Genomic DNA, 144,179 nt, shown 5'->3' on the forward strand with positions numbered 1-144,179 from the left:
AATTTTCTGTTTGGGGAACCTTTGCATACCCCTGGAATGGGCCACATCAAGCACAGAGGTCACAGCTGCCACAGGATTGGCTAAAGGAACAGCTCCATCACATCACCACAGCACTGGGGAAGTGCATTCCTAAAGCTGGGTGAGGAAGAGAAGACAGTGCATGTTTTCCATGCCAATCAAACTGGCCTGCCACTGCATGGTATGTCCATTGCATCAAGAATTTTAAGGTCAGAAAGCACTACTTTCATCAAGGTGTATTTTTTTCTCTATTCACCTACTTAGTTGAATTACGAAGCCTATCACCAGCACCACAGTTCAGCAAAGGGTCATTAGTTCCTCTATTAAGACTTGTTTTGATTGTGTTCACTCACAAAAGAGCAGCTCAGCCATTTGAAGACCTTCCAGCCTGATCCCTCTCCCAGAAAGTCAGTGGAACTGAGGTTAGGCTCTTCCTGCTTTCATCTGGAAGGAAAATAACACAAAGCCAGGCTGGAGAACAGGAGCAGTAGAGTAGGCCACTGCATTATTAAGAAAACTCAAATAATGACCCAACAGAATTCAATAGTGATTTTTAAATTCAGTGCATTAAATCAGGACAACCTAATAAAACCAGTTTTCCATCCTTAGTATTGAAAAAGAACAATGGCATTATCACTGCTTGCTGGACCTGTTGCCCAGCTCAGTAGGATTTCCCATCCTTCGCTGAGAACAAATACAGGGCTGACATGTCAATGTGTGGTACTAGGGAATGAGAATCATTTAGATTCCAAACCATCCCATTCTAATCCTCGCCTCCCCACCAGCCGAGTTATTCATCGGATAACCAGAAACACCTGGGTACAAGGAATTTCCTGCTGCAATTCAGCCTTAATTTCCTCAGACAGTAAAAACCTAAGGCTCACAAAGGTGAAAGAAACCAGCAGTCAATCAAGTAAATCACCACCACCACCGCTGCAGCAGTGATAGTACATTCTAAATTAAATTTTAATTCCCACCTGATGGTTCACCGGGAGTTACTTATATACAAACCATTCATCTGACCCACCTTTGTATTTCAGGTGATTTGTTGGGGTCCCATTGGTTATTAACACCCACCTAAGTTCCAGAATGGCGCTTTTTTTTTCTGTGATCATGATCAGAATCAAAATCAGAAGCAAAGAAAGCAACGTCTGCAGGTATTTGCTGGACAGATACATTAAGGTACAGACAATCTTACTGTGGAAAGCAATGAACAACAAAGCCAAGAAAACTCCCAAGGTCAAGCACAAAGTATAAACAAGACAGGTTTGGGATCTTTAATTTTTATTCTTTTTGGGGTTAGAAAGAGCTTATGATGTTTACTGGGATCATGACTAAGCGACAAAGGTCACCTCTCCCTGTGGTCAACAGTCTTAGCAGCAAAAATATCTGAGAGTTTGGCACAAACACACAGACAAGCTGTGGCTGCCCCATTCCTGGAAATGTTCAAGGCCAGACTGTATGGGGCTCTGAGCAACCAGGTCCAGTGGAAGGCGTCCCTGTCCATGGCAGAGGGGTTGAAAAGAGATGGTCTTTAAGGTCCCTTCCAAACCAAACCACTTGTGATTCTACGATTCCTCAAAGGCCAGACAAATTAGAAAAGCTGATCAGGGCTGAGGCATGTGGGCAGAGCTGAGTGGAGAAAGGCAAGAGAGGGCATTTCAAACCAGCACTTTCAGTCTCTCATCACCTGGGTTAATTAATAAAATGAATAAAAGTAAACCAAGTCCTTAAAGCCAGATTTTTAAGAGTGATAGTCGTGGAATTTCCATATTTACATGCTCAGCACAGCATCTGCAGTCACTTCTGTTTGCAATTCTGCCAGATCTGTCAAAGTAATGCACACAATTAAAGTATGTTTTTGGCAAAATTTATAGCAAAAAAAAAAGCTGAAAAGGAAAAAAAAAGTGAATTCAGTAGAAGAGTCATCCAAAATTGCTGACATTTCTTTTTCCTTCTCAGTGAATTTAAATATGAATAGTCACAAATGTCTATGACAACTGGATTCTATATCCTGGGAAGATGCTTTGCTAGGCGGCTTCTGACACTCTTGAAGGCTATTAAGACCAGGGAGCTTGCTGTGCTCTCCAGGCAGGGGCTGTGTTAACAGACAGCTGCCAATACCAAAGGAGTGAGACCTTCCCAGAGAAGGTGTTGTTAGGTTTTATTGATGGGACCCAAGAGACAGGTGTTTCAACAACATCTACTGCTGCTCCAGCATCCCAAGAACTGGGAAATGTCACATCACACTTCTGTGGTAGGAGGCTCTTTGCCTTCTGGGAGAGGTGAGAAATAAGCCTTTCTCCATCAGCTTTAAAATTATTTAGAGCTGAAAATGCTGCAGTGACTAATGTGAATGCAGTAGCATCTTTAGGAAGATATTTGCTCTGACATGTTGCAATGTGGGCTTTTAAAGGAAACACTATTTTAAAACAGTCATATCATTTGTGTCTGAAGAGCGACAGTGTGGCAGCTGGAATGTGTATTTTTAGTGGCTCAGTAACAGACTTTACACACCAGTTGCCTCTCACATCAAGATCAGTACAAGGCAACAAATCTTTCCAAGCTCTCAGACAAAGCAGCAAAGTACATGTCAGCGAAAGTCAGTGTCAAGCCAAAAAGAAAAAAAATAGAAAAAAAAAAAACCTGCAACAAAGCTGTATGAAATTCTGCCATTGCAAACTAGGATACAGAATGGGATGTTACAGCAACAACTGAATGATGTTCTGCCAGTGTGAAATTCATGTTGAAAAACAGGAATCCGGCACTCACAAGGAGAAAACAAAGCAGACACTACGTTCAGGTCTTTATCCTTTCTGGTTTCTGTCATGCTAAAAAGCTGACCACAGCCAGGAAAGGTTCCCAGAGCCCACGTCACCATTTCATCTCATAGGGACTGCTGGGAGCTTCTCAAGGAGGAGGAAGATGAGCAGATGTCTCTGTAGAGCCCAGTTCCTTATGGGTCAATGAACTCCTTGGGACCCTGTTGAAGTGAAGCTAAAGGAAGACTTCTCAAGCTACACGGGCAGCATTTCAAATCCACTTGGTCCCTATTTCTCAAGAAATAAGGTCAAGATAAGCCCTGGTCTGGAAGGCGAGAAATTCTGCAGTAAAGAACATTTTCCACAGACAAATTCCAGCCTCTGAGGCACCAATTTCCCAGCAGAGTGTGATTCTTTTTCTGCTATAAGGACACACACACACGGATGACCACGTCCAGCACACAATCTCTGAGAAGGGAAGGGTACTGGGTGGACTGCACTAGGACTGCATCAGGAATAACACAGTCATATGGAAACAATTAGAGCTGTTTCTCAGGGGAGATCTCTCTCTGCTTCTTCAAGTTTTTCTTTCTATTCCTCCCTTGGAGTTAGCCTGAGCAATTTTTTAATTCATAAACTATATTTTGTAGGTGGGATTTTCCAGCCTCCTGCCTGTTTATAGCAATCAGGATTGCCTCTGTCAGGATATCATGTCTATTTAAAAATGTTAGTCATTCACTACTTCAACCAAATTTCAAAGCATATCTGTGTTGCCCAGCAACAGAAAAAGCTGCTCCTGTTTCCGGTATAGAAAATTAGGAGTGTAATTACCTAATGTCATCCTGTTCACTGCTAATTAGGCGAATTATGTTCAAGGAAATGCCTTATATTAAGATTACAGCAATGAAATTTACTTCCACTTGTAGGAGCAGATCGTGGCTTCTCCTCTGTGGTTTGTGGGAGGACTTAAAAACTTAATGTGTGATGAAAAGTGTTTCTCCTAAGTCCTATTCACTCAGGACAGTCTCAGAGCTTAATTCCAACCAGGTCATGAGAGAGAAGGAGGAAACACACTCAGATCTCTAGAAATTCATCTCAACATGCCAACCACAATGTGAGCCCATCAGAACTGTGTGCAGATATTTTCTCTGCTTCCCATGGCCAGGATCTGCCTGACTCCACAGTCCTGCTTATGCCCACAGCTCAGTGGTACACCAGTAATGCTTCTTGAGGTCTGCCCTTCCAGGTGGTCCTCTTGGCCTTAATTCAGGTGGATTGATCCCTATATGTCACTGGATGAGACAGTTATTCACTGTCGTGGGTGGCGCTAATGATCCCAATGAAGCCTGGTCCCATTGTGCAAAGGATGATGAGAAATGGCTCCTCCAGTGCTTTTCTCAGTGCCTGGGAGAGGAAGCCATGGGCATCCTGAACAGTTTAGAGTCTTCATAAAATGAGAGCAATTAATTTTAATCCCCACTAGATGGTGCAGGAAGTCAATAAATGTCAATCGTCCTCTAACACTGGACTTGTCTTTCAAGTGCTTCCATATTCTCCTGAAATACCTCATCAGATGGTTTCTTTCATGAAGTTCTAAGCAGGGTTTAAACCAGAATCTGAGCAGCACCTGAACTCCCTGCTGTGCACCAGAAAGTGTTTAAACATGGTTTGAGCATAGTTCTGGGTTTGTACAGCACATTATTATTTTGAAAAAAAAAATAAAAACAATATTATCATTAATATTAATAATAATACCCATATAGAAATTGCTTGAAGGGCTTAACAGAAATCTAGTTCTGCTGACATTCAGAAATTCTCTATGAGATTTAATAGGCAATTGCATCCTTTTTCTATATTAAGGTTCTTTAATGCATCAAAAGACAAGATCTGTTATCTTATAATTAGATTGTAAATGATTTGAAAATACAGACTGTACAGCTTCTCATACAAATGCTCTAATTCATAGTTAAAGATCTCCAAGATGCTGGAACAACATAAAAATATACATAAAGATAATGAAATCCTGATGGATTTTATAATTATTTCTGTCTTGCAAGATTATAATAGCTTCATACCTCCAGTTCAGTTTTCAGAATTTCAGACCATAAACCAGAGGGGTCTTGCAGGATCAATATGCAAGTTATTTAGAAGACTGTTTGATGCCCATATGATTTTCTGAAACACTGACAGATGGCAGCACGTAGATCTAAACCCAACAACCAAACATGCACACGTTGGGGTAAGGATGAAAGAGAGAATGAGCATGGCAGATGTCAGCTGGATCACATAATGCTTAGCTGGAAGGCACTCAGATACTCTCTGGTGATGAAGGTGGAATAACATCCTGTATAGACGAGAAAGCAATTTACCCAAGGAACTTGCAAGCGAATAAAAAAAATACAGTACCATACTCATGAAATGAGCCCTCTCTCTTCAGTCCTAAATTTTGCCATGAGGCAGTGCTCTGAAACATGTAAATCTATATGAATCAGATGAATTTCCAGCTCTGAACACAAATCAAATCCAAAGAGATAATGAGCCAAACAGAGACATTAATTATTTTTTATGCTGTCATTTATTTTGTGGCATTTAATTAATGTCATAAAAAAACATAATATACATTTTCAATAAAGAATTTAAAGTACCACAATCAAAGATCCCATGACCCTAGTTTCATTATGAAAAGTACCTGGATTCAATAAAAGGAGGACATAGATTTATCCAAGACATAAATTTGGTTCAGGCAGCAATATTGAGAAAGGTTAAATGGTAAAGAAAACTAATCTCTTAAAGCAATATGAATCATAGAAAAAGAGGTGGTGGTAAGGTGATAATAAAAGTCAGAGCTGTAATTTTCTTCTCACAGAAGTAATGCCTACTAGGGAATGTACAGCACTGCTGGTGCCTTCCCACCACAGCAAGGCTTCACCTGCGGGGCTGAGCGGGGACCAAACATGCAGCATTAGGAGCCACACCTGGCAAAGGATGATGGGGGAGATGTAATCTGCACCATCTCAAGCACAGAACATCTCCTTAACAGGGCTGCTTTGCAACCTTCAAAGTGCCACTGCAGTTCAATACAGTGAGCACTCCTGAGTGTCTCTTGGTGTCAAAGGGTGCAGAACTATCATTTTTGTAGAGCTGTGCCAGTTTACCCCAAATGGACAACTTGGTGCCGTATATTTTCAGTTAGTATAATTGCTTATTTATATTTTTGAAGCCAGTTTAATCAAAGACAATTTAAAACTTCTTTACTCTTCACTGTACATTCTCTTCACTGTCAGCCTGAAAATGCAACCACACCAAAGTAAGTTGTTTTCATTGCCATTTGTCCTAGAGCTTTAGACTTTGATGAGTGCAGAATTTGGAGTCCAGCTGAGGAGAGCCACCTCTCAGACAGCACATCTGGCCAGTCACTAAGATTTGTTAGCATCCATTTAGAGACATGTAGAACCTTCACGTTGTTCTGTTTTGCTTCTCACTTGTTTCCAATATTTAATGTAAACCTTGGCATGTTTTGGGTTCAAGTTTTTTAATTGTCCCTTTGGAGGGACAAATTTGGTGTGACTTATTTTGGTTTACTTTAGTCTTCCTGAGTCCAAACCGGAAAAACACAATGATGTGCAGCAAGGCTGTCAAGCCACAGTGATTAAAAAGGCTGTGTCTTGAAACCATTGCTTCCTGAAAGGTGGAACTGCAACATGTCTTCCCAGATTCACTCTCTCATTAGGAAAATGCAGTCTGGTTTCCCTCCTGCCATCAGAGAAAGACTGATTCTGAGAGCCAACGTTCCTTAAAGTATGAAGAGCAGACTTAGACTAATTCTGTTTCTTTAACAAACCAGTTTGTCCTTGTATTTTCCTGACACCTATCTGAAAATCTTTGCTGCACATTCATTAGCCTGCTATCAGCTGCCTGAAACCATAACAAGTGTCTCTGGCACCAGCTCTTCTGTCTCCTACCCTAACCTCTTTGATGAAAACTTTAGATTCACAGGCTGGAATTGAGTTGGCTCATGAGGAAACGCTGATACTTCCCAGAAATAAAAATCCCAGCACTGTTATTCACCATCTGGATGTGGACAGCATCAGCTCATATTCCTAATAATTTCATATATGGGCATCAAACCATGAAACAGATGAAACTTGAAACCTCCTGCAGTGAAAGCCCTCTGGATTGAAAAAGAGAAAGAGCTGAGTGGGTCTCAAGTATTTTAAGCTCTTGATCAAACCAGGGACCTCCTGGCATGCTGGCTGTGCATGGGACATGACCTTCTGTCATGCCACTCTCCCCCTCCTGCACCCGTAAACTTGCAGTAAAATATTGGACATAGTCATAATTTGTCTAACCCTCTTACTATTTATTGCCAGACCCTGTGGAAACTGTTCCAGCATCCCTTCATTTCCATTTCCCTGGAAGTACTGTAGCTACATTCAGGATTTATTTCTTCTTGAAAGTACAGACTAAGTCCTAGACACAATCACACTACATCACTGCCCTGCACAGAGCTTGTCTTCACATTCTGCTACATTCCCTGCAAGTTTCTCTATCATCTTAGCACTGAATTTTTGTTTAATTACATTAATTTTTCTTTTATAGCTGAAAGCTTCTCTGATAACCAAAATACAGATACTGGGGCTGGACATTTAAATGTTTCAATATAGTTCCATGTCTTCTGTATGCCTTCTGGAGAAATAGATTTAGCCAGCTAATACTGTTGGGATAATGGAGTCCAGGAGCCAGGGAGAATGTGCTCCTTCAGCATGTTTTACAGAATCCAGAGCACTCACAAATAGCATTATAAGGCAAAATAATTAATACCTCATGTGATATACTGCAAATAACTACCTAATGAGAAAATACACATCTTCAGGATGTGTATCTGACAAAGGCCTTTATTTGATAAAATCACCAAATTTGCTTCTGATGAACCCTCTTGCAGCCTCAACAGCTCAAACCTGCTTGTTCCAGCTGCAGTGCTCTATCCCTTTGCTTCCCATGCTATAATCCCCTCCTTGAAACAATTGATGGCAATTCTTATACACTGCAAACTGACCATAACTTCCTCATTTTAATTCAGCAATTACACCAGTCAGAGAGCAAAACTGGGGGTGCCCTTTGCCTTCTGAACAACTGTGGAGCTGTTTCGTGGCTGTGGAGCTGTTTCCCAGATTTAAAGAAAGGAATGTGGCAAAGCAGAGCTGCGTGTGTATCACAGCAACCTCCAGCAAAGCCATCTGCAGGGGAGCTGCACAGGGGCATGGCACAGCCACAGGAACCATGCCACTCTTTGCAGCAAGAAGGGAACATTTCACTCCAAGGTGAATAACCTAAAAAAAGCAATAGACCTTGGTGATGAGCTACTATAGGTCTCCTGAACGCTTAAACCTACATGATACAAGAGCAGGAACTCCTGAACAGAAACAGTGATCCTTTAACAAAAAATGGTGAGTTTCCTAGAAACCAAAGTGATGATCTCCTATAATCCTCTTCCACGGCCATTTCTCCACCTTAGATTCCTCCCTCCTAATTCCCTCTGACTGCTAGAAGTTGGCAAAGACATGGTAATAATAAAACCCCCACTGTCTGCTTTGTCTTTGCATTGAGGTGATGGCAAGGATCTCTGCAGAAAACAATGCCTCACTGCTGATGAAGTCATTTTAAAACCATCTGTCGTAATTTACTGACTAATGAAATGAAGGCTTGCTCTCCCCAGCCTCACTGCAATTTGCCATGTTTTTGGCACATATATAAAACAACACTTGTCTCCTCTAGCAGTCTCTGTGACAGTCTCGAGGTGACTGTCCAAACATTCCTCAACCCTGGCAAACGTAAAATCACCAAACTTTGCTTGACCCTCACTGAAAGACATTACAATAGAGTTAGTTTTGCAATACTCTAACAGCAATTTTTCTCTCAGCAGCTGTGTGTTGGCAGTAAAGGACAAGATCACACAGAATACAGAACAAATCCAAGTAAAACTGGAGTTCATTGCAGAACTGATAGACTGAGGTTCAGATGCAACTCAAAAGGCAAAATCATGTGTTACCTCACCATCACCTCTTTTATCTTCTACAGCAATTCACCATCCTTGACTTTGAATCCTTTCCTTCTTCTCTTCTTTTTTTTTTGTTTTGTTTTGGTTTTTTAATGCTTGTTCATTTCTTTTGATGTCTGAAATAAAAATCATTGTGCTGGAAATACTGCAGTTAACATGTGGGAATACAAGCAGCATATTACTTGTGGAATCCCATCTGATTTCAGGTGCATCCCATTGACCTCCTCCCCCATACACTGGCAGCTATATTTTGTTTAGAAACTGAAGAAAGAAGAATACTATAGAATCATAGAATGGTTTAGGTTGGAAAAGACCATTAAGATCATTGCGTCCAACAGAAATATGAGAAGAGTTTATTTAATTAAAGAAGAAATAGCCTGATCTTGCCAGAATTTTCCATTTATAGTTTTTGGGAGGTTTATAGCTTGCCAGTAGCTCAGTCTTCATCCTTTGCACATTTTCTTCCCTTATGTCTGTAACTCCCTTCCATCCTGGCAGGTATAATGATGTTGGGACTGTAAGCACCGAAGTACACAAGTATGCTGACATCAGGCATGAAGCATTGCACCAGGAGGCTGGAAAGCCTGTTTATAGTGTATCATTTCAAGAGTGGAATGCCATTTATTTTCTTTGCTTTTTGTAGCTTTCTTTAAAAAGTCTTTGTGGAGTGAGCTGCTGATTCAGCATTGCCTCCTGGTGAGCCATGAGAGGGTGATGATGTGAAACTGAAACATGAGACCCAGCACTGGAACAGATCCTTAGATCAGCAGTCAGCCTTCTGCTATGGCAGGAAGCACATCATCCAGGCCTTTGGATTGCTGAGGTTTTCTAAGGTGGCAAGCAAAATGCTGTTAATTTTTGCAGTTGGCGAGACAGCAGGAATAAGCCAGGGCTGGCTGTCTGAGCCCACCCAGGCAGGGATGACCTGCCCCCTGGAATGCTTCCCGGTGTTATTTATGACAGCCTCCGTGGCCACAGCCGCTCTCCTTCTCCAGCATCGGTTGCCAACTTTCCTTTTTTTGGCACTTAGAATGGAGAAAATTCTTCTTTTTGCCAGGTGAAATGTATTCACTGAACTGAGGGTATTTGGTAGTAAATTCTCACTCTGGCTTTGTTTAATGTTACTTTGGTCTAGTGCAGTTTGTCCATCTGCTCCCTAATGCTGCATCCCTTATGGGTGCTGAGATGCTCATTTTAGAGTTCTTGTTACTGCCTTCTCTCTCCTAAGGTGTTCTGCTGACTGATTTGAGAACACAAGCACGTTTTCAGATGCAAGGATCTGAAAAACATTTCAATACTTCCAAACGTCTGGACACTTTCTAGAAGTTTTTTTCTAGCCTGTGTCATCTGCTTTGAACATGATTTCTGTGGTGCTTTGCACCTCCCCTTTGAGTCCTTTGTCACAAGTTTAGTGTCACTAGTTCAGGACAGACCTGGTTTAGAGGAAAGCAGTAGTTTTTCTGTAGCCTCTACAACTGAAATTTCAGTCTGTATAATTTGCTTCAGTGTTTTGCCTGTAATTCACATTGTCTCTGCAGCAATCGAGTTGTGTCATCATGTGCTTTCAACGGCTGCCAATTCCCTTTCTTCTCCTGCATAGCTCAGAGGAAGTCAAGGTAACCTGGCAGACCTTGGTCTGCCCATCTGGTTTGCTTTCCCTTTCCTCTTTGCGTGTTCCTGCCTGATTTGTGTCCAGTAGGACTCTAGATTTTATAGACTTCATTTACGTGAGGTTCTGCAAACCATTCCTGGCCAAAAGGATGCAAAATTTCACCTTTAAACCACCACAGCACAGTGCGGCAATTTTTTTCCCTGAAAATTGTAACATAAGTTCTTCCCTGGATGCCAGTACCGCCCACAACTCTATTAACCAAAGCAAATCCCATCATTGTTTTTCTTCACAGTCTTACACACCTCTTATACTGATTTCTGGATAACAGCAAAAGCTGCCTCCAGAACACAGTAGCTTATCATAGCAGCATTTGCTAAGGAGCTCCTGTCTTTAACCTCAAACCAGAACTCACAGTGCAAGATAAAGTGATGGCAGACCGCACAGTTCATCTCTAAGGTTGAGGTATAAGCCTTGGAGCCTGGCTTCATTCCCAGGCAGATGCCAGCCATAGCCATATCCTGCTCAGAAGGGTTGGCCAGCTCCAGTCTCTCCTGCTCTGGCTGTTGTTCAGCATTAGGTTCATAATAAAGCTCAGTGACAGATGCAATAAACCTTGCTCTCATCTACCTCCCATTGCTACCAATGCAGTGTTATAATTTTTGTCAGATACTTCTTGACCCTTTAATCTCTTTCAGTGCTTAATGCAGCTTCTAGTGAAGCACTGACATCAAATCCTACACTGATCTTATCCTAATCCTATTTTTTGCCATTAAGGTAAAAAATAAAACAGTTTAAATTGGGAATTCAGTTCATCTGAGTGTTCCTTCTCCCTTCATGTCTGTTCAGGTATACACAAAAATGACAGATTACTTGTTTTTTAATTTACACATAATGACAATTATTTAGCACTCCTCCACATTACTCCAAAGTCGAGGCAAACAAGTTCATAAACTGCCCATGGCACCTTTGCAGCAGAAATGTGGTCTACATATAAACAGTCTGATGGGTGACAAAACTTTACTGACCCAACGCTCTTCCAGAAGTGTCCATAAGAGGCATTTCCAGTAGCACAGTTTCAGATAAACCTTAATCAGTCTAAAACTGCTGTTTAAATGCAATTTAAACTCCACCTGCTGGCTGAGCTCCTTAATGGCATCGTCTGCACACAGAGATGGTAAAGGGGCTTAAGGATGCTCCCCTTCCAGTGCTAAGGGCCTTAAGAAAGATCTATGATACACCCCATTAAGAAAAATACCAGGCAAGACTTTCTAAAGTGATTAATGATCTCTATAGCGCTGTTTAATAGAAACATGCCTAAAAGATCTGATTTGCAAAATCACTAATCACATTTGAACATGTTGGCAACAACAACCCTGAAACTCTGAAACGCAAATGGGTCTAAGGAGAAGTAACAAATGTCCTCTCAGTTAAAAAAAAGGGAATGTATTTCATGAAGAAGGCTTGAAATAGAGATTTGAGTGACCAGATGTTGCTTTGTTTCCCATTTCCAGAGATGCATTTCAAGTAACTGTAGAACACTAACTGTACATACATACACACAGAGAACATGATGCACACACGTGACAATAAGGGATTTGTGCAGAGTTCACATTTAATTTCATTGGGACTCCTATATGCCTGTGCTTATACAAAACCATACATTGAAAGAAAATTACGATTTTGTTTTCCTTTTCTATTTTAGTACCTAAAAAGCAACTTCAGTGGAAAAACAATCTGTAGAGCAGTTTAAAAATATGAGTTGCATTCAGGAAAAACGTTGGGCATTAGTAAATTTTTCCATGTGTGATAAGGGTAATTTAGCATAAAACTACATATCTTCTATTTTCTTAAAACTAGCCAGACTTTAGAAAAATGTTATGATACTAATGAGGCAGAAATCTCTGAGAATTCAGTGCATGGCATACAGGGAAATCAAAAATTAATTTAAGAGGCCTATTTCCAAGGTATGAGGGTTATTGACAATAATCAGTACAATCAGGAAGTCATCAAACACTGACTATTTTCTTTTCAAAACAGTGCATAAAAAGATACTAATTTTGTTTCGTATTCATATTTCATACTCATTTATTATCCCATAAACAGTTTATGTGACTGTATTTATATTGCATGAATTGTTTGGAAAGTATTCACCACAACTATCACCCAGAGAATGCTTTACTTTCCATAGCTCAATTTGTGGGGCAGGTCAACTGACACTTGAGACTAATTCTGCTTGCCTGGTTAATCCACAAGCTTCAGAATGACCCTCTAAGAACTTCCAAACAAATACCCTGGCCCATTTCTCACCAGTATTCACCCCAGTGCTTTCCAAGTGCCATTTTTTATGGACAAAATGTAATCAGATGGATTAGCAAGAAGCAAGTAGAAAAGAATAACATATCCTGACATGAACTGCAGGGCTTTACATAAACACACACACACAAAAGAATATGTATGTTACAGGCACCTGCTTATTCTTATTACGCCTAGTGGCAGAATCTGAACATGACGGAAGGATGGACCTGGTCAGCCAGTAATACCCTGTTATCTTCAAGCTGCTTACCCCTTCAGAAGTAGCACATGTGAGGACAATCACAGTGCAAAGCCTGTTAAGCTAAAAAAAAACAAAGCAAAGCAAAGCAAAACCCAGCAATAATCATAGGGTTTCTCATTAACATGTGTAAACTCTTTAAAAGCACAGGTTCTGAGTAGCTATCAAGAAACCAAGACTTTAGTTAGATATAATTAGTTATGGATCATACCCTCAGGATCTGCTCCTCATCAGCCCACCCAGCCTGTCTGGAATTAGCAGGAGCAGCGGAGGCTTGGCTGGACAGGTAAAGCAGCACTGAGGAGATTTCAGCTGCCCAGAGCCTGGGGCTGCAGTACAGGTGACTCCCATAGAGGGAGATGTTGCTTTGTTTCTTCTTTATTTTGAAGTTTTTCTGTCCATGTCATGGGAAAAACTTCATGTGCTCCAGTCACGGCACAGACATTTCCCAATACGTAGATTTTTAAGATGTGCAAAGCATTCACCAGAACCTGTCAGTCATGTCTATTATTGAATTAAATTTTTCCATTGTCCTGCTATATGGCTTTTTTGAGCCAGCATTACTGAATTTACAATTCCTGGCTGTTTTCTCAACTTGTCCAAAGGAGTCCATGAGGATGCTCAGAGTGCTGGAGCATCTCTGTTACAGAGACAGGAGAAGCAACGGGGGTGTTTTACCTGAAGAAGAGAAGGCTCCAGGGAGATCACATTGTGGACTCTTGGTACTTAAAGGGAGCTTATAAAAAAATTGATAGAAACTTACTACAAGGGCAGATGTCCTATCCCTAGTGATAGGACAAGGGAGAATGGTTTTAAACTAAAAGAAGGGAGACTTAGATTGGATGTTAGGAAGAAATTTTTTCCCTGTTAGGGTGGTGAGGCCATGGCAGAGGTTGCCCAGAGAAGCTGGGATTGCCCCATCCATGATAGTGTTCATCCAGGCTGGACACGATTTTGAGCAACCTGGTCTAGTGGAAGGTGTCCCTGCCCATGGCAGAGGGGTGGAATGAGATGAATTTTAAGGTTCCTTCCAACCCAAGCCACTATGAGATTCCGTGATTCTATGATTCCTAAAGTGGGATAGAGATGGAAACTGTTCTTACAAAGCAATCAAGCAGCTACTGCATTCCCAGTGCACTTTGGATCCTTCAGCAAAAGCCAGGCTGACCACATCACTTGGCACTTTTGACATGAACATACTTCTGTGTCCTTCACAAATATCTGGCACCATCACTTCCTCATTCTATACCTCCATACAGAGAACATACTTCAAAATAAACTGAAGGAATGATGGGCTGTGTCTGATATAATGAATTTATGAAGCTCAGGTTAAACTGAGTACATCACCCTCTGGTAAGCCTTCGTTTGCTGTGACAGCCAATGATCTTCGTATCTGCAAGAGAAGTTTTGTTTAACTTAAGCAGTAGGGTTTGTCTCGTGAGATGGATGTGAAAGTGCCTGATTTCATTGCTGCCTGGTATTATGGTGGACTCTAATTCTCTTGCCTCCTTCATGAACCATATTCTATAAAATTTCTGCTGTCCAGCACAGGAGCTTTCTTAATTAATATTCCTCAGAGAGGTGATCTGATTTTGCTTTTGCAGGCAAAGAAATGGGTCTGCTTTAAAAATAACCTCTTATATGAAATGATGCATCATAGCAATCCCATGCAGAACAGCAGCTAGGAAAGTATTCCATAGCAATGGCCACATCTTAATAGAAGATCATCACCTGGACATCTCCCTCTGCATTTCTGCAATTATCAACTACGTCTCCTACCATGTGCAATTATATAAAACCCCTCTGGCAACTACAGCTATTGCTTACATGGAAAATTAATGTAGTGGAGCAATGGGACCTAATAACTAAATATAAGAAATGTGAGTTATTACTACATTACTATCTGCCAAGCTTTACACCAGCTACCAGGAACCATGATCATCATGTGAAGTAATTTTGAATTCTTTGACTTAATAATACAAATCATAGATCTCAGATTTAATATTTTCTTTGCACAATAATGCAGAACTTTCCCCTGCCACTTGACATTAAAAATGCAGCAATGCAAGGGCTGTTTTGAATACCAGAAAGGAATGAACTGATTCGCTTAAAAGACAACCAGAGTTATGTCAGGAGCAGCTGTGTGGGAGTCAGGTTATGTTGGGAGCAGCTGTGACCATAGGAGAGACAGACAAGTGTCCTTGTTTCCTGGGTGCTTCAGGGTGCATCAGGCTTGTTTGAAAGCACACTTCTTCCATATTGCTGGGAAAGAGGCATTCATGTTTCCTGATGTCACTGTGTCATACTGCGGTTGGGCTACGGGTTTTATAAACCAAAAAGCACCTAGATTCTATTTAGAAGAAGCAGGTTTTGAAATGCATTATACTGCAAGTTAATATTAATCCTAATCTACAGATTAATAATGATCTTACAAACTTTGGCTTTTCCTTTTGTCCCAGCATTAGTTAACTGTATGAATGACTTCACAACCTGGTTAAAAAAGGTGCAGTTATCTTAGTGGCTCTCATTTTCCAGTTTAAAATTTTAAGAAGTTTGCCTTCTTTTTTTAAAAAAGTGCCATTTTATTTAAAATATTTTCAAAGTAATTAAACATTGTCTGATAGGGGGTATAAACACTGATTAAAAATTTCCATAATTGACATTTTTCTAGAACAATGGCAAATGGCATACATGTTTGAAAAAGTTGCACAAATATCATGTTGGGGAAAACAGTAAGAGGTGGCCTGCCTAGAAGGATTTGGAACAAAGTAAATTATTGGTACTAACTTATCTCTGTCTGCTAGCCTGGGAAAGAAATCCCAGACATCCACTTTTTGTGCCCTGGAAGTATTAATCTCACCATAACATATCAGCGCACCAGTCGGCATTTCTGTTACGGAACAACACTCCTGGCAATTAATACAGAGTCACCAGTGCCTTGACATTGTCAAGGCAGGAGAAAATGTTTTGAAGCGGGAGGATATCCCAGCTGTCATGACTTGGATGTCAAAGCAAAGACTGACTGAAAACGGAATTAATCCTGCTCACCTGTGGCAGATAAAGAAAGGGTGAGTATAAAACAGCAGCTCAGTTCAACAGTCAGCTGTCAGGTTTTGAACTGTGCTGAAACTAAACTGCAATTCTCTGGTGGTCTAGATAATGGAGATAAAAAGGGATCATTAAGATCAATGGCTCTGACCCTGAACCAAACAGGTATCAAACACACCATGCTTCCAGCACCAGTCTGTGGGCAATCTTAGTTGCAGAACTTACTGATCTTGATGGGCTAATTTTGAATAAGCGGGAAGCTGAGTATCTTTAGAGTGGCTGGAAAACAGAGCGAAGTGAAAGCAAAGGCCTGGCCCACACACATTCAAGTCCTGTAGTACATCATTCCTCTGGATGGTAACGACACTGGTGGATTAAAGCAATCTGCTGCAAGGCCAGGGTCAGCCCTCTGGAAATCACAGCTAATACTCCCCTGGGACAGGCAGTAGGTCTGTGGGTTGCATTAGGAGCATGATGAGCACTGAGTGGATTTGGTACAAGGTCACTGTGCCCATCTGATGGTGAAGGCAAGAATATCACTAGCATGACACACAGTACAGGTATATTTATCTGTGTGATTGTAACCTGAAGTTAAGAAGCATGGATTAGTCATACAGTCCGCAAAGAGAGAGGAGGCTGAGCAGCTGAACGAGGTTCAGATAACCCCTTCAGAGAAGTAGGTCATGTCTGAGGCATCTGTACTTTTTTTTGACGATGGGAAGGTGAAAGGAGAACAGCAGGGATCTGCTGGCTAGGCACACAACATCCTGAAAGAATATTTCAGCAACCTCCAGTAACCTAGGACATGCATTCTCAGTAGCCAATAAACACACACCATCATCAAATACCAGTGACAAAAGAGGTGATGCATTTAGAATTAGGATAGCTATCCTAAAGAGAAAACACTTATCTAAATTTAAGAGGATTACCCCCAGCCACAGCCCTTCCCACACTGCTCTGTCCCCTCCCAGGTGATATTTCCTTCTCCACCACCTCTGCTGCATAAACAAGTTAAGTGTTTGTATTCTCAATCACTCAGAATTTCTTCCGCAAATAGTCCCTTGAGGTTGCTAGAATTGATTATAGAATCAGAGTGTCAAAATAAAGTAAGAGTAAAAAAATGTAAGAATATTAACTGTTTAGATTAGCAATAAAGACAGTGGAACTCTGGAAAGGTGTTTTTTCTCATTCTACATAAAAATAAATACACTACAACTGGGAAAGAAAACAAAACTTAATCCAAGGTTTGTTTTAGTGAGGTTGTTCATGTAGTGTTTCACAGGCTTTTGTTGCAACTTCTAGTCATGACACATTGTGTGCTTTCAAAATGGGCAATCTTTGTAGACCCAGCAGACGTTCAATATGATAAGACTGTGTTTTGGTGGGAGGTGAGCCAGGCAATGCTAACATTACAAATTATCAACAGCAGTCTTCATGCTAGCATCCCATTTCATGGACAAATTGTTCAGGACCTCTGCAAACTCAGGCAGCTCCCACTCCAGAAATTCTCACCAATTCTGTTTTGAAGGCTTTCTCCAAAAGCACAAAATCCATAGACTTCCCTTCAAACCAGACAAAATGAACAATACTAGAAGAGCATAGAAAGCGACCTTTGGGTTGTAAGGGACCTTAAAGATCATCTAGTTACAACTCTTGCAGCCTTCTATCAATCCCATTAGACAATGTTGTGGGTTCTTTAATTTCACATGGGCTTTTGCAGGTCATATCAACAAGATATTTGGCGGAGGGTTGGTTTTGTGATTTGGTTTTTGTTTTGTTGGGGTTTTTTTTATTTAAATAAAACTTGTGTGGGTGATGGGAAAATAGAGTGCGAAGAGCCAAGCACCGGAGGACCAGTTCTCTTGGGTGCTCTGCACAGCATACAGAAAAGGTTACTGCGTGGGCAGCACAACCAGCAAAGAAAAAGGGAACGGGGCAACGTGGAGGAGGAAGAGGAGGAGGAGGGGGAGGAGGGAAGGAGATGATGTGTGTGGAGATGAACACAGGGAAAGAGTTTGTCCTCAGCTGTGTAAGAAGAGTCGTGGCAGATGGCCTAGTAAGGACTGTATCCATATCTTTGGGTTAAGGGCAATCAGGGACTATAAGGTACTTACCCAGCAGGGAGCCTTTGTTAAGCAAAACTGCCCCGCTGCATGGCATGCAGGGTACAGTTAGCACTCACAGAGTGCAATGAGGACTAGGTTGCATTGGACTGTGTGGTGCACTGAGACACAATGAGAGATGTCTCGGGAGACACTGAGTTTAGCTGTGTTAAAAACCAGACCAGGTCTGGCCATTTAGATGGATGAGAGCACCACAATTATAATGCCTGAAACATTCTTTGAAGGGATATTTCTCAGACCAGCCACACATTTTACACAGGCTGTCCCCACTCCCCGGTTTTTTCTTTTTCTTTTAAACCCCCTTCTTCCTTCCCGCTATTTTGTATGACAAAGGCACTGTGATTGATATGCTGATACTCAGCAAAATAAGGAGAGCTGGAGCTCAGAGTGGTTGAAGAGAAAAGCAGGAAAAAAACTCCTTGCCATCCAGTAGTAATAGTATTATGCCACTTGTCACTTAGTACAGTTCTACCCATGAAAGAACAGCAAGGGACACTGGGGAAGAGGCTATGGGCTAGCATTCCGCTTTGGGTACTGAAGAAAGAAGATGCTCCATTCAAATGGCATTGGCACAAAAGTCTGGGAGCATTAACAAGGCAGGAATCTTCCAGGACACTCAAAACTCCAGCTGCTTCTAGTCCCACCATTGTAAACAGAGTGGCAGTCTGTTGTGACTTGTCTGTCCTACAGCCAAGAACCGCTGTGGCAGCTCCTCTTTTCCACTGGCAGCCTGTGGGCGAGGCAACTGGAGGAGGCAGGACAGGAGAGGTGGAAAAGGGACTGAACCCTCAGTCTGTCACAGGGCGTGTGGGCAGGGGGCAGCGGCGACCCAGGGCTCCCAAGCCGGCAAGGTGAGCTCAAGGACATCCGTGTGGCCCATGCACAAACGCGCCCAAACGCTCCATCTGGGGCCTTGGTAAAATGGCACTGAGCCATTTTTGTATAGCACGAGGAAGAAAGTGCGTGTGCCTCACGGAACAATCCAGCTGCTCATTCTCTTCCCTCAATGAACTTCATTCTTGCGAGGAATACAGCGCGAAGCCCCCGCTCTGACTTCCCCGTCCTGAAAATTTGGGAGTGAACACGTTTGTACACAATGGCTCGGTCGGGAGCAGCTGCGGAGGCCGCGGTGCCAAAGCCCAGCCCCACGCAAGGACAGGGCTTTTCAATAGCCCGGCCGGCCCAGCTGCCGCCTGGGGCCTGTGCGGGCGGGAGGAGAGGAAGGAGGGCCCCTGGGAACCTCCGTGATCGCGGCACCGGTGGCCCAGCCGTGAGGGACCGTGAGGGAATCCGTGAGTGGATCGTGGGGAGACCGCGAGGACAGCGTGCGGGACCGTGACGGATCGTGCGGCATCGCGAGGCGGCCCCGCCGTGAGGGGCGGGCGGTGGATGTGACGCGCAGGCGCGCGGGGCATTGTGGGAGCTCCGCCAGCCCGTCCAGCCGATCCCGGTGGCCCCGCAGGCGGAGCGGAGCAGCGGGAGCGGGGACGGGAGCGGGGCCGCCGCCGCCGCCGGCCGACCGGAGACATCTTGCCCGCGCCGTAAGTCACCGTCATGGTCCGCCCGCTGTGCGGGAAGGAGGGGGGGCGGGGGGCTCTGTCGCGGCGCGGTGACACCCGGCGGCGATGGGGGGGGCCGAGCCGGCCAGGCGCGCCGTGGGAAGGAGGGGTGCCGGTCCCCTCCCCTGAGGGAAACCAGGGCTCAGTTCAGCTGCTTCTTGCTGTGCTTCGGGTGAAGCCGGGAGATCCACCCGCGCCCCGCGAAATGGTGGCAGCGGGGCTGTATTTCTATGGAATCCGCTACGGAATGACGGTGTGGGGCTGGAAGGAGCCCGGCGGGGGTGCAGGGGCGGCCGGGTATGTGGAGCCGCGGTCCCCCACGTCCCTGTTGTTCCACGCACGGACGGGCTCCGTCCTCCTCGTTCCCACCGCGGGTCGCCGGGCAGGGGAGCATAACCGAGGGAGACTGCGAAAAGCACAAGGCAAAAAACAGCAGGACGTGCTTTGCGTGTGTTTCACTTCGGGATGAAGAACCCGTGGCATAAAAGTTACCTGCCTCGTGTGAATGACTTAATTTAAAAAAGCCAAATGACGTATTTAAAACCGTAAGCAAAGGCTTCCGAGAGTGGCAAAGATAAATGTTTGTCTAGAAACGGAGCTCCTTATTCTTTTAGGACTGTCACTTCTTGTAGAGGCTGCAATATGTCTGCCTGCAGGATTCGAGCAGCCCATACGGACTGTCTGGGTGTGGGTGTTCCTCCAAGGGGACTGCGAGTACTGCAGGGCGCAGGTGAATGCAGGTTCCTGAGGCTCCGCACCGGCTCCAGCACAGGAGCGCTGGGATTGAGACTCGGGGCTGACGTGTTTGTGTGTGTAAGAGACAGTGAGGGCAACAGACTATTTCTGTGACTTGCATCTCCCTGTAATCCTTTTGTTTCTTCTGTAATCTTCAAAAGTAAGTTGTAGAAGGCCCATGATATTGTGTCTGAAGCCAGCAGTTGGAACTAGCTCCTATGCAAGCAGGGTGGTGTAAAGCTGAGGTTGCTTCATTTGTAGAGATGGAAGGAGATTTGTTGAAATATACTTGGATGAGACTTGTTATTTATCTCTTGACCATGCAAGTGAACAACCATTTTTTCCCCAGGAGTGTGTGTGGCTGTCACTTAGCAACAGGTCTGTAGGGAACTTTGCAGATCCACTGCCTCCCCCATTCTAAAGAGTAGAAGAAATAAATGAGCGAAGGAGCAAGAGTGCAATTAATGAAAACAGTCCCTGGGTTCTTAGGGACAGCCCAGAGTTGAAAGACTTACGTGGGAACAAGACAATTACAGTTGCATTGAAAATTATGTTTTAATGCAGTTGGGTATGAAAGATTTTGTATCATGTAGTCCCTAGAAAACTACCCAGTGTGTTTGGGGGTTTGGGGCGCTTTTTTTTAAGTGTTGTGAAATAAAGGAATTACATTGTTTACTTAGTAATGGTTGCAGGTTATTTTGCATCATCATGTTTCGTAACCTTTCACACTGAAATTTAGGCCTTCTGGGTTTCTGAAGAGTAACTGTGCTTTGCTGTGTGTACTGTGTGTGTATCCTTCTGATTGCCAATAAAGCCAAATGTTGACAATGTAGGTTAAGCCATAACTGATCTAAAAACTAGTGGCAAGACTAGTATTTGGCTTAATGACAGTAATGTCGGTAAAGTGCTGAAGCACTGCTTATTTTGTAGATCAGCATGAGCAGTAAGAGAAGTCCACCACTGCAAGTTTAATCTTAAAAGAAACTGCTGTGTTTAAATTTGTTCTTAGGAGTTACCTGGTTCTGCCAATACATAGCAATGAGCTTTGATAAAAGATATTCTCTTGATAAGATAGGTGATACAATCACACTCAGGAAGAATAGTCATGAACCTTTGCTCTCAGAGAAATGCAGAAATATTTTTGTGCAACTCTGTCAACTAGGATCAAGGCCTGCTGTCTGTTCCACAGAAAAGGTAGTCCTACCCCAGCAAGGTTATAAAGAAGGGATAAAGGAGCGGGGATCTGGAACTGTTGCTACAAGAGGAGAACAGAGTCTCCAGACAGATCCTCCATTGGGAGAGGAGATGTTGGCCCTGTGGGCAGTGCTGTGAGCATTAGGTTTTGTCATCTCGAGGTAAAATTGGGAAAGAAAAATGCAGTGCTTGTGGAAAGACTGCAGGACTGGCTAGCTTGCTCAGTAGGAAAAGATGCTATGAACACATAAAGAAGCTGTAGTTCCTTACCCAGACCCATTCTAAAGACAGGATAGGCAGGATTCAGCTCACGGTCCTTGTTCCAGGAGTGATGTAAGAATCACACCATTCATTACCTCCTTGATGGGTCAAGTTCTTGCAATCCCTTCCCTCAACAGCATAATGTCTATTTTAAATTTTGTTCTGCATTTGGATTTTGCCTTGGAAGCATCCATGTGAATTCTTTATTATGTTTTCATTTTCTTACAAATATGTCAAGGGACAAAGTTGTTTTCAACATTTTATTTAAAACAGTTTTTCTGAACATTAAATTCACAAATGGTCCAGTGACTTAAAGCCCTGTATAAATTTTTATGCTTTCTATCTAGGATACAAAAACCCATAATGTGTAAATGGTTATTTCAGGCCAGTTCTGCCAGCAGTGGTCAGTGAAGACAATTGTATTTACGTTTTCCTGACTATTGGTGGCAGGATGCCCAGCAGAAACTCTTGTCACACTCCCAGCACTGTTCTTAGTGGAGGTTTGCACATTAAGGGGCATTTGTTTTGGTGTTTCAGACCCACTGTGGGAGGGAAGGACTTCTGCCAGTTGAATACCATTGTGCAACAGTATTTTGTTTAGCACACAGATTTTGTGAAAACGTTATTCCTCTTTTTCCCATCCTTTATGTAGGAATTGTAATTGTCTTAATCTTCAACAGAAAGTACACCTATTGTACGTTCCTAGATGAGGAGTGTTCTCTTGGTTTTCCAAATGAAAATAAATGTATGGTGCTACCTTTTCAGATGAGAAGTTAATGGAGTTTTGGAACAGCTGTTTTACAACTAGTTTTACTCCTCTGTCTGTTTCAAAGAGTTACTGCTTTGATAAAGAATTTGAGCTAAAGTTTGAAATCACATCAGATCAAATGATAACTGAGTGATTAGCTCTTTTTAGTACTGTTGTACCTAGAAACCACAGTCCTAGGCAGAGACACTGTTGTGCCAGGCAGGTATTATTAAAGACCATTCTATACCATTTTATAAATATGCCAGCTTCTGATTAGCTAAGAAAAGAGCAAGTTCATTGTCACAGCAAGTTCAAATGCACCTTTTCAGCAAGAGTTCAGCGAGTGGCTATTATTGTAGGACATAAATAGATTTAAGAGAGAATGGCAGCACTTACATTGTTAATCTTTTGAAACAATGGGAAGAAAATAGCATTTTAGTTAATCTCTTGTGATACAAAAATGAACTTTCCAGCTTAGTCTTCGTATTGAAAGAAAAGAAAAATAATTACTACATCTTTGTATTTTTCCTATTGTAGTAATGGTATCCTGAATTCCACTACACTTACTGATATGATGATGTAGATCTAAATTGAATCATTTCTTTGAGTGCAGTTAATACACCAGTGTAAGCCCACGATCAGAACAGTCTCTGTCTGGCAGCAGTAACATTCATAGTAATTTGTTTAGTCATTAAGAACCAGTACCTGAAAACTATTAATAACAGACTGGGTTTATTACTGCTGTTTGATCAAATCGACTGAACTAATGAAGTACTGGTATTTGGAATTTGGGTATCGCTTTACCAGGATGTTCAGGCTGTACTTTAAGAATTATGTGATGTTAAACCTTTCATTTCACAGATGCCTATGTGCATTTGAGGAAGATGGTATTTGAAAGTGTGGTTTAGCAGAATATCTGTCTTCACACAGAAAAATATGGCCAACCAGAATTACTCCAGCCAATTTCAAAGAGAGAAATCTTAATTACGCTGATTTCATCACTACACCTTAAGGTTGTTTCTTAGGAAATGTGTTTCTGGCTCGCAAAGACATGACAGCAGAGGAGCCTTGTAGCTTGAATTTTTGCTGTTACCCAATTAATACACCATCAAATCTTGTTTATGCATTTGGAGATCTTAGAAAGCAGTGTGAATCTTGCCACAGTCTTTAAGGGGTTTCAAAAGGCTGTGAATCAAGTGATAAATTCTGTATCTAGGGCAATCTGTGTCCAAGCACAACAGAGCCACTGAAGAACATAGTGTTAAATTTCATTTGAAGTCAAAGGTGAACTTAGATATTTGACTCCTCAGTGATATCCCCTGATTATTACAGTGATAATTTTGTGAACTCTCACACTGAAACAAAATCATTTTATTGTCAAATCTGTGGAGACTTCGCAATGTATTTGGTAAAGTTCTCAATAATTCCATTGCAAGTACAGGAAAAAAGAAAGAAAGGAAAAGTACCGGTCCACTGACTGTCATTGACTGTGATTTACTTAAAAATATATTTACTTACTTTTATTATACTGCTCAAATCTTGTCTGAACTATGGTGCATGTGATAAGGTTCCCTTTGGCTGCTTCTCTGATCTATGGGCTCCCAGTGACTCAGCAAACAGCTCTGGTTCATTAGTGTTGGCAGCATTCCAGAGTTTCTGGTGTTACAAAGATAAACCATTTTGGAATATGTAAGGCACACGGCTTTCTTTGGTTTTTGATCTGTTGCCATGCACTTTACATTTCACCTCAGTACATTTTCTTGTGGCTTTTGCAAGTGAAATCTCTTTCCCTTCTCTTTTTTGGTGGAGAACTAGAAGTAGGGAAGAGACATTTGAGAGTTGGTTCGGCCATGCTGCAGCTCAAAGGCAGGACAAACAGGTTCCGGAATACACAGTTAAGCTCTGAAAAAGGTTTTCATGCCGGGCTCTCACCTTCACCTTCCAAATTACATGGTTGGTAACAGTAAAAGTGGTACTTGAAACCTAATTGAAGTTTTCCTCCCTCCACCCCCAACATCTAAACAATTTGAACATCCAGTGATTCACTACATGTAGGAATGGGATCCTTGAGATGGGAAGGTTGGAAACTCATCTGTATCACATTTCATCTTTAATACTAAGAGTTTCAGAAGTTCTTGATTTTTTCATGATGCAGCCCTGCTCACCAGCAGCTTTCAGATTCAGGCAAAGTTTCTCCTCACAAATAAACTCACAGCTAGAAAGGTCTTTAATGTTAATATAAGGGGATCAGGTTAATTGTCAAGATAGATCCAGGGTATCCTAAGTATTATTGTGAGTTGTATGACCAAGTGCATAAAATAAAGAGAGAAATTACCTATAGAATTCACAGAGGTGATAAACTAAGCTTATGTAAGAAAAAAAATACTCCATTTTATATATGGGTTGGTGTTATTCTCTATTACTACTTACTTTACTAATGCTTTGATCCAAATGTTACAGTAGCTGATAGCTAAGATGACACTCGGCCAAAGGAAAAAAAACATTAGGAAGTAAGGATTTCCGTATTCTCTTCCAGCTATTCTGACTATCCCAATAACTCACTAAATGATTAATAGAAGTTTACTGCTTAAGGCTTACAGGCTTTCTCTGGAAAAATTATGGTTTTCGTCATTGACCTCTCAGTTACAAACCAAACATATTGCAGAGCAGCACAGGTACTTCTTATGCCCCTTTCTGTGGTGTTTGATTCAATGAACTTCTTAACATTGGAGATTAAATGTCCCTAGTACTGTTGATGAAAATGGATTATGAAACATGAAAATAATTTCTGGCAGAAGGTCTATAGCCAAGTCAAAGCCCCACCCAGCCTTCCTGCTAACAAAGAGCTAACTAGATGAGAAAATGCAATTAAATGGATGTTTTTAAATTCATTTGTGAGCTGCAGTTAGGCCATTTCTCAAGGCAAGAAAATTGGCTTTTGTCCTCTTCTTCACAGAATAATGGTTGTTACAGAGCCGAGTCCACAGCGGAGGAAAGGAGAAGAAGCCCTTTTGATGGCTTCCCCCTCCCAAAGATTCCTATCTGGTTTTGGACACGAGTTTCCTAAATGTAGTGTGACTTGCATCTGAGCTACAAAGATGGGATTATTTTGTTTTGCTTTAACAAACAGTAAACCCATAGCATTTAATTTACTTAATGTGTTGTGCAGGTGTAGAGAAATTCTGATGAATGGAATGTGGAAGTGGAAAGGAAAAGAAACCTTTGATACTCGTGTTTCTTTCCTGACTTTGTTTGGCAGTTATGTAGCCTTAGTGACTCACTGAGGTTTGAAGGACTGTAGGATGTGTCAGCACAGAACAGAAATTGCAAAACCTAAAAGTGGGGTTGATTAACCTGTTTTGCCTAACTCTGAGCTCACTCCATTGTGTGATTCAGGCATGTGGGAAATACAGTTAGGTTCGTAAGGGCAAGGAGAGAATACAGAATAAACAAGCAAAAAATAGAGGAAGCAGCAGAATGGTGTCTTGGCAAAGCAGGCTTAAAGGGGGTTTCATAGTGGAGTGTATGAACACATCAGTGAATTTGCATGTGTATTAGGTAGGACTTGTGCAGCAAGGGAAGAAGTGGGATGCACAGAGGTGTGTGTGTGTGTATCACTGATGCATTCTGCTGGTTTCCGTGGAGTTCAGATGTGAGGGAGGGGAGAGATGGGGAGATGGGCACTGTCTCCTTTCCTCTGAGATAATTTCAAAACCCAGTGAGTTGCCTAAACCTTCGAAGACACCTTGAGAGCCTGTGAACCCTCCACCCCTTTGGATTTACCAGCTTCTACTTACAGCCTGAGCAGAAATCAGAGACAACAGAGTATGTTTGACAGCTGTATCAGCAGTAGCTTCCCTCAGCAAGATAAACTGAGATACAGTTGTCACATACATGCTGGGTGTTCAGATCACTGTGCTGTTAGGGAAAGGTGGCAGATAGAAGATCGTCAGATTCCTGGAGGGAATGTTGAAGCAATATGGTCTTCCATGTGGAGGTGTCTGAGTTTTGGTAGGTTCAAATCTCAAGGGGGTAATTTCAGATCTTTCTAAAAATAGAACATTTACTGTACAGGAGATGTGTTTTGCCATCCATAGGCCTTTGTTCTGTCTATTCTCACACATCTTGAAAATGGAATTTTTTAAAGTACACTTTGAAAGCTTTAGTGGATACAGTTTCTCCTGGTTCAGAATGTAATTATTCATGAACATAACTGCCCTACCACAGCTGTTCAAATGCCCTATCAAAAGGTTTTCGTGGAGATCAGGAGGTTGTGTCAGTCTCCTCGCAGAAAGCATCCTCTGCTTCAATGCAGAAGTTTTATTTAAATCCGGTAGTTATCACTCTGCTCCATTAGTGGTATTGGAGTTAATCTGTTAGGAATTTCAGAAAAGTCGATTTATAGGAAATAACTTGTCTTATATATTTTCTGTATAAAATTATGCCAAGTTACAATGGGAAGTAAACATTCTGTGGAAAATTATTTTAGGTTCTTGTTGTGTATACTCTAAAAAGGCAACTTGTCTGGATGTTTTAGATACTCTAATGCATTGCCTACTCCAAAATTCTGATTTGCCTTGGAATTCAGTGTGTGGTCTTAGAACATCAGTCCTTAATAACCTTTTATCTTTTGTTCCTTTTTTTTCCTTCATAGAGTGCTGTTTCAGACCTGATACAGACAAGATGTCCAGCAGGGGTGGAAAGAAGAAGTCAACTAAGACTTCCCGCTCCGCGAAGGCTGGGGTCATATTCCCTGTCGGAAGAATGCTCCGGTACATTAAGAAAGGCCACCCCAAGTACAGAATTGGTGTTGGTGCTCCTGTGTACATGGCTGCTGTACTGGAATATCTAACTGGTAGGTTTTGCTGAATTATGTGACATAGTAGCAGTAAAAGTTAAACACAAACTGAATTTGCACAGAAGAAACCCCAAACAAACGAAAAAGATCATCTGATTTATAAATGACTGAAAAAGTTACAGCTTAAGTGTATGTTATGCTGAGCACACTTCTAATCCAAAATAAAGGTACCCTCACTCCTGCCTCACAGCCCCGATGGCTTTTGTTCATTCCAGTATTGGATTTACCTTCAGCAGTTGTAAACACACTGCTTCTACATAGGCAGTCAGGGTTCCTACTGCAATCCGTGTGTGTGGACTACATTGTTGCAGTCCTCCTTGCTTTGATTTTGTACCTGATGACTTTGTTGGGGTTATAATTGACTGTTAAGCATATACATTAATTTTAAATAGAGAGAGCTTCTCAGTGTTTACATGGGGCTGAGATTGCTTACAGCCTTGTTTAAACAGTTTTGTTCAATTTACAGATTTCTTTTCAGACTACACATGCTGTTTGCAATTTGTTTGACTGTCTATGTCCACATGCACACTGTTCATCTTCCCTGGTTCTCTGTATCTTATTTGCTTACATTTGTAGTTCTTGCTCTGTTCCTCTCATCACATCAGAATGAGAATACCTTAAATAATTATCTCATTCTCACAGTACCTTCTCGGAGGACAAAAGTATTATTTTTCCTCCATTTAGAAAGAAGCTTCAAAGGAACATAATGCTTTGCCCAGTGACATAAACAACCAGACATGCAAGTAAAGATCTTTACACACCTGTTTTGTTCTCAAACAAGACTTAAGACATTGCAAGTTTACCTCCCAAACAATATTACAAAAGCAGTCTTTTGACAGAAAACCCCGACTGTAATACCATCAACATATGGGCTTTTTGCAATAATGGTTTACTTAAAATAAAAAAAAAATAGAGAGGAGTTCAGTCACCTTCATGTGGCCAGGTTGACTTCTAAGTATATACTTGTGGTGTAGAGATCTAGAAAAAACCACAAGTGCCACATGGAAGAGTGTTTGGAGGCAGATTCTATTAGCATGACTAAGGAAAAGCTTGAATTAGATCTTATTTCTCAAAGCAGTGTTTCTTTTTCCAGTGCATTTGCTTGTGTCAGTGTTCTTCTTGCTGCAGGTTCAAGTGTTGCAAGGGACAGGAGACTTTAAGCTGTATTGGTGTGCTGAGCCTCTAAAAGATACAGGTTTTTCTTTGACTCAAGCACAGAGTTGTAAAGCATTGACTTTTCTGGGAGTATTTAAAATTGAAGCAACCTGACCTTACCACAGTTTTAGATACATTTTATAATGGCTATTGACATGAAGAACAGAAGATTTCTTCCTACAGTTTCTTCTCCTGTAAAGATGAAGATTGATAATATTACTGAATAATTAATAGAGTGCTTGTTTTTTGTAGGATATTCATACCATCAAATACATTTTTCCCTTTCACTTGTTGACATTCAGTTTCCTTTACTTGGGCTTTTTCTTTGAAAGAATGCTTTTAAACTTCATAGATGGCCTTAAAAAAATAACATTTCCTTTAGCTAGGTTCCTGCTTACAGCAATAACAACTCAAATAAAAGGCTTCTTAGGGTGAAGGGTGCTTTGAATGCTGCCCTTTTAAAGAAACAGAGCAATACAGGTGAGCTTAAGGCTCTGCTAATGAGCAGCACATGTTACTGGTTAACTGTTTGGTTTAAAGTGTTGGCTGCGGCAGTGATAGTTTAGGCAGTTAAGAACAGGCTGGGGAAATAAAGGTGTTTCTTTAACTGTTGTGCATCTTGGGAACCTGTCTGAGGACATTACCAACAACAAGAAAAAACCAAGCAAAAGTAGCATAAATCACTTCAGGAAAAATAGAAGAGGCAGGAGGAAAGGATAGCTAAAGGAAGAAGTACTTTACCTCTTTATCCCTTTAACTATTTTTAAGCAGTTTTGTTGTGGTTTTTCTGTTTCGTCTGAAGGCTAGGTAAATAATCTTAGTAACCTGTATCTCAGGGTTTTCTTTCATTCCTGTACATAGATGCATCTCAAAAGCACAGATACTACTTTTTTTTCCGGAGTTAGTACTAATTTTATCATAGAATGGTTTGTGTTGGAAGGGACCTTGAAGTTCATTTTATTCCAATCCCCCTTCCATGGACAGGGACACCTCCCACTAGATGAGGTTGCTCCAAACCACATCCAATCTGGTGGCCTTCAACACTTCCAGAGATGGGGCAGCCACAGCTTCTCTGGGCAGCTGTGCCAGTGCTGCAGCACACTCACAGGGAAGAATTTCTTCCTGATATCTAATCTAAATCTATCCTGTTTCAGTTTGAAGTGCTTCCCCCTTGTAGTCCCATCACTTTAAGTCCTTCCCTCTCCAGCTTTCTTGTAGGCCCCTTACTGTTTCAGTCTGGTGGGGTTTTTTTTTCCTTTCTCTAAGTTTTTCACACTCTGTATAGTACAATTTTTTAGCCTTTAGTGCTCAGTATGTTTTCTGAACTTGAGGTCATTCGTCTTTTTCAGTGTAATTCAGAAACAGCCCCTTGAAATGGAATGCTTGGAGATTTTTGGTTTGTGTTCTTTTTACCTCTTGGCAGTTATTACTTCACAAAACCGGAGAAATCCTGACTTCTCTCCAGGAGAATTTTTAAAGATCCTCATGTTAGCACATGGTCTGAGACCAAATCAAAGCATTTCAACCATTTCAAAGTAAAAGCAGGAACGTGACATATTAGGAAGGAGACCATGTGAACTGGCATGCTAATAAATTGGCTAAATCAAAAAAGCAATCCTTTGCATCCAGGAAGGAGAAGTATAAAATATCAAAAGCAGTCATAGGAAAGAGAAACTTCAGAAACAAAAATGGGAGGGGAAATGACAGAGACATGACCTAATAGAAAGGAACCTACCAAGGTTTAAAAACTGGTGCATCAGTGTGCAGAATATGGAACCAACTTTAATCCTTTAGAAGGTGAGGTGCTAAATTTTGCTGGCTTTTGCTGAGGTTTAACTTTGAAGTAAATCTGAAATTAGCCCATAATGTGCTGAGATCTGGGGGGTTTTTGTTCAATTTGAGATTCGAACTTCTGAAATGCTTCCAGCTGTTCAGACTTCGAGTTCTGTTCTGGATTTGTCTGGAGTTACGACTTTGTCCACTTTGTACTTGAAAGTACCTTATTTTTATCATGTGTGTACAACTACTCATCAGAAAGTGAGAGTGCACATTGTATGATTTCTCATGTCCTTAGATTTCAATATGCTTCACATAGAAACAAGTTGTACAGTGGGTATCCTCCTTTTATTACTTATTCACTAAAGGTTCTTGTTACCTAGAAGTAACATTAGAAAATAATTCTCTCATCAGCACAGTCAGTGTATCCAGTTTGGTTTCTTAAGCCAAACTGATTATTGTTTCCTGGTTTTTATCTAAGGAAATAATGTGTTATGTCCACTGTAAATAGGATGCAAGTGTCTTTTTTGAGTAAATGTGCAGAAAGTACCTTTGAGTGTTACCAGTATTGAAGCAGGTGGATATACTTCCTTTCTTTACTCTGGAGGAATAGTGTGGATGCCAAAGAACTATAAATGTGCAGTTCTTGTTTCTTTTCTTTCTTTGCAGCAGCAGTTCATGCAGTGCTTCCTGTCTTGCAGGGAATAGTCAGAGTAGTGCATCAGTTCTGCAGCATAAGCAGAAATTAATTTTAAGCTAGTCTCTGTTTCTAGGAGGCCTCTTAAGGCATCATTATCAACAGTTTTCAGTTGGCATGTGCAGTGCTGATAATTCCTATTGTCTTCTTTCCTTATTGCACTTATTTTCCAATGGTTCCTTGCCTATTTATCTTCCCTAACATAGACTTCAGAAAACTGCAATCCCCTCCTTAATTTTTCTGCAAAATAGTGCATCAGTATCAGTTTATATCAAAAAAGAACAGTAGGTCAGTCAAGAGAACGGCCACAGACTTCATCTGGGGCATTGCAGCCATTCACGTGAATTTCAGTGGTTTGTGTTTGTCAGAACTGCTCCTGCCTTACAGGTATGGTCTTTTCAGATGTAGAGCTTGCACATGTTACAATATATAGTCCAACCTTTCTTGCTAACTGAAAAAGATACTCCTTTGCCCTTGAAAAACAGAAATCTCTTGAGCATAAAGGCAGCAAGAGCCAGGCCTGCAAGTGATTTCTGCTCTCCCCTCCCCCATCATCTGTTCTACACTGTAAATAATTTTCAATTGCCAAAATGTCATAGCAAATGAGGAGAAGGAGAAGTTTATTAAACAGCAGGAGCACAGGAATACAGAAGAAATGAAGCTCTGATTTATATTTGTTATGTACATACGAAGATAGGAGAAAATGTTAAATACCTGTTTTCTCCATTAGATCGTTTTCTCAGCTGGGTTTTTGAGGTTTTTTGCACAGGGGTACTGTTGATCATATATTTTGTTGAAATGTAAAATAAGCACTTATTGAACCCCAAAGTTAGAATTGCATCTGAGGCATTCCTGTGTTTACCTGAGTTTTTGTTTTCAGGCTTTCTAATGTCAGCAGAATCAAATAATGGGGGTTTATGTGCTGGAGCTCAGTTCATTGCATTTTCATCTTGACTAATTTTCAATGTGGGAAATGCTCTTGGTCCAGAGGCTGATTCACTGCAAAAGGAGAGTACTTCCTGTGAGCATTAGGTTTAAGTGCTCACTTCAGATGCTCATTTTGCAATGTGCAAGCTGAGCAACGTGAACTGCTGTTCTCCTCTTGTGTTCTGCTCACTGCCCAAGATCTTCACAGGCTCACTGAGGAAAACAATGATTTGCGCTCTCTGTCAAAGCAGATGTTCTGCTGAACTTCTTCTTGGAAGCAGAGGGGAGCTCAGGGTTCCACAGTAAAAAAGCATTAGGTTAAAAGCAGATTCGAGTTCCAGGCATTCTGAGACTCCCAGAAATAACCCAGTGTCCTTGGAGTGTAATGAAATTTAAGAAGATAATTAATTGACAATATCTTTTTTGATACTGCTGAAATGTGCGTTCACTACCAAGATACATTTCTTCTATTTAAAGAGGCAGCTTTAGAAACACTACTTCCTCTTGTGGTGGTGTACCACAAACTCTGTCCCAAAGACACTTGAAGTAAACGAGGGGCTTGTAGGATGTGTGCCTTCCCTGAGCAAGCATGAAACTACATCTTCGTATGTAGTATGCACTTAATACGGATTAATACTGGACCTAAAATACAGCAGGGTTGTTTATGGCAATAACATCACAACCTTTTGACTATATCAGCATAGGAAAGCTCCTTTGTAACATTCCTTTTACGTAAGACTTGTGTCGTGCTCTCAAGTGAAGTGTCATTATCACAATTTAAAATTGCTCCACTTGTAAGAAGTGCCTCTTTAGATACAAAACTTTGCACTGTTACCAACTGAACGACAAACTTTCTGAATTACAAATGCATGAATCAGTGTATGTCAAATGTATATAAATAAAGAGTTTTCTTTCACTGATAAGCTCTTCCTTGGCTCTAGCCCTGTAATCACTTACCTACATGTCTGTCATATTGTGTAGTCCCATAAACTTCTGTGGATCTTCGAGTTACAAAAGCTCACTCAGTACAAAATTACTGACCTGATTACAGTCCTAATGTATTCTCCAAGCTGCACAGGTCAGGTTTGATGAAAAACTGTAAGGGCCAACAAGAGTGTTTTCTTGTAATAAAAGCTCTAACAGTGCATCTTGCTATGTCAGTACAGTTCAGAGAGGTAAATATGCAACATTGTGACGTGTCAGATTGCAATAATGTACAAAATGCTGGATGGGGCTGGTTTAGTTTTTATGTCATGGTCAGTGAATATTTCTCCCTTGAAAATGTTAATTTTTTTGCTATATTTCAGTTATATTTTAATATCCTTAGATCGAGCATGAAGTACTTTTTATTCTAGTAAGTAATTTCATCTGTTTATTTGGCTAAGTTGCAACAGAGTAATGACTTCTTCTGTCTATTGCTGCTCAATTTAATACTGCTTTCAGCCTTTGTTTGGAAGAATGGAGTATAAGAGAAGTGTAAAACAAAAATGTGGCTGATTTCGCTACACAGTTTTTTCCTACCCATACCTTTATCTTAACACAAAGTCCTTCTTGAGAAGAAGAAAAGAATCTATAAAGCTTAAGTCTTTTCTTCTTCAGCCCTTTATTCTTGGAATGACAGTTGTAGCACAACTGGCTAGAAAGCAGAAAGACATCCTGACTCCACAGTGTATTTATCAAGCAGTTTCTTTCTTCAGATACTCACAAATTTTAGAAGTTCTTGCATAAAGTATTGTAAGCATGATTTTTTTCCTCCTTTTTTTCCATGAGGATTATTTAGAATGCCTGAGTTCAGATAATGTTCTTTGGTCTTCAGTATTTTTCCAAAGTATATTTTTCCCTGAATTACCTTTAGAAATGAAATTCCATTTGGATTCTTCGGTGCTGTCAGACAAAGCGCTCCATTCTCAATTTTAACTTCACTGGGGGAAAATAAATTTAGGGGATTGTACTAGTTTGAAAACAAACCAGTGGGAGGCACCAAGTCAGAATAACAATTTAATGGAAATTAAAGAAAAGGAAAAAATGTAAAAGAAAACACTGGTTCAAACTGACAGAGTCAAGGTACAACCTGACACCCTGTTAGGCAGGGTGGTGGTAGCAGTCTGGTAGAATGGTGGCTGCAGTCCTCTGAAGCAGTGATCCTGTAGTAAAAGAGTCTGCTCTTCCTCAGAAAGTCCAATGGTGGCTGTGTAGCTCCTGTCCTCTGGAAATCCAGTGGAAGGGTTGTCTCTGGTGTTTAGAGTCCCAGCTTATATCCACGATGGGATGCTTGGTTCCTCCCTCTGGGTGGAGCATCTCACAATGGGGTAATGAGTCATGAGGCCAAGTGTTGATTAGGCTCATTAACAGAAGATAGTCCAGAGGGAGTTATCTCTGAGTCAGGCGGCAGGACAACGATGGGCCATTAACAGAAAGACAGTCTGGGGGGAGGAGGCAAGGAAACACTGCCCCACCTGATTTCAACGGCTCATGAGGATGGTAATAGAATACACTGCAACCCAGGACAGGGATATATAGTGAAATACAATATTTCTAAACCAAACAGGAGGTACTTTTCTCCCAACTTGCAAAAATGTCTGTGGTGTAGCAAGCCTTGTTAGTGAAAGATGTTATGGATACTAAAAAAGGTGCTGAACCTTTCTGAATGGATTCAGAAAACAATTAGACACATCCATAGAAATAAAATCCATTGGGGAACTAAACAAAAAGACAGCATTTCTAACTTGGGGAGCCACTCAGCTGCACATGGCTGAAATCAGAGGGAATGTTCTGGAAAAATAGCATTTTAAGTTTGCCTGTTCCTTTAATGCTCCATCCCACCTGCCCTTGGGCACTGGCTGAGGACAGGAGGTCAGGCTGGATATGGGCTTTACTCCAATGAAGTTAACAGAGAGTCCTCTTGATTTCTTTAATGTTTGGGAATGCAGTGTTAAAGACTAAACTAGGACCAAGTCTCAGGATGTGAGTAGTCTCCTGTATTATTTAACAGCCAGACCAAAGCGTACATGGAATCATTTAGGTTGGAAAAGCTCTCCAAGATCATCAAGTGCAACTGTTAACCTGGCGCTGCCAAGTCCACCACTAAACCCTGTCCCCAAGTGCCACATGCTGCACTTGATCAAGTAACATCTGGCAGCAGTTCCATTAATCGTGTTTGAGTGCATTTCTAAAACATATGTAAGCTGTTATGAGGAACAGCAAAGTGTACTGCCAGGTAGAGGAAGCTCCACTGAAAAAGAGTAAAAGCTGATTTGAGTTAGATCAGGATTCTTGTAGAGAAGAGCTAGGCTAGCTCTTTAAATTAGTACTCAGGGTGTGGCTGGTGTAATAAATAACGTCTGAGTTGAAATTCAGGTTTCCCTGAAAATTGAACTGTCGTATCTTTTACAGATCAATAGTAAACAAGAAATTAAAATTAAAAAAATAAAAAGGGAAGGAAGTTAAATAACCCTGGATCTCTTACAAAAAAAATAATGGATGGTATTAAACTCTAGAAAAAAAGATGAAAAGACGTGTAAGTCGGATCAGAAGGCTCTAAGTGGAAGTGGCTTTTGTGGCCTGAATTTGTGTTTTATGTAAACAGCAATCTGTCATCTGCTTCACAGAAATGCAAAACTTACAATAACTTGGCAAAGTTAACAGTTTTTCCTTTAAGGGGCCTAGTTTTGATACAGCTCAGATTCTCAAGGTTTGGGGTTTTTATCACATCCTAAGAGAACGACTGCCCTGCTGAGAGTTAAGGTTTCATCAAGGCTTGTTCAAAGCAGTAAAGTTTCTTGAACTGATTTTCACTGCATCAGATTTCCATGACTTTGAACCAAGGCTGAGAACTGTTTTATTGGAATGCATAAGAGGGAAAGTGTTGTTAAATGATTTTACCTTCACTCTTGCAACTGCAGATTTCAGGGGGATTTGGTGGAATACATGGAGAGTAGAATGCAGGAAACTTTTAACAGTCTTGGTTGGTTGGGGTTGATTGGGTTAAAACCTTCCGGAATCATGTAAAATGAATCTCAAGTCAATAAAATGCTGATGAGAAAGATGATTAATTTAAAGTACAATAAGCAGACTCCTTGTCACATAGTTGGCTTTGTAGCAAATACATATTTTTCTCAGTGGAATTGTATCAACATTCACTTTTCTTTGATTTCTGGATATTGTTTTCAATTTTCTTTTGAGGAGTGGCTTCACAATTTTTTAGAAACCCCTGACTTGTTCCTGTTGGAATTTGTGTGTTCAGAAATTGGCCTTGTGTCAACACATCACCTGTTAGTTGTTAAGAGTTTAATTTTCAAACATATTATTTCATCTCCCTGAAGACAGGGGGGACAAAGAGATTTGATGCAACAGCCATGATTTAGCTTGAGATGTAAACCAAAAAAAAAAAAAAAAAAAAGAGGAAAAAAGAAACATTTTGGGGATGAAATCAGACCAATTGAATTGACTATTTACATTGATAAAGTATTACAGCCTGGAATCCATGATAAGCTAAAGGCTTTGTCATTTAGTCTTGAGAGGAGTTTTAGTCAGTAATGACCAGTAATATTTTGTTTGAAAATTAGGATAAGTGAACTAGAGCACTCTCCAGGAGGGGGAGGAGAATGCATTTGCTTTTGTAGCACCCAGGTTTGCAGTTCCTACTGTGCCTGCTTTGTTCTGGCCTAATAGTAATTAGTTTCATTTTAACTACGTGTTGTGCTCTGGTTCCAGAATTTGCAAGTGTTGTGAAATACCAGTGTAAGAGTACTCGGGCCAAGCAGACCCCCGTGAAAGGGAAATGCAGGTAGTGAAATTGGGAACTTAGTAGGATGTCTAAGAGATGACCTGAGTCTGAACGTAAAGGATGAGGAACTCGCCCTGAAAACTTGCCTCAGGGTGAGGTTTCTGTGGAGACTTCTGACACTTTTTGGTTGTGTTTGAGTAGGAAATGTTTTGAGAACAGCTTTTCCTGTGGTCTTATCTCAAGCTTAAATATGAAGATACACAACCGGTTTGCTTTTCTTCCTTAAAAATATGTAACTGAACTTTTAAAAACCTCAGCTGAAGAAAAGTAGTTTTGGTCCAAATGCTGAGAACAGGCTTAGACCAGTTTTCACTACCCATATCCTAGTTCTAACTATTACAAAGGAGTTTTTCAAGTGATCTAAATGAAAATTGCCTTGGAGATAAATTTTAAGGAAAAATTCTTAACTTTCAGGGTTTCCCACTTCATGCTTCTACTTTAATAATGACTGAAAAGGAGAAAAATATTAATCATAACTATGTCTTTATCATGTTCATGATAAAGTCAGATTCCTGAGGCATCCACGCCTTTTTTGCTACTTAACAGCTGTCCATACATGAATATATCACATGCTGACGTAGTATTCCTAATTAATTTTTTTCCCTAATTATACAGTTCTCACACCTTTTTCATTGGTTTGTTTTATATCTGCTCTTAAAGTGGTACATGTTGGTTTGCATTTTTGTTTGAAATTATTCAAAAGCACAGAAGAAGTAACTTGTGCAGATGGAGTTTCTCTTCATATTAAGCTGATTTCAGTATGTAGTGGTTCAAGGATACCTTTCCAAACCATGTAATATTGAAAAACTTGGGGTTTTCCTTCACTTCTGAAAAAATAGAGCTCTTCATGTTCTTTAGTTCTGTAAAGTGAGTCTTGCAGTTGCCTGTTGCCTGAGTGGTGGTGATGTAATTATTCTCTAGGGGGGAAATGCCTTGAGTAAATATATGAAACGAATGGAATAGACATTATGCAACTTCCATCGTTTTTGTGAGGCCTCATTTTTTGTAAAACATTCTTGTTTTGGTCTTCTGGCTGGATAAATACAAGCTAAGTGAAACCTGATGTCATGGAAGCTCTTAAAACTTTCTTTTGCCTCAACAAGTCTAAGCAAAGCTTTCTCTCTTGACCCTGCTCAATTGCAGGAGTAGATTTTTGAATGTCTGTTTTTTCCTACTGTGGGAAGATTACTTTTAATGAAACAGAACTCTTCAGTGACCCAAACCTTTGAACCTGGTAAAACAACACTTCCAAAGATGGGTTGACCTGAGAGTTCAAGTCCAGTCTCAGTTTTAAATACTTTTTCCCACCTACTTCTTTTTCCAGAGTTACTCTTCTGAAAATTTGAATCAGCTCCCTTACAGAGAGATCTAGATTTTCATCTAATTTAAAATTGGTTTAGAACATGGGCAAAACACCATTTAAATCTTTAGAATTAAAGCAGTGTAAAACATATGTGAAAATAAAGCCGTCTGCAAGAAAAATCCCGGCAAGTAGTCTGAATCCTGTCTGCATCCAGAAAGTCTACATTTCCAGCATTTCTAAGTGCTCTATCTGTTGGGTTTGGATTAGGTTTGTCTCTTGTCAGTGCTAAATCAAAAAACTGTTGCCTGTGTTGGCTTCAGCTGGAATACCTCCTAATCTTCTGTTTCTAAATAGGAGAGTCCCCCTCTGACCAGACTTGTGTACATAGCTGAGTTTGGCTGTTCTCGGTGCTGTGCGTCTCTCTGCATGTACTAGCAATACTTGATTATTGTTGGAGAGCTGAGGAGAAGGCCAGAAGAGAAATTCCACCTTCCATGGCCTCCTCCTCTCTCCCGCCCCCCAAGCTCATCTTTTGTGCTCCTCAACACCAGTGCAAAGCATTCTGTGCCTGAAGAGGAAGTGGGGTACCTCAACTTCCCTAAAGGACCATTAGAAAACTGTAATTTCAAAATGAGTTTCCTGTCCAAGGAAGAGGGCTTAGCACTTACAAGAACAGTTCTCCACTGTACGAGGCAGACGTTTTCATTTTATGAGGAACAAATAAAACATTCCTCTGTGCTTTACAGGCATAACACTTTCTTAGAGTCTTTAGTTCCAAAATGACCTGTCTGCATAGCTGTGCTGATCAGTCGCAGGGAATAACACGGCCTGACTGTTCAGCGGGGCCTAATGCCGGAAAGCAGTGGAGGTGGGGGAGTGGAGGCAAACCAAAAAGCAGCAAAGCCTTCCCTTGCTTTTCAGCTGGGATTAAGTCTGAGGTACAAACAGTTCCATTCCTGGTGTGGAGAAGTGGAGGTGGTGGAGTTACTCAGTGATAGAGCCTCGCTGAGGTCAGTGGGGATGCCTGGGGCGTATCCAGGATTTCACCATGTCCCCTGGGAGGTGATGCAGGGCTTTTGCCACCACAGGCTGCAGGCAGCTAAACCTCATGTGTCTGAGCTGGGCCTTGGGAGAAGTATGTGAAAAGGATTATGCCAGCTTAATTCAGTTCTTTGGAGGTGTGGAAAGCATGGACAGGTTGACTTTACCCAGCTAATCCTGCTTTAAAAATAAATTAAAGCAATTGTTGTCAGCATGAAATGTTGAGTTACTTTCAGGGTTTCGACTTAATATTCTGCCTCATGCTGTAATAAAGTTAATTGAGTGCTTTGTAGAACACAAAAATAGTGAAAACACACAAAAATCCTCCATGACGTTTAACTGTAGAACATCCAGAAGCATCTGAATGTTTTCCAGCATCATAACTTACTTGTTATGGGACTTAGGATGAAAAATAATTGGTGAATCATGTTAAATGCAGTCTAATGAGATGCCATGGTCTGTGCTGTGTAGTATTACTTAAGATTTACTGTGTCCTACAGTAAAGGCATGTGGTCACATGGACTTTGATTTTAGTATTTTTTGTTTCCAGGTTAATGCCTTAATTCAGTTCTGTTTGCCTCCAAAGCAAGCTTATGGGAGAGCTCTCATGGTATAGTCAGCTCTTAAATGTGAAATCAACTCATATATTATTGTAATGTTGCATTTTAATATTGGTGTGTAATAGATGTAAAAAAAGACATTTCCTTTTTTTTTTCTCTTTTTCTCCAAATGTTACCTGATATGCAAAAGGAAACCTACCAAATGCCATAGTGAAACACAGATTGTAGAGAGGGAGATGAAAGGTTATGTGTAATGGAGACAGCAGTAGCACATAATTGCAAAGCCTGATAAACATGTTATGTCATTTTTTTTTTAATTGTTCCCCAGACTTTCTTGTAATTAATTTTATCCTTGCCCAAGGCTTGTTGAGCTGCAGATAGATCAGTTAGCAGGTAATGCTCTAATCTTTCTCTGCAAAGATCCTGCAAGAGGAGCAAGTTCATCTTTCCTGATTCAGTTATATGCATAGCTGTTAAACCTTGTATCTTCTAAGGAAATACCTTCTAAGGAAATAATTTATGAGGCGCAAACAAACATGATTCATCAATTACTTTTTCTGGTTAAAAACGTCTCAGATACAAAAAGAGTCTTCAAGTGAGTGTAGCAGCAGAATTTGTATTTTTAGTGTCCTAACTGGATGTGTGCTTACATGGTTCCATAATGCTAAAAATGAGTCATTGAGAATAGTGTCTTCCAGTAATAAAAAAGTAGAAGTGATGCAAGCCAGAACTTGCATTTGACAGGTTTGAGAAAAAGACCTATAGAATTCGTGTATCTACTGTATTCTGTCCTCTGATTGGAGAGGGATCCTAAGAGATGAGCACACAGTAGCCTTGAGAAGAACACTGAAAAGTGAAGAATCTAGGGGAACTGCTTCAAAAGAGAAAAAAATAATTCTAGTTTAAAGCACAGGACTTAAGTGTGCATTTGTTCTTCAGTGATTAGACATATACAAACAAAATTATACTTTTAGAGTTAGATGTCTATTGAAGGTACCTACAGCAGTTAGGAGTAACATGATGTAATTCCCCAGTCGTTTTGCATGGATGCTAAATAACACATTGACTTTTCTTAATGATCGCATTGTAATTAAAAGGAGCTTACTTTTTCTTCAGCGGAAATTCTGGAATTGGCTGGAAATGCAGCAAGGGACAACAAGAAGGGTCGAGTCACTCCTAGACACATCCTGCTGGCTGTAGCAAATGATGAAGAATTAAATCAGGTAAGAAAAATCTCTGCCATGTGAAGGCCAGGATTTCCTTTAGGGCTTCTTAAATTGTCTTTCCATATAGCTGACTTGTAACTCAAGACCTCCTCTTATTGAGTAGCACACCAGGAAACACTCACTAGCATGCTGGCTGTGTAACTAGCTACAGCACTCAGCTTAATTATGTATTTCAGCACTCCTAAAATGTGAAAAAATGCAGTGGAGATGTAAAATGATGTTTGCTAACACTATTACAACCACTTCTGTTGGACTGAGGCATTGTCATAAATTCAAGGACACTGAGAAAGTCCTGCAGATGCTGTTTTTTGTTTGGTTGGTTTTAGTTTACCCCTTAGACAGCTGAGGACTCAGTGGGACCTAACCACTGAAGTCTGTTATTGTGACCACAGAAGAGCTCTAAACTCTTGCAAGTCTGTGTCCTTTGCAGATTTAAAGATGCCTTTAACTTAGCCACAAAAAAATGGGCATTATTATTACAGTGCCGTGGTGTCAGCCAGAGGCAGTGGCTGGGGTTAACATACCTTTGTGTGAGGTGCTATAAAAACCTGTCTGAAAAGATGCTTTTTCCAAACCTATGTATCATGATGGAGCAGGAAAAAAAATAATATCCCCCAACCACCCTCCTTCTGGCTTTGTCCGAAATTTGGTAATACTTTCCATTCATTATCCTTTTGTAAGTTTGGGGCTCACTGAGTTGAGACTGGGGAGCAGTAACACGAATCAGAAAGTGAGAGTAGCTGGGGGACTTGGATGTCACTGTCTGTATCCTCCTGAATAATGAATTAGTCCCAGTTAGATGTAAAAAAAAATTGATTAAAGTGGTTTTAAATACAGAACATGATATATTTCACCTCTACTTTTGAAGGCTTGAATGAACTGCACACTTTTGAATATTGATCTTCAACTGCATATTTTTTTGAAGAAGGACGTACAGGTATAGAGATTTGTATAAATGTTGCCCTCCATTTTGAAGTTTGTTTTTCTAAGAAAAAAAATGTTTTTAAAAACACAGTTTCAGGAAAATTCAGCACTTGAGATATTTATTGGGTTCTCCACAGTGTGGCACCCGCTGCAGTCTCACACCCTGGATTTGGGGTCCCATTTCCCTCTCAAAGGCTGCCCTGTCGGGCCCTCAGGTGTGTACCTGGAGCTGTCTTGTTTTTCCTCATTGGGTAATAGCCTTCATGGCGTGGATTCAGAGAAACAGATCTTGGGTGAGCCCTAGAGATGCTGGCAGTGACAGGCACGGGTGCAGGAAGAACACATGCTCCCTTTACATTTAAAATCTAGTATTTTAATGTTCAGCTCCATTTCATGCATTTCACATCTCTCTTCTTCAAGGATAGTGGTGCAGAAACTCAAGGCAGTGTGCAAAATTTGCCATAAATCTTATTTTCTATTTATCAGTGAGTAAATGCTGGAATTTGTCATGTACAACTTTTTTTTATTTTTGATTAGCTGTTGAAAGGGGTCACCATAGCCAGTGGTGGAGTGTTACCCAATATTCACCCAGAGCTGTTGGCAAAGAAGCGGGGATCAAAAGGAAAACTGGAAGCCATCATCACTCCACCCCCAGCAAAGAAGGCAAAGTCTCCATCACAGAAAAAAACTGTATCAAAGAAAACAGGCGGCAAGAAAGGAGCAAGGAAATCCAAGGTAGAATAATGTGTTTATTTTAAACCCAAACGAGCTTGCCAGCAGTAGCTGCAGGGAGCTTCACACAGGGTCAGCTCTCTGTTGCGTGTGTTGTTAACAATGGTGATTTCAGTCACAGTGTGAGCAGGGAAGGAGGAGCACTGCCCTCTCCCTGGTGCAGCTGGAGTCTGAACACCTTCAGAAGTGGCCCAGGTCTGCAGCACAGGCAGATGGGCTATCAGTACTCTGTAAGAAACATTCTGAGGTGGGCAGAGGGTGGAGGTACCAGGAGACAGAAAAGGAAAGTGCCTGGGAGCTGTACTGGTCATGCCTTACAGGTTTCAGTTTGTAGGAGTAGGGAATCTTTCTAATGTGTACATGTGTAGCCAAGGATGTTTTTTCTTTTGCAAAACAACTACTGTTAAGCAATAAATTTTGCAAGTAGGAAGAAAAGTACAGGAATTTCACATGAAATGGACAAGGAATGTGAAAGTTGCCTCTGGGTCAAGCAAAGCTTCTTTATTTATCCTGTTACTGTTTACTTGGTCACTCTTCTGATTGTTTCACTTTTTAGTTTTTTGAGGTGTTGAACTTAGTTTTCTCCCTCAGAGCACCTATTAGTTGACATTTCAAATGCAGTGCTTCCAATAACCATGCACTAATAACTTCCCTAAATCTGGAATTTTTTTGCCCTACTTGATTACAAAAGCAGGAAGTCTGTTGTGGGGTTCTGTTTTTCTTCACACAATAAACTGGATTGTCTGCTTACTATATTGGTATTTGGCTAACAGTAAACTCCTGGGGAATTGAAATAGGACCCATGAAAATCTAATTTTCAAAACATTTGTGTAAAATAAAACATGGTTACAGCGTCTAAAAGCACAATATACCCTTGCATCAAAGTCATTTTAGTTGTTCAGCCTCAGACTTAGTTTATATACTTTGGAAAGGGACAGTAGGAGAACAGTGGTTTGCTCAGTGTTCCAGGTGTTCTTCTTTTGCTTCAACACAGATATTGCTGAGGCACCAAATATTTATATGAAATTGTAAGTAGTAATTTTATTGAAAATGTGAAATCATTTTTCGCACCAGTTGAGTTTATAACTACAGCCTTCGTGAATTGACTTCCTTTTCAAAATGTTCCTAATTCTCATTTTTGTTCAGTAATTCAATTCATTCCTGAAACCTGTTATTTCACTGCAGTAATAGAGTTGAAAAAAGAAATGGTGGTTGAGGGGAACTCCTTCTCTCTCCTCCAACAGTTTTACTGAAGATGAAAGTAGGTGATGGTGTTAAGACAGAAAATTGTTCAGCCCATTTTCTGCAACCAGGCAGATAGAAAGTAGTTGTATTCTTTTTGACACTGCTTCTAAGGACAGCCACATTACAAATGAGCATTTCTAAAAATAAGTCTGTGAAATCTGGGAGCACCTCCCAGCACAAAAAATTTATTCTCCAACAAGTCAGTTTTTAGCTTAGAATGAATGTCTGCCCACACAGAGATACGTAATCTTCGTCCACGCAAGCCATTAGAAAGCTGTTAAAAGTTTAGGGCTGTTTATATGTTTTCCTGTAACATTTAAGACAACTGTCATCTTTACTGTGCACTTGTGGGCAAGAGAAGGCACCTGTAGATCTGCAGACATTGAGGTCGTTTTTCCTATTGATCCCTTCAGCTGTTATCAGGCACTTTGGTTGGACTAAAGGATAAAATCCAACGCCACTGTTTGTGCAGGCATTTTATTGCCTGCTAAGCATTTAGTGCATATCATATATCTTAGTGTCATTAAACTGTTCTTCTCATGGCCTTGAGTTAACTAATTAACTATATTTTTGGAAGAAGAAGCAGGGAGAAGTGAGCAAATCAGCCAGTGCTGACAGTACAACAGAGGGAACTCCTGCAGATGGTTTCACAGTCCTGTCCACCAAAAGCCTGTTTCTTGGCCAGAAGGTATGATCCTGCATTTTTACAAATTAATACCTATTTTTCTGTGCTGCTTAGGGAGTAGCCCCCTCCTACCACCCCCCCTTTCCACAAAACATCTAGGTACAATGGACATTTCCCCACTGAGCAATCGAAGAGATGTATGATACCAGTTTTTCTAATTTCAAAGAAATTCTCTGAAACTACTTCTAGAACCTTTTTAAAAGTACATCAATAAGTCTTCATGTGACTACATAATTAAATACTTAATTAGAAGGAAAGCCTGTGTGCTTGTAATCTCTCATTCATAAACAGCATAATTGTTACAGAAAAACATCTGCCAAAGAGATTATTCTAAGAATAAAATGTATTTTTTCCAACAGTCAGCCCACTTCATTGCTGATGTAAATGATTTACAGGTTTTTATCAAAACCCATTTCAGACATTTGTTCATAATAATGGTTTTATGCTATGTTCTGCTTTGTGATTTACAGAAGTTAATGCTGTGTAACAATGAATGATGCTTTTATGAAAAGCTAGAGATGAAGAATTCTTTTTTTCCCTGTGAATATGCTTTGGGATATGGGTTGGTTTAATACAAATACATATCTGCTTAAAGAGGATCAATTTAAAGAGACAATTCGTTAAATTAATTTGGTCTTTTATCCTGAAACCTGCCTTTAATTTGTGATGCAAAATTTTCTTAAGTAAAACAGCATCTTTCTGCTATCATTCAGTAATCAGATCATTGTGTTGTAAGCCATAAAAAGATGAGCCATTGTCCATTGTGGAATGTAACGCCTCTGACTCATTTTTATTTCATACTGAGGTTGTTCTCCATTTATCCTTCAGTTTGTTTGCCAAGTTTAACATGCATGAGAGTAACATTTTTTGTAAGACTTCTGATTTTCCACAGCTACAGCTAGATAGCTGGTTTGGTAGGGTTTTTTTTATTTTACTCTTATTAGGGGGGTGTTTTTTTAAAAAAGTTTTGATGGCTAAATTAGAACCCAAAATTTATAATAGATATTACTGTTTCAAGAAAGCAAGTAACATCAGACTTCTGGAGCTGATTTTGAACTCATTTTAGTTACCATAGAAAACCTGTAATAAGACCTAGTGTTGTGTTCCAGCAAGACTGACCCAGCAAATCCGTGGGGCTTTGCTGTTGGGCTCAGTGGAAGAAAATCATGAACTCCAGGACTGCTTTAAGCTGTGGTGGGCAAAGCCAGTGTCTGTTGTAGAGCTCCCCAGTGAGTCCTAGTACCAGGGAATGGACTTTCTGGCTTTCTCATTCACTTGGGGTGCAGCCCCCTGAGAAAATTACTGGTGTAATCCATCCCTGCACTGGGTCCTTGTCAGTTAGGCCTGCACATGAGAAGGACCAAGTGTTAGCCTTTTGTTGTAACACATAATGAAAAGAGAAATCAAAAGAAAATGAAAACCTGTTTGTCTCCTGTGAGGGAACACTCCAAATCAAACAGATCACGTTCTGAGGGTTAGAGAAAGCATTTGAAGAATTACTGCTGAGATCAATCAATCAGGATCTTTCAAACCTCCTGTGACATTCTTGAACACCTTTCCAGCACGTCTGTTTGGTTTGCAAAACCATTATCTGCCAGATCAGAATATCATTTGCTAAATGCAGAGAAGGAAAAAAATAATCTTGGTTTTGATATCACATCATTCATAAGTGTTTAATGGGAAAAATCTTTTTCTTGGCTCCATGTTTGTAGAAGGGAAGGGAAGGGTTTTGTTTGCAGGAGCAGCTCTTCATCCTTCAATACCCCCAGATTTAATTTGATGCAAAAAATACAAATGAGAGTGTTGCAAACCTGGGTATTTTTCAGTTTTTTAAATTACAGTTATTGCATTGAATCTTTAGGTAACCGCTGACATTCGGCTGGAAATCCTTAGAGGTCCTGAAACGGCAAAGAACCCTTCAGTTATACCTGTAGAAGTTTATTAGTGCTACATTAATTATTAAAATCTAGTTAATATGTAAATGATTGCACTTCCTACAAGTGACATCCTAGTGGAAATGTGGCATTGTGCACATTACCTAGTTTGTTTTTCCTGAGAGGATTACAGAGTAGAGGCAGAGTTGCAGGACCTCAAGCCTAAGCTTTAAGGTTTGGTCTCTTTCCAAGAGACCTCAGCTTGTGGTCTGCAATGGGCATCTTCAGTTTTCGGTATGAAACTCATACCAGAAAAAGCTTCAAGACTCTTAAGGTAATTTTGTCTGAAATTAGAAGTGCCAGGCTTGGCTTAGAAAATACTCATGGATGTGCCAAGTGCCATCCACATTTTATCTAATTAACATTTAATTGAAATGTTAACTAAAGTTATGTCCGTTCTTTGTTGCACTTGTATATGCAAGTTATGTCTGTTCATTTTTTTAACATAGCCCTTTAGGGTATCACTTCTGCCTAATACATGCTTCATACTATTGGGTAGTGAAATTGAGCACTTACTCATTGGAGGATTTAATTCCCCAGGAAAAATTCTGATGAATTTTTTATTTGTTTTTTGGCAATTGGATAGCTAACAGGGCATTGAGCAGTAAATGCAGAATTTAGTAAAGTAATACTTAGCTGCCAACACATGCTATCAGTCATGGGCAGCTTTTTAAGCATTTTCTTGTTGTGTTAAATTGAAACTTTAATTACCAGCTGTCTGTTATGTAAATCCTATATATGAGTAGGCTCAGGGGTAGATTTAAGGTCCAAAACAAAAACAATCTGCAGCTGAGATAGATCTGGGGCAAAAACTTGTAGAGCACAGAGTTAGGAATCAAAGAGATCACTTAGAGAATGAGCAAAATATGCTTAGGAGCATACTAAAATTTCCACAAAACAGTCCTGGTGTGTGCATGTGTTTTGCAGTTGTTTTTTTGGTTTTTTTGTTGTTTTTTTTAAATTCGTGAAGTTTTTTTAACATTTTGGTTTGATTTGATTTGACTTTTTTAAACAGCAGTTGCTTGTATTCAAACTCAAGACTCAAACTCCAGAATGAATAACTCACCACGTGTGAAGTATTAAAGGATTCCAAGCTATTTGGAAAGGAAGCTTTCTTAGATTTTATTACAAATTCCCAAACAGACATGTACTTAAAACAGGGCTGAATTACACTCATTTTTAGTCAAAATCACCGTATTTTGAAGTAACATAGTTTACTCAAGCAAAATATGTAAATTATATGAAGTTGCAAGCTTCTAAAAAGAGAAAGAAGGTCAATTCATAGAATCACATGAATGAAATGGAAATATGTTTTTCATAAAATTTAAATACAGGGATGGTGGCCTCCTTAAATGTCCCATTCACTTGTATGAGTTTCGTGGACTGGCTCATATTCCCTGTTAATAAATTAACATACACAAAGAAATTATTTGAAGAGTTAAGTTTACAGACCATGGACTACAAATGAGATAAAATTCTCTTATTGATGAGATGAAGTGCCATGCCTGAAGGTGTATGTTATGCTTAGTAGGCTGAGGGCATTGGATTAAAAGGAAAGTCTGGCTTAACTGCAGCTGGTTTCAGGAATTGCATCAATGAATGAAAGCTTTCTCTTTTATGGTTGCTTTCCATATCACCTAAAGAGCTACTGAAAAAGTCATTTTAAATGCATATTGTAAACACAGGTGTAGGTCATGCTGTAGCTCATGTATTTCCCCAAATGAAAAAGTCTGGAAAATCTTTTGCACTTCTAAAGTATTTAAAGTTTTGACAGTAGTAAACTTGGTGCCTGTGAAATCAGACTTCCAACAGAAATTACGAAGCAGTGTCACAACTGCTCAAAACCTGGTTATAAACTTCCCATATCTGCAGTTCTGACCTTTGCTAAGTTTAGCATTCCCATCAGGTTGCCTCAAATTGTAGAGTTGGTTCTGTGGTGTGGGTCACATCCTGTGAGGAGACAACCAAACTGTCTTTTAAGAACATGTAGTGCAGGTGTGACGTCAATCTCTATGCTGCCTTCCTCGGTTTTCTGTGTGCCCAGGAGAAATCTTCCTGGTTTATAACAAAAAAGAAATTGAAAGATGTGCTTGAAATATATGGGAGTACTTCAAGGAGTAAATGGGCATTAATGGGTGGGGTTAAAAATCTCTGCTTTCATAAGGGACAAAAGGAAGTAAAGCAAATAAAAACTGGAAGCAATACGCACATAGTATCATTGGGCCTGCTTACGGTACCTCACCAGACATTCCCAAAGGCTGCAGAACTGTAATGAGGACTGAAGTGCTGTAATACAAAACATGGTGACCACTGATAAGGAAAGAAAAAAAGCCACGTCCCCTTGTTGGGATGGAGGAATTGCTGGAGACAAGTGTGTGCTTTCTCAGAGATAGGCTCGTGTTTGCTGGCTTAAAGGAGGAGGAAGCAGCAGCTTTGATCCTGTTTCAGTGCAGAACGGTCCTAGCACATCCTTGTAATTGATGCTTAAGAGATGCTTAGGGTGTCCTTCATCTATACTTAGGGAAGAAACAAATACCCTCTTTTAATGGCAAAATGAGAATCACAGAATGGTTTGGAAGGAATCTTAGAGCTCCCCTCTTTCCAACCCCCTGCCATGGGCAGAGACACCTTCCACTATCCCAGGTTCCTCCAAGCCCCATCCAACCTGGCCTTGAACACTTCCAGGGATGGGGCAGCCACAGCTTCTCTGGGCAACCTGTGCCAGGTCCTCATGACCCTCACAGGGAAGAATTTCTTCCTAGTATCTAATCTTAACCTAGCTTCCTTCAGTTTAAGGCCATTCCCCATTGTCCTGTCACTCCGTGCCCTCATGAAAAGTCCTTATCTAGACTTCTTGTAAGCCCCCTTTAGGTACTGGATAATAATAAGAATGCCAAATAGTTATCAGTGTAAAACCAAAATAGAGCTGACTAGTAGGTACATTCATGTTCTCCCAGTGTGAACAGTGTTTGAGTCTTGTGTTTGAATTTTTTTGGGATAATAACCCTTTATGACCTGCCTTTTATTTTGCATATTTGTTTGCAGTGATGCTATCTCCATCTGTGTTGCAAAGCTCACTTTTCTGCAGCTTCTCTGTGATTTCCCAGCTGTCCTGTTACTTCCCACCTCATGCTTTTCTTTTCAGCTGAACCTTATTCACAGTGAAATCAGTAATTTAGCCGGCTTTGAGGTGGAGGCCATTATCAATCCTACCAATGCTGACATTGACCTTAAAGATGACCTAGGTAAATGGGGCATGGGTTGACACAACTAACGGTCACATGGAAATTATGGAACCCAGAATTTACTCTCTAGGCCTTCATACCTTTAATCAGAGCAGAAATTCAAATCTTGCAGGTCCTGCTTTGTTGAAGAACTATATTCAAAATACTTTTTGACCAATTCTGAATACTTGCAGCTATTGCTAGTCTTCAAGCTGATTTCAGTTCAAAAATTTTAAATTCTTTTCCATAATGATCATATGTGACTGTTAGCTATTTTGGGGGGTTTATTATTTGGATACTTTGAGGACTAAAATACTTTTTTGTCAGGTTTTTCTCAAAATAAGCAGTTTCTCCATTCTTCCTGCAATGTCAGGGTTTTTATTTTGATACTTAGAGTAGGCTTAAAATTTTTTGAAAGGGATTATTAAATAATTAGCTATCCCCAAATCTTTCCTACCTTGATTTGATGTTTAATTCAGTCAGTGATTTGTTTCCATTATGTTTCAATTCTTCCCTTTTACATTCAGCTGAAAACAAATACTGATACTATACCAAGAGTGAACTATTGTAGGTGGAGAATTGCTTTTAAAGCTTCTCTCTTGTTTCAGATTTATAAGAAATCAAAAAAATCCTTCTTTAACAGAAGTTTGTTCTTCAGCAAAACAAAAATTGCCTTTCATGCATTATATACTGCATTCCCTTCTTATTTGATTACACCTACTGCTGTCTTTTTTTTAAACTTCCTTAATGGAATACAACCCATAATTCTTCTTCTGCTGCATTTCCTATGGGAATGTAGAAAAGTAACTTAACAAGAAAAAAGGTTTAAGAAGGCTAATTTTTAAATCAGCCTTTCTTAGAAATACATATTTCTGCAAGTGGCTTGGCCATTACAGCACATAATTTAAAAATACACCGTACTTCTAAGCTATAAGAACAATTATTTGTATTTTTAAAGGAAATTTTGTGCAACCCTGGCTGCAAATATGTGGTTTCCTCCATGTGAAGGAGACTGGCATTCTTAGAAACAAAATTATGAATGGCTTTACATATGAAGATCAGTGCCTGTCAGCTTATTGGTGCTGACAAAATGGAGAAACTAATTATTTTGTTTGGCTTGATGATCCTGAATTTCTCTTTTTTAAACAGATTCCATATTTTAATGTCATGCTCTGTGGGGAACTGGTTGTTCTAGGTTTCTGCAAAATGAAATGGGGCATTAGCTGATTTTAAAACTTTGGAAATGATCTCATGTGATTGCTCTGACTTGTCATTTTAACATTTATTTGATCATGTCATACTCAATATTCCTTCTCCTGCTGCCTACACCCCTTTCTCTACACACACCTGCACACACAACTCAGCATACTCCTTTGGCGCAAGGTTTGGAGATGTAAAGGTAGGAAAATATGGACGTTGGTACATGTGTAAATGTAGAGCCTGTGCTGGGTCTCTGTCCAACGTGGTTGATATACATCTGTTTACCTGTTGTAGTTGCAAGTTGTACAGGCTGACATTGCCACGATCGACAGTGATGCTGTCGTTCACCCGACAAACTCTGACTTCTACACCGGTGGTGAAGTAGGTAATGGCAAGTTCAGTGCTGCGGAGTTCGTATGTGTGTGCATGGTCGATCAGCAGCCACCAGCTTGTTGTAGCTATGCAGATTTGCATTCATTTCTCACTTCCAGCAGTCCTGACTGATCGTAACAAGAAATGAACAATTACAAACCTAGTGGGCATTTTTGGTTTTTATTGCCAAATCGGCCTTTCGGAACTAACAGTGGAGTGCACCACCAAAATTGAAGTGCAGGAACAGTGCATTAAATGCAGGCACATGACCAAGGAAAATGAATTACAACATTGTTGGTTTGACAAGTTAAGTGCCTGGTTTGAATGTGGTTTGAGTCTTGATCTTTAGATTTCTAACCAGTTCCAGTGCACCATGCCAAGTTTCAGATGTTCATATCTGGATTCACATGCCAGATCTAACCTGTCTGTATTTTCCAAACTCTTAAGATTATCTTACGGGCCAATGACCTTCCTAGCCCTGCTCCACGGTCCTCACATCCACAAGCCCAGGCTAGTGCTGCACACACACATCAGTCAGCTGAGCTACATGGAGAGAAGGCATGACAGGAAGCAGGACAGACCTCTTAAGTCAGCCATCTTAACTGTCCCCTGAGTAACTCTTCTCCTAGCCCTTCTCTTACCTCTCTCTGCATACAGAATTTTGAAGGATTTTATAAAAGGGTAGGAGTACTTTGACTGAACTGCCTTGGTAATTTGAGAAGGCAAATCAGATTTTGGGCTGAATGCAGAAATGCTTAAAACCAGTCAGCTGATCCCAGCCTCTATTCTGCATCTCCTCTGACCTCACCATCACTGTGAGAATGGGCTCCCCCCACACCTGATGCCTTGTTTCAGTACTGACTTGGAGGGACACATGTCCTGCACCATTGGCTTTTTCTGAAAGGGCTGCTTTCTGAGTAACATGCAGAGAAATGTAGCTCTGGTTGGCCTGTTGGGGAGAAGCACTGTGACTTGGCTGGCTAAATAATATGCAGAGTGTCATAATAGACTGTACCTGAAGAATATGCTTCCAAAGTCTGTCAGACCCATTTAGCCAATGTGCCTGTCTCCTACCCTGTGACAAAGAAATGCTTTGCTACCTACAAAGAAAATTGTCTCTTGAAGCTGGACTGCTCATTCCTTAGCATAGGTTCCTGTTGCCTCTGACTGCTGTAAGAAAGAATAGAAGTGCACAAATGCTTAGCTTCCAATGATTAACTTTTACCATCTAAATTTGTTTTTTAAATTTTTTGTTGGTTTTTTCCCTAACAATTTAAATGTACTGGGGGCTTATCCTGAGAATTTTAGAGCCTAAATTTCTGCTAACGCTGTTTTCAACACTGATACCAATGCCTGCTTGGAAAGCATGAGATAATGATCTTATTCTCATGGGAGTGACACATATTTATGCCTTTGAGCAAATAAGCTACTAACCTTGAAGCTGTGAAGCAAGACTTCCATCAAGAAACTTGCTACTGTAGTAGAAAATGGTTAAATACAGTCTGTCCTTTGCCAGATTAAGCTGATTTACAACATAGATGTCAAGTATGATTTCAATATAAACCCTCACTACTATTCAGAAGAAGAGCATAATTGAGGAGTAAATGCATAATATTGCACACATTCATACCAAATATTACTTCTTCTCTTCTTTTTACCATAATCTGCAAGAAGAGAGCTCAGTGAAATAAACTGACGTGGTTGTTCATTGCTTTTAATTATAAATTAATTCCCAGTAGAAGGGAAAAAGCTGATCCTTCTGGATTGAATTAAACCAAACTAGGCTAAATTCCATTAAATGTACAACAGCTTTGCAATGGCAAAGAAATGACCTACTTAATAGAACTTTGCTGTTCCTAGATTCTGCACAAGGCTTAATTATGTTTCCCCTTGAAACAAGAGAAATTAAGGATTATGAATGTCATGGGTTTTAGGACTGATCAGAGTTCATGGACTCATGGGGAATATAACTGGAATATATATAAATAAAAATTGGAATTATATGGAAATATATACAAGAATATAACTAGAATGGAAGGCTGTTTCATTCCCCCCATCCCTTCTCTGTCAGGGGGTTTTTATAAGACCCTGGAGTCGGCAACATCTGCTGGATGGGCCCAGCAAAGGGCACAGGGTGTTGTGCTTTCTGGTAATTCACTGCCTTTGAAGGGCAGAGTGCTTCCAAGCATCTCAGTGCTGCTCTGCATCTCCTTTCCCAGCAGTCTCCTAAGACACCTTGCTGCTACAAATAAAGCCATTACTGTCTTTTCTAAGAGATTTGTAAGGTGATCCTCCTACTCAGTTTCACTGGGATAGGTAATTTTAAGTTTCAGAAAATTCTTAGGAGTTTGGCTGAAGTATTTATATTTAAAAGCTTAAATGAGCACAAAGAGCAAATTACACTCTGACCTACACAGTCTGACCTTGCAATCCAGTTTTTGGCAAACCCTGTTGTGAACTGGTTATGAAAAAGCCAAAGAAAAGGCATATATTTTGTAATTGTCCTCAGCTTTTGTACCCCAGAGGCAATAAACTCCCACTAACAAAATAGGGTCACAGAGTCGATTTTTGAATGGAAAACAAATGCATTGTTTTCAACTTTTCAGTTTGGAAGAAATTTAGCAAAACAAAACAAAAGCATCTTGCAGTCTTCTTAGCTCCTAGAGCTATAACCTGATTTAGTAACCGGAATCTTGGAGGAGGGACTGTGCTTCCTGGAGCATATAGTATGTGCACTTCCATCAGAAATTGCATTTTTTTTCTTTCTTCATCAGTGAAAGTAAGGGGTGTCACCAAATAAATGTCTAGATCCTTAGAGATCCTAGTTCTGAATTTCTGGAATCAGTTTTCAAAGCAATATCTCAAATCAGAGCCTTTATGATGTCACTGCTTTTTACTTATCTACCTTTATAATTAATATGCACAGTGCAAAATTATGTGGGATGCTTATGTAGTTAGGAAAATGCTTTCTTGGGCTGTTTTTTCTTATATTAATATTTAAAACTAGAGCTGCAAAATAAGATCTAAACCATTTAGTGATGGACTGCCTTTGTAAACAGCATACCTTTTGGTTGCCCTGACACACTGCACAGCTCTTCTCCTCCCAGAATGACTTTGTCCAGCTCCTTAGTTGTAGTTAGTGAAGTTCATTGGAGGAATATGTTCCTTAGAGATTCTCCTTATTTCTGAGGCTCTTCCTCTTGGTTAAAGGTGGCTCAACAAGCTGGGCAGTTACCAAGTAAAGCAGCCCGCTGCACTCACGAGACTGTTTCATTCCTGGGGCCACCTGTTGGGGTCAGGGACCAAGATCAGGTGAGTTTTAAATTCTTATTGTGGCAAATGGCTCTTTAAAGCAATTTGTAAGAGAAGAGGGGAAATGAATCCTAGGGGAAGGAATTACAAACCTTCAACCACTGTTGAGCTAGCACATTCTTCTGGAACATTTCACACTAAGAGATGCTCATGAGAAAGAAGGAGGTAGGGATGTCATGTCAGATGGTTCTTGACAGTAACTTCAAGTCTGAGAATGTTAGCAAGGGATACCAGTGTGAGGTTTTTGGGTTGTTAGGGTTGTCTTTTTGTTCTTTCTGTTGTTGTTGTTGTTGTTTTTAATGACTAGCTAATTCTCAAGTCCCAAAAGGTTTAGATCTTACTTTGCAGTCCCCAAAAAATGTTTGGGCAGAAAACTCTAGAGTGATGTAACAAAAGTGAATGATGAATCACATGTCTGCTGAGATCAGAGGAGTAAACTAACAATTCTCTGTTCAGGGAGCACTTTGGAAAAGAAAGGCGGCAAGGAGTTTGTGGAAGCTGTCATTGAGCTCCGCAAAAAGAACGGGCCGTTGGACATAGCCGGAGGTGAGGCTGCGCTTCGGGACCCCAAACCAGAGCTCGGCAGGCTGTGGGCTTGGCTCACACAGCCCAGCTCCTCCTGCAACAGCACTGGGGCTGTGCTGTCTGCAGGCAGCTCCGGAGGGTTGTATGTTTGTGTTCTCCACAGTTAAACTGCACACATTGCATCTTAAGTAACCTTTACCAAAGCACCTGGGAAATGGGCAGTGCTGTAGTGTTACAGTAAAACCAGGCTGTTCACAGGTACGTGCATACACACTCAGTGTTGATCATTAAGGGTACAGTTCAGGAAAGCAATTAATGAGATGCTTATTTTTGTAGTCCAACTCTGTTAAACATCTGCTTTGCTGAAATGCCACCGACTTTCACTGAACTTAAGCATGTGCTTAAAGTTCAGCATCTGCTTGGGTACTTAGTTTAATCAGTGCCAAAATCATCGCTATAAAAGCTTACAACTTTTTGATGCCTAGTTATCAAAATTTATGTAATATCGGAGAAAAATCTACTATATGAGTAATAAAGTTTGATAATGGCAATATATAATTTTACACCATCTGTGAAATTGCTGATCCATGTTGTTCATATAGAAGGCTGATTCTGCCATCTGTGTTTATGCTATAAAAATAAATACAGTGTGCAGAGTTTTGTAAACGAATCCTAACTACAGCCGAAGGGGAGATGTAAGAATTCAGCTCTGACAGGAAAAATTACAACTGTTTACTTCTGGAGCTTAATACTTTGGGGGTTTCTCCCTTGCTTTTTAAAAATTTTAGTAAGTTTTTCTTGGAATTTTTTTCTGCAAAAATATGCAGAATCAATTACTCACTTTTTACTAACTTCTGTACAAGATTGCTTACTAGCCCAGACCAAACTGCTTCAAATAGGTGGCAAGTTGAAAAGTTTCTTTTTCCCAGCTGTCAGTGCATCCCCCAGATCTGGGGGTTGCTTGGCATTCTTACCCAGGGCAGCTCTGCATTGCACTGGGAGAAACTGGCTGCTAGGGACTTACTGGAGGACTCTAGAGCAGAACCGATACATCCATTTTTGTCCTACAGATACCTAGTTTTCAGATTTCTCAATTCTGTGGGCATCCCTTTAATCTACCCATAACCATGATGCTTACCTGGAATGTGACTAGCACAGAATAAGTCCCTAGTTGGTTTTCTCTTTCTTACTTCCCGTTTCAGTGCATTTGCATTTGAAGTAAGGGACAGCTGCTCTTCGTAATGAACAGTTGTCCTCATCAGAATCCTAATGAGTTAATTAATGACTACCCTAGAAAACACTCCCTGAGAAATATTGAAGTTGGTCATGTGTATCAATACAGTATTTTATTCTTTCAGGGTGAAGATGATATCCACATTTCACATCTGACTAGAGATATGTCATCTGTTTTTAATAGATTTTTCTTGGATTTATGATGTATTCTGAATCTGCCAACATTTTAGTTGCACATTATGACAAATTAGCATTGCCTAACACTGAGGCTATTCAACATGTTGGGACTCTGCAAACCCATAAGAACATAAATGCTTGTGCTGCCATTGTCCTTCAAAATGTTCTGGTTAACCCCTGGTCAGGATCCATATGACAAAGAGTATTTTCTCTTTCCTGCAGCAGCCACAGGATAGTATCCATATGTGATGATCATGTGCCAAGAGTTATTTCTACTATACTTAAATAGCAAAATGCCTCATAAACATTCCAGAATGGAATAGAGGATTTCAGACCTCTAAGCATCTTTGCAAACCTGATTTTTTAATTTTTTTTAAAACCTACTGGTATTTTTAATATGGTTTTGTGAAGACATAAGCTGCCATTTAATACCTACAATTTGTGGGGTATTTTAGGGGCTGATTCATTGTGAAGGTTCACTGTATGTTCTTGTGAGATTTCAGATAGATGTTTTTCTTCTCTCAGCTTGTGATAGGGTGGTTTGCTTCCCCCCACCTTGGTTTTTTTTTTTGACAAACCAAAGTTACAACTTTTTGTTTGCAACCACAGCCCAGTGAGTTCAGAAATGACAGAGATCCTCTTACCCAGGTTTCTGGCAGGCAGAGCACAGTCTGTTGTTGCTCTGTGATGGGAAGTGGTGAACCCAGAACGTGTTCTCCTGCAGAGAAGGAGGCCTCTCATTTGGAGAATTCCTGCCTGTCAGCAGTTTGTAGGCAGGGTCTGCTGCATCTTCTTAGTCCCCAGATGTCCATGGTATTATTGTGGTGATAAGATAGGATTAAAAATTCCTCATTTCTTCGTACATACAAGGCCTGGCCTGTTGTTACACAAACAGTGTGAATCAAACATTGCAAATCTGTAAATGCATCCTCTCCACCCCTCTGTCAAGAATGTGATGAAAGAGAGAAACTAAGCCCAGCATTGTTCAAGTGATCTTGGATGACCCATACACAAAAAAGCTAAAATAAGGCCAGGCCCAGAGTCTTGAAATCACACAAAACATCTTCATTATAGTTATTCAGAGACAAAGCTCGAAATAAAGCCAGAATCTTAATTCACCTCTTTTCCATCCTTCCTTAGGGGTTTGCAGAGCACTAGTACCTCTGAACTGCTCCAGTTTGGGCTGGCATATGATCAGAAGCCAGCTGAATACTGTACATTTAGCAGGAGTAGCTGAAGGTCACTGGAGTCGTAGCTCCTTGTGCCTGTCCAGCATCCTGATATTTACTGTAGCTCTGTAGTAAACCCAACCAAAGCACGATCATCCCTTGTCTGGGTTTGGGTTCTAACAGATACTGCCCTTCTCCTTACCCAGTCCTCAGTATAAATGTGCTTCCTTTGATGTCAGCCGTGAATTCTTGCTCTCTCCCAAATAAGATCAATCTTCACTATGATTTATAAATTATCACAGCAAAATGCAGCTGCAAATGGAAAATACAAAGTCTCTGTAATCATGTTATATTTTAAGGCTATGTGGTTTGTAGTCTAAAACATTCACTGGGGGTAAAGGAACGTCTGTTGATTGCTATTTTAATCACATGTACACTCCTTTAATCCTAAGGAGAGGAAAGTAATTGTGTTTCGTTTTCAATTCTTCCTAGCTGTTGTCAGTGCTGGCCATGGACTGCCTGCGAAATTTGTGATCCACTGTAATAGCCCAGGTTGGGGCTCAGACAAATGTGAGGAGCTGCTGGAAAAGACAGTGAAGAACTGCTTGGCTCTGGCTGATGAAAAAAAGCTGAAATCAATCGCGTTTCCTTCCATTGGCAGTGGCAGGTAAGGCTGTCAGGCAAACCTGATGCCAGATAGGTCACATTCTCTAAGTGCCATCTGTTGTTCCAGTCCCTTCCCGTGTATAAAACACATTGCTACAATGCTGGCTTTTTTCTCCTTTGTTTAAATCAGTTCCCTAAAAAAAGTGTTTCTTCTAGGTTTGTTCAGGCAGTGCATGAAGCCTGCAGTGTTTCCCTGAACACCAGTTCAGTTTTGGCAGATCTTATAGTGCCCTGCAAATCTTAAAGCATGCAAAAAAAGAGCATAAAACGAATTTTCAAGAGAATATTAAAAGACTTTTTTCAGACTATCAATTCATTTATATAAATTGGAGATGTGGAAAAGAACATGAAGAAAAGGGATCTCTTTTGCCTGATTTTAGTGTGTAATGAAACTTACCTGTCTTAGGATGGCCAGAAGACATGGCTTAGTGTTTGTTTAAGCTGCAAAGCTAAAGTGCCTTGATTCTCAGGATTTGCAGAGTCACTTCAAGCTTTCATCCAAAATCCATAAGCTGAATTCCATGCAGTTTACATCATGGGACTATTTCATTAAAAAAAAAACCAAAAAAAACTTAAAAACCCTTGCCAAGGTCTTGAAAGCCTAAGTCTAAAGTTCAGGTCCTCTGGCTCTGTACAGTGTGCTCAGTGCCTTTGAAAGTTGGATTGTGTTCTTAAGAGTCTCAATCCAGACTGACTGCACCTTTAGTCTGAGGCTCCTGGGTTTGGGGTGCAGAGGGAGGTTCGGAACACCTGGCCTTCAATAGTGGCTCAGTATGAAGACAAAGGCCAAATCTAGACTGAATTACACAGTTGCTTCTCTTAAGAGGGTCAGTTGTTCAGAGTTGAGTTTGCCATGAAAGAAGTTGGCTGGTGTACGGCAAGAATATTCTTCCCATTGTGCTGTGTTGCAGCACTAGATTAATTCTTGCATATTCTGTGGGCTAGGGCAGAAAACCGTATTCAAGGTTTTGGGAGAATGACAAGAAATAAAAGTTTCGTTAAGATGATTAATTTAAGCAACTTGCATCATACAGATCTCCAGCTAAAGTTAATTTGCATGGGTGTCATTTTAAGGAGATAACTTGAGCAAACTTTCCAGAACAGTAGAGAAAGAGAGCAGAGGGTTCACAGTAACCTGTTGAATTAGCAGTCAGGGTCATAGGCTGGTCAGTACAAAGAGAAGCTCTGAATCGCTCTCTGGGAGAAACTCTATTCCTCCACAGAATAATGCAGAGAGTGCAGAGTGACTCTTGAATTGGTTATGTAAAAGTGACACCATGTAAATTATCTTCCACACAGCCCTGTCTTTTCTGGATAGTTCCCAGCCCTTGTTGTGAAGTAGGTGATTGGTTTTGGAAGATGATGAAGCCCTGAACAATCATCAGGATTCACATTCTGTTCTGAAATCAGGTTACTGACAGGGAGGATCTGGGGCAAGTTCTCCACTTGGCATAACATGTCATTCTTACTCAAGCCAGTTGAAGTGCTTTTAAAAGGTGGAGAGGAATCAAAAGGCCTTGAGTAATATATGAGGTTATGTATTTTTCCTTTTTTTCCCCTTAATTAGAGATACTCAAGCATAAGTTAATTTTGGAGAGAACATAATATATTCTGACAGTACTCTCTACTTGTTTTTATGAAGTCAAAAGCTTTAAAAAAAAGAAAAAAGTAAAGCTTTAAAAGATAGCAAATGCCAAAGACACCACATGTATGCAGCTGTTCTAGTACAGGCATCTGTCAAGCAGACATCACCCAATAAACCCATATAAACAGTTTCATTCTCTTTTATAGTTGAGGAATGGGATTACATGAGGGCAGTTCAAATAAATCACGAGGGGAAATAAAATAGCATACTTGTAGCGTTCATTGGGCCAGATGCTCAGCTACAGCCAACTTATGGGAAGCACAACTTGGGTGCTGTTCAGAGGTAGCCTGGAGTTCATTCTGGTAGGGCCATCAGGGGAAAAGGGAAAGGAGAGTTAGGGATTGAACATGAAATATCCTCAGAGAACGGATTTCATTCTGAGGCTCTGACTTTGATCTGAATTGACACTGGTTTGGCTAAAGTCCCCAACTGCCTTTTCACAAAAATTGAACTCAAACCCATAGATCAATGCATAAAGCTTCTGTTTCTTGCAGCTCACACATGGCCATCAGGCCAGCACCTTTCTGCTGATTTTTCTGCTCTTTTTCGTTTCTCTTGGGAGAGGTGTCCTGAGCAAATGGATTGTTACCAGCTTCCCTGGCACCGTGCCTTCCTTTCACCAGGCCAGTCTTCTTTCATGTGCCTTGGTGTGACCACCCTGCCAGAACACTCAGAAGTTGTGTGACTTCAGAGGCCCCTGAGAACAATTCAGAAAGAGTGTATATCCGCATTTGGATGCTGCTCTTCATGACAGTTCAGGAGCAAAATTCCTGAAAGATCTCTTCAATGTATGCCAGGATGCAGCATTCATAAGTAACCTGCAAGTGCTCAGGTGTGGAAGCTGCTGACTCCTAAGTAGCTCTTGTGTCAAAACTGCTCTTAGTTGATTAACTTATCACAAAACTGATTATCCCTGACCAGCTCATTTGGGTTTAGAAGAGTACAAGCTTTTCTCACAATGCTTTTTCCTTTTTTTTTTCCTTCTTCAATAGAAGAAAAAACCGGGCATATTTAGAAAAGAAAAAACAGTGTAAGCAATTTCATGCCATCATATTTGAAATACCACAAACATTATCTTCAAGAGAGCATGTATAATATTGCATTACAGGCAGGACTGACACAGAATTGCTCTGTGAGAATGTTTTTTGGTAAGGCAATATGCAGCGAGTGGGCCATGACACAGGCAGTTGCCCTTCACATTGGTGTGTTGCCGCACAGAAGAAGAGGGAGATTACAACAGCATTTTACTACCAGTGTGGTGCTTCAGTAAGCAAGTGCTGAGAAATGTTCACCTGTTAGAGCCAGAGGTGAATTTAGCCCAGCTTCTTTGAACTGCTCGGGAAATGCTGAGAAACTCATCCCTCTGTGTAATCTGTAAATTATCTGTAGTATTAATAGTACACACTTTATAATGGGGACTATTAACTATCAGATATCTGTAAGTGCATGTCAAGGAGCCAGGTGATGTTAAACAGGCTCTTTCAGATTCTGATTCAGCAGAGTGGTCGTGTCCCATCACCTTCAGACTGACTGACTACAGAGTGCACGTCACTGAGACTGAGGGAGGGCTCAGACTTTGTCAGGGCAAACTCATGGTCTGGGTGAGTAGCATTACTTCAGGAGTAACACAGCAACAAAAATCAGGCCACATTCCAGGCAGTTACCAGGTGTAATTCCAGGAGTTTGCCATGACCTATAAAATTCACAGTTCAGGTCATAGCTTTGTTCAGACTGTTCTACTTGTTCTTGACTTAAGATTAGATTAATCTTTCAGACAAGGATTCCTAGGTAAAAATGTGAAGAAGTTTGCAAGAAAGGTTGTCAGATTAGGTCCTGTAAAATCCTATGCTTAGTAACCATTAGTAGTGGTAAGACCATTTTGTATTTTGGGTCTTTTCATTTTTCATATTCTATATCAAGTTCTCTGTCCCTTTTTACTTTAACAGTTGCTTTGCTTTCAGGACACGTTTAACTTCACAGCTCCAACACACATGCTGCTTTCCAGAACGCAGAAGGCTCTTGGTTTGCTTACCTGTTAAATGAGAATAATTGACCCATCAGGTATCATAAGCTTCAACCCATCAATGTGTGTAGAATCTGTATTCATTTTCTGAGAACGCTTTTCTTTTCTTTGAACATTTTAAGTCTTGCCTAAATCAACAAGTTTGTAGCTTCTAATTCAGACTGTAAAAACTGTCTGTGCAGGTTTATTTACCATGGAGTGTCGGCAAAAAGCCGGAGCCTTCCCTGGGAGGTTAAACCATCAAAAGTTGGTTCAGCAAGTCTTGATTTTCTTTATTTTCTCTCTCCTTCTAGAAATGGCTTCCCAAAGCAAACAGCTGCTCAGCTGATCCTGAAAGCCATTTCCAGCTATTTTGTGTCAACAATGTCCTCTTCAATCAAGACGGTGTACTTCGTGCTCTTCGACAGTGAGAGTATAGGGATATACGTGCAGGAAATGGCCAAACTAGATGCCAACTAAGCCTAGAAAGCAACAGTACCAGCCCCCTCTTCCACCCATCAGCATCCCCAAATCCTTAACTCATTGTGAGGCAGAGGATCTCTTATTTTAAATTTTGCTTATCTAGGGGAATAAAGGTGGGGTTTTTGTCATTTTGTTTTGGAATTTTTTGTTTGTTTTGTTTTTCCTCTCTAAACTGTTTTATGTTGGCACTGATAGTTGGCATTACTGCTGTTAATGCACTGTTATACCAGGCATTGTCTGAAGTTAGTGTAATCTAGAAGATTTTATAGTTTTATTTTAATGAAGTATGAATTGGAGCAGGAAGCTGTTAGGAGTATGTAGTCTTTTACTTGTGAAAGAAACAGGCCAACCCTATTTTGTAACTGTGTTGTGGTGCTTTATCAATACATCGAGTGGCGTTCCTTTCATTTTTTAAAAGAACAGATGCTATAAACCTAATTTGTGTTTGTTTATTGTCTTAATGATTCTGGAAGGAAAAAAAAAATACAGAAACCCTGTTGTCCTTAATTATATTTACAATTTTGAAACTGTGTGAATTGATTTAGTAAAATGTTTGAACTGTTGCTCTTGGTGTACTTGGATTGATTTTTCCTTTAAGCCTTTATTTTCTAAGTTCTGAAAAGTTAGCTCTGAGCAGCATGAGAGCAGATCAGAACTGGTGAGCTGAAGGCTTGTTTGGATATGCTGGGCATCTTCCCTGTGCTGGCTGGATGCGAGTGTGCTCAGTGATGCTCACAGCTGGGATTTTTCCAGACTTCCCAGTTGTTGCTTCAGATCCTCCTGTTCAGAATCTGCCCTAATTGCCTATTCAGTTTGGGAGGTTGAAACCTTTTAGATCAAGCAAGGCCTAGCATTTTTTGAACTCTTTCCAGTCATCTAATATTAGCCTGTTTAAAGCTACTTTGTATTTTTTTCCAAATATTTATGAGCCCTGTTTGTAGTGGTCACCCTGTCCTTTGCACAGCTGAAATCCATACCAACATAGACCTTTATGGAACCCACTTGGGTTTTTACTTTGAGAAAAAAAGGAGTTACACTTTTAAAAGCTGTTGCATGTGGATGGTGCTCTGAGGGAGGCAGCTCTTCCTTTGAAGTTTTTAGCTGATGTCTAGGTAGGAGGCATACGTTTTCCATCTCTGTTGGAAACTTCATTTGCTGATGAAAGGATATTTCATATCCACTCTGGATTGGTCCAGAGCAACAAGCAGACCAAATCTGATTTTTCAGTAAGTTCAGGAATACCAAATATTGAAAATGTGTAGCTTGAACTCCTGCAGAAGTTTGGGGTATTTTGTGTAGAAGTTGAAATACTTGGAGCCTTTAAGTGTAGAGGAGCAACAGCACCAATAACAGATGGCAAAATTTAAAACATAAAATAAAGGTTATTCTAAATATATACCCAAAGTTAAAAGGAGCAAAGAGTAAATTATTTGTGCTTCAAATGCATAAAGGGTTTTACCAGAATATCAGCTCAAACTTTAAAATTTTTAATGGCCAAAATGCACTTGGTGCATTGTTTAAAGACAGCAGCTTAAGGGACAGTAAATGAAATAAGGTGCAGTACTTCAGGCATTTAATTGTGAAGCATCTGCTACTGCAGTTGGAACCTGCACTTTCCCCAAATTTCACTAGATGTCACTAAAAGAATTGAAAGATATCAAAAAACTCATATGAGCAGCTAACTTGGAGTGAAATGGGCCTTGATTTTTTCCAGCACAGGAGGGGATTTTTGACACAGGAGTGTGCATCACACTGAGTGTTCAGATCACAGAATCGTGATCTGTTTGCAGTGGAGAATTTACTGTATTAAATTTCACTTTATTTTAAATTAAAAGTTTTAATGTCAACAGAAGTGTTTATCCACAGATATTTTCTAGGTAGTTTAAAGTACAACCTCCAATGGCATTTAATAGATCTCTCTTACGCTGCACCAGGCTGGGAGGGCCAACTTTTGTCTTTCAACTAGAAAATCCTAAAGCAAACTGAATTGTAATTCAAATCACATGGACTTGCTTTTTCTGGCCTCACATCCCATCTCTTTATTTAGCTGTGGGCTCCATAAATAGCTTGGCTGATTTCTTTGGGATCACCTGTCATGTGCCATTTTATTTGCTGGGATTATGGTGCTTTTGTAAGGGAAAAACAAAATCAATATCATTTGTGGTGTTGGAGCTGGTCTCATGTGGGGGGCATCACCATATTCTCCTTCCATACAAACAGCAGTGTTCCTCGTCCAACAGCCCGGAGCCGTCCGTGTTCACCCACATCGCCCACAGCCCAAGGAACGCTGCTCCAAGCTCCCAGAATCCAGCAGGCTCTGTCAGGAGAGCCAGAGATCCCGGAACAAGCTTGACCTCAGGCAGCCCAAGTAGATTATGGCACCTATTAAAGAACCTAAAAAAGTGACATATCAGGTTACATTCATAACAAGGAAAACAAGAAACTCCTGCTAACACGTGCACTGGGGCCAGGACGTTACTTTGGGAATCTCTGTGGCATTTTGTTTGTTGGAGTTAAACGTGCAAGCTCCACTTGCAAAAGAAAAAATAAAAAAAAACTTAAAAAAATAAAAATTACACTTTGGGAAGACCACACATGGAAAAATCTCAGAAATCTCAGTGAGGTACCTTTACAGCTTCTGTTGGTAAGTTCATTCTGGCTTTTACCTGAACGCAGCAGTTAAAATAGACATTCTCCAACTTTTTCAATACTTTCAAAGCTTAAAAGCATTTTGTGGCCAATAGCATTTTCAGTTTGTATCAGTAGAAGTCAGGTGGCTGAGCAAGGACTACCCTAACAGGAGGTACAGACATATGGCAGAGGCTTTTCCTGTCCTGATTCCTGTTGCAGCCTGGAGACCCCACTGCTTATTTTCAGACAACTACGCAAAAAACAGGTGGGACTGCGCTGCTTTCAGTGTGCTTGACTCAGAGATTACAGGTCTGACACTACATTTTATCATCAGCATTTAAACTTAGAGCATAGTTGAGAACAAATAATTGTTGTAATTGTTTAATGAATGATAGATTTTTTTAAAAAAAAATAATTTTAGATTAATAACTCAAACCCTCTTTACCATAATATTGAAGAAACACAGCATGCAGCAGGGTAACAAATGCACCAATGGGACATCAGGACATCTCCAGAGATTTGTCACCAAAAACGCTTCTATGTACAAGATTTTATCACCATTGGGGAATGCAATTCAAGGGTCCATTGGGAGCAGTATCAACATAATCATACAGATAACATGAAAATACAAAAAGATACGTGTAAGTAGCTAGATAGGAGACCGTGTAATCCTTCAGCCACCAAGTGTACTAAGGAAGAGTCACTGAAATGGCTGTGGTTTTGTAAAAATGTGAGGAAAACTGGAACTGGAGTCATTAGGTCTGAGCAAAGTACCTTTAGAAATGCTTTTTTCAGTAAGAAGGGGAATCGGGAACCTTCCTATTTGTATAAACTCTCCAAAAACCAGAGTAGAATCAGAGTCCTAGAATGGTTTGGGTCAGAGGGACCTTAAAGACCCATCTCTTTCCGACTCCCTGCCCTGGGCAGGGACACCTTGCACTAGACCCCGTTGCTCAGAGCCCAGCCCAACCTGGCCTTAAACACCTCCAGAGAATTCAGAAAAAGCATCTCAAACGGGAAAATAATAACACACAGACAAGACATCAGAACCATAGTCAGGCTGAAACAACCAGAGAGACAAAAGTTTACAGAAAAATAAGGCTCCGATTTTCCAGCATTCATTAGCACCAAGTTTTTGTGAGCTCCCTTCTCCCTGATCCCAGCTAAAATTGGGGTTTCTAGACAGAGAAACAGCATTGACAGGAGCTGCCGGTGCTGGCTACTCAAAGATGAGGTCTGTAGGCTGTGATAACCCGTCATATACTCTGCTCTGTGCTGGTTTTACAGCGGACAGTAATACCTAAAGTTGTAACAGCAACTCGGAGGGAGCAACATAATTGATAGGCCTGAAGAGTGCAGGTAAGTAGGAGGATTGTATTTATATCCCTGGCACAAAACCCAAAGGGAACCAGGCTATTGCACACTGGCTAAAGTGCTTGAAAATTGCCACCGTTTCCTTTTTGTGTCAAGTTCTTCAGAGATTTAGTTCACTCCTCCATAGAATCCCACTTAATGCCTCCACAACTCATGTTTAACCATTATCACTAGCGACCTGCTCGTAAATGCTTCTTCCTTGTTAGATTCCACAGCCAGGAATCAAGGGGAGATGATACTGCTGTTTACTAATAGAAAGGAAGGAGCGACAACGTTTCCCAGCACAGCCCATAAAATCCCAACTCTTCCCCACTTTTTCACCAGCCTGGTTAACGGAAGAAATTTGATATTTTTGTACCTTGAAATGACTAACCTTCTTAGGCTTAGGAGAATAAATTAAAGTTGAGCCAAAGTATGCCTCAGCTGCAGCAATGGGCAGATTGATTTGCTTTCCATCTGGGAGATTAAATTCCACTGCCAAAAAAATGGCACCAGCATAATTAGCTGTCAGTCAAGTTGCAAAGAGACAGACTATGTGGGATAATTGAAAGCCCTGCAGCTTCTCATTACATACTACAGTAGCCCTATTTGCAAATTTCCACCTTGAGGAGGTTCTCCCAACATGGTCAGGATTGTACTCATTCCTCCTGGCACACTCTTCTGAAGCGAAACAGAAGTATTGTGAAGGGATGGATTAATTTTAACTAACTCGCTTAACCTAAGTTGGTTATAATATATTTGTCAACAGCCCCTGACAGCTCCACTAGGCTTTAATTGCAAACAAATCCAAACAGCTGGAAGGAAGTGGTACATCTTCCACTCTGGTTATGCCCCTGAGACACCTTTACAGGCATAAAAATTACCTCCCTCCCTTTGCCTTTCCTTTTTCTCCATGCACTGTCCCTCCCACAGGAATCCTCCTATTCGGCAAATTGTAATTCATAATGAACCCATCAGTATGCGATATTACAAACATGTACCTTTCATAAAATAATGAACTCTTTTTTCCCTCCCCTGTTTCCTGAGGCCTGAGAACGCTTCAGCGATTGCTGAGTGTACAGGGAAGTTTAGAATGATAGAAGAGAATCACAGAATGGTTTGGGTTGGAAGCAACTGGAAAGATCCCCTGGTTCCAACCCCCTGGCATGGGCAGGGACACCTTCCACTAAACCAGGTTTTTCAGAGCCCCATCCATCCCGGTCTTGAGAAACAAGTAGCTCTGATGATCAGTCCAAGCCTTACTGAAGAGTGTGAGGTAATCCTGGTGATGAGGCAAGAGACAAAAAGGGTTCCAAGAGTAAAATATGTCACAGCTTTCATCCTAAAACTATAGGGAATATGTAAACCAGATTTTTCCTCTGACTATAATGGGAGTCAACACTGCCTGCACTCTCCTTTTAGGGTGAGATGTAATTTCTGTCACTCTTCCCCAATAAACGAAGGAGAATTGGGTCCATCACACTCACCAATCCCTCAGTTTTAAACAAGACACAATTACCAGCAGCTCCAGCTGAATACCCTGGCCATTCTTCCCTCCCTAGGGGAGGAGGCAGCCTTGCCCCTGCCTCACAACTGGGCGTTATCTGAGCACATCTACAATAACGTGATTTATACCAATGTCCTGAGGCAGGAGGGATGGGGGAGGTTTTGTGAGCTTCATCTGCTTTCAGCAGCTTCAAAGTTCTCCAACCCAGAAAAGTTACCGGTTCCCACAGAAGAGGGAGCCAGTGTCACACCTCCCACATGGCTCTGAAACCGCCGCGCTAATAAAGCCCGGACTAATACACTAATAACTCTTCTTAAACCAGAGCTTTCATTATAAATGTAATTTATGCTCACCTTTAAGAGCTCCACAAACCTGAGCCCTCTCACAGGCACAGATTTGCCTCTTGCCTCCCTGCAGCACTTCCTCAACACTGGGAGTGTTTCCAGTGCTGGGACTCACTGGTGTGAACTGGGAGCCAAACTGGGAACAGAGCAGGTGGTTCATAAAATTAGTAAAGCCAAAGTAATGAGTTTGCTGCTGTGATGTGGGAGAAGACTGGGTTGGCACAACAGAGCAAGACAGAAACTGCAGAGAACAGTGTGAAACTATTCCTGATTATTCAGGCTCCATCAGAAATATAAATAGGCCAATCTACTCCTATGTCTAGAGGGAGCAAGTCAGGATTTAGCACACAGACAGGTCTCACGCTGGCTTATCCTCATGTATGTTAGGAATGGGAAAATTGCCCCTCTTGTCTGTGCACAATGCCCCTTTATGATTTACTAGACAGTCCTCTTTTTTTGCCTCAATTACTCACTTCAAAAGAGGATGGAAATGGGACATTCCTAGCCCTAATACTAAATGCATGTAGTCAATAAAAAAGGAAAAACACTGAAAAATGTTTAAAGGGAGGGTGCTTAAGTTATTGCAGCCCTTGGGAGCATTAATGTATGTGCCAACAAGTTACTGTATGTGGCTTTAACATGCTTATTTATTCTGCTGTGCAATAAAACGCTCTCTTAAATAGTGCCAAAACCTGTTTGCCATGGCAACCCCTCATCACACATATGTTGCAGTAGTACTTATAAGCACCTTCTTAAAGAGAAATACACATCAGAATAAATATCTTGTGACCTTCAGGGCATTTTACAAAGTTTAAGCACCCAAGTAAATATTACTTCGGACTGAAACATTTATTCCAGGTAATTTTTTTTCCCCTTTGAGCAACATTAAGCAGTGAAGCAAAGCTTGTTCCTTGCTCACTTCTCTCCAAGTGGAGCTCTAATGACTTGGACAAAGCACAGAGCCTGGTTTTTACCTGGCAGGGCTCAGGTGTTGCCAGTTGGCTGGGCAAGCATGGTGGGGATCAGCTGGTCTTCTATAGTTTCAAGTGCACTGCAGCTGTTCCTGGTGTAATTAGTCATCCTTTGTACTGGCACAAGAAAATAGATGTTTTCCCTCCTCCCATCACACTAAATGTTTGCTCAGTGTAGCCCCTGGCCTGGAATCCAAGTGTGCACGTGTCCATGATAAAGCCACTAACACTGGTGTTACACTTCCAGTCCTGCAAGTACCCAGGAAAGGGGTCCTGCATTCTTTTACCACTGCTTAATTTACTGCTGTGCCTTAACAGAACTGGCAAGACCAGCTCATTTCCACGTCACTGGGAGATACATCCACAGAGCACTGCAGGAAACTGCATGGAGTAAGTAGCTCTGGGTTATCCTGCTGAGCCATCCTCCCACTACAGGACACTGCAGTGTGGGAATCCCTGTAGGAAACCAGCGAGGGCTGCCCTGTTCACTGTCCAACCATCATCTCTCAGCTGGAGACAGCACTAAATGGAGGAGGTTCCTCAGCCTTTCCAGATACAAATTCCCAGTGACTCAACAAGCAAAGCCTGATTGATAGTGGCCTTTTTTTATTATCATTGGCTCTTTGTCCTGTTGTGCACAAGCAAGACGAGTGGAAGGAGCAGCCAGGCAGGTTCTGCCCAGGGAGCAGGGCTGTGCCCAGGAAGGCTTAACTGCCAGGAGTTACCTTATCTGCCCTTCCTCCTGCCTTCCTTCTCACCTGCTTCCCTTTGTGGGGTTCCCCCTCCTTTCTTTCCCTTTTGCTTTCAAAGAACACTATTTAAAATTTCCCAAACTCATCACAGGACTGTACAGGATGATAAAGCACCTTTATTCCCCAGGTCTTGAGAGGCCAGGGCTGGCTCAGCAAGCTCAGGTGGCTGGCCCATCAGAAATGGCTGGTGGAGCCTCCTGAGAAACCACTCCCCAACAGCTACAATGACCCTGCATAGCAGCACATCCTGAAAAGCCCCCACAGCCTCCAAGAAGGATTCCCAGTGCCCTCCATCCTGGAGGTACTGCCCAGATGTGAGTTCATGCTTGGGGCATCCCAGAGAGCACATTCACTTCACTGAATTCTGCTAATAAGATTGCCAGGGGGAGAATAAGAGATATTTTAGTCCTCTGGCGTCATATAGAACCACAGGATCTTTTAGGTTAAAAAAAAAAAAAAGCAAGATGGTCAAGTCCAACCATTAACCTAACACTGCCAAGTCCACCACTAAATATTATGACTTTTTGCATATGAAGTTCAGTTTAATCTTTACAGAAGGAAATCCATGAACATTATCAGTCCCTCCTAGGCCGTGCACTTTCCTCAGAGTTGACAAACCTTGCCCACTCCATTGCCCACCTAACTTCCCTGTCCCAGGCCCTGCTGCAGACTGTGGAAGGAAAGGGCTAGTCACAGTAAGGCACAGGGAATATTACCAGATACGGCTGTACAGACATTCTTTCTTGTAGCCAGCTCCAGGAAAATGCTCTCTCCAGCACCTGGGAAAGAAATCCTAGAAAGCACCAGAAAACAGTTGTTAAAAAAATAAATAGATGTATATAAAGCAAGAAAAGAAAACATGTAAGTGTATTCTTCATGCTCCATTATTAACGGTGCTCAGGAAGGGATTTTCTGCTTTGCTGGAGCATGTAACAGGCTTAAATAAGAATCCCTATCAGAATATAACTTTGTAATTATGCAGATAACATTTTGTCTTGTAATGACAACATAAACACTCACAAGCTGCATTGCTTACACATTTCTGTAAATAGCAGAGATGTCTCTCAGGTTGCATTTCCTTGAACACCACAAGTGTGTCACCTTGACAAACCACAAATCATTTAAGACTCCAGGCATTTAATAGTGGTTTTAGTCAGGCTTTCAGCTACTGGCTCCTGGCAGGATTCCTGAAGCACTTGTGCCAGGCAGAAAGCTGATTTCCCAGCCCTATGTTATTAATTAACCATTTCAGCACCAACCTCAGGTGCATCCTTTGATGCTCAGTGAAACCTGTAGAGAGCAAACCATCCTGAGGGCTGTTTTAAAATGCCTCAGTTTTTATCTCTCAAAACAATAATACCATGCCTAGAAAGACATAAAATCATAGAATGGTTTAGGTTGGAGGGAACCTTAAAGACATTCCATTCCACACCCTGCCAAGGGCAGGGACACCTTCCTCTATCCCAGGTTCCTCCAAGAGCTGTTCAGCCTGGCCTTGAACACTTCCAGGGATGGGGCAGCCACAGCTTCTTTGGGCAACCTGTGCCAGGGACTCCCCATCCTCATGCTGAGGAAATACCCTCTTTTTTTCTTATTTTCTCAGTGACGAATATAGATTATAAACACAGCACTTGCACGCCTGCAGCTATGACAGGACATAACTCAAAAATTCCAAATGTACAGAAATAAAGTCTAACAGCTCTGTACAGTAAGTGATTCCTTCTGGTAAACTGTGACCCACTTCTATGCTATCACAGCAAATATGTGTTTTACTGCTCTGGCAGTGGGATCGATCCCTTCCACAGTAAGTGTTTAAACAGATGCATGCTTTGCTGGAGAGCTGTTTTTGGATCAACTCCATGAGAATTCAAATTTGTGCTGAAATGTCTAATTATGAACACTTCTGTCATGTCTTACAGCTTCCTAATCCCAACTGGAAAATATCTTTATTTTATACTGGTGTCATCAGTTTAGATGAACATATAAATTTCCATTTATTGAGCTGCAATTTTGCAGTGCACTTGCAAAATTCAGAAAATATGTTAATGTGTGATTCCTCCTAAAAGCAGGCACTGAAATCACACTGATCTACTTGTGCATGTGTTTATAATTATTTCTGTACATTACTGTATCCAAATAGCTGTTAGAAAAAATTCCAGGCTAGTGTGGATATGTTTAGTTTTACCCCAATGTCCATAAATGCACAAGAAATCTGTGCTGCCTAGAGACTTCTGAAAGTCTTGTTCTAGCTGGAATCAAATATCAGGAGTGATACCTATTACTGCATCTTGCCTATCCCATTATAGCTTGGCTTGGAGGCATCGCAATATTTTGTGTCATTACATAGTGCTGGAGGCATGAAAATTCTCCAGGCTGATTAGCATCGTAGAATTTCTCACACAAGCACCTAATCCATCGGAAAGGACTGTTGGGTCTCAGCTGATCATTCATTTGTCTCATTGAAACACTATGACTCCATTTTAAGAGCTTTTTTATAGACTCGTATAAAGGAGAAAGTGAACTTTTTAACATGTTTGCACTTCACTAAGTCAATACACATAAAAAGAAGTACAACTGGGGTTCCTACATGAATATACAGCCCAGAAGTGCTAAGCTGGTAAAAAGATACAGCTACTAGGTAGGCAAGAGATTAACTTTATTTATTTCCTTTTCTTCAATTTGCTAGCTTCTTCCTAGAGATACAACAGACATCCAGGAATGTGGCAGTAGGATGAGTCAGATTCCAGACTTCCCAGACAGATGTTTTGCCCAGTACATTCATATGCAAATTTTTTTTCCCCCTAAATTATTTTCTTGGAATAGTCTGTGTTACTCCATGAGTGGTTTTGCTGTTGCTTTTCTTTGAATGCCAAATCCAAAAGCAGAGCAGGATTCCCAGAGAACTGTCACTCCTGTCTCTATAGAAATGTACATGCAGCTTCACACACGTATCCTCTGTCCTAACAAGTTTTTCAGAGAGCACTTTGCCCAGATCTGATAGGAGGGTCCCAGAGCAGTGGTGAGGATTAGGCATCTATTTCTCCTACATGAAAGTCTGGTGCACTTGTCCATCCTGCTGCCTAACAATAGTTCATAAAGCATGGTGGGGTGTTTGACCCTCCCAATTTACTGAGAGCATCTCCTTCTCCCCAGCATCCCTGGTTGTTGCCCAGATTATTCCCACACCAATACAAAGATCTGAGTCATATGAGAGAGAAGAAAATCAAGTTCCCTGCAATGGTAGTGTTGGAGGCACTTGCCCCCCTCTCTGATGGTTGGGAGATGGCAGGAGAAAGACAGAGGAAGCAAGACAAAGAATCTCAGCAGCTACAAGACGCAGCAAACAAAAGAAACATGTTTTTTAAATAGAAACCATCAGCACCAATAGAGTTGTCTACTGCGCTTTGCCCAAGTGAATTTTTATTAGGCTCTGTAAAAGCTTCCAAATCTGAAACTTTAAAAATTTTTTTTTCTGCTTAAAATGAAATTTAAAGTGGCAGGTTTTATTAAAAATTAATGTTAAAGCAAGAGCATTGCCAAGAAAATCACTGAGATGAGTAATGTTATCAATTATCATTTAAACATCTACATTTTCAATAGTCATCCAAAACCTGTCACGAGGAGGACAATCAGGATCTCCCAGCCAGATGGCTGATGAAACAGCACCAACCAGCCTTTGCCATGGACAACTCCCTCCTTCATAGTCTAACTTCCAAAATGTTCACATCCCTGACAAACTTTAAAGAAAAATGTTTGATCCAAAATTAATGACATTGGTGCAGTACCACTGATTGCTCTGCTTGCAAGAACCTGAGTGGTACTTGGGAAAGCACCAGAGGAAAGTAGGAAAAATGAAGAAAAGAAAATAAGCAATCATAAATTCAGAAAGTCCAGTTATATTCAGAAAAGAAGAACCCTCACATCAGGAACACAATCAAAGGAAAAGTTGCAAGCTGGCTTGGATGGTGTCTCAGTTAAAGCCTTCCCAGGTTGGGGGTACTCTTTTTGTTTTCTTGAAAAGTACACACATTAACACAAACCCTCTGAAGGGTGGTGAAAGCTACAGAATTCTCAGCCGTTGCCAAGCATCATCTTTTCCTAAAAATACTGTTCTAGGCTGTTATTTGACCTAAAAGTTGAGAACATTTAAACCAGAGCGAACCACAGGCTAGAGACAATGCTTATTAGAAACAGCCTCAAAGGATATGTATAGTTGGATACTGTGATCTTAAAGATATATAACAATAATTCTTCATGGAAGATAATCTCCCTGGAAATGAGGGCAGAAATTTATGCTGCCCTCTCCTTTCTGACACTACATTGAGAAATACCCTGGAAATTCATGGTTTATTACCATGAAATGAAAGTTTAAGGGAGGAGATCTGTCAGTGCAAGCAGACCCGTAGCTGTTGGATCAAGATAAATACATACACAGAGAAAAACTTTTCACTGCTAAGTCTAAAACCTTAGGGAACCCACCTGCTTTGCCCTGCTCCACAGGTTTAATGCAAGGAACCTATTGTAACAGCCATAACTCTATCAAGAGCATAACTGCTGCTTAAAATAACCCAGAGAACTAGGCATTCCTACTTGGATATATCTGGAGCTTCATGATGGCAGCATTTCCATTTATAAAATAGGGATGTAAACCAGCTGGGACCCACCAAACCCACTGCAGTGCTCTGCCAACAACAGACAAGATTTCCGGTCCCAGGTCAATTTGCTGTGGAGGATTAGGGACGAGCAGGGTTGGCTCCCAGGAGCTGGATGACAGACATAGTGAGAGCAACCCTAACACAGCCCCAGTGCCCCCAGAGCGTGTTCAAACACACCAATATCAGCTGTCAGATACAAAAAGGGGTTGAGGCCACTGGCATGCAGAGCATTTTCTCCAAGTCTACACCAAGCTAAAGTCTTGCAGGGAAATCTTGATTTATGTCTCTATATAGTCCATAACCAACCTCATGATCCAGGAATTAAGGGAATCTTGAAATAATTGCGAACTTCTTACATAACTAGGGAATTTGTTTTTCATTTCTCCCTCCAACAAAAGAAGTTTTTGACTCTTCTGCTTCTACATGATCCCACACCCTTCCCAACAACGGGCTAATTAACTTTTGATCCCAAAAGGATATGAAGAACAAAAGGACATCATGGTCTTTGGGTGCACGAATGCAGGACAGCAAGCCATATGCAAGCAGTGTTTGAGTGTTTCTACTGTTCCCCTGACTCCCAAAATTCTCTGAAAGACCTGGTAGAGCTCATGTTATGATGGGCAATTTGACAACAATCTGAAATATGTCCTATCCAAAATACAGTCAGTGACACAAGTGGTCTAGGCAGCAAATACAATGTTTGCCCACATGTTATGATTCTATGAACATGTGGAGTAGCATAAAATAAGATCTTTAAATGCTTTTGAGTTAAACTTCATTACCTCACTCAGTGCCTCGTTAACTAGGTCTAATTTTAATCAGCCAATAATCCTAATTGAGCAGAGTTGTCTTCCAAGAGACGGTGGGAACGACATCACTGCCCCATCACATTCATTCAAGGCACAGCATTCCTGGAGTGCTTGTCATTCTAAAGGCTTTGTTTCAGAAACCACGGGCAGTATAATTTTATCCAGCCCTGGCGAGTATGGAGGTCCATTTCATCATACTTCTCACCACAGGACTGTTGGAGATCCAAGTTTCTAAGCAAGATGACTGTGACTGCTTCCATCTCACAAAAAGGTGGGAAGAGAAAGCCATCCCAAAGACAGATTTTGGGGCAAAATACTCAGGCCTTTCAGTATTAGGACAGTTGATCAAAATAGCTCTAATTTCCATTAGCTCTAAGAGGTAAATTTTTCAAGCAGCTCCTTATTTTTTTACTCCTTTATTAAGACAACCCATTTCCTTTTAATTAAGAACCCAGTGCCCCTCTGAGAGATAAACAAAAGGGAAGGAGATCCCCAGCCAAGTGAACAGGATCCACTCTCTGATATGCAGTTTTTGCATGGTTAATGGATGTTGGGCATTAATATTTCTTACCCTTTTGTCTGTGTTCGCTGTAATAGAAACCCCTGTCTAGACTGAGTGGCTACTACAAGTAATCCCAGTAATATCCAATAAAATCACTCTGAAATGTGATAGCTATAGTTATCAAGGAGCACCAGGATTAACTTGATTGATTGAACAATGGACTTCTGGTTTTTAACATGATCTATATGTGTCCCAAAAAAAATTCAAAAATACACATAAGGTTGTAAAACCTTCAATGCTGGGCAACTTATCATAGTCTGTAAGTGTACTGACACACCCTGAAAGGAGAGGGATTAGTGCTGCTCCAAAATTAAAGGATAAATGGCAATGATCATAGAGAAATACTTTCACTTAACCAACTTCTGCAAGGATAGGATACATCACCCTCCCACTGACAGCCAGCAAACAAAAACATAAATATTCAATTCAATCTTTGCTTTAACATCCTCTGCTGAAAATACTGCAAAAGTCTTCATTTGTGATTTAAGTCCAAACATGAGAGCCACTTGCTTTTCCTAAAGTGGTCTCTGAAGTGTGTATTTTATTGAACAAGGAGAATTAGGTTTTTCCAAGAGGTATGAGATCACATGGAATGCATTTACTGAATTTAAATAAGTAGCAAAACGTCTAGGCCCAGGTGTAGAGCACCATCCACTTCTATTATGACCCCACAATGGCTTTCTTGCTGACCTAGGTCTGCAAATGGGTATCCATCCAATACCTTTGCTTTGAGCTTAGTTGGCTCATGGTGGGTATGTCTGATCTTTCTGAAGACTGAATCACATCAGTGGATAATTAATAAGTCAGAGGTACCTGGAACCAAAACCCCTGCACTCATTTCCAGCTCTGCTCATAGTCCTCTTTCTGAAGTTGTTCAAAATTTTGAGTTCTTTGCATGGGCTGGTATGAGTCTAGAAATGAGAAAAAACACTCCTGTCTAGTACAAAAGAGAGAACATTCAATAACTAAATGCATGCGTAAGTTGAAGATGAATTACTTCTCAAACTAGAAAAGTATCAACCTTTAGGAAAGTTACTCAATAAATCAGTTTAATCTAAGGAATTAGATTAAGAAAGATCCACCTAAAGAAACACATTTTATTTCCAGAGCTCATAATCAGTTCCCAGGAAACTGAAAGAGAACTATCTTGAGTTTGCAGCAGTACCCAGCTATAGAAAGGCAACAGTGTGGATACCAAGAGGTTTAGTAGAGGCACAATCTCTTAGGAACAGGTTTTGAATGACTTGGTAGCAAGATGGGGCTTTTTACTCATCTGTGGTATACCAAAAAACAACACATCTGCAAAGGAATAGAAAACTACTAACCTTAACAAATTCTCCTGATGTTCAGGCTATTTCTGCACCAGCTGTGCAATGACACAAAACATTCAGGCACCGTCTCACACTGCAGCAAAAAGGCAAACCTCCCTCCCAGTACCTCTGCCTTCCCTTTTATAATGCACCTGTGGATCACATTTCTGTTGGTTCCTGAATTAAAATGGCAGAGCAGGTGGGTCAGGTTTGTTTGAAAAAACAATTGAAGGAGCTGTCCCTATACTGCCACTTGTTAAGCAGCTCAGCCTTACTCACCTGGTCTGCTGCAATAGGGCTGCTTGTTCCCTTTGTTCCTGAAAGTAATCCAATTTGGGCAGGGAAGAAAAGGGAATTCCAACCAAGAGTTGCTCATTCACTATTAATTTTTGTTTTTGTGGTGGAAACATTCTTGTTGCTACAAGCTGGGGCTGTACCCACTGCCCAACTTTCCTCAAATGCCAACCAAATCCAACATTTAAAATGAGCAAGAGGTGAATATTTTAATCAATTCCATCCACCAGCCACTATGGAGCTCTGACAGTTTCTTAAAGGAGGATATGGTCCATGTCTAGCAAAACATGGTTAAAGAGCTCCCTTTGCTGACCTGACATTGAACCTTTCCCTGAGCCTTCTCAGTGCAGGAAAATATTTATTTTATTACAGCCCTGCAGAACTCATCCCAGTCCAAGCACTCAGATTAAGACCAAATGTGTTGAGCTTGCATTAGGTGAAGTTATGAGATGTGTATTTGGGATTTTATCTTTTCTGTAGATGCTGGTGATGCTGAAAGGGCACAAAATAAAGCAACGGCAATAATAACAGTGCTCATGGCAGTGGGTGGGTTCTGTCGGGGACTTCATAAAGGGAATAGCCCTACCCTGTGTCAAATGTTGTTTTCAAAGCCTTGTGTAACACAAGTCTCCCTGAATAGTAAGAAATTCCTTTTACAAGGAAACTCACCAGGCTCTCCTGGCTGGCTGAGCAACATCAACCCTTCAAGTCTCAGCTTACATCAGCTCCCTGCACATCACAGACATCTCCAGACCTGGCTTAGCAACACTGCCAACCACCCCAACACCAGGAGGGAGATGGAGGAGGGAACCTCTCCCCAGCCAAAACAGAAAGGTGTCGAAGTGGGGAGAGTTCACAGTGCACACATCTCTACTGACGTACCCAAATCTGATCCTGGGAATCCTGCAATATGAGAAAAGGGACCATCTGACCTGCACTGAGACCTAACTCGGAGGTGTACAGGCAGACACCAATGCACCACACTCATTTATTTCTGATTTTCACTGCATTAATAGCTATTTCGATAGCAGTGAGACAACTGAGATCTCATGGGGTTCGACATTGATGAAACCATTAAGGAGTTTTCTCACCAAAATTTCTAAGTAATCCATGTTCTCATAGTAACAGCAAAATACCTGTTTAAAATATAGTTGCAAATATCCTGTTTCTTTTTATTGCTGAGTTGATATATCAGACCTGGGATATGAGATATATATGATATTTCCATTACAACCATAATGTCTCCTTGGGACCTATATGGTGTCAGTGTGTATTACCAGACTTCAAGAGTGATCCTGAATACAAGGATTTTATTTACTAAAATATCACATATACCAGTTCCTGATCCTGATTTTCTCTGTAATACAAAGAAAATGAAAACTAATGAGAAATAAATACTAATTCTAATATTTAAAGCCCAAGTGTAATTTTCCAACTTTAGAAAACATGGTAGGGAAAATAGAGGTGGGAAAAGTGTGAAATCATAAGTTCTTTTATCTGATCACAAGAGAAATGCCAAATTATTAGCATGAGGGTTTATTAGTGTCTCTGGGCTTGTTTCTGAGACTGTGTGAAAGGAGCCTTTATATAGGAGGTTTTATTCGAAGACGCCCCCCAGTTCTCACACAATTTTCCAAAAGTGTGACAATAGATCGCTAATACAGAAACTGAGATCTGCCACAGCATTATCTGTCCATCTATTTGAAAGCAGCTTGAGAAGCGAGGAAGGGCGGTGAGGTGCAGATGTTATCAATTAGCCAAAAAAGTTAACAAAACAACTTCAAGCCGCAACAGTTGTTCCAGCTGAGAAGGCTGAGGTTTGAAGTGGGTATTGAGCTGTTGCTGTGTGCTCACTCCTCTTGTATCTGCTGATAGGAAACCAGTCAGACCACAGCTGTGAAACCCCAGCTTTGGGAACCAGATCCTCACTTTCAAATCCAAGGGGCAGCAGGCAAGGCTTGTATTGCGAAAGATGCACAGTCCTGAGGTAAAAATCACACCTGATACAAAACAGGGCTTGTAAAACGGTCATTGATTAACAAAGTGAGAGATAGATAAAACCCACTTCTGTCATGGCAAAACCAGCAGTGACATGAAGGTTTTGTGAATTGCGATTAAAAATAGTTCCTTCAAATTATGACACGAAGGCAAATGTGTGGGTAAGGATGACAAAGTCTAGAAAAAAGAGAAAATTTGCTTGGTCTATGCCCTGAAATGCCACCACCTGAGTGGGGTGCAATTGCAAAAAAGTACATAGGTTTTTGCAAACACTTATTCATTTTTAGACCACACTGAACCCTCAGCACCATCCACTGATCACCTGCTAGAACATTCAAACTTTGGCAGAAGGAAAATCAGGGATTTGTATTTCCTACTGACAAAAAATAACATGTCCAGAGCACAGGGGACCCTAAGAACCTTCCTTCCCTAGTGCAGGACTTCCAGCCTGTGTCTCTCTATGGCTTATTTAGTGCAGCTTGTGGCCATCCCAGCAGGCCCATTGCCTCCAAGCAAACGTGCACTGAAATTCAGCCTGCAATGCTCCCAGGTGCACTCAAGTGACTGCACTGGCAGCAACCAAAGGCACTGCAGGTTCCAGAGCAGACTGAGGACACTGCAGGCTAGAAGGGCAGTGTTTAAAGCCTGTTGGAACAGGCAGTGGTGCCTTCTGTGGAGCCTCTGTGAGCTGAGCAGAAGCTGCTCGTCACCTCTGCAAGCAACATTCATCCAGACTGCATTTCTGACCTACTTCTGCAAAAGTGAAAGCAGAGTCTAACAACAAAGTAAGTTCAAGATAAATACAGCTTGCCTGCAAAGTCATGATGTCTTGATTGTGGCAAACCTCCTGGTGATGTCCTTGGCCCAAAGTCTTGGGTGGGAGACAAACACATGGAGGTGTTCAGCCAACAAGGCTCCTTGGCAACAAGACCACAATGCAGAGCAAACCAGGGAGAGAGAATGGGTTACATGGTTGGAAGCAATAGGAGGCCAGAGCAACCAAGGGCAGCTGAGTAATTGATCTTATAAGAGTCAATTAAAAAATCAGTGTGATTCAGAAGAGTGCAGCCAGAGGTTTATAAGGCAGGGTGCTGTGGAGGGTGTGTGTTGGCATGGTTTAAAAGAAGTAACAGCAAGAAATACAACAGTCTCTGATCCTGAAGTGACAAGAGAGAAACAATAAAAAGTTGCTGTACCTGCAGTTTGTCAGTGAGCTCTACAAATGGGAGTGAAGACTTTGTTTCATTGCCTTGGAGCACAGAGCCGTCCCTTTGGTTCCATGAGTCCTGCATGACATGGCCACTAGCCCAGATCTGCAGCCATCCCTGGGGTGTCGCTGGGGTTGCATCTGCCTTGTCTGAGTCAAACACTGCCTTCATTAGCTGGCAAGTGGCTGCACCAGCAGACAGGCAAGCTGAATGAGGTCTGAGTCATGCAGCCGTGGCATCTGGTGCACCAGTCCTTGTGGAAAAATGGGCTGAGAGAGGCCTCCTGGCTTGCCCAGCCTTGTCTCCTGCTATCACAGGCACCATGTTGGATAATCCCCTTCATAAACAACAGCAGCTGTGGGAGAAAAGCCTGGAATGGTTGAGGATGCAGAAAGTGAGGTGTTACAGCGTCCTGAGTCAGGGGGATTGGGAGTATGTAAGGAATGTAGCTATGTGCCGCTCAGAAGAGCAACATAATATTTTATTAATGAAACTGAAAGTCATATATCCAGGGAAACACCCAAGACCTTAATTATGCCAGAGAGGCATCAGGGTAATGCAGTACTTACTTTCTACTTCTGGCCTTGAGTTCAGAGAATTATTTTCTTCTGTTTCAACATTTGGTTGAGCACGACATGCCAGCAGGAGAGGAAAAAAAACTGGTTTCCATTCCTGTGAGTACTGCGTCTGGTTTAAATCATGAGAGAAGGAGACTTCTAATGAGGCTGATTCATATAATGATGTATTTTACAAGCTATTCTTAGCAGATTCACTGCAATATGTCATTCTTTATGTACCATGAGAGATATATGAGCACACGAGCTTACGAAGGGTGGGGAAGTCTCTGAATAACTGGCCAGTTTTGCACCTCATGTGCTGGAGAAGGGGAAGTTCACACAGACTATTGCTTCCAAACCCTCCAGACCTCAGGTCAGCTGTGAACTCCACTCCAACAAATCCCAACATTACAAGACTCGTGTCTTAAAACTTATTTCCAAGGAAGTGTCTCATTTTATTGCAATACGAATAAGAGACTCTAAGGTAATATTTACTTTGGTCTACATTTCATAAAAAAAGAAGACTGTAATTTCATGGAGGCTCAAACAGAAATTCCTCTTTCCATCCAAGCGGAAGAAATCATGCTCAGGACCTTTCCCCGAGGGCTCAAGGAAAGCACATTAACATGGCAACTCCCACTTTGCTTTATTTGTGAGTTACCCTTGCAGGAGGATGAGGCTGGAATTGAGACAAGCTATAAGTGGACTAACTGGCCAAAGGCTGTCACATTAAGGGGTAGGCAAAGATGCTGAGACGATAATCCCAAAGATGCATTTTTCCAGCTGATGAAAATCAGAAGAGCCAGATAATCACTGAGAGAGAGTCTCACCTAGGCAGAAGATAACTGCAGGAGCTGTAAGCACAAGGGTGCAGTGGTTACTCTAGTTCTGCCTGTCACCCCTGCCACTGCTGACTTTCCCAGCACTATGTTTTAAGATGCTGCAGGAGGGGCTGAGGCCCTTTTAATGAACTGAAAGGATGAGCAGGAGGCCTGTCCAGACCAGCAGTGGGAAGAGAAAAGACATGTGCAGCAAGCCCTGTGCATGGGGGAAGCAGAGCTGCAGCCTGCTCCAGACTCAGGAGCCGCTGGAGCACAGGTGTCCCCAGGAACTCTCCACACTGAGCCCGGAGAGCTCTGACCAGGAGGGACAATGTCACTGCCACGGCCACGCCACTGCCCAGCTCTGCCCCACGCCAGCCTCGGGACCGAAGGACGCTCGGACAGGTGAGTGCTCCTGGCCTGGGCCTTCCCAGCTTTCGGGTGTCTCCTGGCAAGCCCCGTGTCTGCTGCTCCGAGGGGCCCTGCTCCAGCGCCGATGGAGCAACCTGAGTTCTGGCAGGGGGAGCTGGCTGCGGCCCCTCGCTGGGCTGCCAATGTACCTCCTCTTTCTGGCCCGAGGGGCCACCAGAGAGTGATCCAGGCTGCTGCCAACTGTGTCTGCCTGGGAACAGGGGACCCGGCGTGGAGCCCAAGCCTGGATCATAGCTGTTCTCTGCTGTTCGCCTACAGACCAGCCCTCCTGGATTTCTCAAGGGCAGGCTGCCCTTACTTACTAATTTTCTTAATTTTTGTGGCCTCATCGATGACTTAGTCATAACACCAGAGTCAGCCACCAGCTGCTGCCTATTCCCACGGTATAACCTGCCCCTTCGCTGTCTTCCCTTAAATGTAATACGTGGTACATTTGTGTCTGGTACTTTCTCTTGTTTCTGCAATTGAAATTTTATCCGTTCATGGAGTGCCCGAAATTCTGCAGAGACACTTGGCCTGAATAGTCATTTCATTGCTGAAAGCCAATACTGCTTTAACAGATGCAGTAAAATTGTGAGAATCTGAAGTTCACTTTCCTGCTTTAACTGCCCCAGATGAAAGAAGTCCACTCCACACAGCTGAATGCCTCTTGCGTGCTGGCACATGAGCTTTAAAGGTGTTCTGGTAGTTTTCAGTCCTCTGTGTTGCCAAAGTACTTTTGTCTAGATCCTCAGCTGGAGAAGATGGATGCAGCTATGCTGCAGACAGCAGAGCTATGCTGATTTATACCCCCAGGCATACTTTTTTATATGTAGATATCCTTAGAAAGTAATCACCAGGCTCCCTCAAGCTGATTCCTCATGACTTGCAACTGCAGTTTCAAAGCGGTGCTATTCCTGAAGCCTGTGTACCCCTCCCACACTGTGTAGGAATCTGTCCAAGGCATGAAGGAATCTGGACCCACAACAGTGGCAAATTCCCAGCCTCTACTCAAAGTATCCTTCATCCTTAGACATGCTTGACTGTATAATTATTGTATTGCCTTGCACAGTTTCAAACAACGTTTCATGACACAAAAACCTCCAGACCAAGCTGTCAAATTATTTGCATTGCAATAATTAAAAAAATACAAAATCTGTCATTTCTTCACCTCAGGGAAATGAAACCAGAACAAGCCAAAGCTTTAGCACTGCACACCGTGTCTATACCTCGCGTCTTTAGATTCTCTTTCAATATCATTTCTGCCATGTGAGTTAGACCAGTGCAGACCAGTTCCCTTCTGCGTTTGCAGCAGTCAAACACCCTGTGGAGATGTTAGGCTCTGTTTAGTGTACAGAACTCACAGCCCTGAGTTACAGGACTATCTCCATCCAGCAGTACAGCCCCTCTGCTCTCTGCTGACCTTGCAGGTTTGTTACCATTTGAAAACAATTATTTTCCCCTGACTTGGCATTTTTGGCTCCTACCCAACTCCTGGTGGGCACTTTGGGATTTATAGTTAGAGCTCCCCAAAAGAACAGTTATCTTGAACGTTGAAATTACATCCAAAAGGCTAAAACGTATCTTTCAGCTGAGTGTGGTTTTCCCTGCCAGAATTGCTTCATATGGATCTATGATTGCAGGAATACCTAAGGGCTGGGCTGGGGAGAAGATTGGGCTGATAGTCTCTTACAACCAGGGACTTGAAAATAGCAGTACAATTTACTTCCCTTCTGAGACACTTTACATAGTGGACAAATGTGAATCAGATCTTCTAACTAAATAATTTCATATGAAGAAATAATGTAGAATAAAGCCATTTAGCTGGTAAGTAAAGGTCCTAAAGGGTTTTAATGCTCGCAAGAGGAGAGAGGAAGATCCAAGAATTATGACCAGACCCAGGTACCACTGAAGCAGTTAGTTCCCAAAGAGGGAGACAGTGAAACACAAAGATCCCAACCCTGGCAGCCTGTCTTCCACCATGCACCATGAAGCTGCATTGCCAATGGGAACACTGGGAGTGGGAGCTCAGCATAGAGTTACCTCAGCTGTACCTGTCCTCCAGACTGTAATCAGGATCTTGACATTCTTGCATGCTGTACAGTGTTAAAGTGGTTGTGTGTAATCCAATGGACATCTGTATCTCAACTTTCCTGGCTAGTGTTTAGCTGTAGGGAAGCCCAAGCAAGCCTCTAATTTTGAATATGGGGAACTGTTTGTATAGCAGAGGTGAGATTCCACACTTGGAACTAGTGCCATTTCCCTAGCCAAAACTTTCCAGGCCTTGGTTCCAAAGGTGAATATTTGATAGATAAAAATAGAAATAAAATTATATCAGTGTTTATCTTGCAGTCAGCTCTTACTCAATGTAGTCAGGACGTCTTCGAATCACTCCTCACAAACACACTAGCAGCAACAAAAAATAGCAAGTATTACAAAGAAAAAAAATCCATGTTACTGGTGTACAGAACTTCTTTCCTGGGGTAAAGCTTCTAGCACCTCATGCTGTTCTCAGTTTTACAGCTGTGGAAGGAAAGATGCTAAGCAAGATTTGGAATTTGTGCTTTGATCACTAGTTATGTCATACAGTAGGACGTGCCAAGTGGAACTTTCTACAGTCTTCTTAGAAACACCCTTCCACATGTCCCAGAAAGACCTGGACCTCAGCCTGGCACATTTCAGACTTGCTGATTTCTGAAGTTAAAAAATAAAAAGAAGCGATGCCACTAGCAGCACGTTTGGATGTGTTTGTGCCCAGCCTTGTCACGTAGCTTGTTCATGGTGCAGTCAGCTGGATGGCCTTGGTCAGAACTCCAAGTAAGGCTCCTCCTCACATTTCTGCCCCCGGCTATGACCCACTCATTTAACAGCAGACAAATATTTCAGTCATCTTCCAAGTCTGGTATCTGCAGTTGCAATATCTTCCTGAAGTGTTGGCTTTCACCCGCTTGTTAATAAAACATGCAAGTGACTGTGGTAAAAGGAAATGAACCCACTCACCTTTTCTACTGCCAGTGAAATGTCAGCAATTTTTGGTAATGGCTTTAGCACAAAACAGATGAACTGAATGGTCAGTGTGATTTGGGTCGTTGTGGCAGTGAGGGTCATGCATGGTCTGGAATGGAAATGGCACTTGACCAAAGAGGGTAACAGGAAACAGAATAAATGAAATAAATTAGTATCCACACTGGGTTTTAAAAGGTTTTTCAAGGCTCTGCCACTGGATGAGTCTATTCATTTGCAATTAAATGAGCCTTGTTTCTTTCCATTAATAAAAATACAACATCCTTGTAGCTGTTACAGAAAAAAAAAATTAATCAAGCTCACCTTTAAACAGGTATTTAACAGTCTATCTTACATTATAACAGGTGGCCATGAGGAGGAAAGCTGGGATGACTGAACAATAACCTTCATGCTGTTCTACAGCTGTCAGGGGAATGTGATCTGGGAAAATACTCACTTAGGAAAATTGATCAGAGACAGGGGAATGATATAAGTCGACACCTCTGCCTTCTGCAGGGCACTCAGACTTACCCCAAGCAGGTACATCAAATGGAGCTGAGCCTGCCTGTTTTACAAAAAAAAAAGCATCCTACTCATATTTGGCCATACTTCATCCTGGGGAATAATTCCTATCATTCCTTCTGGTTATTTTCAACACATCAATGCCTGAATGATCTCCCTGGAAAGCATTCCTCACAGGGGGTGCTATCCTGTCAGGACCCTGCTTTGACTTATGCCAGTGCTACCTGCATGCACTGATCCTTTGGAAATGTCTGCAGCCCCTTGGGATTCCTTTCCCATCTGAGAGATCGTCATGAAAAACTGTTAGTAAATTCTATTTGTAAGTGGTTAAATCTGTTTCCTTAAAGAAAAGTGAAACGACAAGCAGGATAAGAGAGTCAGAGGAAAATTCCTCACTCTGGAATCCAATGCACTTTAGAATAAAATAAGATAAATTTGCTTAGTGAGTGACAGCAGCGCTTGGTAGGAATGCAGGTGTAGCCCATCATTTATCAGAGCTGTGCTTTGCCTCACATCTTTATCAGACAGATTTCTTTGCAGAGCTTGGCTACATCATAATTTGAAAAGCTCCCATAAAAATGCAAAGGTTGTTCTTACCTGCCCTTGCCCTTCATGCAGTCCCTTGGTTTGCTCTGGATTCTTGACACTCTCGCCCCTTGCAGACCAGGGCTCCATTACCACAAGTTTTAGGTGATACTCAGATTGCTTTCGACACCCAGAGTGCTTAATTCTTCAGGCTGTCTGGAATATATTGGCATCAGTGGTGAATAATCCCTCCCAAGTCATCACATCAGGCCTGTTTTAGTAAATCTTTCCACTTATTAAGAACAAATTTAAACCATCTCAATATGCTTATGTAAGGAGTCCTTTAAAAATAGTTCGTAAATTTAGGAGCCAGCATACACTGAAAAAATGCAATAAAAAAGAAAAAAGTCAGTGACATACTCTAAGCCCAGTTTAAACTTAGTTGAATCCTCCCATCTTTTACAAACCAAACAGGAGGTTTTGCATAAAAGCAGCCAGCAAAGTCCTGTTGGTGTTAAGACATTCTTTCTGAAATGCAAGGCAGCACTTCATTTGCTTTATGAGCCCAGGCTGATCTGGTACCCAAATTCCTGAACAGGCAGCCAGGATTTAGAGAGGTACATGTGCAGAGCAGTGACCTCCAGCTCTGGAGGAGTGGAGAGGGTGTCCCCTGCACCCAGCTGAGCACTCAAGCCTCTTGCATGAATCTTTGGGAGACAGAAGTCAGGGGAGCAGTTGCTCAGAATAACCTGCAGGCTGTTCATGGTAGCCCCGGGGAGCAGAGCTCTGTGTGCCAGGATACTGTAATACTGGCTAGGAGATATCAGCAACACTCAGGAGAGTTACTGTCAAATCTTAGCACTTGGAGCTGTATCTCACTGAAAGCCAGACTTCCTGCAGAAGCATCCCTTGCTGCATCCTGCAGGGCCACGTACCCGTGCGAACACGGCAGCCACTGCCTGGCAAGGGGACCTTATCATACAGTCATAGAATGCTTTGTGCAGGAAGAGACCCTAAAGCTCATTTCACCCCACCCCCCTGCCATGGGTAGGGGCACCTTCTGCTACCCCAGGTTGCTCCAAGCCCCATCCAACCTGGCCTTGAACACTTCCAGGGGTGGGGCAGCCACAGCTTCTCTGGGCAACCTGTTCCTTGCCCTCCCTTCTGACACAGGGCACTGCTCTTTGACTGCTGCTGAGATCTACCCTCACTTTTGGGTGTGCAAGAGGAGGTGCAGGTCCAACCCCAGGTATTATCATTCTCTGTCCTGAGCATGTGCATGAAAATGGCAGTGGTTTGGTCAGTGTGCTCTTAAATCGATGATCCTATTAAAGAACTGGACTGCCAATGGATGGAGAATTCATTGGTATTGCAGGACTGTCTTTTAAAGATGCTCCCCAGGGCTGACTTGAAGCTTCTGCTTGACAGGTGTATGTAATGTACCAGGATCCAGGGAGAAATCCTGTCTTGGCAATTCAGCTGAAATGAGGCAACGAAGAGAAAGGACAGAGTTGGCAGGTTCATGTGTTGGTTAATTTACAGCATCTCTAAGTGTCTGCCAGTTCAGTATTTGGAAATCCTGTCACATTCTCTGAGATTGTATGAATTATAAATTCCCACTAATGGCCTCACACATATGGATGTTTCAATCGTAGTTCCTTATTTTTCCTTTTCTGTGTAACAAAAAAAGACAAAAGGAGTTGCAGCACATTCCAGAGTGATGCATTGCCTGATTGTGACAGTACTTCCCTGTGCCAGTAGGAGTTGTATTTATCATTCAGAAAGGTAATCTTCTACACTTCCAATATAAGTAAATATAAAGCATTTTGCTCTGATTTTTTTTCAGGCAATTTATGCCTTGGATAAACCCCACTTCCAAATGTACAACCAATATTTGGGCAAGTCAAAACAAAATTTTATTTTAATAAATACATAGTTAGGGGTCTGAAAAGATTTTGCCATTTTACACCAAAATACATATACAGCAACTATATGCCTCACAACATTCCCACTGAAAGCAAGCACAATTACACTGCCTGAAGTGCAATCAAAGCAGAAAGATGTGTTTGTACAGCACAGATAATGTACTGAGATATCCAGAGAAGATTATGGTATCTTGCTGCCACACTGGCCCTTACGTTTTAAAATATCGGTTCTGCTGCAGAGCACTGTGACTCCATCTCTGATTTTCAACTGGAATCTTCTGATGGGAAGAAAATCAGAACAGGTGTCTCCCCTAAGAGACAGTGGGAAATGGCTTTAAAGTGACAGAGAGCAGGTTTAGGTTATATATTAGGAAGATATTCTTCCCTGTGAGGTGGTGAAATGGTGAAACAGGTTGCCCAGAGAAGCTGTGGATGCCCCATCCCTGGAAATGTTCAAGGCCAGGTTGGATGGGGCTTGGAGCAATTTCAAAGACCTACGGATGTGGGACAAGGGAGGTTAATATGTTAATCAGTAGCTTCCTTTGAAAATATCCTCCACAACTCTTTGACTAGGTGTTAAATTATTTCCCAGTTTTTCTGTATTAACATAAGCCTAGATGCTCTGTGTTAATTACATTTGAAAAGTTGTCTGCACACAAGCTTCTGTGATACGATGGCTGGTCTGGAGCCCAGCCACAAGCCCCAGCAATGTGAGTCAAGTTCAACACATTTATTGTTGCTGCATGTGATCTTCTGGTGCTGCAGTGCAGGGGACAGACATGACACAGTAAAGACAGTTTCTGTTTCATTTCTGGAGGTACGTCCCTCTGCTTGATTTGCTCCTGCCAGCTCCAGTCCCCACAAGGCTGTCATAAGGGAGCACAACTTAGGAAATCTTTCCCATGCTGAACTGTCTGACTTCAGGATCCATTTCTTTGTAACAGCCCCTCTTGCTGTGACTGCATCAGTAAGCTGTGATAACAGCTCTGCTCTCCAGGGCCACATTAAGCTGCTTCAGGGCAGACTTTTTTATGTCCTCTTTCTCATGCCATTACACACAGGCTTCATGTCCAAGAAAATCATCTGTCACTTCCAGTTCCTGCAGCATTATTCTGACAAAAATCAGTCACTACGAAAGTCCTTGATGTCAGAGGTCTCATGAAAGCAAAGTAATAAATATTGCAGCAGTCAGCTTGTCTTCGGAGTCCTGGTGGTTTTGCCAGAAATCTCACTAACTCCTTCAACACTGATTTGTCAAAAGAATTTTTTTTGTTGGAGTTTCTGTATTCTTCCACTTCTTTTATTTTTTTTCCCCCTTCTCCCTTTTCCCTTTCTTTTCTTCCCAAGGAAATGGGGGCAAACACAAGTGAGCTATTGTACCATCTTTATCACTCCACCATCTGCAATTCGTTTCATTCTCATGACAATTTCACATGCAACCTTATAAAAAGACCTGACTCACTTAAGCTGCGAACTTCAAAGATGTACAAAGCTTTGTTGGACCAGTCTGTGCTGGTGGAGCAGTAAATAAGAGGCTGTGTTTGATTTCTGTGAGAATCTCTCTCTGTATCAAATGGCTAATGGGTGAGAAAACATTTCTTCCTGTCGTAGAGCTCAATCCTGCTTCAAAATGATGGCAGAGAACAAATTAGTGGCCAAGGGAGGCCAAGCAGCCCTACAAGGAAGGAACCTCTGAATTTCCCCTCCATTCTGCAGAGAAGGCCATGAAAGGTTGGACCAGATGATCTTGGAGACATTTCCAGCCTCAAAGATTCTATGAAAGCTTCTTGCATCCCTGCAAATGTTTCAATTTAATTTAATATTGTCCTTTTCTCCTGTTAATAATTTCTCTGTGCCAGAAGTTTTGTCAAGTGCATAGTCCCATCTTTGCCCAAACCCTTTTTTCCTTTGGCTGGGGCAGTGGACAGCACTGGGGTGAAGCAGCAATGTCTGGCTGGCCCTGCCTGTCCTTCCACAGCTCCATCCTGTTGATTCTAACTAGCTCTGCCATGCACTCACCCCTCCCAGCTCCCATTAAAAAATTCCTAGGCTGTGGGGACACTCAGACCTTGCAGCTCCGTGCTTGGTCTGTCCTGCTTCCCTGGAGTCCATGGTTCAACACAAAACCTTTGTACCTGACAGAGCGTAAATGAAAATGAGTATTTTTTGCCTCCTAAAGGCACCTTCCTGAATGTTCCAGTGGCTGTTTCCTTCACAGGAACATTCTTCTATTTTCCATCTGTTAGACAAGGTCATGACATTGCATTTTGCCATGTGGAAATTTTAAACAAAAATAAAGCTATTTTTATTTTGATTTCCAGCTTCTCTGAATATCAAGGGAAAGTGCATTAGCCCCATTTCTTTCAAAATGACTTTTTAATAAAAACATTCATGTTTTTCCTAGTACTGAAAACATGGCTTTCTGTTCTCTTGAACATTTCTTGTTTTTCTTTTAAGTAGTTCTGATGAAAATTACTTTGGTTCTCTTTTACTAGAAAGCTTCCATGTAACAAGGCAGAACATTGCCTTGAAATGAAGAAAACATATCTCTGATTTTAATCTTTTCATTAAAAGCCTGACTTTTCTCCCCATCTTGTTGCTCATATTTTTAAAAATTATTATCAAATAGCAGAAAATCTTGAGTATTACTCTTTGGCTCTGTGTTCAAATTGAAGGTTTTTTAAATTCTTCTTGGCTGTTCACAAGCCCAGAGGATTTCTTTTGATTTTTTAAGCCTCTCTAGAAAGTGCAGCCTTTTCTCTGGGGACAAGTTATAAAAGAAACAAATCAGAGACGAGGAATTTTGTAGTCAGTTCACTCTCTGGCTCATTCCTTTGTCTCTCTCCTGTCAAGCCACTTTGGTTCTGCATCCCCCACATATCTCAGCCTTTTGAGGCATTTATAAATTATAGAAGTATTTATTATTGTGGGGAAAATATGATCATTCACTGAACTCGTGGTGAACTTTGCACACATGCTCACTCCTTTGGTCCTGAGATTTTTTTTTCATAGCAAGCAACCCCCTTCACTTTAGGTCTGCAGGCTGAGAGCTTGGCAGGTGAGCTGAGGCTCATTCTGCAGAACCTGGAGCAAGAGCAGAATGCAAAAATGCCCACTGTATGCTACACTTTTCTAAATTAAATCTGCAACTTTCTTTCATGTTTTTCCAGTTTGCCATATAAATACAGCAAGTGTGTAAATCTCTGGGAAAAATTTACCCATAGTCCCACATAGCTTTATGGAAAAATTTTTGTGAGATTTTCAGTTCCTTTGCTGGTCAAACATAAATGTGTGTGAGGGTGGGATGTGGAAAACTTGTGAATAAAATTAAGCTACCACTTTCTGTGGTAGATACTGAAAGAATAAGTTGCTGTGTAATTGAACAGGGATCTTGTCATTCCTCCTCTCTTCCAGCATTGTTAAACAGGACAGTTCAATGTCGAAGAGGATTTGGGATATTTGGGTTCACACGTGGATATCCCACCTGGGATATCACCTGGGATATCGATAATTCGTAATCAGTGGGATCTGTTCCATGGCTGACTGTGCAGATACGTGACCATGTCATGTTTCCTTTCATACCCTTCCTTGATACTACAAAGAGCAAAGTTCTCAGCATGTGCTGTTCCATTGCAGCAAAGACACTTCTCAGTACAGACACTCTGGATTTCAGCTCAAGCCCCCAGAGAAGGCCACTTAATCCCCAAAAACACCTTCAGTAGCCCCTTAAAGACTCCTCACTTACTGTGCCTTCTGTGATATCTTCCATTAGCGCTACCAGGGACCCAAACTCTGCCTGATCACTGAGTGATCTGTTCTCCACCAGGCCAGAAAATGAATGCATTTAATAAGGATTAACCCCAGCTGGCACTAGGGAGCAATAAATATCGTAGCGCCAGCATTCGTAACGCTGCAGTTATCATTGTGTCAGCATTTCTGTTATAAACCAGGGGTTGCAGTGGATTAGAACTCAGCCATAAAATTTTCTCCAGGCTGAAACTTGGCATAAAAAAGAAATATCATTCTATGATATTTTTTCTTAACCTTTAAAAAAAAATTGTTTCAGTCTATTTTAAGTTGTAAAAGGAAAGAATATAAGACTCTTCCCAAATTCTTTAAATCATCATCCAGGCCTCTGGGGAATGAAGAAAGACTCTGACTACCACTGCATTTATGGGTGAGTTTTCAATGGGGTATCAGAAGTTCAGGGATTAAAGATGTTTTTTGGTATTTCTTGAAAGTCAAAAGCTTTGTCACATTATATTAAAGAGCTCAATTCTTTAGCAATGGGGCTTTAAAAATATTTCTTACTCTCCTTTCTGTTCAGAGAAGTGGATAACCTGAAACTGCCAGGACCTCCAAATCACACACAGTACCCAGGCCAAGCCCCATGTCAAGGGGCTGTGCTCCCGCCTTGTGCCAGGCTGGGGAGGCTCAGGGGACAGACTGGGGAGGCTGAAATCAGGGTTGCTTGAGATTTTATTCTGAGCTGAAACTCGAGGTTTTTGTCAGAATTAGTTCCCTCTCAGAAACCAGCTGTATGGCTGAGGGGACTGACGTGAAAGGAAGAGAGGCCAGCGTCGGTGGTGTTGGGAGGAGGAGCAGGCACAGAGCTGTGCAGTGGGATGCCACCCATGACTCTTCCCAGCGCAGACATCCATCCCCCTGCTCCTCACTCCCCACTGCCGGCAGCACAGCGTGGGTTTCCTGTTTCTGGACAAGCTGCTGTTTGGAGAACAGCACGGTTTACCCTGCAGTGCACAAGCACACACTGCCAGAAAGGTCACCAATGTTTTGTGTAGACCTCGAGAGAGGAACATGAATTAATTTGTTCCCCCCAAATAACATTTTATTTTAGAAAGAGGAGAGCTCTTTTTTTTTCTTCTGCAGTCTGAGGTATAATACTGAGTTCCAGTTTCCCTTAAGAGCTGAACTTCATCCTCCTACTAGGATGGTTTTATTTTAGTTACCAAATATTTGAGGTTAAAGTGAATAGTTCATCTTTAATGGGATTATCTCTTTCAATGTTTGCTTTCATTACAGTTTGAATTGCTCTGAGCATGAGAATCTAACCTCACCAAAAGCATATTTTTGTAATATGATACAAACTAAATTTAACCTTTGACTCTCATCTATAAAGACGTTACTTTTTTCCACTGAAAAGCAGAATGTTAGATTAAAGATCTGCCAGTTTCAATTTCCAGGTTGCTAACCTTCCTGTGATTGGGTCCTGCACTGTGAAAAGCTGTGCATTTAGTAAAGGTATTTAACATTAGCAGAAATGGTGGAGATGGTCTCATACCTGCTACTTTTAATAGCTAGATGAAGTTCTCTACTGACTTTTTACATAGACAATAATTTCCTTGACCTACACTGTACAATACAGTAGAACTCTTTGGACAGAGACATTTAAAATAAAATCTTCCCTTTGAGTCACTTTACCATGTCATCATAGTTCTTTTGTTAAACAAATTAATTTTATCCAAATGCTTTGGAATATTAAGGCTGTGCTTAGGAAAAATAGATACATGTTCCAACTCCTGAGGGCTCACTTTAAATGGGACACAGAAAGGGAACCAGTGTCTCTGTATTATTCTATATATTTCCTCCAGTAAATCATCAGGAAAAGTAGAGAGAACTGGGTTCTTTTTAGAAAAAAACCTATATTCTTGTTCTCTGCTGAGAGAAACCTTCTAAGTACGTGGAGTTTTTCACTTCTGTTTTGATAAGATGAAGTGTTGAAACTTTCACTGACAAAGCTTTTCAGATATTTGTCAGGAATTTAAGGGTGGGTTCTTTAGAAAGAGCAATTAAGTGTGAGTGAAAAATTATGATGTCTCCAGTCCTGGAGGACAGATCCAAAGTGCATCAGCTGTGAGACTTCTGGAGAAGGAATGGTGCTGCCCTGCCTTTCTACAGTAATGAAATAAAGAGGAAATGGCTCAGTGCATGCATCAGGACACAGAGAGGAATGTGGGTGTATATCTTTATTTTTTTAGAAAAATTCAGGAAAATTCACTATGAATTCTACAAACTCCTTTCTCTTGATATGTTTCCTATGTCTCTGGAGTTTACACTTCAAAGAAAAGTATTTGTGTTCATACACTTAATCAAGTTCCATAGGGAAGATTGATATAGATACAAAATTTATACTGTTAAATCTGTCCATTCTGTAGAGCAAAGCAAACGAGAAAAAAAAACCAAAACAAAATGAACTTTTAAAAAAAGAAACCCACCTGTATTTCAGCTCTGCAATCATCAGAGAAGAAAACTGCAGCTAAAATTCAAATTTCAGTTTGAACACATACTGCACTAATAAATGGTCAGCTTAGAAGCATTTCCTGTTTATACACTGTGTTAATAAGCATCCATCACCCATGTCACATATACGGGATACCAAATTCAAATGTCAAACAAAATGTAAGAGGTCACACATTTTCCTTTGCTAACTAAAAGTGTAATTCATAAATATTATTGCTACCAAACTCTCCATCTACAGCACTTGTTTAGAAATATGCACATGTAACATAAATTGTGATTAAGTTAAATGGGTATATTATTTCCTGTTTTAAGGGCGAGCAGCAGCATGAATTATGTTTTACTCAATAGGCATTTCAATAAAAACCTACAGCCTAACAAGCTGCTATCATACAGTTCAACTGCACAGACTAACATGAGAAGGAGCTTATGATCCACCACTGATATTTCAGCTGTTTCTCTGTCTGTTATTTCTGCTGATGCAGAGAAAACACATTTTCTTAACTCAAAACCTCACCCATTTTTTGCTATAAAAATAAAACTTATTTGGTTGTAGGAGGTTTCTACGTGCAGAATAAATAAGATAAATGTAATCAGCTAATGGCAATTTTTTTATTTTTACTGAAATCAAGAAATGTGGGACTGGAAGAAATCACTCTGTGAAAATAATCAGCAACTCCCATGTTTTGAAATTATTTGTTTTCATTTGTAAAAATCAAACACTCGAGGAACAAAATAATGGAAAGGTTTTAGAAATTACTTAAACAGATTTTCTGAAAATGGAAAGTGTACTTTCAATGTCATGTAGTCACTAGATTTTGTAGAATTTTTGGCTAGCCCGTGGTGTCTCTTTTTTCTTGATACTGAATTTTTAGTTAATTTGAAGCATTTTAGGTTCAGAATTCTCTGAGGTCATTTTAAAGACTTGCAAAGCTGTAAGTAGAATAGACTTAAATGAATTTGAAGAAAAAACCTGAAAATCTGATATTATGAGTAATATTGTTCCTGTGACAAAACATTCCCCCTTCAGGCCAAATGAAAGATCTTACTCACAAAGACACCAAATAAAGATATTAAAATTGAATTTAAAATATACCATTCCCCCCACATTTACATAAAACCTGCCAGAATCCCTTAGCTTTCTGTGTGCAATTAAAGAATAGGAGCAAAGGTATATTTTGCTTGGATTTTATGTAAAGAGAGTCATTCCCACCAAGGAGCTGCAGAGCCCCAGATAAGCAGACCCAGTTACTGCTTGTCTCGAGCCACTGCGTACAAAATGTGGTTGCAAATACTGTCAAATCAAAGGCTTTCGAGGCAAATAAGAATGCCACACATTCCCAAGTTATCTACTCCTTTTTTTTTTAAGCTTTGGGTAAAAAAAGGAGGTTTACCAAGTCACTGGAGTCTGGTGTTCTTTTAAAAGCTTGTAAAATGGGAGTCTGAATATTTTGTTTTATTAGGAGGACCATAGTGCACAGCAAACACAAAGAAGATTACTAAAAAGGAAGGGGTGCTAAGAACTTTAAGATACTCAGAAATGAAAATAAGTTCCATATTCTGAAAATCCTAGGAAAACAGGCATATAAGAGCACTGAATTTTATTTCAGAGTTTTTTACAGTAGTGTAAAATCTTTGATGTGTCCCTGTTTATGAAGTGAAGGAGACACCAAGGCAGATACTATCGAAAAGGAAAAATTCCATTACATTTAAGTATTCCAGTAATGGAGAGAGTCTTATTCATTAAAGTTTCAGCACTAATAAATAACTAATTGTATAAATCTTCCCCTCCATGGTTTGTCCACTGAATTTCAGTAGTTAAAAACATAACAGAGTGAAGTTATTGTCATTGATATATATTATTGAGTGATGTCCTTGAAAGCAGCCAACAAATACAAAAGAATTCCAAAATCAGTTTATAAACCGCTGTGTTGAGTTTGTTTTGCTGTGGGGTTATATTCTTTAGCTTTTTCATATTCCTGAAAAATTCCCAGAAGGAATTCCCAAGAGAGATGTCTGGTTTTTACCATACCACATGTGAGCCTGTATTGTCTTTCCATCTTGGAGTGGGAAGAGAAACCCCCAGGTGGTCCACAGAGCAGCCTCTGCGCCAGCTCCGAAGGGCGAGGCAGCAGCAGCATCGAAGCTCTAGGGAGGATCTGGAGAAAAAGGTCTATCCAGGAAGCAACCAGACCTCTTGGATCCCAGGGGGTCCCTGGAGCTTGTGAACCACGGCTCAGTCCACGAGGGAATTCACGATGACGGAGCTGGGGGAAGAGGAGGGGAGCAACCACTTCCCTCTTGACTGGATGATGTATGGGAAAGTCCCCAGGGAAAAGCTCTCTCAGGGTTTAATAGGGGAGGAGTGGGGGTGCAATCCAGGCCCACGTTAGGAACCCCTGCATGTTCAAAGGAAAGGTTTTATGAGTAAAGACAATGTCCTTCCCTGAGTGAAGATCAAACCCTTCCTAATCTTCTGTTGCAAGAGACAAATGACTTAATAACTGTCTGCATATTCTCCACATAAGCTTTTTAAAAATAACTGAAAGGGTTTGGAGAATTGGTGTCCCAAACTGTTGAAAAACAGGGACTGAAGTAAGAACATATTTTCTTTTTTCTCCAAGAGGCCAAAACATTGCAGCTTTTTTCCCTTATTCACACAAGCAGTACCACATTCTCAGAGATACAAATTTTCCTGAAGACAGACAATGCAGCAGAGTGTCCTTCTGGTCCAAAAGTGTCCTGTGCATGTTCCAGCTGATCCCAGGTGGCTCGTAGATCTACAAAATCTGTCCTTTTGTTTTGTGTTTATTGCTAAAATCCCTATTCATGCTCATATGAGGGTTTTGTACAGTTCATGAAAACTGTTCATCTTCTAGACATTTTAGGAATGTGCACTGATAGGAATAATAATAATAATTGTAATAATCAAAATAATTGTAATAATAAGTAAAATGTGGAAAATTAACCAGTGTTGCCACCACAGATATTACCAGTACAGTGGTGCTTTAATGATGCTCATTTCCCGTCCTCCACAAGATCTGTTTTAATTATAATTAAATGTCAGTTATGTTAATAGTTTGTAAAAGAGCTTTGTGTTGTTTTCATTTCATACACAGAATTGTCTGAAGCGCTGCTTCTCCTGGCAGAGGCAGTAGTACTCAACTGTCAGGTTTCCAAGGTTTTTTTGATTCCCACCTATGAAATTTTACAACTAAAAAGAGAAAATACAACATCTAGCCACTGATACAGAAATAGGGATTTTTAAAGGGCCTGAGGCAAGGATTTAGGGAGGTACCAGCAATGGGTTCAGGAAAAAAAGGAAATTCACTTAAGAACCAAACAAAATTAAGGCAGCAGTGATTTCTAATATCTACTCACGATGCACGAATTATTTCACCAAAAATTACATTAAAAACTGTGCATTAACCACAAATATACCACACACAATTTCCTCCAATATAATTTGGTTATTTGTATAGGTGTGACTAGCAGAGAGCTCTGTGTCACTGGCCATCTCCCTCAAGGAAGGCAGTCAGTAGCCCCCCAGTAAAAACCTGATTTGTGCACAAAAGACTCCACATGTGCTGAAAGGTTCAAGGTCCAGGGACTAGAGGTGTGCCATGCACAAAGACTATCTGGAAAGGGCTGTCCTCTTTGCACCTCTACTGCTCTGTTTTGACTGGAAAACTTTAAAAAGCCCACAAATTTATAGTTCTTCCTTCAGAGCCTAATACACACCAAAATGTAAATCATGAAGCGACTCTGTTTATCGCAGTCACTGGCTGCTTAAAAAAATGTGTTTGAAAACAGCCTTCAAAGAGACAGAGCAGATCAGAACAGTCATGGTGACCCTGTGGCCCCACAGGAAAATGTCACTCTGATGTCCTATGCATTTTACCTTGAAAAAAATTTCACTTAGTCAATGCATTTTCTTATAGTTACAGGTTGCTTAACTTCGAGCATTTTCCCTTTGTGTGCACCATGAAAAGCAGGACTTGAGGAATCTGTTTTAATTCACAATTAGTGGCTTCTTTCCGGACCCAAAGCAAAGGGACAGGAGATGTTGAGCACAGCAAGGCTCCAGCAATAATCAGATAGAAGGGAAAAATTATTTGCCCTCTGTGAATGGCGGTTTGGCTGTATCATTTCTCACCAGGGCTCCCGTACTGCCCTGTATACTGCTCAGAAAAGCTTCTCCAAAATCATTTAGGTTCATAAATTTTTGTCGTGCACAAGATTGTCTACGGAGTGTGTGCCACCTGCACTTGCAGACCAAGTGAGAAAAGGTGTGCCACATGGGACAAACTACAGACTCCAGGGTTAAAGGCCGTTCATATGTTACTGCTGAGTACATTTGTAGGAAAGCTGATCAATCAGCTAGAAATTTGACTTCTGTAATTACCACTGGAGTTCAGTAGCCTGCTGGCCCAGGGCACAAAGGCTGAGCTGGAGCAAAGCTGGAGACAGGCCCTCTCCAAAATGGAGCAACTTCTCTCCTTTTCCCAATAATGTTGCAGTTCCTCCTCTGTGTCAGAGACAAATGATGAATTCTGACTGGAGGAAGGCTGTGGGACACAAATTTTACATTAAAAGCCAAATGCTATTTGTGAGAAATGAGACAACTCTTAAAAAGATTAATTTATTGAAAACAGAAAAATTGAAAAATTACAGAAATCAGAAAAATACAAAAATTTGGGATCCTATGGCTCGGTAGATGGTATGCCCCAGGAGCGCAGGGATATGAGATCTTCTGGCTGAGGCAGCACTAGACCTCAGGTAGAGAAAAAGGACTTGCAGTGCTGGGCTGACTTAAAAAAAATTACTAAAAGCCCCTTAAAAGGGGTAAGGCTTTGAATGTCCAGCACCGATGTCTCCCACAGCTAGTCTGGAGAGAGCAAGAGGGGAAGAGAGAAGAGAGCCGCCTCTCAGCTTCGTCCTTTTTATAGCTTTTGCTCCGCCCCCAGTCCACCCACAGCCCGCCCACAGCCCGCCCCTTCGGTCCAAGGCGATTGGTGCTTTCCCTTTGATGGATCATCTCTGTCCACCAATGGCTCATCGTTGTCAAGGGGGGTGGTATCAGTTAGAGATAAGGGAATACAATGCCTTCATTAAAATTCAGGTATTCAGGTTGCCATGGAACTTGCCTGCAGAGTAATGGCTCTGTAGCTAAAAATAGCTGCTGGCTATTAAGACTGGGTGGGGTTTTGGCCTTGGAATCAAAATGCAAGTGAAACACCTACAAAAAGTATTAAAATACATCCAACACACCTCAAAACACTTGTAAAAGTATACAGTAAACACAGGAAAGGTAACTCTTATGGTGTACCAGTGGTTTGAAGTTTGAAAAGGGCAAGTTTGTGATTTTTACTGGGAAAATTTTAACTGGGAAGGGTGCAACTCTATTAATAAACTTCTTTAAACAAATGAAAACACTGATAATGGAACTGGATTTTTGTACCTGGGCTGATGGGTTAATTGTAACATTCAATTTAAAAATAATTAACTCAAAATTAATTACTTAAAGCACTTAATATGCAAAGACCAAGCACAAATAGGGATTTCGTGTATGACACTATTTCTTCCTATTTATAACTGCAGAACTCTGGCTCAGCAGAGCACCAACTCCTCCCAGGCACTAAACATGTGCACAGCAGAGAGCTAAAGCTGCACTAAGCCCTTCAATGGCAAATGAAACACAAGGGGCAAGTAATGAGCGAAATTTCATCCATCTACGGTCAATTAAGCTAATTTAATTCCCCAGCAACTCAGTGTATAACATTTAGCCCTTTCCATCACTTGTTTTGTTCCACTGACATTCAATCACTTATTTATCTCTGTTGCCAAAGGGCCTCACCTGAGCTCTGATTTACAGAGCACAGTTGCAAGGGGAGAGCAGCTGGTTTCACTGGTGATTATTACATTTCTGCTTAGTGAGTAACATGTTCAACCTGCACAGGTAACTTGGAGGGAAATGGGCACAGAACCTTCTGTTCTTCCACCTGTTCAGCTGTATCCCCCACTTTTGTTCAAAGTCACAAGTTTTTCTTGTCACCTGCATGGACTTTTCATGCACTGCTGGGTTACCTTGCAATATTTCTTTCCAGAAACCAATTGAGGTTTTCACTTTTTGGCATGTTTAATGAGCCTGACATTTCTGGGAAGGCTCAGTCCTTGTGTGCATGCATTGGCAGAGTAAGCCCACCGTGTCTTGAGCATATCATGTTTATCACTGGTGCAGGCTGTGCCTGCAGCTCCTGAGCTGGAGGTCTGACCATCCCCAAAGCACTTATCTCACTGCACATTCGGGATTGCTTTGATCTACTTGCAGACAATGGACAGAGCCGAAATTTCAGGGCGGTCAGCGGCCTAACTGGCACAATAACCCAGATGGATTACTAAACATCTGGATATCCCCTCCTAAATTTAAAAAAAAAAAAAAAAAGCCAAATTGAACTCGAGCAAAATTTCCAAGAGAAGAGGGAAAATGTGTCCAGAGAAATGCAGATGTTGAACCTCTAGGTTGGATATGGTTTAGATTGGTGGTGCAGAGGTGAGGGCAATTATTATTTTTTTAATAGGAAAACAAGATTGTGAACCAACCTGAACCAGCAGTGAGCTTCATGAATAAATGTAGTTTTCTGTTTTCCACCCCTTTTTGCAGAGGTTCTGAGCACTTATAATTCATATTTAAGGCAAACAGAGCTTCAGATGTTCGGCAGTGTTAGTCATTGAACCCTATTGTGTCCCTTGAACCCCAAGACACAGCAGCCTTTTAACTGCAACTTCCCGTGGCTCATTTCCAGTAAAGAAACATAAACATGTGAGGTCTGCTGACTCTCTCTCCATTTAGACTCTGAGAACTTGATAAATGCAAAACATTTGCTTACCTTATGAAAAGGAAGTCATGCTCTCTATTGCAAAATTTTGATGGCAGTATGAGGGACTCACTGCTGTAAAGCAAGAAAAATAATGCGAGAAAACTGTGTTTTCAGACAGATTGTGTGGATTATTTTTTATGATTTCTGACTGTTTTGACTTGGCAAAGCAGGAGTCTAACAAAACAAGTGATGAAGGCTCCTAGCATGTGACTTCTCAAATATTTAGCAATTATTTGTAAGTTTTATTAAGTCAAGATGACTCATCCATCTTGACTTGCTTACATGTATGTTTTGTGTTCTATGCTATGTAGACCAATAGAAAGTGTTAGTCATTTGTTTTATTACTGCAGGGCTTTATTTCAGCAAAACTATCTAGCTCTGATGCTGTTTATTTTCAGAACAGCTCAGGGTGAATTTTGTAGGTCTGCAAAGCCACTGGCCTTTCTAACTTCTCTTCTCAGCAGTGGAGACCTAGAAATGTGAAGAAGAATCTCAGTTTTCAGTTTAAAATTAAAATAGTAGGTTGCTCTCCCTTTTATTTAGGGGCTGTGTTCTTGGAAATATAACTCTGGTAAAGACAGAGGAGTTATTTTTGCCGAAATTCTTCCACTGCTTTTTGCTCAAGGCAAGGTCTTCTGCAGCCAGGAAAAAAGAAACCCATAACCATAGGTGTTTTGACTTTGGGAAAGCTTCCATGGGAGGTAAAGTTTAAAGGAGGAAGTGGCATTGGCACAGATATTTACCACAGGGGATGTGGACATTTCAATCCTTTTTTTATCTTCAATTTGTCCCACTTAAATGAATTTAGTCTCCTCAGATCTGTAGCAGCCCCTGGCTGGCAAAAACCCCAACTGCTGGGTTTGCACAAGTGACCTTGAGGTATGACCCTGGTAGAATCTGTTTCAGGATGCAAATAAGGGTTTTCACAGCTAAAATCATGTAATAACTGTGCCATGTTGTTGTTCAACCTTTGGAGTAGGGGCTATGTCCTTGCGCACTGTGGCTGCACAAATTTAGGACTTCCATAACCAGTTATTGAGTCCTCTGCTTATCACAAGTGAGGTGAGCATTTTTTTGACCAGAAAAAGGGGTCAGCCCACTCTGAAGATGGCAGTATGACCTAATGAGCTGTTTATCAGTCTGACAAAGGGGTCAGATTATGCTGGTGAAACATTGTGAAGTCATAGAGGCCACAAGGCAAAGATCTGGGACATGAGTGTTTAACATATGGCCTAAATCTAACTTAGGTTTGTTCATCTAGACAGATAGTAGTCTAAGCCAGTTCTGAAATTTCTGTCTAAAGCCAGAAAACCACACAGCTAAACCTCATTAAAAACAAACAAACAAACCAACCAAACCAAACCAAAACAAACTGGTTTTTTTTTCCTCTGTGGAAAATTGTTATTCCAACTAAAAGAAATCCATGGATGGTGCTTTTTTTTCTGCTAAGAACTTCATCTTTTCACTGGAAAAAGGAAAACCTGGGCACTGAAATACATCTCCTGAAAAGTGCAAATTTTATGTATTAGTTCCTACCAACAAATTGCTCTTAATGATATTCTGGTTTAATCACATTTTTTTGCAGAAAAATTTTGCCTAAGGCTTTATCAGCTCCACACATCACTATTTTCTATTTGCAAAGTCTGTGCTACATTCATGTCTTGTTGTGTAAACACCTTTATTATGTTTTTTCTTGCAGACCAACAGCACATCTTCAGGAAAGAGAATAAGAGAAAAATAACTTACCGCTAAACATGTCTTTTCCATCAGTAAAAGGGAACAGATGGAATGACATGTGAGAGGTTCTTGAACTGAAAAATATGTGGTAGATACATAATATACATGTGTTTAAACTCATATATAGGAACACACAGGCAGATGTGGATGCACAGATGACACACCAACATCATGTACGCTCTGCAAGGTAAATAAATGCAGATGGAAACAGATTTATGTTCCATAGCCAAACACATTTAGCAGCATCCAAAAGAACCCCGAGAAGGACACTGTAGATGTGTATTGTATCTGCAATAGTAATCTACCTAATCTATTCTGGGTTTTGGCTGGTGTCTCAGGGTTCTCTAATGTTGCCAATTGTGCAGTAAATCTGCTGGGTCACATTACCAGACATATCAATACCATTCACAGTACAAATGAGCCATCAGCAAACTGCGAACACCAATGCAGATCATTTCCAAAAAAAAAAAAAGGACAATAATTAGTAGGGGTGTCCTATCCCCTTACAGCCCTGGGAGTGAAAAATGAGTTATAATGCAGAACACCTGTGCCACATAATGAAAATCCTGGAAAGCAGTTGTGGTTCAGAAAAGCTGGTTTGGGAGTGTAATATATCCCTGCATCCACCATCCAGGGACATAAAGCCCAAAACCCAAACCAGCTCAGACTGGACACTGCTTTTGCCTAGGTGTTTTTCTGATGATGAGTTAGCAGGAGGATAGTTCAGTGCTTGGGAGGTTTTGGGGCAAACCCTAACATAAAGCCTCTCCCAACTCAGTCTGGAGATGAGTACTAACACAGGGTGAAGAGTTGCCCGTTTGGAAGGTCCTGGAGATCACACAAATAACAGGGCCTTCCCTCCTCTCACTCAAGTCAATTGTTTCTGTACAAAGCTCTATAGCACATGACAGAGCCCCTTTAAGGATTTTTCCAAATAAAGGATTTGGAGAGGCAGAGTCTGTGAGAAGAGTTGCTTATTCATTAGACCAAATATTCTTGGAAAACAATGGAGAAGCTTCAAGGCACAAAAGCCCTTGTAGAAATAGTCAATGTCAAAACCAACACAGGCTTAGAAAACTATCTCTGTGGTGTGTAATTATGTTAGTCATCCTGTTAGGCTGAGCAAAAAGGGTGATTGGAGATGAGGAGATGAGGAAGGTGGTCAGATTTCGCCCTGTGGGACAGAGAACTGGAGTTTTGGAGGGTTAGCTGGAGAAAGGGGTCTTGTGATGAAAATCCTAATGGACAATAAGACAGAGTTCAAGTGATGGAGACTCTATCATGTCCCTTGGGAAACTGTTTTATTAATAACTTACACTGTCTTTAAAAGTTCACCTCTCATTTCCAGGTTTGATTTTTCCTTCTTTGACTTGAAGCCATAGAGGACTTTGTCTGCCAGCCCTAAAGAGATTTTTATTTGTGATATTTAAGGATTGGTAGAGTAACCCAGAATTCAGTTTCACTTATGGATATTCCTTTCCACTTAAGGGTCCTTCCACTCCTTTTTTTCAACCCAGTTCTTTCTTTTGTATCAGAAAGAGTCCCTAACTTCACTCTTCAGGGATCACACATAATACAGCACAGATTGTGAAGGAAGGTGCTTAGAAAATGCATATAGAAGGTCTAGAGATCCTGAGAAAGCTATAAAGCTCTGCAATGAACACAAACCAGAACCAGTTCCTGGAAGCTTCTAAAATAAAACTGCTGCTTTATTAAAAATTAAAATTTTAAACCTACATCTCACTTTAAGTGGCAAATACAGAATAAACCCAGCAAAACTGAGAAGTAAATTGGTTTCCAGGAGGGCTAGTCCTGCATGGTCAACACACTGCCAAAGTAACTGGGGGTTTATGCTGTTGTAAATAGCAGAATTGTCCCCCTTATCAGGAGATTTCACTATTTTGTGGTTTGCACTCCTGTTGTTCTTTGGAAGGTTTTTATGTAACATTACTGGTTGTCCTGCAAAAATTGGGATTAACTTGGAAGACATATATTGCAGATTGGATTAGACTTCAAAGAGGTGTTGCCAAAGAGAACTTTTAAAAGGCTTTAAAAAATGAATTGCACTGATAGAGGCCCTTTTCCTTTGAACATGGAGAAAAAAAGCAGAGTTTAATATTACTTAAATGTGTCCAACAATTAAGTTGCTTGGTACTCAGGCAAACCACATGGGGAAGTTTTCAAAGGAAAGAGGATATTCTAGTGACTTTTCAATTATTCCCTTTCTCCACATTTCTTCAGTGCCCCTGAGACCGCTGATGCCCATCTCGGCACCTGTGTCTGAATCTGTCCTCCATACGGAGCACCACAGCCCTGTCAGCCACCCAAAGGGGGAATGGCCTCAAACTGACAGAGGGCAGGGTTAGATTGGATTTTAGGAAGAAATTCTTCCCTGTGAGGGTGGCGAGGCCCTGGCACAGGATGCCCAGAGAGGATGTGGATGTCTCATTCCTGAAAGTGTTCAGGATGATGGGGCTTGGAGGCACCTGGTCTAGTGGAAGGTGTCCCTGCCCAAGGCAGGGGGTTATAACAAGAAGATCTTTAAGGTCCCTTCCAACCCAAACCATTCTATGATTGGCCCAGGATTCCCCCTTTCCTGTTTGGGCATAAAATGGCCCCCTTGTTTTTATATTTCCTCTCAGGTTGTGCTGCCTATCTCAGGCTCTGTGAAATGCACTGGAGAATGATGGACACACCTGCCTGTACCAGCACCTGTGCCTCTGGAACACCTCGTAGGGCTTAAACTGGGGATATTAAAAAAGGGATGGGCCAATTCTGGACAGTGTCTGCCCCGAAACCTCTGTGTGTGCCTTGGCTCAAAGGAGCTGAGACAAAGAGAGAGGAGGGATTGCTTCACTCTGCCCCATGTCCCCCAGCCTTGGTGCTGCTTTCCCTTGACCCTCCCCATGCCATTGCTGGAGAGTACAGCATGTTTCATCCAGGCAGCATTGCACAAGGGATGCTCCTGGAGTTTCCAAAGGAACATTCAGGAGTTGTTGTTGACCTCTCAGAGTTTTTGGCCAGGCCCTGCCCTCCTACAGTGGTCATCTTGGAAGCAGCAGGTATGAGGAAGACATGCCCAGGCTTCACCAGCTGCTGGGCACCAAATGGTCCGGCCCTGCCTGCCTGCTCCCAATGCCCTGGGGGATGGCCCAAAATGTGGCTCCATCAGCTCCTGGGTTTCACATGCACGTCTTTGAACGGTTTTCTGTTCTTCTCCATCTATTTTTAATTTCTTCAGGGTAAGAGGGTTTATCTGTCAGTAAGACTTTGGGGTAATTTGTTTTACTGCAGGGAAGGTGAAGCCCTGACTGGTGAATGAAGTCAAGTGCTTTTCCGAGTGGATTTGGGTGTTTGTAAGGGCATGTGGAATGCAGGGCAGGAGAGCTGTTGTGATAGGGACCTTGGCTGACTGCAGATTTTCTATTGGAAGAGTAAATACAGAGGGTAAAATGTCATTGTTTTTATAGAACATAATAGATCTCTTTCTTTTTCTCCCAAGAAGCCTGGGAACTCCAAACAAGTTTGGGGGCAGTTTTATTAAATGAAAATATTCATGCATTGAGCTAATTTATATCTTTCCAGCCCAGCCCAACAAAAGGTCAGTTGAACAAACCACTCTCTCAGGAGCTGGGGAGGAGTTATGAGCTCACAGTAATCCTCCTAATTGCACTCTACCTCAGTTTTCCATTTTGTTAATCAGCGGCCAACAAATCCTGGCTTTCAGAACTCATTATCAACCTGCTCCGTGCTCTTACCCCTGCCCTCACCCTTTGGTTACTCACTCTGCACAACCCTCTGCCTTAGGCATCCTCCAGGTTTCCTTCTGCATCATTCTGGTGCACAATCATAACCAACTTTTGAATATAAGTCAACTATAAATAACTGGGGTGCTGCTGCACGTATGGATTAGTGCCGATGGAGCAGCAGAACAGAATGAGGACTGGTGGCCAGCTTTGCTCCTGCTGGGAGCTTTAAAATCCAGCCTGGGTTCCAGAAGATCTCTGCCAGTGGAAACTGCCCAGGCCCAACACTTCATCACTGTATCTCCTGGCTGGACCCACCCCACCCAACATAAATGTTTGACAAAATTTTACAATTGGAAGCTCAGGTCAATTTCTCACAATCTGCAAATTAAAAAAAAAAAAAAAAAAGCAGCTTGAATTTTCTCCAAACTTTACACGACCCTTCTCTCTTCCCTTCAGAGCAGATCTGGCAATTTTCAGGCCTAATGAATTTTCCAAGTTCCAGTAAAAGGGGAAGCTGCCTGCAACCCTGCCTACAAACTTTCAAGCCTGCCAGCTCCTCAAAGCTCAGCAGTGCTTTCCACTGTGCTGCCTCGTCGTGGTATGTGTGGTAAAGATCTGTGATTCCCCCTGACTTCCTTCTCCCTCTTTTTTTTTTTTTGTTACAGTCTGTCTCAAACAGATTTTAAAAAAGGGGATTAGAAGTGAGGTTTGGTTGAAGAACAGTCACATCTGTTCTAGTGCCAGGTGACTTCCATTTTTTCAGAGTTTTGTGACAAGAACATTACTTAAGAGTATGACTAGATGAGAACCATGTCCCACCTCCATCCTGTGTCCATATGTTTGAGTTTGTCCTACAATGGCCATGAAATATCAATCTTTGCTGCTCTTTTGGTGTCTGGACATTACAGCATATACAAGAGTTACCCTAGAATGAGGTCAAAACACCATGACAGCAAGATTCAGGGGGATTTTCTGCCCCCTTATCTGCATGCGCTTGTGGCACAGCTGCATTGTCATACTCAAGAGAATGGAGATAGTTCAATTCCTTACACTGGGATCTGGGGCCAGCATTGTCTGGCTTCATGCTGGCTTTGCTGGACAGCAAGACTTGGGCCCCGCTGAGTTAGACATATGGAGAGAACCTGCTCCAGTTCATCCTTGGAATGAAGGTGATGGGAATTCCTCAGGAGCTGAGCATCTACAAACTCACACAGGTTCATTGACAAGAGGGAAGTACAAAGCAGTATTTGGAAGCAGATGTCTCTCCACCATTGCTAAGCAGCCACAGACACTGCACGGTCATATGGATCCCTCTGCTGCAATCCAGATTTATGTCCATGGACTCTCATAACAACATAACACACAGATCTCCTCACCAGACCTGGCTGTAGTTCTTCCCAGAGACTGCTCAGCCCAGGCTTCCTCCACCTACAAATCTTCCCTTGCTTCCTGCCCATGGAGACTGAAGTAAACAGCCACCTCCAGAGGATTCACTGAGCATCTCCCAGAAGAACCTGTAACGTTACATGCTGCACATTTGGAAACACTCCTGCAAATCTAAACACACCAGTGTTCCCTTTCCATATGTGACAGACAGACCACATTGCCAGATGTTCAAAAGCAAAGCAAATCCTCCTCCACCTTGCATGCAGAAGGACAGACTTCACTCATCTCACTTTTCCTCCATTTTGATTCAGATTTTTATCATTTTCTCAAGATGCAGACAGAACTCAGGGCAGTTCCAAAGTATCTGTGTACCTCCTTCTACAACTGAAATACCTTCCTCAAATCTTCCCTTTGTCAATCTGCTGTTGAGAAGTTGCCTCTATCAGAAAACTGCCTTTGTTCATCACTTCTCTTTGGAGTCTGGTGCCATGGAGTCTATGTCACTTGTCACCTCATTTCTTCACCAACATCTGTTGCACCACCAGCCCTCAGCCCCCACCGTATCACATGAACTGCAGACTCTGCACCAGAGGAATTACGTGGAGCTTGAGGCAGCCCTGATTTATGTTGCAATACAAATTGCACTGTAAGTTATGCTGCCCTCAAAGGCGAGGGATTCTGACAGAGCACCTGTTGTCCAGATTCCTCCCTTCTCCCCAGATCAGTCTCTTGCAAGGTCGAGTCATGGCCTGCATGGATTAGGATTCAGGACTCTGAAAGCTGAAGGCATTGGGATGGTGATTTATCCAAATTTTAAATCAGATATTTCAAAGATGCTTCATTTAAAGAAATAGAGAAATTATAAAAATAATAATGGCTTAAAGTATGCTGGCTGTTTAGTCTGAGTGTCCTTGAAAAAAACAGAAATTATAATAACTACCCAGCAAGCAAAATATGAGAGAGATTATCTGTGAACATTAATGACTTACTGTTTCTTAAATGTTCTTTATCTTAGTTGCCAGCACATGCTGATGCACTCAGAAAAGCTGACAAGGCAGACTTAGCAAAGGTTTTTCCAAGTTTGCATAATTTTCTCTCACAGTAAACTTTTCTGCCTGTTAAGCTTTTTGTGCCAATACTGGTGACCAGTTCAGATCAATGAATCACAGATGAGCAATGGTCAGCTACACCAGGAGAGGTAAATATTCTGTTTTAATGCATCTTTTCCCCTTTTCTCCATCACCGTATGGGAAGGTTTAGTTCCCATCAGACTGTCAAAGAAGACAGTTTCTCTTTCATTTGGCTGGCTTACATCTCACCTACATCACCTGGAAATGAAAGAGAAGAGAGATGACCTGCTGCATTGTTCCAGTCCTCACATGGCCCTGCAAACCAAGACCTCCCATTCAGGCCAGAATAGCAAAGGAAGGGGTAAGACCACTGCTGGGGTTTTTTCCACATTATGGCCTCTTTTGCCCCTGGGAACTTTCTGCTTGGGCAGAATCCGAGGATCTTTTTTTTTTCTTTTTAATGTCTCTCACATACACAGTTGATTGAAGTGACCCTGATCCCACAATGACCAGTTGTGGTTATTAATGTGCCCAAAGCAGATATCTGAGTTGTTCAGTGCAGCTGGTCCAGTCTGTCCTGAATGTACTGAGTTTTACAGTGCACACACATACTTTTTTGTGTCATCAGTGGCACCCAGAAGGACACGAGAGCACAGCAGAGGTGAGACACAGCACTAACAACTGCATTGAGACAGGACGAATCTTAGACTTTGACCCACAACAGCGTCCTTTGGACTCCCTGTTCATGACATGCCTTTGCAATGCACAAAGACTCATACCTTGGAGGGGAACCATAGGAAAAGGTGTGCTGTATTTGTTCAAAAATTAATTATTGATGTCAGTCAAACTCCTTAGCCTTGAAGCTGTGAAGTGGAAACATTAAACCCGTGCAAAGGTCAGCTTTACCAGGACCTGCCTATTCAACAAAAGGAACTAAGGCAGAATGATGAATTGCCAATGAGTTCCTGTGTGTTCAAGCAAATGACAAACTATTAACCAGTAAAACTGAACATTGCAATACAGGAATTCAGCTTTGGGATGGAGTCATCACTGAAGTAGGTAAGCAGAAGGTTTTGTGAGTTGTAGATCAATAACTGAGCATCAAATATGGAGATCATGCAAAAGCAGAGGGCACTTTTGCAAACTAACTGCTTTTGGTTAACATAAATACCTAAATTTCTGTGGAACAAGAAAATGCTGGTGGTATATGGAAAGAAGAAGTAAACGAATGTTCTATTGCTCAGTACTGGGGTCTATCAATATGGAACCATTTGCTGAACCAAGGCAGTGAAGTACTCCTTTGTTTATTATCCTCTTGTTTCAAAAACAGGCCACTTGTAAAACAGGAAAGCTCTTGAGGTCAAGTCTTTCACTGAATTATGCTTATAGATTAAGTGCAACTAAGCCCAGTTAATTACACAACCACTTGGTGTGGATGGAAGAAACTTAATAAAAAATGGGAGTTTTGACAATTATGTACTTCAAAGCCCTGAAACCATCACTCCTCCCAGTCTCCTCTAGTTATTGGGATGAAGATTCTTTCATTAATCTGTTTTTGCTGCTATAAAGTTGGAGCATTTGTTAAAAGAAGACTCAGAGGCTGAAGTAATCCACAGCCAGCTGCCACATTTCCATGGGATCTATAGTCCCAGCTCATGGAGAGTTTTTAATGCAATGACTTTACAGCCCCAGGGCTGCCACACTTCTTTAGATATGAATAGACACTCACCCACTTGGCAAGTTAGGAACCTAAAATGGACCAGACATTTTTTGTTTAAGTCCTTAAAAGTTGTTCCCTCTATTTGCTTTCCTTAGTAACCCATGAGCATTGAACATCTGGGACTCATCATCTGTTTTGTGATGACTATGAGGCATCTCATCTTTTGAGCAAGCCCAGTAAACCTCAGTAGGTTTATGTCAGAAAAAGTCAGTGAACAGTCCCATGAGCCTCTGGTCATCCAGCTTCATATGGGCAAGGTCTACCTGCTTTGGATGGGAAGTCACATCTGTTTCAATCTCTACATGGTTTTGATATGCAACTGCTGACACTAACTTGATCTAAGACATAAGCGTACACCAACAGACTCACAAAAAGCCATGAAACATTCCATTTCCATGATAAAAATAAATTTTCAAGATGCTTCTTGGAAATATGCATACATTTTTAAAATAAACCGCACCAAAGAAAGCAAACAAAGCAAAAGGTTCTGTTACTTTATGATACCAATTTCAGTTCAAAGTGAATTTAGACCTATGACTTGGGCTATGTCTGCTCCAAAGCTCAAGGTCTGTCAACAGGCCAGTGTTAGGCAAAATTTCCTGCATGTCCAGAAGGAGAATTTGCAAGCACAGCTTCTGCAGGCTCCGAGTAACCCTGTGTCTTCCCCCAGAGTATGCAGAGATCTCAGTCCACTGCCACTGTGTGTGCAGGGTCCAGATGGGTGCACAGGGGTGGCTGCACAGTCACCTCACACAGTACCCTCACTGAGGGGGCTCTCTGCATCCAAGACTGTCCCAGGCAGCCTGTGAAGCAGATTCTGATGCAAAGCCAGGCCTCCAGGACTTGAAGGGGAGATGCGGGTACTCACCACCTTGTTTAACATGACCCAAAACTATAAAAAGCAAGAAGAAAAATATTTCCTATTCTTATTAGGATCTGCAGACTTGGCCTGCTGAGAACTGAAATAACTTACTGCATCGTGGCTAGAATTGGGTTGCACACAAAGGGAAATACCTGGACCCATACTTTCATTTCACATGCTTTGCAGGCTCTGAGGATTATGAAGATCGGCTTAGTTTGGCTGTAGCAGTAAACAGCAGACCCAGTCTGACAGATGCAAACACACCTGGGTAATGTCACTTCAACGTACAGTTCAGCACAGAGAAGCCACCTGAGTCAAATTTATTCGCATGTGTTCTTAAAGAGCAGTTCTCAGCTGAAGGCTCGGGACTGAAGTGCTGACACCCTTAGTGGAAAGACAATTCAGCTGGCTACAAGCATCAGTGACTGCATTTGCATCTGTCATCACAAATATATATTTCAGTTTTAGACTGGGGGAGAAGAGAAAGCAAACACAACATTTTCTGGTTAAACAGAAACAAAGTATGGAATCACTGAGACCTTCTAAAGGAGAGTTTATTTAATTTATTCTTCCGCACACACAGCTAGTTTGCTAGGATATTATAACTCAACTCATTTCTCTGGTGACCCATGGCAACCTCTGGATCAAAAGGATTACTTGTGACTCATAACTTACCTTGGCTAAATATAAATATAGGGCTTTGGGTTAAGTAATCTAGGCCTTAATCAATAAAACATTTAAAGTGACAGTACAAGGAGGGATTTCAAAAGTCATGCTATTATGATGTTAACTCCTAATACCTGAGTTTCTGGGGCTCTCCTTTTCTGGTTTAACACAGATGCCCCACATCAAGGATTTTCCATACATTTCATGTATACAAGTACAGCTGTATACAGTTTAAATGTTCTCCTGTTCCACAGCAAACTCATGCTCATTTTCCCCCACAGGAAATCCAAGCAATTGCCCCTGTGTGCAATACCACAATTAGGTGACCATAATTGCATACTTAATGAGCTTGTATATGTTTGAATGCCAGTTTCTCAGATGTGGCCACCTAAATGGATATCTGAATCTCACTTTTGAGTGGTGAGGTTGAGAAAAAAATGTATGAAAGTCTTATTTCATATACCTAAATTGGACCTAATTTAAATCCCCAATTCTTGTTTAAGTGCCTGTATTTCAATATCAGATCTTACGTGCAAATCAGCCACCCTGTGGGCTAGTGTTGGCAACCAGAGATGGGAAAACATGAGTAAAATATGACTCCTTTAAAAGAAGTCTGGAAGCTTTCCAAATAGCTGCAGGAATGTAAAGATTACAAAATAATTTCTCCCCAGCCTGGGGAATCTGCAGGGTCATTTCTGGTTATAGCTGTGGTGGCCACTTGAGGGAAGTGGTTGCCAATCCATGGTACCAATCCAAACCCTGTGCATCCAGTGAGCAAAGTGGACATTGGGCAGGACTCCCCACTCCCAAGGTAATACAGCTTCTACAGCCCAGAGATGGATGGGACAAGGGGCAGTTCCTATCAAATCATCTAACAGTAATTTCAAGTGTACAGGCACTGATAGGTTAGATTTGATATGAAAATCTAGTGGGTAAGAAGTTAAAAAATTGGAAAGAATCTGTGTTTATCTGCAATTATTTTAGTATTATTGACAAGCTGGGACTTCAGAAACAATATAAATTATGCTGTCTGCTGTCCATAGTTCCACCGATGTCAGTGGAGGGAGTTTTGGCTAACACACCTTCCTCAGAGCTAGTACAGTCCAAATTATGAACATAGAGAAACTACTAGTTTCAGCTATTAAATAACTACATTTTTTCCTTTCTGAAGAAAAGAGCCAAATTTGTATCTGGCTTTTATTCTTGCCCAGGGTAATGGAAAACTGAAGATGAATTGCAGTCTTAAAAACCCTTCCATGAGTTCTTCAGTATGAATTACTTTATATAATTCATGGAGAAGGTGACATGATTTACATCAATATATACAGTTAAATTATTCTATATTGTAAACCATTAGCAAAGAGGGATGAAGGGCTTACGAAGAAGAGTGGAGAGACTACACTGTTACGACAGAATGAAAAATTTCTGGACATGCAAGAAGACATCACACTGTTTCCCTTGGAAGATGCTTGTGTATGTTTCCTCCAGCAAATATAAGATCTCTGGCCTGTGTGCTGGAGACTGTTCTTTGTTTATTTTTGTGATATACCAGAAACGTTTGTACAGAAGAGCAGGCAGATTGCACTTCAACTCCCAAAATACAAGGTGGGGTCAGTTGTGGAGGTGTGTGTCAGAGGGATGTCACTCACAGCTGATTGGTCTTATCAAGGCTACATTGCTCATCAAGTGGTATCAGGGGAGGTTTCAGTTGGAATTCTTCCCCCGGAGGGTGGTTGGGCACTGAACAGGGTCCCCATGGCAGTGGTCACAGCTCCAAACCTGTCAGAGCTCAAGGAGCGTTTGGACAACAATCGTAAGTCCCATGGCGGGATACGGGGAGTCGTCCTTTGCAGGGCCAGGAGCTGGACTCAGTGATCCGTGTGGGTCCCTCCCAGTTCAGGGTATTCTGTGATTCTGTGATCAAAGCCCTCACCAATGCAAAAAGGATATTTTTTACAGCACAGGCTGGTGCTTGCCAAGTTTTGAGGCACAGCTGCCCCGTGTGTCTCCATTCTCAAACGAAGGAGATACGTCAGCAAGTTGGTCCTCAAAGCCAGCACTGCTGGGATATGAATGCCCTGAGTTCAGGGATTAAGAGAGAGCAAATCCTTCTTCCTCCTTTTACACAAGATCTTACAAGCAGGATGCTGCACGGTGCAGGCTAAACAAACCAGACACTGAGGTGGAATCCCAGGGGTGGTTTTGCTGTAGGAGGTTCCCACAGGAGATTGTGGCTGGGGGAAAGGTGCAACAAACCCACCAAATGGTTTATTTTGAGAAACTCACCCTGGAGAAAAAGGATGGGAATACTGTGGCACTAGGAAAGGAACTGCAGAGCGACTCTCTTGCTGACACAACTTCATCCTTTTCATCATCTAGATTTGTCATCTGCTACGACTCCAAGGAAAGGACCAGTTGCCAATCCAATACAGGGTCTGATACTCTTCATCTTGGAAGTAGCTTCAGCCTTGCTTATTTGTTGTTGTTTTCTGTCTGGTGCTGAAGATTCCTGAGGAAAAATAGTCAGTTTATCTCTTAACCATTCCTGCATCCGTTTAGAGAAAAATTCTTGTTTTCTAAAAGGTGTTTAATTTCCCCCACTATGGACCCATTTAACTTTCCTTTCTAATCTCCTAAAAATCTGGAATGAGGTCTTTAGTAGTTCTGATTGTTGTGAAACAGCTTTGGGAGATAACTCCTAGTCCATGTTAACTACACTTCAAGTAATCTTTGTGTAACTGTGATGCAAACCCATAATCTCCCAAGGCCCATTTATAACCATTTTAATGACTGAGACTTAAGGATGTTATTGCAGGATCGGCAGGGAGAGAGGGGTGAAGAACTGACCAAGGAAGCACAGTTCAGTTTGTCTTCCAAACAGCTCCATATCGTTCACAGCTTTACAAGGATGAAGTGACTGGTGAACAAACAAGGAGGCCTAATCTCAGATAAAGAAAGGGGGTCCCATTCTGACCACCAGCCTTCTTCTGGAAGGTCATATAAGCCCATACTTGTTTCTTTGCGGTGAGAGAGAGGCTTGAGTTTCATAGGACTTGACACCTTCAAACATAAATGAAACGTACCCTCGGGACAATGAATATACCAAGCTCTGACAGCTGACTGCACACACAGAGCAGCTGTGTGCTGTCCTTGGGGACATCAGTGGTGAGGGAAGAGTGTTAGGAACTGTATTGAACACTGGAGAATGTATTGCATTAAATGGTTCTTTAGACAAAGTCCATCTCTCACTACCCTCTTTTGGGCTGCCTTTTGGCAAAAGAAAATCTGCACGTATCAAGGACAGAAAACAGACTGGGATTTAAAAATGAGATGGTTTCAACATCCCTTCAAATAAGTCTCCCAAAAACACAGCAAAACACACAGTACCACAGAGGGGCAGAACTCCTTCTAGAGGAAGATAGCCTCTAAATATCATTTCTGACTACTTTTTGTTTGCTCAATTGCTTTTAATTAAGCCGCACTTGGTTTGGGGAGCCAGCCAAATGTGGAGAACAAAAAGGAAAGCAAGAAATCCAACCCCTCAAACCTTTGCTCAGTGGCTGAATTTCCCCAGCTTTAAGGCACAGTCTTTCTCCATGAAGGCTCAATGCTTCTCTCTAAACCTGCTTGGGAGAATTTATTATCCCTGTGCGCAAGTCTTTGAAACCATGATTTTAACGGTAATAATTTCTAAGCAGTGAAATTCATGAGAGGCTGTAATATAATGCCAAGTCAATCCTATTATGATTTTAATTGGAATATACATTTTATGTGTTATTAGAGAAATGTTACTGTCCTTCTTATGTTTAATACTATATGAATAGCTAAAGCCCTCTAATGACCATGTAATTTATTGTCCCTACAGTTACGGCATTAAGCTACAAGGCACCTAATACTTGCAAACATTGTAAACTCCAATTACAGCTACACCAGTGATCCTTCTGTCAACTGAGCTAAAAATGACTGAATGATAAGGTTAAGCACTGAGCCTCGTAATGCAGTTATCTGGAGCTCAGCACCTGTACTACAGAGAAATGTCCAATAAACCGTGCTTAAACAGTTTTATGTTGTTATCGGATATAAGTATAGCAAATACACCCAGCTTCCAGAATGATGCTGCTTGCTCTGATTCCACCAATCTTTTATGTATTTGTCAGCTTTAGTCTAATTTAGTGTTAGCAGTAAATCAGTGATTCCCAAGAACTTGACAGATTTCACAGGCACCAGAGGGGATTCTGCCCAACCCTTCAGAAATCTTGGAATTTCATGAAAAATTGCCAGCAGTTTCTATGCAAGGTGGGATCTTCTTCTCAAACATCCACAGCTACTTGAGAAAGTACCAAACTATCTGACAACAGAATTCAGAGAATTTGGAAACAGGTTAGACTGCTTTTGACTTCTGAGTGACAGGAACTCAGTACCATTTGAAGGTAATCTTTTCCTCAGAAAAAGACGGCCTTTAACAACAGTGGTAAATTGCCAGAGTCAAAAGCAGACCTCTCTCACATTGATGCCTTTGTCTGGCAAAGGAGTTGAGAACAGTCAGTACAAAAAGATACTGTAAAGACCAACCAGAACAAGTTTTCCAAAATGAAAAACCTCAATATGATAACTGGGGACATGTCAGAAGACATGTATAATATTGATCCTTCATTGGCTTTTTCTAAACAGAAGGATATAAATCTAATCCACAGACCAGAATAACAGCAAGATCCATGCACGAACTAAATTACCTCCATGCAAGGTTTGTTACCAGCACAAATGGCTCCTCAGGTTTATTAATAATTCTGGTTTTCTTTTCTCATGAAAAAGGTTGGTGGAAAATAAAGTGGGCTACCTAGACTGATCCCTCTCTGAGCCATTCTGTGCCCCATAATTTTTAAGAAGCTTCCAGAATCCTAACCCTAGTTTTAGTTTTTCACATTTCTGTATTCCAAAAGGAGAGTTGACATTCAACTTCAGTAGTAACTTAGGCATCCAGCTGGTGTCCCAGAAAGAGAAAGCAACTTTAAAAATTCCCTGCATTCAGGTACTCAGCACTGTACTGCCCAGGTGCCACACCTGGGTCATGGTCACTGTCATTTCTGATGAGGCTGTAAATGAAACAGAAACACACACTCTGCTCTGGGTGCATTCTGTTTCTATGTAGAAAAGCCTTTCCTAAACAGTCTATTTTAAATATTCCTGAGATGTGCCGTAAGGCTGAGGGGGACTCTCTCCACAGTACTGGGTTCTATTTCCTTTTGAAAGGAGGAGATGTGTGGGAATTATCACCTATATCATTGACAATGTCGTGCTTACCTGCAGAGTCATTCGTGCTGCCCGATTTGCTACTTACCACATGCTATACAATGCCATGGTGCACAAAAGTACTGTAAAACCTCGTTTTATTTCCTATAAAAATACATAGATTGTATGTGTGTATACATATTCCCACAAACTGTAATTTGTATGTGTTTTGGAGGGCTTTACACCACACGAGAGGTGATAGTTAAATAGAATCCTAGCACCAGTTCCGCTAAGAATATTTCAAACATTTGAGGCAATTCTCTCCTGTATGATCCATTATGTCTGTGTAATTCCTCTGGCTAAACACTCCTCTCAAAAGAATACATGTAGCAAATCAAGTGCATGAAAAGGATAAATCACCTTTCCTCACCTGTGATTTCTGATTGCTCACTTAAGCCACCTAACATTTCTGCAGCCCAAAGAGGTGGACTAAAACCTGCTAAAAGAGGAAAATGGCAAATATGCATTTCAACGACATTTCAAACTACATTTTGAAAAGGAATGAGCACTCCAGCCGCATTTTGTGACACATCTGAGATTTGTGTCGCTTCATACATTTCCCATGACCATCCAAATATTCATGAAGAATTAATAACATGGTCCTGCTTTTAGCAAGTTCCATCCATTCTTATTTGTATCTGGCTATAATCAGCACTGAGACCCCAAATAGTGGATGACTGCATTTGATTCTTGAGTCCTTTTCTTTTTGTTTATGTCAAAGCAAATTAGATGGAAAGAGACTGATGAGGAAATCGAGCAAACGGTGGAAGGTCAAGAGGGCATTTCACTGAAATGTAATATAATAAGTACAATTTAAACAATGACAAGTCCCATTCACCTCTTTTGTTTTCTTGAAATGTTTAGAATTATTTTTAACCATCTTTTTAATAAATAAAATTGTTCTATTAGTTTGTTGTACATTTGGATTTCATTAATTTTAGATTTTTTTTCCAAGCATCTAAAATTACACAGATGTCATTGGGCTCATTTAGACCTCAAACAACCCTTGCAACAAAACCAATTATTCAAGGGTCATTTGGAAGTTGGAATTCTATAATAAAGGAAAATTTAAAAGTTAAAAAATGAAATTAAGAAGAAGAAAAAGAAGAAGAAACAATGCCAATTTTATGTCAATTCAGTTGTTATCACAATAACTGAAGATCTGTTTTATTGTTGGGGGAAAGGGTAGAGCCAAAGAGTGAAAGTTCAGGAAAGCTGGTTTATTCCCAAAATGCCCCAGTTGTTCCCTTTCCCGTGACGATTAGTCATAAAATATCTCTCCCAGCTTTCTAGCTCTACCATGGGGATGGATAAGAGGACAAAGGTTTGGTTTTTGTTCTGGAAGTTGTTCCTGTTGCTCAAAGAAATTTCAAAAACATCATGATCGTGATCATGTGTGGCAAAGTGCAATCCAAGGACACACGGCAGAATGGACAAAGGCAAAACCTGGGATCCTGACTACACTGCCATACTCTAAAGAACACTTTCACCTCATGTAAGAGTGAAGGGGTTTAATTTTGCCTTGTCAGCACAAACTGTAATTTGTTGGGGGGATTTTTGGCTGTGAAAAGGTTTTCAAGGACAGTTGGGAAACAGCTTGGATAATGCACTGCCGGAGTGCTCCCCAGCAGGTATCTCAGGGGACAATGCTCAGCCAGTTCAAGGTGCTGAGGAGGAATAAATGACTTCTGTCAGCCCTGTAGAAAAGGAAGCTTAAAAATGTGGTATAAAGGCAACTGCTTTGCCCTTCTTCACACCTTGCCAAAGAGGGAACTGGGCTCCCAGCTCTGTAAACATCTCCAGATTTATAGGGGTGTGTCTGAGAACAGACACGAAAAATCCAACCATTGTGATTCCTTGGTTGAAAATTAGGATCTGGGGTTTACTTTACTGAGCAGGAGGGAAAATGAAAATTGCTTTCCCTGTAACCTGAGAGACTTAGCAGAGCTCTCCTGCCAGACTGCAAAGATATGCAGTGGTCCCTGCCCTAAACTCTACCATCCTACTTAGCTGCCAGGACTGCTAAATGGAGACATAGAAAAATGAATAATGGATTGTATGAAAGCTATATTACCATAACTTGAAAATCCTGCTGCTGAAGGCTGAAGATCTCTCTGAAATATTATCAAGCACGATGGAAAGGGAGTAGAGGGCTAACATCCAAAAAGAAAATTAATAACTGACCCCTGAAAATCATGGTTTAGCTTTTTCTTTTTCTCTTTTTTTTTAAGAGACAGTAGCTGTAACTCTCCTTCTGACCCAACATTAACCTTCTACAAGTTATAACAGGCGATTTGTAAAAACACCCCTTTATTGCCTTGACCTGTTTTAGGGCTGCTCTATCCTCCAACACAGCTGTATCCTGTGGTTTCAGTTAGCTGAGTCGTCATGCAGAATTGTTGCTTTGGACTGAATTTGATAGCTCAAGTCATGCAGGTTATTCCCAGAGAGGCACCACAGCCCAGCAGAGCATCTGCCCCATGGTGGGGGGTTTATTCCTAACATGAAAAGATAAAAGAATATAGCAGATTCAGTGGAAAATTCACCTTGCTGAGCAATGGGTAGAAGTGGCTTGAAGGACCTGGGCTGTTCTGTGTAAAAGTGGGGAAGAAGAGAGTGTTCCACTTTGAAGATCCTTCCAGACTAGTGTCAAGGCTCTGGAATCCTGACAGCCCAGCTATCCTGAGGATCAGTGTCCTAAACAGCAAAGAGGAACTTGCAGCACACACAGACACAAAGTGAGTAGAGAGCTCCCTAAAACAGGCACATTCCTGCAGAAGCTCTTAGGCACAGCAAGGAACCTGAGCATCCTGCCTCTTAGAGCTCCTCCCCAGCAGCTCAGGGGGTGCAGGGTCTGCCCTGCCTGCTGGCTTCTGCCTACCCTAGGGTTGGGCTCAGCTTTGCAAAGCCAAGCTGCCCAAAGTGATGGCATCAACAGTGGCCTAATCTAACCTGCCTGCCAGGTCTTTGCTGCAGACAGAGGGTTTGCTGGGGGGAGACAAAGGGGCAGCCAGGACATAAACAGAAGAGAGTGAATATGACAGCAATGTGGCAAACACTGTCCTAGTGCAAGCAGCACCCTGGTTCCTTGTGCCCAGCTGCTGCCATGCTCCAGGGCATCAGGGACTCCTGGTCCTAAGGAGGACAAGTGAGTTCAGGCAGTCCTCAGCTTCCTCCACAGAGTAGACGGCAACCAGCACTGTGCTGGGCTTCAGATGCTTCAGATCTGCTCAGCTGCCCAGTTACAAAGGAAAGCCAAACATATACAGCAGTAGTAACTTCCTTCTCCAGGCTACTCTTTCCACTGAAAGTCCAAAGAGCAGGAGAGGTTTAAGGAAGGTTTTGTGGAGGGGCATCGTGTCTTTGCTGGCCTGTGCCAGGCTGCAGAGCTGCACAAGAGCCCTTCCACCTGGAGCTGGGACAAGCACAGCAGATCACCAGCCCCAGCTGCTACACCCAACACCAGTCAGAGGAGACTTTGCTTAGCACAACTCTGATCAAGTTATCAACCCATTGCTTGTAAATAATCTCCAATAACAGTTGGCAACAAAGCAATGACTATTGGGAACTTGTACTGAGTTTATCTAGCAATAATAAGATCACCAGACCCACCAGCAGTTTGTTTCACTCAGTGAGGGAATCACTGCAACAGAGAGAAATGCACTGCACTAACACCGACCTCTACAGAAAGCAAACATACCTCTTCAGATTTCAGGGTTTCAGCAGGGTTATTTTTTTGGTTTGTTTTTTACATTTTCCTGCCCCTTTTGCTTAGTGCTTTCCAGGTTTAAAAAACAAAGGCTGCTCGTAGCGGAGGAGCAAGAGTGGCTTTCATATTTAATAACTCTTAAATCTTGCTCAACATGTGGCAATTGTTACCTAGATTTGGGCTGCAATTAAAGAGGCACCCTTCTTTCTCCTCAGCAACAATATAGGCTCTTAATCCGACTAAAACCATCATATTTTAAGAGCTGAGATCATCCTGAGGCAAATGGTATCAAACTTAACATGGATCTGTTTTTCATAGGGAAGTTTAAAAGTTAAAGTTCACTTTCCTAAAAGTTTTCCATTAAAGAGGCAGCATCTCTGAGTGCTCTTTTCAAGTACCCACGGGTACCTGTATCGTGCATCAACATCTGGGGGGTGGAGGGGAGAGGATAATTACTGAAATTCCTTTGTGAAGTCCCTTTTTCTGTAAGAGCCTGAGTTGGGACTCTAAATAGAAGGGAGGTGAGGGGGTTTTGTTGCCTGATTATAGATTTGACTGCAGATAAAAGCCTTATTTGTGTGACTCAGCCTTCGAAGTGCTCACAGGTCTGATGGGGATAACTGATAAAGGCTGTGAAAGACAGGAATAAACACTGATAAAACAGCCGAGCGCACTTTGGCTTCAAACCAAAACACCTAGTTAATAAAACCTGCACAGCTGATGGGGAGACATTTTTGTTTCCTTTTGTGGTTCCGAGGTGGCTGTAAATGTCCACAAGGAATCTGGGCTTGAAGCTGGTTTGTGCTGTCACTTTAGGCTGGTGGCTGAGCTGGCGGGCTGAGCTGTGCTGGCTCCATGGTAGCACTGGGCTGGGGTCAGGACACCGGGCTCACTGCTCCAGTTGGTTTTGCAGCTTTGGGGTTTACAATTCTTTTTTTTTTTACAACTACAGCATGAGAAAATACCTGCCAGGAGACCACAGGCAGGTAGTGGAGCTAAAAGCAAGGGTGATGTACATACCAGGGTCACATAAACCTATCAGTAGAGGGAAAATGTTTCCTTTCCTTGGCCACATTTGACATTCAAGTTCCCTCTGCTCCTCAGAGCATTACTTCAGGTACCCCAAATTCCTGTTTTCCCATAATAACTTCCACTCCCTATTCAGCAGCTGTTCTTGATGCTTCACTGCCTTCCCCTTTTCCTTTCTCCATTTTTCACAGGCCTTACATTCCAGAGCAATTTTAGCAAAGCCTGATTTGCAGCCTCCATCTGTGCAAAGGTAAGAAAGCCTCAGTGACAGCAGCAGTGTCTTTCAGAGGATCTGTAGCAAGAGGTGTCTATTAATATCCACTAGTCCTGCTGCTAAACCTCTACGTCCTCCTTTGAAAAGGTAATCCTGTATTGTAAAGGCTCAACAAATGAGAACACCAAGGGACTTGCTTCATTTATAATACTTGCAAATGACTTGAATGAAAATACGTCCACAACTATCAAAGTTTGTGGAGGGCACAAAATTGGAGAGGGAACAACTAACGAGGAACAAGGGATTTCAATCCACTGGTTGCCAGGGCCAGTGAATGGAAAATGCGGTTTAATGTACAGAAACAAAATAATAAGTCTGGGGCCAGCAAACCAGACAGAAGGATATTATACTGAATGGTGATGCATCATATTGACCACTGAAGGGATTTAAAGGTCAGTGCAGAAAAATCCTTGAAGCCTTAAACTTGGCATACAGCTAAAATGAAAATAACTCCAGGAAAGCAGCACAGCAGTGGAGGCAAAGGGAAGGGATAGAGCCTTCCCATGCAGTCTGTGCAGCAAAATACCACCAGGGCTTTTCTGTAAGTGGCATGATATCATCTCCCAAGGGGTCTAACATGTAGGCCCTCAAGTCCCCCATTCCCCACGTAGCCCAGCCCCTGTCTCAGCACAGCGTGCCATCCCGACATCTACCCTCCCTCAGACACAGAGGAAAGGCAGCCCAAGGTGTTCCCTTTACTAGGTGTTACTAGTAAAGCATAGGGGATGCTGCTCAAGTTCACTCCAAGGTTTAGTGATGCTTGTCAGCAGGAATGCAGGATCCTAAACCCCCCAGCTCATTTGCTCTTCTGCTTGATCTTTGCTTTTGGCACTGACAAGCAGGAAAAGACAAAGCAGCAGAGCCTGAGGCCCCCGTGGGCACAGCACATTCACCTGTCTGAGCACAGAGCAGCTGCCAGAATCCTGCAGCCATCCGGGACTGGAAACCCTCGTATCTGTGTCCATGTGACTGTACTGATACACCTGTGTGACCTGTCAGAGACGCAGTGCAACAGCAACAGGTGGGAGGGAAGATGCAAAAGTGACAAGGCAATTCATTCCCTTCCCCATGTCCCTAATGAGCAGTCTCATTTAGTCATTTTCCTCCTGCTTGCTCAGCCAGAGTACTTCATGCCTCTTCCCTCACAGCTTTCTTGCAAAAACATCAAATGAAAGAAATTTTAAAACCTCCTCTCCTCCTGGCTCGTTGCCTGTCTGAACCAATACCTTCCCCCATTCCTTCTTCTATCACTGTAAATACAAATAAACAACCTTTGAACTTTAATGTAAATACAAGGAAACAACCTTCAAGCTTTGCTGAGCTGGATGATGCTGAGCTGCAGGTAAAGGGCTCTGTAAGATCATTAACAATATCCATGGAGTATCCTAAACCACGTGAGTGATGACCTGGGGCATGGAAGGGAACATATAGTTATACACAGTGCAAAATGGTGAGCAAATTTAGCATCAGTCTGAATGAGCAGTTTACACACACACACACACACACACAGAGGGAGACACACGCGAAGCCTCTAACATGGATTTTTCAGAAGGACCTGATGGGGAAGTGTTTTCTCAGTTCTTGCCTGCTGGGCAAGTGCCTTCCTTACCTCTGCCTGCTGCTCCTGAGTTAATTCTGGCTTTTCCCACCTGGGGGAGCAGCAGCGATTCAAAGCCAGACTGCCAGACTGCCAGCATAGGTCCTTCCTCCATCAGAAGCCCAGACAGGGAGGAGAGGATAAATACCCCTGGCGTTACGATGAGCATCCGGACGATGCAAGTACCGGGAGAAGTCCCCATTCCTCACCCTCCTCTCCTGTCCCTCTTCAATTCATTCCCTTTTTCTTCTCCATCCCTTCCCACCACTTCTGCTCCCCAAAACCTGCAGAGGACAGGGCCATGAGGGAGAGTGGGGAGCAGGCAGGTCCTGCAGCTGTGTCTGGCAGAGGTGCCTGCTCTGACCAGGCAGGACACGGCTCTTAGCCAAGTGAGGCTCTCACAAGATCTGTGTCATCTGGCAGTCACCAGCACTGCCTGTTCCTCAGCTACTCTGCCTCTGGCTGTTGTCTTGTATAAATGAACAGATAATCTGGACATATTCCAGCTGAATTAGCATACACGTGATGCTCAAAATGAACCTGAGGATAGAAATACATTACTGTCCTATTATGACACCTAAAATACAGGACCTGGAATTGCTTCCACATCCCGGGCCAGATGCCTCTCCTGGCTCTCACCCAGATCCCATGGCAGGTGAGAGAGATGTCAGACCTGATTTCTTGCTCTCCTCCTATGATTCCATGGGGTAAAAAAAAAGGGTCACAGGCCCAAAACCACAGCAAAGCCCTAAAGAACTAACATGGCCACAGTCCCAGTGCAGAGACTTACCCACAGCCAAGGCAGAGCCCTGGAATGATCCCTGGAATGATTATACCATGCACATTGCATGGAAGTTTTAATATATAGCAGTCAATAACCTGTCAGTTTGATCTATAACAATTTCTTATCTAATAGATTAGATTTTCCTGCTGTCAGTACCTTTTCTTTTCAGAGGCAGAATGACTTGTATACTGCATAAGCATCAAGGAAAAGAAAATGTTTGGTGCCAAAATATCCCATCTCTGCCAACCGCCTTGCTTGATACCCTATATCTGCTATATATATACCCTATGGATACCAGCTAAATTCATTTTTTATTGTTCCTTTTTTCCTTTTTTCTGTTGCCCATTCAGCAAAGACTTGTATCTCCAGTCCTTTGCTACAGAGCACTGTTTTCCAGAACAGTCTTTAAAACAGAAATCAAGCAACACAGAAAGATGAGATTAAATGCAATCTTCTGTACTCAACTTTCAGAGGTTTTCTAAAAAAAACAGTCAGAAAAGACTTAAGAGCATGCAGCTATTTTCTGTGCCTACTACTCATCCCATCAAGAGCTTAAAACCAGCCCTTAAGGTGCTTTACTGTCTTAACAAACTCATTGCAATGGTAGAGCAGAGATGAGCAGTTTCAGCTCCTGCTCTTCCATTAGTGTACAAACTGTTAAAAGACAAGAAAAACTACAATAATAAACATGAGCGAGCTTGCTGCAGCTGTGCTTGTCAGCTCCAGACATTAGTGTGGCTAATTCCAATTGGGAACAGTTCCTGGGCTTGGTGATAAATTAATCCCAACTCTGATAGTACGGAAAGATTTCTGTATGCATAAGCCAAAAGAAAACTTCCCAAACTGCTTACAAAATCCTCTTTACAGTTATTTTGGTGACTACACACCAAAATATTTAGTCTGTATATCTTTTTTGGATACAGTGCAATATATTTTTTATTTTGATTAAATGATATTAGAATAGGATATGCTTCATCCAAAAGACAAAAGAATTTATGCACAGGCTTGCACTGAAATTGCAAAATGATGAAGTACAACTGATGTGGGGTTATGTCTGTTTTCCTGGAGATACGCTGCAACTGCTTGGTAGGAAAAAGCAGTGCCATTGAACACTTCTGAGAGCAGCCTGAATTTTATTTCAGATCACCGTTTTTGGAAAAATCCACAGTCTGACTGCTAAAATAAGAAAACATAATACCATTCACTGATCTTTTGTTCCATCCATGCTGTGTCAGTGTTGGTCTGTTGGCAGAAGGACATGACCCTGAGGACAAGGAAAAGATCCATCGGCTGTATAAAAATCCCCAGTGCAATGATTCAGCATGACCAGGGCCTGGGAGAGACACAACGACAGGGATGCTGGAATAGCAGAGTCCTGGACAACTGGACATCTTCTGCCAGCTGCATCCTGCCCACCACCATCTCCAATTCCTGTACCTTCTCCCTGACATTCAGGCTCACACACCACATTCATCATGCAGTTGATTTTGGGTGCACTCCTGCAGGAGCACTGGGTTTCAGGACGTTATTCACCTGGGCAGTTTCATCTCAGCCCCAATGAATAGCTTCATTCTGGAATAACAAATATATACAGAGGGAAAGCTGCTTGCCACAAGGATTCCTTTATGCTGTGCCATGAATTGTTGGCAAGTGGCCATTTAACATTGAAAGGCAAGAGCCACCTGTGTCAGGTGTGTTTAAAGTTCATATTGACTCCTGCCCACCAGTATTTGCATGATGGACAACATCACAGAAAGGTGTATTTAGTCATTAATTTTTTTGCCTGACATGGAGAACGGAAATGAAAAGGAGCCCTTTTCTTCCAGGTACAGCTTTTGTTTCCCAGTGTGATCAGTCAACTACCAGCCCTGTGACACCCAGCATGGGGCAAACCCAGCTTCAGAGTGTTGGGGATATTTTGGGGTTCCCTCTTGCCCTGGTAGCCCACACCCAGTGGCATCACAGATCCGTGTGGTCCCCCACACCCTCCTCTCTGCCCCTCTCTGCCTCCGACCTTGCTGGATGTTAAGATCCACTCAGCCTCACACAATGCAGCTTCCTGGGAATGGATTAGAAAGCGAGCTGTGTGGGATATTTGTTATGGCCATGCCTTTCATGGAGAAAACTGTGACTTCTAGCAGTTTTTGTAGATTTTGTAACCCCAGCCAGCCTGCTACTGATTCCTTCATGAATTTTTACAGCTTTGGCTCCATTCATGAGTGGTAGAGATCACAGTTTTTAATGGGTTTAAGTTATTAGTTACGTATTACCAAAGGGTGTAACATTCTTTATGTTGTAAAATAAAGTCCGTTTGTCTTCTCTCCATTTCCCACAGCACACAGTGTTAAATACAGTGCACCATTGTTGGACTTTTCTCTGAAGCTGGCTATGGGCAGTTTTGGGTTGTGCCAGTGCATCAGCCACGGTGGCAATGATTGCTGTGGGTGCTGGAGGATACTCATCCCATGTGGGAATTTCCTTCCCATGAAAAAGGGGGAACCATAGGTGGGAAAATGCATGGCATGACTCAGTCAGGAAGGCTGGAAGGATTTGCAGAGGGTTTTGGAGCTGAGGGCTGAGCGATGGTATGTGCCGCTGGAGGGTTCATAAGGTTTCCTTTCTGTTCCCTAATGGGAAACTTTGGCGGGGGGAAAACATTAGGATCTCAACCCATACTGGTGTACATCTCCACTGACCAAAACCTCCTTTGTCCACACGCTTCTCAAGTGGGAAAATTTGCACTGTCTGGCTGCAAACTTGGCCATGGCTTTTGTGCAGATGTCATGGAGGGCAGAATTTGCTGGATTAGTACAAATACCATCTGTAGGCTTGGTTCAGATGAGTGCAGTGTTTGAGAAACAACCCATTTTGCTTATATAAGGACTAGCAGCATAGCCAAAATCTGCAGAACATATCTGGTTTTCTCAAACAATTATTGGTGGGTAGCCAATATTTGTTACTTTTCTCCAGAACAATGCATAAACTACGGCACAGAGACAACTGGCCACACTCATGTCAGACCAGAAACCCTGTGCTCTAAATTACTTAAACCAATTTATCTTCCATTTAAATATAAAGACAAGGAAGAAAGAGACATTTAAATTATGTTTGACACCACCTAGAGTACTTTCTAGTGTTGATACCCATTGGAGCTGGGAGATAAATCCAACCCTCTTTCACAAACCTAGATTTCTTTTACAACTGATACAGCTTTAGGATTTTTATTTTGTTGCAGTTTTCCTGACCTAAAATGTCCTTTTCTGTCTTATAACAGTTTATCAGCTAAGCTGAATTCCAAAACCTTATTTTTTTACACAGTAATGTTAAAGGAAAGACTCCTTCAGCCCTCCTACAACTTCTCCCCAACCACCATAAACACAAAATCAGGCCTTGCAGAAAAAGCAAAGCTCCGTAGGGAAGGGACAATTTTATGGTTGTTGTCTGTCTGTAATGCATGGGATCTTCAGGGACTGATTTTTACATGTCATCTATCATTTGGAGACTGAAAAGAAACAAAAGAAACCAGGGAAACTTTCTCCCAAATCATTCCAGGCTGATCCTGGAAACATTTATTACGGGGCTTTGGTGGGATTATTCCCTTAAGCAGTCAGACATCAGTCCCACCGACACGTCGGTGTGCACTGAGCACTGCACAGCCTGGCATTTGCATGGATTGTGTGAAGTCTGGGGGAAGCTCACCTACCCGTGGCTTCCATGTGTGCTAAAGCATGTCCTGGCTCAAGACACCCTGTGTTTCCAGGGCTGCCCCTTGCACTTGGAATGAATCCACCTAAATATTTACATGTATTTTGCTCCTATAGTAACAAGAATATTGCAATGGTATGTCTGACATAAACGTGCTGGTATATTCTATGCTGATTTAAATAGCACGGGAGGCATATGTGCAGCTCCTTCTTCACAAGGAAGGATGAGCTGGCAGGAAGCATCCCATCGGCTTCCGACACTTGGGAAAAAAACACGGGAGGGGGGGAGGAAACACGGGAAGGGAACAAATAATTTTAAAAGGGGGTTTTCGAGGTTGCGCGGGTGGAAGACGAACCCCAGCCCTGCAGCTCCCGGGGCAGCGGCCGGCAGGCGGCAGAGCGGCCGGGACGGACCGGGAGCCGGCGGGGAACGGGAGCGGGAGCGCCCCGGGAAAGGTGCGGGCGGCGAGTCCCGGAGAGGCGGGTCCCGCTCTGCTCCGCCACCGGAGCAAGGACCAGAGGAGAGGGAAAATTTCAAAAAATTAACATTGATCCAGTTAGCTCCTTTAAGTGGAATTTTCAGGAAAGCCGGGCTTTGCCTGAGGAGATCAGGAATTCCCCTATTCCCTCTGAATCCTGCCCTGATTTAAGTTAATTTTGAGTTTTACCCTGCATTATTAACTCCACTTTTCGTTATGGATTTGAAAAATAAAAGCCTGTTATCCTCAATATTTCCAGGTTTACTCGGGTAAATCCTATATCTCTGCTAAGGGGAGTTTTGCCTGGATACGGTGGTAAAATCTGAGCTTTTCTTAAACTATGGCACAAAGCAGAGTGAGAAGAGGGGAGAGGTATTAGAAGAAATGCCTCATTTCCCTGTACAGAGTCTGAGGGCTAAGCTGGATGTTTGTTATAAAGTTGAGCAAACTCCACAAAAACATCCAAGTTTACAACAAGGTAATTTGTAAACTTATCTCTGCTGTACTCAGTCCTCTTACTGACTGACACAGCCATGAAATTGGATGCAAACACGGGGGGGGGGGGGGAAGGCAAAGAAAATTTCTGAAATCACATTTGCACAAAGAAACCAAACCAGCTTGAATTTCCAACAGTAAATGCTAAGAATAAGTCCTGCAAAGGAAGACTGGCATAAAAAAAAAAAAAAAAAGGTAATATAACAAAACGATTCAAGAAAATCATGTTTTATGCTTACCAAAGCCAAAGCTTCAGAAAGAACTGATATTGTATTACTCACTGAGTTCTGATCCTACAGCCCTAATACAAGATCTGTCCTGCAGTAGCAGTACAGAATTGAGTCCATCATTCTCTGAATACTAAAACCTCTTACTTTTATATAGGTGGTTATAGATCTTGTTCCTACATAAAATTTCATGCTTTTATAAAAGTAAATTCCAAAACAAATGTAACTCTTCAGAGCCATCATTACCCAGGGTTTTATTGCCAGGCTTGTTAACCCCCTTGATAAACATCAGGTCCAGCCTCTCTGCTCCGTGACTCCTCTTCAGAGCTGGTAAGGTTTATTTTATAAATAATACTAAGAACACACAGCTCACTTAGTTTCTCTCTCAGTGAAACTCTAGAAAAATAAGTCCTCTGTTTTGGTGGCCTTACCTGGCATTTTACAGGTGTAAGGGACAGTACCAAGAGCTCCAGTTTCTTAACAAGGGAGATTTCTGGCTTTGCCAGAAGATAATTGCTCCAGTAGTGAGCCGCCATTAATCCCAGGCTGTGTTCTTGGTGCTGACCTGCAGCCCTGCTGTTTACATCAGTGGGATTTTTAGGGCCAAATTTCGCAGTTAATTGCAGCAGTATAAATCTGGATTCCTGAATCTCCCTTCCCAGGCGTGGAGCTCCTTTGGATTTGATAGCGGAACTCAGGGCTGATCCTGCAGCTGCTGAAATCGGTGGCCTTGTCTTGCAGCGAAACACAGGAAAGACTTGGGCTAGGCCCTCTCCCAAACTTCCTAATGGCAATAAATGTGAGCAATTAGGGGCTCTGCTTGCTCTGAGGAGCAAGGGCTGCCTCATCTCCGCCTGCCGCAAGCCTTGGGCTTGCCGAGCCTGGGTGGTACGAGGAGGTGTCACTATTAGAGCGGCTCTAGAGGGGATTAATACTGCTGTGAGCTATATTATGTCCTGTCAGGAATCTCTGCAAAAAGAGCAGAAGCTGGAAATGCAAGCTTTCAGCTTTAAGCCCTGAATTTGGGGCTATACAGCAAGATTAAAGCACTGGTTTTTTAATGTTTTCCCATTGAGAAGTGAGAAATCTCCATGCATTTAAAGACATTCCCTGTGTTTTAAATAACCAGTTGAGTCAAGAGACTGATTTGATGTCAGTGCTCACTGCATTCCCCTGTTACATTCCCTGAAGTGCTGCACCACACTGGCAGCTGCTGAGCGAGAGGCTAAAAACCTCAGCAAAAAGGGGTATGGACTGACATTACAGACCCAGGGATCCCAGCCTGAGGTAGACTCCTTCCCCAAGTCTTGTTGCAGATATTGCAGGCTATGGCTTCTGCAGAGGGAACTGATTTGTAAAAAGACATTGCAGGAACACCAAACACCAAGGTCTCTGCTGGGGAAAATTGTGGATTAAACTGCTCGGTTGCTGAGAAATGCAAAGAGAAACTGGTAGACAGTGAAGTGATGAAATAATTCATTAGAAAGAGGGGGTTAATAGCTCTGTGGAATTTTCTCATTTGTTGATAAATCTACTTTAGTGTCCTCAGCTTTGCTGTCACCCACTGCAAACAGGGTGGACATGGGAGTGTTTTGGCTGCAAGCGATTTATTCAACAAAATGGTAATTCTGTTCTGAATCTTGTATTCATGATCACAAATTTGACCCCCACACAGAAAGCAGAAGAATATAGGTTAGCTTTGTCTTCAGCAAATTTTTCACCTAAATCAGACACATTTACCCTTACCTGTGAAGAATGAAATAAGAGAACAGAGGGAGAGTTTCAGCCCTTTATACCTTGAAGCACGGTGTGCTTCTCCCAGCCTCACATTTGGGTGCACATCAATACAGCACAAAACAGTTTCAGTGATGTACTTTGGATCAGCTTTGTGTTGATTTAATGTCCAGAAAACGCGGCGTTCAGAAAAAATAGCCATGATCTTAGCTCAGATCAGGTTCTTTTCCTATGGGTAGTTGCTATCCTCTGTAATATATTCAGTACTAAATCTGCCACTATAGAATTAAAGAAAGCGCAATTACCAGCTACGCTGAAAGTGCATGGTAACTCTGGCAGGATGAGATTCAATTTTTCTCATTAAACAGATGAAAGCAGTTTCAGAGTGAAGCATAGAGGTTAAAGTTAGAACATTGTATTGTAATTTTCAATACAAGAATTTCTGGGAACAAAGGACAGAAGTGAAGGCAATGATTTCCCCTTCTTAATGCTTGTGAAAACAGCCTCGTGTTCTTTTCTTTCCAATATGTGCATGCAGAATACATGCACGTTTTTATTTTGTACTTAAAAGTTAAAACACCTCCAGGAGTCTGGTTTATGAGAGGGCAGAGAGGAATAATGAATCAAAAAATATAAAACAAAACTTTATTTTACCAAAAAAAAAAAGAAAAAGAAGAAGAAGAAATATTATTTTTCTAAAGGGAAACTAGATTTGTAAGTGAGCATTGCATTTAAGTGTATGTGTTGAGAAGTTACAAGTATGGAGACTGCAAATAATAAAATGTGCCCAAGATCAAAATAATGGTCTATTATTTTAACTCCCCTGAGAAGCAGACACAATGACTTCAATGAAATTACCTGTGGAGGTAAAATACACAGACAGGGCTGATTATCCAAGCACACAGAATTTTCCACAAGTACCCGATATCATTTGAGAAATTGTGATATATACAGCAGGTTTTAAGTTAAAGCTCATGTGCACACATTTACATGTGTGTATATCTATACATATATTTATATACACAAACACACAGTGTGTTTTGCTAAATTATGGTGTAAAAATAGCTCAGATATGCTGGAAAACTGATTGCCTTGAATTATTCCATCACATCTGTATCAGAAAGGGCTTGTCTTGCTCTCATCGAGGTTCGTTGCCTCATTGACTTCAATGACAGCAGGAACAGCCAAAAACACACAAATATTTGTCCTGTGTTACAGACTACAAAAGTCCCTGGGAAATGTTACCTGTGTTATTCTGTTATTATTGTATGCAAGAGGTGTTGTTTGCTCTGTAGGAAAATAAAGGTCTGTAATTAAAACCAACAAACATATGTTCTAACTTTAACCAGTATTTTTTTCACCAAAAATATATTTAAAAAATCATAAATTAATATTTAGTTGAGAGGTTTAATTAAACAAGCAATTAAAGATGTCCACACTCCCAAGCCCTTTTGTTTTACTACTATTTATTTTTCTCTGAGAGAAACCTTTGTTTCCCAAAGGTTTATCTTGTGGAAAATCACAGCCTTAAATTAATTTTCTTTTCATCAGGTGTAACTTATACTGTTGTGCAACGATGCCCTGTGTGTTATTTCAGAAATAAATAGCTGCTTCATTGGGTTTGGGGTTTTCTTAAGTAGCAGTTTCAAGAGAGGAGGGAGATTTATTTAAAGAGAAATTTTCCTCCTTGGAGAAAACTGTTTGAAAAGCCACACACACACATTGAGTCTTTGTCTATTGCAGCATCTCAGAGTTGCTGAGGGAGATTAACAATCTAGAAGGAGGAGGGCATAAAACCTAAAGATGCTTTAAATGTACGCCCTAGTCAGGTTTTTCAAAAGCTGGTTTGCACCAAAATGAGAAAACTGAGGTAATAATTTATTTTTTTAAACATGTTGGAAAAAAATACTGAGCTTTTTTCTCTCTCTTTTTTTTTTTTTTTTTATGATAGCAGTAGTGGATTTTTCAGCCTGATTTTTGCCATAAGGGGCACCTGGTGAGTCTGAGAAACTCTGCAGTGGTTTGAGCTCCTGATTCTTTGCAGGATCAGGAGCTTTAATGAGCTCTCAGTGGCCTGATCCTGTTAGCACTCTCTCAAGTAAGTAACTGACTTGGGTGATATTGCTTGTATGTCTGAAAATACTAGTCAAATTAAAAATTAACTTCAGCGTTTTGGAATGATCTTGGATATGAAACTGAACTCTGCACAATTTTCTTTAAAGAAGCAACAATAACAGGGAATTGGGGTTTGCTGGGGGAGTGCAACCCTTTAAAAGCAAATAGAGAAGAAATCAGCACATCTGAGCACAAATTATATGAAGAACTTATAAAAATTTCACACGGAGTGGTGTCCTTTCTGGAAGTATTTAAGCTGTTCCATAGATGCCTAATAGGTTATACCCCTGCAATGCAATTTTTAAATCAACTGCAGGATTTATAGAAAACTGACTTCAAGTCTCTTGAAAAGGGAGACTTCCCTGAGCATTCTAAAGGACCTTCCTGAGGGAAGATTTTGGTTGCAGACAGGGTTTATTTTTTGGATTAGACAAACCCTTGGTTACCCATGAATTCCTTTCTGGAGTAATCTCATCAGATTGTTCTGCGAAGGGTCAGTCCTGCATGTACAGCCCTGAACCGTGCCCAGGGTCAGCAACTTGCACCCCTAATGCTCCTTATCCAGATCTGCCATTTATAAGATTGGGCTGTTTATTAACACTTATTTTTTAAACTGCCCCAGAAGGGTTGTACCAGTAACTGAAGAAAGCCATTTAAGGAACCAACTTGCTTCCTTCGGAAACAAATGAAAGCTGGAGCATGCAGAGTCAGGAAACTATAGCTGGCCATCAAAACTGGGTGCACAAAAGACGTGCCAGGGTGGCATTTCCTACCTCATGAAGCCACTTTTCCCCTCAATGCAGCTCTACAAATACAACAGTGCATTGATTGAATCCCAAATTCACCAGACTTCAATAAATTCTGAAAGTGTATGAAATTCAAACTGAAGCAAGGGACACAGAGTGTTAGTCCTTCTCAAAATAATAATTTAATAACTCTCCAAAATGTATAGTGGTTTAGTAAAGGCAACCCAGATGGGAACATATTAAATAAAGCTATAAAATTTCCTTCAAATGTATTTTAATCATTGTTAAATATTTACATTTAATAAGCACAAGGTTTTATTGCAAGAGAGATGTAATTACACTTATCATTCATGGAAAAAATGGAGTTTTAATAGCCTGTACATTGATTTCCAAAGATGAAATAGTGTCCTAAAAATATGTCGCTTGCTGTCCCCTGGGAATATGTTCCATATGTGAATGCAAAACAGATGAGAATTTTTTTGTCAGTGCACAAACGATGCCAGTTTGAGTTCCCTTTGTTTCTGTTACATTTAACATAAATCTTTGCCTCTGATGTTTTGCTTATTAGAAGCACCTTATCACGATTTTACAACCCTTACTAACAAGGTTATTTATTTAATAAACAATAACAGGAAGAGTAGCAATACCTTGGCACTGACTCTGGGGAAGCTGATGCTGGAGGCTATGGCCTCACACAATTTTATCAATAATTTATGGCCACATTTGATGGATCAAGGACAAACAAAGGCTAAAGGGATGACACATCTCCAAAAATTATCCTTTATTTTTATATTATCATTATTTGTCTGCCTTTTTTCCTCCCCATACCTTTTTTTTCTTTTTTTTCCCTGGTTTCACTGCTCACAGGGGTCCTGACTGTCAGAAAGTTTTACGTCATCTGGCCTTAGCCAAAACAGCCAGCACAGCCATTGCTGCAGCTGCAGCAAGGACTAGACTGGAACCATCCATCACCTGTAATTCTTCATCAGTTTTTATATCTTGAAACCTGTATTCATAAAAAAAAAGACCTAATAGAGGGACTAACATAAGAAATATTTGGATTTTAGGAACTGATGACACTGTGGGCATTATCAGCACAGGGAACTGCTTGACCTGGCACCTTTTGAGATACTGACTGTGGCAGCACCTGGAAGCCTTCAGTCTTGAAAAGATGTTCAGTGTTTGTACTCTGTAGGCAGCCATGAACGTCTCTATTAACGTTATTTTTTAGGACTGAAAAATTATGACTTTTCAAATAAATGATGGCTTTTCAGGTGAACTGCAGAAATGAGGAGGAATAAGCTCAACATTTGGTGTATATTTTGTTTTGTTATGGCATTTGCGAGCTCCACATTTTCCAGCAGAAAGGTATTGTTGTACCAATACACCAGAAAAAAGGCCAATAAATGTGGAAGAAAAAAATATATGGTATTAAAAATTAACCATATAAAATGGTCCCTTGGACTTCTCACAGCAGGACAAGGCCACTTGGTCAGGAAATAGATGGGTGATGCATGGACAGGACTCAGGTTAGCAATGGCTTTATTCCCACCCTCTACGTGGGTGGCCATGGTTTTAGTCCTCAAAAGTCAAATTTTTCAGGCAGGGAACAACTTTCTTGACAATTAAATTAACTAAAACAAGCATACCCAAAAATGATCGATTTTTCTAGTCCAAATGTGTACCCTCCACCACTGCATGGTCCCAAGCTCTTGTGTAAGCCAAAATCCTCACCCTTTGCTCCAACTCCACAAGAATCAAGTTGAGGCGCAGAAAGTCAATGCATTTGAGTGTATTAATTACATTAATATCAGGAATACCCACAGTTTATTGCTAAGCTCAGACCTCCAAAGAAACTATTTGCTGTTGCACAATTTCATGCACTTGGAGGATCCCGTATCCAGCATTTTTGCATAGCTACAGAGCCTTTCTTTGCTGGAGCTGGTCATAACTTCTGACATAAGGTAATGATATACCTGAGCATAACACTAGCCAGGTAAATACTGGAGCCTGGCATGCAGTGTTACTTCTGCTGGTTGTAAGGTACCATCATTTGGAAATATTAAACAAAACAGACTCGTGCTCACTCCCAAACGAAGGTCAATTGTCCCTGCAGCCATCGTCCACATGTGTAAGCTATTACAGCCTTGTTCTGTCCATATTCCAAGAGTGGCTGTTGCAGTGAATTGAAGAACTGCTGCCAGGAAATGTCCTTCTCTAAATGACATAATTAGAGTCTGGGGGAGCCCAGTGAAAGCAGATTAAGGGCATCACTGCTGTTCTTGATGCAAGCAACAATTCAAAGCACATAAGCAAATACTTAGACTGTGAGGATGATTTAATATTGATTAAACTCTGATGTCTGAGACTCCATGGAAGGGAGGTACAGCACTCTGGAAGGAAAACAAAGCACCGAGTTCACGTTTTGTATTAGCTAAAAAATAAAGTGTTTTCATTGACCTCACTGACCAGAAATCAAAAAATCAGACCATTATCCAAATTAAAGCTATTGGTTTGACTAATTAAAATTACTGGACTGTCTGATAAAATTAAAAGATGGATGGCTAAATAAACCCAAAACTGCACTTTCTGTTTTATTTAGGTGTTCTTGGTTTCTCTTGAAGTTGTCCAGCAATTTTGGTTATAATCATAGGTAAGGTGAATCACAGATGTGCCAGCTGAGCCCAGCCTATGCCTCCAGCCTTGTTTCCACCCCTTTTCCTAGCCAGTTCCCAGTTCTGCAAGTGATTTTGGTGATGGAAACACACAGCAGGTGGCCAAGAGGGGAGTTTAGTCATGGCAACACACCCTCCTCTGCCCTGTTGGCATGGAGGCATGTTGATTTTACCAAATTGTGATTTTGGATGTTTATCATTAAGGTAAGAAATATTCATCTTCTCCATGAATATTCAATTCACTGCTCCATTGAAACCAACAGATCTGCAGCCATCAGGCACTTTATTAACCCTGCTTTCAGATGCAGAATCATTGACTCCCATGGGAACGACCATGGGGTAACTTGGTTTAGGGTTTAGAGCCCCAGGACCTACAACAGTGGAACTTCTAAACTGTCCCTCTTGGCTTCTGTGCTGTTCTTCCTGCTCAGGACTTTACAGCTTATTATTCAGGCCCTTTACTTAATGTCTTATGCATTTCCCTTTTTACTTTTTTACTAAATGTGACAATATAGGAAGCTGATATGAGCAGGTATGACAGGATTCTCCACCCTATCTATGTTGCAACATGAACACCAAGCGAACACAAGTTCTGACTTGGTTCTTGGATGCTCTGCTGATACAGAAGCCTTTTAAAATATTATTTGTTCTTGTTTTAAATGCGTTAGTGCACAGTGAAAGACCAATCTAAATAAAAGTGGGTCACAATAATGGCAAGTCTTTGGCAGAGTTTAAGACATGGGATAATTCTGCAGGCTTGTTTGTCTGGCTTTTCTGGTTAGATATGGGGCATCTGCGTGCATTTGTCTCTGCACATCTCTATTTCTCTCCTTTGCTCTCAGAGCTGTGCCCAGCCCCATTCCAAGTCTTTCACCACCCTTCCCAATGCTGCTGCAGATGGTTACCACCTTTGACAGAAGAGCCTGAAGTGCTCAGCACCAGCATTTGGCCACTGAAGTTGGAGCTGCCTGTACTGCCCTGTGCTGCTGTCTGGCCCATCCCTGACAACCCCATGACACAGCAGAACACAAGCTGTGGATGCCACCGCTCCAGAAGGAGGTCAAATGTTGCAGCAAGGGGCGGATGGTGAGGTGCTGCAACCTTCGAGAAGCACCTCCAACAATGGGAGTCGTCCCGCAGGCCACTTCCCACACACACCCATGTCAGATAGCTGTTACTCCAAGAATAGGCCAATGGCAAGGAGCAGAGAAGGGTCTCCTTTTGGGGTTCCACGAGGTAGGTTTATTCCAAGCACACACAAAGGGTCCAGGGACAAAGACAGGAAGATGGCTGAGGGTCCAGGTTTTGAGAGGGGAGAGGACCAATGGTGTGAGGGCATGGGGCGGTACACAGGAGGGGCTGGGGTATGGGAGCCAATGGGAAACTCTGGGGGCGTGGCAATGGGGCAGGGCCAATGGGGGCACAGGGAGTGGAGAACTTTCTAGAGGGGAGACATATTGGGTAAGAAGAGGCCGGGAGGCCAACGGGCCAACCAGGGAAACAGAACTGGGGTATATTAACATAAGAGAACCAAGGAACCCTGGGAGAGGCATTTTTGGTCTCCCTTACCAAGTATATCTAGGGCGTTTCCACCCAAGGGAATGCTGTAGTTCCTTTCTCCCCAGGCTCACCAGCTTCCACAGTCAAACACTTTGGCTGGTTTGGAAGCAGACAGCTGCACAGCTCTGCCATGGAGCTAGATCTCCAAAGACTCTGGTTTCTTGTACATTTTGCTTTTGTAGCCACTCACCACCGTAATTGCAGCACTTGCTTGCTGCGTATTTTGCCAATTATATTTCTTCCCATTGTGTTGCAGTGCATGTGGCTGTGGCCACTGCAGCAGAGCATTCAGAGGACTGGTAGAAAGGCTTCCAGAACACAGAAGTCTGATTCTCACCCCGTGGTTACGGCGAGTTCACATGTTCCTAGTGGTTCTTAGTTTACTTGTTTTAAGTTTATTGTTTCAGTAGTTCTACACCCAGTTTTATGTATAAGCTCATGTATATGTATTTCCCCTAGTTGCTTATGTATTAGTTCTGGAAAGTTCTCCCTTCTTCGATGCCCCATTGGTCTACTCATGTAATTTCCCCCCTAAGTTATCCCTATTGGTTATTCCCCTGTTATCTCCGCTTCCTCCTCAGTCGATCCCCATTGGTTGTTTCCCTTTGTTCCACCCCCATATAAAATGCTGTGCTTTCCCATTTTTTCCTGGTCTTTGTCCCTGGACCCTCCACCGGCAATAAACCTGCTGGGACCTACACAGAGACCCCTCTCTCATCCTTTGCCTCTGCCGAGGCTTTTACACCACCTTTGTTTGGGGCTTGCAAAGGAGCCAGCTTTCCCTGCTTGCTGCAGCTGACGGCTTTCTGTGCAGGCTGCAGCCAACCCCTGCCTGTTGCAGCTGACAGCTTTCCCTCCTTGCTGCAGCCAGCCCCTGCCTGTTGCAGCTGACAGCTTTCCCTCCTTGCTGCAGCCAGCCCCTGCCTGTTGCAGCTGACAGCTTTCCCTCCTTGCTGCAGCTGACCCGTGCCTGCAGCAGCCAAGGACATCTGCAGCTGCATGCCGTGCTGCCTCGGGCAGCCCCAACAGCGTCACCGTTGGCTGCAGAGAAAGAGCAATGCATGAATCCATGAGAACAGCAGAGCTGACTTTTCTCACACCTTTCAGATGCCTTCTTCTCTTTCCCCAAAACTGAGAGCGGCTTCCACACTCTGCCCCAAACTGCTGTTTGTTGTAAAGACAGAAATGGAGCTGCCTCTCAGGACAGCAGAGAAGCTCTTCTTCCTGCAAGCTGCAGCACCAGCTCCCACTGCTCTGGCCTCCAAGGCACAAAGACAAGTTCCTTCCCCTGAGGAGGGTGTTCAAATATTGACCAAAATTCCCCAATGACCAAAAGCATATTTCCTTACCTACAAACCACTGCTCTGCTAGAACAGAGTGTCTCTAAGCAGTAACCTGCTCCCAGAGGTCCATGGCAAGAGCATCTTCTACAACCATGCAGTGCAGGTGCAGCACTTTGATCCAGGCAGACAGAGCTACAGCAAAGTGGCCAAAGAGGTTCATCATTGCTTTTCTTTGCATCTTTATCACATTCCTGGATGCAAGCCATGTTCCTGCAGCTTCTTTGCTCTTGATTTTACAAGAGGAGGGAAATGGAAAAGCAGCTGCAATATCCCTGGCAGAAGCTGTTTTACAGTAGCTCTGAAATTAAAGTATCTGTGTGAGATGGCTGAACCCATTTACTGTCGCTCTGGCAGCAGGCAAATGAAATTCTCACAGGGTTTAGCTGATGTTTCCTCCTGAAATCGTCAGCCGAGTGGATGTGGGACTGGAGGAGCACTAATGGGACTTCCTAGGAATCCTTTGACCAGCACAGGGAAGCAAACAGCAGGTCTCACATCTCGAGAGAGCCAATGTCTACACCACTTGGCTTGTAACCAATGCCACCAAGTGCTGGCAAGGTCTGAGTTGAAAAATCCTAGTTGTGTTCAGCAAAGGAGTCTCAGTGACCTGAACTCTGCTCCCTGGGTTTTTCAGGTTTCTGCCAGGCTGTAGCAATGAGCTGCATCTGTGTTTTGTATGCACACTTAAGTGATTTCAGTGAAGCAGGATAGAAACAGCAGAGCTAAAATCAGAACACTAAGGCACAAATAATACCCAGTGCATCCTTGAAAATACCCTAATTTCTTCTCATTTTCTACAGCTCCCATAGTACAGCCCTTCTTTCCAGTACCCTTCTGTCTCTCTCGATCTCCAGACTGAAAGCACTGGTTCATTTCCATCTATACCATGTGTCACCTCTCTTAATTGAATACAGCAGAGTATCAGTGGCTTATCTGACAGAGCTATTTGACACTGAAAGGCCTGGAACATATTTGTTGTGCAGGAATATTTTCATTCCTCATCTCCTTGCTCAGGCTCGGGAAGTTGGAAGGATGGAAGCAGGAATGAAGATATGCAGGGAAAAAAAACAGCAGAGTTCTCTTGAGGAGAAAACACTACATATAGCAACCTTAAGGGATTATTTATTACGTAGAATAATATTTACTGCTGCAATCAATGCAATCCTGGTCAGAAAGGGCTGATTTTCAAACCCGTCAGAGTTTCTGAGAAGAGTTTGTATGAGACACAAGCTGCTTTATTTCAGTTTGGTAGTTGTTAGACTCAGCTGATAGCCTCAGCAGGTACTATTTTATGCCTCACTTCAGATGATCCCCAATTCACTTTGCATGTCAGTGTGATTTCTTTGCCCTTAGACAAAGTTAGATAATTCTGAAGGATGCACTGCAAGCAGAGTCCTTCAGACGACAGCTTTGGGAGCTGAACCAGTGCCTGTTTGCTCAGGCAGCCAAAGATGGTGTTGGCTTGAGCACTTCAGTGCAGGACTTCACACGAAATAAACGCTCAGAATTAACTCAACTTTTCTGTAATGGTGGTTGTTGCACTCTAGTCAAACCTTCACTAAAGCAGGGAGCTGTGGTGCAGACACCGGCAGGCGCTGCAGAAAGAGCAGCGCTGTGTCTGCTCTACTCTGCATCTGCAATTTTTACTGAGGGTTTTTTTTTTTATTATTTCTGTGATATTTATTGGTTTTATGAGACATTTTCAAAGCAGTGAATCAAAATATCCTTTTCTGGGGAAGAAAATCTCCCAGAGCTTAATTCATCATTTTGAAGTAATACAAAGCTTAAATTTGTCTTTGCTGGAGCAGCATACTAAGTATTCAAGCATAAATAAAGAAAATATAAATAAAGCAGTCCTGAATCTATTTCACTGTGTTATTAAAATTCCATTGTTTGTTCTGCGGGAAAAGACCTCCCAAAATGACAGTGGTAATCTGGGCAAAAAGCAGATTGTTGCCAAAGGGTTCAGCTCTTAAAGGGGGAAGCATTTTAAAAACTGCCAAGGAAAATATTTTCATTCATGAGTTCACCCAGCCCAAACATGCATCTAATCCTCCCAAACTGACAGTTCAAAAAGGCAACCACAGCTGAGACAAGCAAAGTGTTCAGTTCAAAGGCAAAAAAAGAGGACCTGGGGATTATTAGCATTATCACTTTATCACGAAATGACCATCGGCTCTGGAAGTGCAGCGCTCCACCTTCCCTTCCCAAACCCAGGGACTTAGTCCACATCACATTCCTAAAAGGGCAGCAAAGGCTTCCTTGGTGATTCACCACAGCAAGGAGAGAGTCTTCAGAGGGGTCAGGACTTGCTGCCATTTGCAAATGTAAAGATTGACACAAATGGAAACAAAGTGCCCTGAACCTTCAGAACAGGGGTAAGTCAGGAATCTCAATGCCCCTGCTCAAGGATCCCCTTTTCCTGAAATACTCGTTGCACAGACTGAAAAAGAAAAAATTTCTGCACTTACTAGATATGTAAATCTTAGCATATTTGAAAAAAAAACCCTCGTATTTCTCTATTCTACAACTGCTAGTTTAAGAATAATAAATGTCTTGACCAAGGCTGCAAAAACAGCAGTAGCAGAGCTGGGAAGCTAATAACCAGACCTCTTTAAAAAAGCTGCAGCAACTTTAAAGTGGGAGTCTCTTGGAATCACGAACCTTCGCAGGAGATTGAGAAGATACATTTCTTTGTTTGGCTGGCGGTTTTTTGAAGGTTGGGTTTGGCTTTATCTTTCTTCCCCCAATATTCAGCCTTGCCAGCCTGGTGTGAAACCGTCAGCCATCCCACCAACCAACCCATTTTGCAGATATTAAACCTGAGGTCCAAGTCAGCCTGAGTGACACAGCTGAAGAGGTCTCACAGATGCTGAGTTCCCACAAACTCTGCAAAAATGGGCATAAAAGACTTTAGAACATGAGGAAAGACAGAAGTGTGAGCCTAGTTATATTCTAAGATACCAAAATATCTGCATGAGGAGTTATTGAATCACCCAACAGGTGGGGAAAAAATAAGAACATTTTAAGTTAGGTAGAGGTCAATCCAACCAAGAGAGGCAAAAGCTGACTTCAAAAGCTGACTTCAAAAGTCTCATTGTCCCCTGAACTATTTGGTGTTGACATCCACAACCACTTGCCCTCGCAGCAGAGACTCAAGGGATGGGGGACCCAAGGGAGGCGAGAAGTTATTTTCAGTCAGGGGTTACCATTGTCCATCCTCCACCCCATTCCAACAGACACTTCTCATGGCAGAGGGGACAAAAGCAGCCAAGGACATACAATGGAGCTGAGCTGCTCCAGCTCATTCTCCTGGTTGTGGTCCCTCCACACCTCCCCAGTGCTCCACCCAAAGACCCCACGTGCTCAGCAGCCAGCAGAGGGGACAGAAGAGCTGGATCCGTGG

General features: G+C 41.6%; 1 protein-coding gene across 3 annotated transcripts; it reads left to right on the top strand.

The window, feature by feature from the left end:
• The first annotated feature begins 19,596 nt into the window (after positions 1-19,596).
• MACROH2A1 (macroH2A.1 histone) lies at positions 19,597-63,089 on the top strand. 3 transcript variants are annotated; one of them, XM_082291594.1, is made up of 9 exons: positions 19,597-19,713; positions 27,324-27,524; positions 40,889-40,995; positions 42,460-42,657; positions 44,477-44,587; positions 49,664-49,763; positions 55,083-55,172; positions 58,223-58,397; positions 62,358-63,089. In XM_082291594.1, the coding sequence occupies exons 2-9, from the start codon at positions 27,353-27,355 to the stop codon at positions 62,521-62,523; spliced, it is 1,119 nt and encodes a 372-aa protein (XP_082147720.1). In that variant the 5' UTR covers positions 19,597-19,713; positions 27,324-27,352; the 3' UTR covers positions 62,524-63,089. The 3 variants fall into 3 exon arrangements, with proteins under 3 accessions (XP_082147720.1, XP_082147718.1, XP_082147719.1); XM_082291592.1 differs by lacking the exon at positions 49,664-49,763 and adding an exon at positions 51,237-51,327; XM_082291593.1 differs by lacking the exon at positions 49,664-49,763 and adding an exon at positions 51,237-51,327 and having other exon boundaries at positions 44,480-44,587.
• Positions 63,090-144,179: the final 81,090 nt, after the last annotated feature.

The sequence above is a fragment of the Coloeus monedula genome (assembly GCF_965178545.1).
Source record: "Coloeus monedula genome assembly, chromosome: 15".
Classification (NCBI taxonomy): domain Eukaryota; kingdom Metazoa; phylum Chordata; class Aves; order Passeriformes; family Corvidae; genus Coloeus; species Coloeus monedula.

Excerpts from the sequence above, each read along its gene's own strand:
- MACROH2A1 (XM_082291594.1), top strand. The coding sequence starts at position 27,353 with ATGTCCAGCAGGGGTGGAAAGAAGAAGTCAACTAAGACTTCCCGCTCC. Across the intron at positions 44,588-49,663 it reads GCCTGTTTCTTGGCCAGAAG|CTGAACCTTATTCACAGTGA; the intron begins GTATGATCCTGC and ends TTTTCTTTTCAG. Across the intron at positions 55,173-58,222 it reads GCCGTTGGACATAGCCGGAG|CTGTTGTCAGTGCTGGCCAT; the intron begins GTGAGGCTGCGC and ends AATTCTTCCTAG.